The sequence below is a fragment of the Chamaea fasciata genome, unplaced genomic scaffold (genome assembly GCF_029207755.1).
Source record: "Chamaea fasciata isolate MVZ Bird 193981 ecotype frontalis unplaced genomic scaffold, bChaFas1.0.hap1 SCAF_1, whole genome shotgun sequence".
Lineage (NCBI taxonomy): Eukaryota > Metazoa > Chordata > Aves > Passeriformes > Sylviidae > Chamaea > Chamaea fasciata.
Genome location: NW_027094086.1, coordinates 129302424 through 129446602, shown reverse-complemented (window position 1 = coordinate 129446602; position 144179 = coordinate 129302424). Strand labels below are relative to the sequence as shown.

Genomic DNA, 144179 nt, shown 5'->3' with positions numbered 1-144179 from the left:
GAAGGGAAATACTGCTGATGGAAAATTCCTATTGAATTAGGTGCAATTATCACTCTTTCCTCAAAGAATTTTTTGTTCTGACATACCCCAGCTATGGATGAGTCAATCCTAGTAATCCAAGGCCAAATCCTAGGCAAATTTCCATGCCTAGTAATCCTAGGCAAAAACCAAGGACTTTGTAATTCCCTTTATAGCTGTGTGGATAACTGAAACAGATGAGATAGATCTCTGTATGTGCCCATGTAGAATAAATCTAAGTGCAAGAAGAATATTTTGTCTCTTGTTGCTTTGGTTTAGATAGACAGGTATCTTCCAGGGAAAATTGGAGTCTCTTTTGGAATGTAAGCCCTTCTTCTCTTTTCCAAATTATTATAAATTTGCAATTAAAAGGCTGTCAGGCAAAGATTTTGGGAATAGGTATAGCAGTTCTTTACTAGGGATACAAAAATTACAAATGTTATAGTACAGAAGAGTAAGCAAGCAAACAAACAAACAAGAAATCCTAGAAAACCCTGACAGAGTCAGAAATACAACCTGACACCCTGTTGGTCACAGTGTTGGAAGCAGTCCAGAGTAAGACTTCTTGAAGTGACAGATGTGGTTTTGTTGGAGTAGAGACAGTCCTGTAGAAAAAGGGTCCAGTAATGGTGAGATGGGTCTGGTCTTCCTCCAGGAATCCAGTGGAAAACTGGATGACTGGATACACCCGTTGCTCTTTTTATTTAGGTGAAGATGGTTTGACTCATCCTCCTTGGGTAGAGCATCTTACAATAGTACGATGTAATGTGTCATGTCATTGTTGAGCTTTAATGGTCCATTAGCAGAAGATATCTCCATGGGGGTAGTGGAACAATGAACAGAGATAAGCAATACTGCCCCATCTGAGCAGAGATAAGCAACACTGCTCTACCCAGTTTTTAACATCTGGCTTATCAGAAAAGGCAGTTACCTCCTCTTTCTTGGAGTTACCACAGATAAAGAAAAATCTCTCTAACCGTGTTTTAATAGATGGAATAGAATAATGTTTTGTTTTGTTTTGTTTTTTTTTTTGTTTTGTTTTGTTTTGTTTTGTTTTGTTTTGTTTTGTTTTGTTTTGTTACAAAACCCAAGACACTTGTTTTGACACCAGCAAAGGAGCTGCTGAGATGGAAAGGATGTATGTCCAGCAGTCCCCAGAGTGCCACAAACAGCTCTGGGGTGGTCCACAAGGTTGATGCTCCTGAGGATGAGACCTGAAGTTGCCAAAAAAAAAGCTCAAGCAGAAGAGTTAAATCTTGCATGCCACTCTTATCTACACTTTGAGACATTTTCTCTTATTTCTTAATAAAAGTGGAGTTTAGGTCCCGCTTGGGTAGAAACAGGGATGGGATGTGGGTTCCCACTGTGATGAGAAGCTCTGTCATGGCTCAGTCTAGAGCCTGCACTAGGGGTTCCAGGTGTGACCCTTGGAAAAAGGGTCTGCTTTGCTCAGCCAAGTGAGCAGCAGATCAGCTGGAACCCTGAGAGCCACTCACCATGAAAACCAAATGCTCTAGAGGTGAATTCATCCTCTGGGGCACAGCAAGATGCCACACCAGAACTGCTGCCCAAGGTGCCCAGTGAGGTCACCTAGAGGCTGGATTCTCAGGGGAACATGGGCACCCCCCTGGGTGATATACCTTTCCCTGCAGAGCATGGGCTCCCCAGGTGCCATTCCTCCTTTGCCCCAGGACGTGCCCTGCTGTGCCGAAGCTCTAGACAGCCACACCCTCCTGTGCATCTCAGTGTCTTGCAGTTGTTCCCTGCCTTGCAGACCATGGTGAGTTCTCTCTCCTTTCAGAGCTCTTGGTCTTGCTCTTGCTCACTCTCTCCCTCTTTATGAGGGTGTTACCTGGGGTTTTTTCCAGAGCCTCCAGGAGGAGGTTGTTTACAAACATTCTTCAAGACAGCTGTGTGACTTGGGGCACCCAACAAATGTGAAATGGAACAGAAGAAACAGGACCATTCACAGGTTTTGAAAGAAAACAATGTCTTCAGGCAGAGCTCAAGCTAGGCCTGCCAGACAAAGTGCTTCCCAGCATGGGGAAAGTTTTTAGCCATTGACTCCTGCTCATCAGCAAACTAACAACCTCCAGTTCTACTATGCCTATCAGTTGCTGCTAGTGATTCATCTTCAGTGTGAAAACCTACTGACTGCAGCTAGAAAAAAACCAGTGTATTTCCTATATCCATCTAGACAGTGATCTCTGCAGAGAGCATTAGGTGGCTTCTTAAACCTACCTTTTCCTGCTGGTTACTGCGATTTCTTTGAGAGACAGGAGAGCAGTTGAGGAAATAATCCTGGGGACAGAACTTGAAAATAATCTATTTTGTTCTAAAGGTTCAATAGCAGACTAGTCATATGAAAGCCTGGGAATTAGAGCTGATAGCCTCACACATCTCTGACTCCCTTGGCTCCTGGTGTGCTTTGATGTAAGAGGGAAGATAATAACCCAGCTACTCTCCATTTCAGTGATGCTATATCTAATCACAAGTAGCACATATTGGAGGCACAGAGAAGCCTTGGGGATATGCTGATCAGTCACCTGGTAAAAGATAATGACTCACACAAGGCTGTGCTTGGAGTGTTTCTCCTGCTTAGTCCATTGCACGTGCTGAGCATTTCTGTAATACATGTGAGGTCTGATTTCTCTCTCTCCCTACAGTTTTTTCACCTCCCTACAGTGAATCTGTTTAGACATCACTCTTTGCTATGTATGCCTCCTGAATCAAACTCAAGGCATCTCCTACATTTCCTGAACACATGCAGCTAAACAGACAACCAGGCAAAGTCAATTTACATAGTGAAACTACTATGAAACTCTGAACCTTGTTATACAGTGGAAGATCATTCTTGTACCCAAGGGACGGGAGGAAGAATTTTCCATTTTGTGAACACCGTGAGTAAGTTTGACTGCAAAGACTACCATGGAAATTAAGCCATAATTTGTAGCCCCTGGGATACAAATGGCATCATGCTATTACTTTCAGAATGCTGCACTTTAGCCTGTATACCTTCTGTATAATAACTGCATTCTTTTAACGAGTCAGGTGTCAATAATAATTCACAGAATTCATTAAAGATGAAGAAATAGCGTTCAACAAATCCAGTCCATTAGTCTGGGACCCTACTTTTAAAAACAAAATTTTCTTTTGTTTTCATTCTCTGATGTGTCCTCGTACCCTCTGCCAGGGACAACCCAACACTCAGGCATTCAGTTTCTCAACCACTTTCAATATTTATTTCTACATTAGCACCTCATTCCTGCCCTTCTGCTGTAGGATATGGCCTTTATAATTCTGCCTTTTTGGGGTGGGGCTTTTTTTGGTGTGGTGTTTGGGTTTTTGGTTTTTTTTTTTTCGTTTTGGTTTTGGTTTGTTTTTGTTTTTAGGGTTTTGTTTGTTTGTTTGTTTGTTTTGTTTGTTTGGTTTTGGTTTTGATTTTTGTCTTTTGGTTTTTGCTCTTTTTTTGTTTGTTTGTTTGTTTTGGGTGTTTTTGTTTTTGTTTTTGTTTTTGTTTTTTGGGTTTTGTTTTTTTTTGCCAGAGGTCTCCTGGTAAACAGATTGGGGATTGATCTGGGTTAAGGTCATAACATTATTTATTAAAAAAAATTAAGTCTAAATCCTAACTTATTTTCCAGCCCCAAGCAGCAGTGCAGATGAAGGGAGCATGTGGTGCAGCAGTAGGAACAAAGCACCTGGGAATAAGTGAGAACACCCAGGATAGAGAAGGGCAAATAACTTCTTAGTCTGACTTTGTCACTAGGTGCAAAAACTAAAGAGTAAAATCTCATGTTTGTGCCTGGATTGACAGAGAGAAATCAGATTTTGCATTCAAAAATACAAGAGCTTGGAGTTGTTTCTATAATGAATGAATTGCTAAACTCCAGAGGATGTATAACTCACAGTTAAATATTTCTGACAGGAAGGAGACAGTAGGAAAGACATTTCAGATTAGTTTTTAGCCAGTATTATTTAGCATGAGAGAATAAACTGACCTGTTTTTCACAGGAAGTGTTACAGAGCTTCCAGTGAATACGTTTTGTTTGTCAGAGAAATTCAGTATTTTATATAGATTTTCTTAAAATTACTTTCTTTTAATGGTGATGATTATCTGTGAGGCTGTAAAAAATTGTACATGAGACATGGCAATGAAAAGTTTCATCCATTGTGGATTTACTAAGCAATTTCATCTTTCTAGGAAAGGGGGATGAATCATACATATTTGTGTATGTACATTATCTGGCATGGAGCTGCCAAGCAACTTTTAACCTGCCTAGGAGTTCAACAGAGCTCCTTTGTGTCCATCCTGAAAAATAAATCCTGTTTAGATTTTGACATTTGGCATCAATTTCCCCTAAAATCTTGTTGTTTTTACCTGCAAAGTGCAAAATTCCTAACATGACAAAAATTAAGTTGAGAAGTGATGTGTTTGTTTTGTTATGTTCTTGGTACCTGCAAAAAATAAAAGTGCAACTCTATTCTAAAGTCCAGAAAAAAGTGCTTTCTTATGGAAAATTTAATTTGCATGTGAATAAGTTCAACTCTTAAGTTCTGCATGAATTCCAAAGAGAAATGGATCCATTTTATTTTAAGTAAGACAATGCTGCTTTTAATTACCTTTTCCAGAAAAATAACACTATCACATTGTCCTGGGTTGAAGTATATTCTATCACCATCTTCAAGAACTGTTGAAACCAGGTGAGGCAGTGCTCCCTGCCTCCTCCACTCTGGCTTATCTTCTGTTAATGGGCCCATCAGCACCTTTGCTACACAGCTCACAGATAACCCCCTCCTGGACTATCTCCTGTTAATGGGCCCATCAGGCCTTATCACATGACTCACCATCCCATTGTGAGATGCTCCGCTCAGAGGGAGAAACCAAGCATTCCAGCCTGGATATAAGCTGAGACTCTGAACACCAGAGGGGCGCTTACCCACTGGATTCCCAGAGGACCCGATCTACCAGACCTTTCTACAGGATCACTGCTTCAGGAAGACCACCTCATCCGGACTGCTTCCATCACTACGCTCAGGTTGTATTCTGACTCTGTCAGTGGTCTTTTGTATTATTGCATCTATTTTATTTTACTTTCTTTCCTTTTTTTTTTTTTCCTATTAAATTGTATCTCTGACTTGGAGCCTCTCATTTGTTTTGCCTTCAAATTAGTACACACATTTTTAGAGCAATACTGCTGTCAATTGACATCTGAATTTATATAGAACAATTAATTTATAAAATTTAAACCTGCTTCTTGATATATTACTGGAACAAGGCAGTAGATATCAACAGCTTGAATGCAATCCTGATAGCAAAAATCAGTATTGGACAGTGTGAAAGGTGCAGCAAGCTGTGAATTAATGAGTGACCTACAGAAGGCTATGAGAGACTTACATTTCTCAGTTTTCCTTACCTCAAAGAAATGTTGCAGAACCCTGCTCATTTGGTTAATGGAAAATTTGCTTTGTGGTTCCCTGATCTACTCCTTTCCTTTCTTTGCTGCTTCCAGCTTGCCTCAGGCTGGTGGTTAAAAGCCCTGTGAAAACACAAGGGTTGGGTTAGGCTGTGAGTGTCAGAAAAAAAATGAGAGACGGAGGGAGGGAGAAAGGGAGAAAGGGAGGCTGAAGGGGCTATCTCAAGGGTATGAGGACTGTTTCAGCAGCTAAAAATGTTGCACTGAGCTATGGGCTATGGGGGTGCCAGAAGAGCCTCCAATATCCTGACCAAAACAATACGCTGTAAAACAGGCGAACCATGACTGCTTGCACTACCTCCTCATGAAGTAAAAAGACCCGAGAGTAGCTATTTCTGTCAAGGTGAATTTATTGCACAGGTGATTAGTTGAACTTCTCAACTTTGCTGTGAGTGTACTTAAGAATTCTGCAGACTACGGAAAGCTTGCAATTTAGTTGGGGGAAATGGCAGATTTGTTATAAACAAATAAATCAGATTTGTTTAGGTGGGTGAGTTTCTCAGTGTTTATTCTGCTATTTTTTTAAAAAGTAAGAAAATTTTCTTTCCTTTGTGTATAATGTCAGAAGAAAAAAAGACTGCACTTCTGTGATTGACTCAAGGGGGCTTACAAAATGAAGAATCAATAAAAAGAATAATATCTTTTAAAAGTAATGTACTTTAAACGAAAACGGCTTCCAGGACTCAATTTAACTGCTGAAGCATGCAAGTTAAGGCAATCATCAGCTAGACATGAGAAGATCAAAATAACCCTCAAATGTGGACTCTAGGCTCTGCTGCTTACCGAATAAAGAGACTTTTTGACACAGGGTCTCAAGTCTGCTGTTTCTGTGGGCTGAGTTCATATCTCTGATGCCAACTTTCTTCTATCACAGGCTGCCACATAAGTGAGTGAGTGAGTGAGTGAGGGGCCTGTGCTGAAGACAGGGTATGTCATCTCACATTCTCCTTTACATACACTAAAGTGTCAGGCTTTTCATTTTTTAACATACAGTAATAATAGTTGCTTTCTAGGTTGTCTTTTCTTTTCCTTGACATGACTGAGTCAGTCTCCTGGGACCAAAGCTCAGCCATAACTGGCAGGAATGGGGCATCCTGGATCAATTCTTTAGGCCTGGAATGACTGAAATTCACTTCTTTGCTCTTTGCACAGTTGTGGGGAGGAAGTGGCAGATGACTGGTACACAGTTCATAAAATGAAGGAAGTAGCATTTTTTCTCATCTGTCTCATGCTTCAAAAGTAAGAATTCTTTGTCCTGCCAAACACATCTATTAATAACCTTGTTATCTGTGCTTTGAACAAACTGGTGTAGTCAGCTAAAATACGCCATTGTTTACTTATTTTTCCCCAAGGTTCAATGGATGTTATGTAGTCAAAGGAAAATATATTTTCAGGTGACAATTATCATTGCCAAAAATTTGCATTTCTAAAACTAGAACAAAAGTACTCAGAAGTGGTTGTGAAAAACACCAAAAACATTCACATGAAACACCTTGGAGAAAGGGAAAAAGCATGGAATTTCATAAAATGTAGGAGACCCTCTGCAAATATTGACCCTGGAAATAACACTGATTTCTGGATGGGAATATCAGACAGTGGAAAAGAACAGGCTTGTCCATTATGTTATGGGCTACAAGCTGGTCGACCTCTACCTACAAAGTTATTCTGAAAATGCCACCAGTACAAATGTCCTTTGAGGGACAGGAGCCTGCTGTAAGCACCTTTGAGAAGATGACCTTTAGGAGCAGACAGACACCTCATTCTAAAATTCACTATTTTGGTTTTGAAACATGACAAATTTTATTAATTATTTTGCTCTTGAGTCATACTTTTATCCATTTATATGGCAGTAAAGGCCTTCAACTTGTCATCTGGATAAAACTAGAGTTTATGCAGCTACAGTAGCCAGGAAAAGGTTTACTTCAGTGGCATGTTTCTATCTGCTCTGAGTCAGGATATGTTTTGTGGTTACTGGTTAAAGGTGAATATTCAGTATGAGCATTTGGAACATTTTCTCTTTCTTTCTTTTTTAGTTTTTTTGATTGTTCACTTTACCATGGTTGAAAGTTACTTTCCTTCCACATATCTCTGTGGTATGAAAATTTTGCTGTACATCAGAATTGTAAGCAACGCCCAAGACTCAGTTGGCATCTAACACTGAGTGTTAAGATCTATAGTCTAATGCGGAGGCAATGCAGGCACACAGAAACTATTGCCTAAGGGTAATCACCTAAAAAAGGACTGATTTCCACCTTTCCAGTTTAAAGCAGCTGGCCCTTTTCCTTTAAAATGCTTTCAACTTTTTATAAGGTCTGTGACAATGTTGTATTCACAGACACCCTTATTCTTCTTCTAAATGTCATGACGCTTATTCTAAGAGGTTTGAAACTAGAGACTGTCATGTGCATAAAATAATTTCTTATGCCAAAACATTAAATATATTTAGCTGGACAAATAACAGCAGCAGCCACTTCAGTAAATCCATCTTATCCATACACACATACAAGCTTATACAAATTACTTTTTCAACCATATAGAAACACCTGGCTTGCACTCATGATGAAAAGCACTGTGGCAATGGAGGTTTCACTGGGACAGTCTGCTTATCTTACACAGCTATTAAAAAACCTGGGACATTATGTGTGGATACCTCCCTCCCTCGACAAAGTATGGCAGGTTTCCATATACCTGCTTTCTTTCTAGAGAAGATCTAAAAAAGCTAAATTATAGGCTTTTGAAGCTGCATTAAAAATGTAAATTTATCCAATATCAATTGCCAGTTAAACAAAATAGAGATAAATGCAAGGTTTTCAGGCACTTCAGACTGTGGAAGGGGGGAAAAGGGTCTGCCTTGATGCTATGGACCTCATGCCTTTGCCAGCCAGCCCTCACCAGACAGGAAGCTCACAGGTTTTCCGCAGTTTTCTTTGACTTTCTGATCATCTGTACCTGGTCCTTTTGCCAATGCTGGAGAAGTGATATTTTAAATTTACAAATTAAACCAGAAAAAGAACCCCGTCCAAGATCCAAAGCTTTTTACCTCCTATTTTCTCATCTATATAGAACTTCCAGGGGCAACAGCATAGTTTTTCACTGCTGCTGGCTGTAGTCAGGTACCACAAGATTGAACTATGTGACAATTGGAATAGGAGAGAGTTCATGCTGTGTTACCAGAGGACTGCCCTGCTACCTGCAGCCATGAAAAGATTCCATGAGGAACAAGTAAGGTGTGATGCTGGGGAGGGAAGAAGAAGATTAGAAAGGAGACATCTGAGGAAGAAGAAAGATGCAAAACAGTTGTTACCATTTATTCCAAATCTAAATATTTGCCGCTTTAAACACTCTCTGAATGTAGTTTTTCCTTGTATCTCTGAAATTGCTTATGGGAGGTGACTCAATTGATTCAAGTGAAGAGTGTTTCTTGCAATAGCAGATGAGTGCTTATTAGAGGAAAAAAGGGTATCTAATGGAGATGATCTAATTGCAGCCTTTCACTACCTTAAAGGACCCTACAAGAAAGAGAGGCTACTTATACTAGAATAGGTAGTGACAGGGCAAGGGGAAATAGCTTCAGACTGTGAGTAGGTTTAGATTAAATTTATAGAAGAAATGCTTTAATGTGAGGGTGGTGAGGCACCAGAACAAGTTCCCCAAAGAAGTTGTGGATACCCCAACCCTGGAAGCCTTCAAGGCCAGGTTGGATGGGGCTCGGAGCAGCCTGGGCTAGTGAAAGATGTCTCTGCCAATGGGCAGGGGTTGGAACTAGATTGTCTTGAAGGTCTCTTTCAACCTGGCCATTCTATGGCTTCCTCTCCCCAGGCTGAAACAAGCTGGACTGCCAACACCCTGTGCATTTATAGTCAGCAGGAAAATTAGCAACCCTCCTAGAAAAGTGTTGAAGGACAGAAAAGGGGACTGGAAGAAGAGAAAGGGTGCCTGAACGGAGCACTATTCAGTGGGACATCTGCCTGCCTTTGCTATGGGAACTGGGTTTTCATCCAGGACAGGGAAGTCAATTCTGCAAGGGAGATGGTGTTGCCCACAAAGCAGCTGCTGCTGTACCCACTGTGCCACCCCTTTGCTTCATCAGCACAAGTGTCCTGCATTTCTTAGCTGTTCTGAGAGTGGGATTCATAATAGCTATTCCTCTACATAGTCAGCATACTTGCTTTGTGTTCCCTTTGTAATGCTGACAGCTGTAAACTGAACATCTGTTGTTATTCTTGGCACATTTCCTCTTCCTTGAGGCACAATTCACTGTCCTAGAATTCAGAGGCTCTAACTGTCCCTGGTAGGCTTGGTTTTTATTGTGTTTGACCAGGATTTTTTTAAAAAATCACAAAAAATAATCTGAGTGAAAATGATCTTGTCCTGGTAGAGTTCATGGTTGTAAGAGAAAGGACTGAATCCGAGCAGATGATGATTATTAGCACTGTGCTTCAAAAGGGCCAATGTAGCAGGCGGCAGACAGGGAGGCAAGGTGCTCACAGAGAAGAATCCCAAAGGGTAAAAGTACTTCAGGAGAAATGCTGATTCCTATACAAAACAATATGAAGGACACAACATAATTCTGCCTTGCTGTGGAATAAACTAGGAAAATGCCATAGCGGGGAATTGATAAGGACTGGATAAGGCATGCGTGGAAAACCAGAAAATCCAAGAGAAATAAAAAGAGGAAAATGTGCTAGTAACTATAAATATATATAGTTGATTGCCATATGAAGGGGGTGAAATTCATTTCAGAGAAAGATGCAAAAGGGTGTCAAGTAAAACCTATGTTGACTAAGTGGATAAAAAATTAAATAATGGGCTTCATTTTCATCTATATATCTTTTATGAGAAAAGAAGAGAAAATAATCATCAGGAAGAGGATTAAAATGCCTAGAACCTGACATTTTCACAAAAATATTAATAGTGATAGTTATTTCAGCAGTTGAGGAGCACTGAGGAGGAAAGCCCACAGCAGGAAAGGAGAAAGAGCATATTAAAGACTATTTAAGTGAGTGGGATATATTCAGACTGAAAGCACAAGATGAACATATCCTTGATTTCTTACAAGACTGGCCAAACTGTATGAGATTGAATAATTATGACTTCTAAAAAAAAAAAAAAAAAAAAAAAAAAAAGAAGCAGCATTTAAATAGTGAAGCCGCAGAACGCTGGAGAATGAAAAAAGGAAAAATACTATAAAGAGAATAACTCTTTTTAAAGTGAAAGAAACTGTGATCTAGAGAATTACACCTTTGACATCTTAGTTTTAGCACCCATAAAGACAAGAAAAAAATTACATTTAAATAGAAGTAGAAATTACTTGAAATTTAGAAAATATAAACCTAAAAATATGAAAAACATAATAATTTGGTATAGAAAAGAGATATCTAAATTAGGACGTTACTGAACAATACGAAAATATGGTGATTATCTAGGCAGCCTGTTGAAAATTCAGTTTAAGTAGAGGCGGAGAAGACACATGTTAGATTTTAGAACAAACTTACAAATGATAAATATGTTTGGGAAGTACCATTGGCAAAATAGGTTGTAGAATTTAAAGTTTCAAAGTCCCCAAAGTAGACAACCATCTGCCTTTTCCTACATAAATTTTGCTTTCACACCTCCCAGCAGTGAACTTTGTTGGATGAGCAAGTTCCCACAGACTGCCCGTGCAAGGCCAGCTTTGATGTGTTGCCTCTGCATGTGGTTGCTTACCTTTGAAATGGGAATAGATGTTTCATAGAGAATCTCTCTTAGATTTGAGTTGGCAATGTTCAAACAGACCAACGCCCTTTGGGAGCTGTCTGGACAGAGGTGAGGGTTTCTGAATCTGCTGAGACAAATTGCCCTTGCCTGTCCTACATCAGAAATGGCCTGGCACCCCTGTAGCCCTGCTGTGCATGTCTTGATCTTAGGGAAAGCCCCAAGGGTGGTTTTTGCACATCAGAGCATGCCCTTTTTGGTCTTAAAACACTGCTATCAAAACGTCCAAGAAGTGCTCCACAGTTCATCTACACAGTTAGAAATGAGACTGACCTCGAGGTTAGGTGAATCAATGCATCCTTTAGAAAACATTAAAGAGTTATGATTTCTACTAGGTAAATATTCCTACTATGTACCAAATGTAGAGGATAATGGGTTTACTTTGACCCAGTTAAAAGAGGTACCTGAGATGCAGGCAGAAAATAATAGTTAAGCCTTTTCAGCAGATTTATATTAATTTGAGCTTCTCCAAGGGAGGATAAAGCCGTGCAAGAAGTGAGCAGCAGCATGACACATACACAGTGATCAGGTCCATGACAGCCTTGGCTGTCTGGAGAATGTGCTATTTGAGCACATGAACAAAAGCATTATTCAACCACCAGGCGAACTTTCGCCTAGAAAATTGCCATGTAAAACTGGAGATTGGGAGGGAAGAGAGATCTCCCAGCACAGCACATCTGACTGGAAGTTACTGAGCCTCTGACTGTTCACTAAACCACATCTTAAAATCTCTTTTATTAAAAAAAGGGCAAAAATCCTTCTTAAAATAGGGACGTTTTTCTTCTTTATTTTTTTTCTAGGCAACTGTTCCAAAACCTCACTGAGTTCATGATCCACACAGCTTTTAAATTTCTATCCTAAACTGACAGTATTTTGCTATTTCATTTGTTCTTTTTCTAGCAATGTCATTCAGTTCTCATGGTCAGGGAGGAGCCACTTTGTCTTGAGCCTTGTTTTGCTTTTTATCTGAGGAAGGCAAGTATTCTTCACTTTCAGAGCCATACACAGCATAATAATCCCTGTGGTAATGCTTGAAGGAGCTGGCTTGACAAAACAGGGCTGATCCTGCAGTGTCACTGAAAGGGGTAGAGGGATGATGGTACTTCTGGGATCATTCAGCTCTTCCTGGAGGATGTTATGAGGTAATTAACACAATAAGAGGGAATTTGGGCTGTGGTTAAGGGCTTCCCTAAGACACTGGGATGAGGGGAGACATCAGCAGTCCTCATGCTGTGGCTGAAATCCCGTCAAGGACTTGTTGGCAGGAATTTGATCCAATACCCACATCCGGAGCAGCAGCACTGTAATTCTCAGGAAAGATGCAGCCTGGCTTCGGGTCAGTGACTGGCCAGCATTATTAGCAAAGACAAATCAGGACAGAGAAAAAAAATCACAGTTCTGCTCTGCTTCTAATTCTGCTTCATATTCTTTCACGGACAAGTAACAGCCAGGGAGAAGTCAGAAAAGAAGAAATGTTGCATTTCCCTTGGCCTTATCCTTCAGATAGGGCTTTTCTGTGTCACACTATCTGCACTGCTACAAGATCTAGGCAGTCCCTTACTGGATAATTTTTCATGAAATAATAAGGTCAGTCTTTCTATTACTTCTGATAATCCAGATGAAACTCAGATGTTTTCATCTCTACCTCTTGCCAGCAGCAATTTTTAGGTTTCTGAAACTTTCACATTTGGCTGCTAAAAATGCATTCCAAAATCTACAGCTAGATACCCACATAAATACAGGCTCAGTCACAAAGCTCTGACTTCAGAGAGCTGCAATCAGTTGATATCTGAGAAAACCAGAGCAATTTTCCTAGCAATGAGCTCTGCATAGAGTGGCCTGATTACTCTGGACATCTTTCTCAGTACATAGAAGACCGTTGCTAAAGCAGTGAAAATATTATTCAAAAGACACAGGATAAATGTTACAGATCCTGGATTTATAAACCCTCTCTTCAAGCCAAAACTTAACCTTTATCTTAAAAACTGATTGTGTGTATTTGGACTAAGAGTACCAGAGTACCAAGCAATATTTTTCTTATCAGTTGTTTAAAGGGAGAGTTTTTATTCTTTTCTTTTAGCCCTTGGGAAAGAATAACACAATATATATATACATGGAGAGAAAAAGCACAGCAATCTTTGCAGAGACCAAAACCACAGAAATCTTTGCAGAGCCATCATTTTTTCTCTTCAGGCGTTTATTTTTGGTGATGTCTTACCTGGGTGACAGAAAACGCAAATGACAAACAACAGCAAAAAGTGCAGAGACTGGCAGCTGTCTGCATGAAATATGACAAGGTTTATGTAACCAGCTCTGGCTAATTTCTCAACCCATTATTCAAGAAGTGTTACACATTGAACCTGCATGACCAGCACGCATTCAGATCACCTCCAGGGACAGAGCACCAGGGCTGCAAGTCACCAGATCCAGGATGGCAGGTCAGGAAGTCAGTCAAATTGTGCTCTTATCCTTTCTGTGTGCTTCCATTTTCTTGTAAATGAGAAGAAAAGACAATAATTCTTCAGTAATTTGTGAATAAAGCTGAATTAAAATTACCACACTCTTATCTGTTGTGAGGAACTAGAAACGATAGGGGTTTTTTTCTTTATTCACCTTTTTTTTTTTTTATAAAATAATATGTGTCCATTGGTACAGAACTTATTCCACTAGGGAATATACATAACCATTTTGAAAAGCTGAAAAGGCAGAGGAGAGATCTGGGCTGACCTACCAGAATCATAGTACAATTTAGGTTGGAAAAGACCTTTAAGGTCATTAACTCCACTGTTAACTCAGCACTGCCAGATCTACCACAAATCACAACATCTAATAATGCTCCCAAGAAAACATCCCTGAGATAAAACAGCAGCAAAAAATTTCCTATGGAATGCAGTTTGTAGACTGAAAGCTAAAGAACAAGCTCCCACAGTTAAGAGCTGCAATATTCCAAGGAAGTACTTGGGTGTTGGATAACTACTTGATGAATAAATGCAAGAATCGATCTGTATTTCCATCAGAAGTGGGCCTTGTTTGGATGCAAATACAGTCCGAGCTGGACCCTAGCCCACAGGATTGTAAATAGGCCAAGTACTGGATCCTGATGGGAAGCAAAATTTAGCATCATTCCATCCTTTAACAAATAAAGATGTTCAGAAAAAGCTTCTATATGTTTTGTAGGCAATTGGCTGTTAAGGTGCATATCCTTGTGCACTGAGTGCTTTGTCATTCTCAGACTCAGCACAGCCAACAGTAGCTTAATGCTGCTCTTCAGGTGAGTCTCCTCTCCATCTTTAACATAGAATACCTTCTTATCTACAGACCATTTCTAAAGATTTGTACACTGGTGCCAGCACAGATAACAGCTTGTGAGGCTTTAATATTTTCAGATTCTACTCCCTTAAGCCAGCTGCAGTGTGAAATGCAAATACAGACTGGGTTAACTGTGTGATCCTTATTTGCATATCTGGCACAGTGGTCAAGGACTATGGTTCCAAGAACAGTAGTATTTTCAGGCTTTGTCCCAGAGCTGTTCAGCATCACTGAGCAGGTGGTGACACCACATTTATAACATCCAATTAGTGTTAGCAGTAAGCAGCAAGACCCACACAAATGCCCCAGAAAAGCAGACCAGAATGACATGCTTCCAAAGTCCAACGAGCCAGGGGATGGCATTCCACCCCTCTTCTTTCTCCTGATGAGACCCACGTGAAGTACTGCATCCAGCTCTGTGGTCATCACCACAGGAGAGACGTGGACCTGCTGGAGTGAGTCTGGAGGAGGGTCACAAAAGTGGTCAGAGGGAAAGACTGAGAGAGCTGGAGTTGTTCAGCCTGGAAAAGGGAAGGTGCTGGGGAGTCCTTACTGCAGCATTTCAATACTCAAAAGGGAGCTTATGAGAGAGATGGAGAAAGACTGTTTGAGCAGGGCCTGTTGCAATAACACAAGAGGTTTAAGCTAAAATATGGTAAATTTAGGCTAGTTGTAAGGAAGAAGATTTTCACAGTGAGAGTAATGAGACACTGGAACCTGTTGCCCAGAGAAGTTGTGGATGCCTCATCCCTGGAAGTGTTCAAGGTCAGGTTGATCTAGCTGTCCAGAGAAAGTTGATCTAGTTGAAGATTTCCCTGATCATTGCAGGAGAGTTGGAAAAGATGACCTTTAGAAGTCTCTTCCAACCCAACCTATTATTTGATTCTGTAATAATGTCTGGGCCTAGAAAGAAGTATAGTATAGGCTTGGCCCATTAAAATTACTTTCCTTTTATAACAAATGGAAAAACCATTTATGTATCTTCCCTGTCTTCTGCTCAAATCACTAATATTGTAAAAAGTTGCTCACATGAATAACAGGCACCCAGTGAAAGAGCTCAGAGCTTTTCATTTTCTTTCTGCTCTCACTATACTTAAAACATTTGATCTTCTTCTAGATAACACTTGGACTTGATTTTCTGCCATGGTTTGATTGGATTCTTGAAAAATTTTTATCCCACTGTTGTACAGGTGAAAATCTATGTATAACCTTTCAAATTAATAGTATAAACCTCTGTTTGCACTAGATAGTGTCTTTTCTACAGCTGAAATGACATGAAAAATATATGTGTAGAGAAAAAAGCATGAACTGTCAGTCGTCTACTAAACAGAGAAAGCCCACAGACCCATGGGCCTGGACAATACCATGTGAAGAATGAAATACTAACTTTTGAAGGGGGGAGAAAGAACAGGTTCTGTTTTACTGATGCATTTTCAGGTGCTGACAGATCATTGCTAAGCTTAAGGACATAAAAATCACAGGCACAGGGAAGAGAGTCTAAAACATCCCTGTGAGATTGCCAGCTCTGTATTTCCTCCCAACCATCAAACCCTCAATCAGTCCCTGATGCACGAGTTACTGCCTTCATCCAAATCCCTCCAGGTGTTGACTAACCACGAGGTGCAGAAAATCTGCCAAGGCAGCTCCTGACACAGATAGTAGATACCAGGATACACCAACAGGTTTGAACAAATATTTTTAATGCCTCAAAAGATTTTTGAAATTTTTAATGCACTTGCACCATGATGTAGAAGAATTACATTATGTTATTCTGTGTTCTCTATTGTGGGAACATTGTGAGAACTGAAAAAGCAGAGGACTTTCACAGCCTTGCAATAAGCTTACATAGACAGGGGCTTGAAACAGAGTTGAATTTTAGGCCTTGAAATATTTGGAGCATAGAAAGGTTCTGAGCTGCAAAAATATAAACTAAGCAACTATTGTATGCAACTATTGTATGCAACTATTGTATGTAAGGTGTATGCGCAATGTTTATTGATTGGATTAAGTAGATGCTGGTAAGCTTTTCGCATTAGCCTATTGGCTAAAAACTTTTAAAAGACCTTGTAATAAAGAGAACTTTGTCTTCAGTTGTTATAGCGTGAGTTTTACCATCTTTAATGTCTCCACTTTCACTGAGACTGATAATGAAATAAAAAACTTGTAAAACACCTCTCAGTTGCCCCATCTTGTTATGAGAAATTAGATCCAACACTCCACATACCATCCAGGCTTGTCCTTCAACACATCTTTAATCCCACTAGCTGGTGTAACTGCATCTGAGGAGGTGAATGGAACTTCCTGGCCACCCCTTGTTGTGGATTTTTTTAGATGACAGAATTATTCCAGCTTTACATTATCTTTAAGGTCAAAAGGCTGTTTTTCTTTTCAGAGTCCTTTTACCAGGGAACCTGTTACTCTCTGCTCACAAATCTTTTATTCAATACCTACGAGAGAATTTCAACAGCCAAAACAAACCTAGACAACTTAGGTCATTAGAAGATTCTTTTCCAAATACCTGGTGGGACTGAGGATGTAGTTCATTCTGTAAAATGTTGGTGTAAAAAGCTCATGCAGTCCAGTTCTCTCACACCTACGTTAACATGAACTGGGCTGCAAGAACTGGTGGTTCCTTACAGGCCCCAGTTGACAGAGAAGATTCCTAGCAGCTGCCAAACAAAAGCTGTGGTGGCATTGTGGCTATAGATCCTCTGACATGCATTTAGAAGGTTTTTTTGTGGGAAGAATCACACGAGAGAGAAGAATGACCAGGAGATGCCAGACCGGAGCCAGAGCTGGAGAAATAATGAGTCACCCTAACAACACTGCCAATTCTTTCTCTCCTTGCTGCTTTCTGACACAAAGGGAGCAAATTCTGCACTCACAGCCCTCAAGAGAGAGCTGCATTCTGTAGTAGCAGTATTTCCGTCCAACACTGAACTTTTATTCTGGAAAGGGGCACCTCCCTTATTTCCAGTTTAAACGATGATTCTCTTCCAACTCTTATCCTTTTTCTGGAAACCTAAAAGATTTCCCTCTCATAAGGGGAGCAGCAATGACACCATTACATCTGACAGTAAAAACTCTGGTGAAGAACATAACCCATGTTCTGGATCTATTACAGCCAAATGCGTCATATCACTCTCCCAATTAATTCTTTAAAAAATTTATTTTGAAACTACTAAGGCTTCTCAACCTATTATTGACCTGCCATTTCCCAGCAGGAGGCTATTAAGGGTTGAATTTATGCAACAGGAAGCAATCTTTTGATCTCTAGTCTGTCCTTTCAAGAACAAATTAAAATTACTACTGATAAGCCCCATCTTGAGGAAACATTTAAGCATATGGGCAGGTAAATATTTCACCAATAACTATGCAGTAAAATTGTTTGCTTAATAAATTTTGCTTTTGCTCAGTTTGCTGCAACATCCAAACCAGTTAAGGTTAAAGAATAATTTTGTCTGATTTTGAAATATGCTGCACAATAAATAGCCTTAATTTACAAAAGAGTTGAAATTCAGAGCCTTCTAGAAATCTGACTGCTTTTAAGTTGTCCTAGCTTTTCTTACTCAAAAGTCTGGAAGTGCATTTCTTCACAGATTTTTCTTGCATTGCTTGTAATTTCATTTGCAGTGTTTTTTTTTTTTTTCATGCTTCCTGTGCATCTGAAAGTCTGCCTTCTAGGATAAATTTTACTGGAACAAGATTAACATCTGAAATTGCTCTTTTCATGGTTCTTGCCCTTTAAGTCCTATTCATCTGCATCACTGGCGCTCACTCACAATCCTCCACTTGCAAATCCAAGGAAACAACATTCATCCCGCGCTCCAACAAACCCTTGTAAATGAGTTCAGGAGTGCGGCTGTGGGTTCTGCTCACACATATGGGAGCTGGGGCTACTCTGAGATCCATAATGCAGCACCCTCTGGTCCAGGAGGCAAGAGTCACAGTAACCAACCCCATGGGCCAACCTACTCGGCAATTTGGGGGTAAAGCATCCAGGAGGTCACCACTTACCCTACGAACTGAGAACATATGGCACGGACACTGTGTCAGCGTCCCAAAAGGATGAAACCATGATCAGAACCAGTGACAACAGTTGCGAGTTGAAGAGTTTAAGAGCTTTTTGTTTCTTTCTTTTTTCTTTTAAAGATAAAGCTAAGCATGGATTTCTGTCATCTCTGTCTGGGATCACTGGTGAAATTCCCCAGTTTTCAGGTGCTAAAGCAGGGGAGTAGCTTTCCCTGATCGTGGGTTATGGAATTAGATCGTGGATCTGAAAGGTAAGTGGTGCACAGAGGAGAGTTTGCTGCCAAGGCTTTGCTGACAGGTGCAGGTACACCAACAGCTTCTGTCTGAACTCTGCAGGTGTCCTGCTAATATTCAGAGGTTGCCTGATAGCTTACTTCTGCCTCATTTAACTTAATTTAATGCTGAAAAGCATTTATCTCTATTTAAATTAATTCAAAGTCTCTTTAACTTGACAGTGGTAATAGACACTCACCTGGGTACTCTTCATATAAAACTTCCCATTTAGATTTTATTTTAACTTCTATTAGTCCAAATCTTTTTAAGGAACCTGAAGGAAATTTCCACTGAAATGCCCTTGTGAAAGATAAAATGTCGTTTTTGAAAGATAAATTATCCTTTTTTCAACTTTCAAACATCTGACATAACTCACATGAGTCATCCAATATAAATGTGATACTGGAATAAGCATAGAACAAAAGTTTAAAGAAAGCTAAAGTTTGCATCATAGAAAACATTTTTGTATTTTCAAAATAAAAGGAAAAAAAGAAAAATTAACTTCTGAAATTTCCTCTGAGAAAATGCATTAAAATTTGCTCATCCTCACTTTCAAACTTGCTGTGAATAATGTCAGCTCTGGGTCAGCTTTGCAGTAATGATACCCACCCTCTCTCCTGTCCTGTCCTGTCCTGTCCTGTCCTGTCCTGTCCTGTCCTGTCCTGTCCTGTCCTGTCCTCTCCTCTCCTCTCCTCTCCTCTCCTCTCCTCTCCTCTCCTCTCCTCTCCTCTCCTCTCCTCTCCTCTCCTCTCCTCCCTTCCCTTTTTGGATTCCACAACAGAGCTGGTATTTCTCTTATCTCTGCTAGCCTTTCCCACAGCTAAACACAGAATTTCCTCCCCTAACTCCCCCAGTCACCAGCTCCTGGTACTGCATGTACTCTCCAAGTAATAATTCTTGCTGATCTTGGACAAGCCATGTTGCTCTTTTGAGTGCTCTCCAGAGCAAAACTGGGTGCAAAGCAACCAGGCTTGTACCAAAGCACTTCCCTTTATTCTCTTTTCTATGCCCTGTGTTGCTGTAAAACCCAGTCTGTTAAATGTTAGTCATTCTCTATTATTTCAATAGTGACCATGAAGTTTATTTAGTTTTATAGAAGAAAACAAATATTTTAACCTGCTCTTTCTGTTTTGAAAAGGGCTGCAATTTCATATTACCCTTTTCCTCTAATTCACTCCTTAAACTATTAGGATATCACAAAGCAACGCATTGAACCTTCTCCACATCTTTGCTAGAAGCATTTTTTCAGGGGACCTATAAAAATGAAGTAGAAAAGTGGTCCTAGACATAGTAAGTATAAGAAAGAACTGCCCAAGAATGCATTGCTTTGTACTACCAAAGAGGAATTAATTTGATATTCAACATTTCTATGACTGGGTTTGTTTGCCAAGACTCTGGAATGCCTGGGAGTTCTCACCAGAGCAGGGCACTGCTGTGGGAGGCACTGCGCAAACAAAGGGAGAAAAAAGACACCTGAAAAACTAAGTCACAGAGTAAACCACTTGGCATCTGCATAGATGTAATTGCTGAAGTAAAAACACTCATTGTTCTGTCTGATTTTGTCAAAATAAAATTCCAGCTGGTACAGAAGAATCCTTTCCTTCAAGGAAAAGTGTATCAAAGCACTGGGCATGAACTCATTGGGCAAAATACCTGGCTCTTCATAGTCCAGACTGAACTGTGAAATCCAACAACTTATATTTGTATTTTTGCAATGGTTATCAAGATGACATCATAAAAGAAGTCTGAAAGAAAAGTGAGATAGAAGGGCAGCACTGCTGTGGGAGCAAATGTAAGAGTGACAGCAAAAGGTAGCTGTGCTTAGTCATGAGACCAGACTCCTTAGAGGACAAATGTGCTACCCTGGCTTGCAGCTCTGACTCTTGGAGGCTGTGGTTTCCTACCTATCCAGCAGGAACAATGACAGGAGATTATTGCCACTTATATTTGGCAAACAGTATTAGGGGTTCCAGGTGAGGTACAATGCTGAGTATTTAAACAGCTTGGTCTGGTTTGGTGTGGATTACCACTTATTTCCTTGAGACCTAGATCTAGAAGCAGGTGCTTAGACATTCCTTGTCCAGCAAATTACTTCTCAAAAGAGAGCAATTCGCTGGATGAGTGTCTTTTTGACTTTCTTCTTGTTCTCAAATGACTCTTCCTCTTCATTTAAAGGAAGATTTTGGTAGACACAGAATCTTTCTTAGCCTCTTCTCATCTTTTTTTTTTCCTGCCCTCTTTGTGTACATGAGGATTCTCTACTCCAACTAGCTTTTTCCTGTAAAAAAGAAGATATGAGAAAGGTTTTCTACATGCACAAGTGTATTAGTGGCAGAGTGCAAGTTTTCTTGAAGGAGAAAGCTTCACAAAAGCTTTGAATCTGCGGGTTAACTCTCATTAGTTGTCTAAGCCTGTCCAGTTGGCAGACACAAATTTAAGCTATTTCCTCTTCTGTTTCTTTGTCCTCAACCTTTAACAGTTGACCCAATTGGAGTAAAAATATAATAGCGTAAATGTGTATAAAAAGAAAGAAGAAAAGTAAAGAAAATTATTTCCCTCACACCTCCAGGGTAGCCCATAATAATACACACAACAATGACATGGTATGGAGCAAAACATAGAAGGGTTTGGAGGCAAAAAAAAGTCTCTAGCAAGATATTTCAGTGTCTGACATTCCTCATCTTCTGAGATAAGCACTGTAGCACTTTTTGCCAAAATGCTGACCATTTTACACACAGTCACTAACAATCAGTAGGACTGATAGTGATCTACAATCAGTATTGTATTGTACATCAGTCATCACTGGATTTTATCCATATGTGTTCAGTTAATCATTTTAACATGAAAACTGATTTAGTTTACAAGAAGATAGCTAGAGTCTACTTGGGTAGGTGAGGTGATCAACTTTTCTAGAAGCAGGGAGAAATTAAGCAAAATATTAGAATCAGTTTGGGTAGATTATATTCTTCCTCTGACTCCAGTAAGAACACTGTTTCATCCATGTTGTGATTTCTGTATCAATAAATACATTCACTATTTTACTAAGTTTTATCTTTAAAAGTTATTTGAGGGAAAAAATAGTAAGAACATTATTTGTGCTATCTTTATGGACCTACTTGAGAATTAACTTATTATGGCAATATTTCATTTGCCGGTATTCTTTTCTTAGGTATTTTATAATTTCTCTGCCTGATTGTTCAGGGAATACAGCTCAGACTAAAGTATAACATAAGAAATCACTGACAAAGCAGAATTTTAAATGTAATCAGGTTCTTTTACCCCACAAGATCAAGATTTTTTTACATAGATTTTTTTTAATAGTTAAAATAATTATCTCCACAAAGTGATCTGGACCCATGTAACCTAGCCTTCTAAACTGATTCATTTAAACCCCCCCCACTTCTCACAGCTGACGGAGATTCAGCCTAAAGGTGTTGCGGCTGTGTAAGGTAATTAAAATAACAACACAAGATGACACTTTTCTTTCCATGGAATCGATCTAGCAATTGGTCTGGACATATTGCTGTAAAAACAGATCTTGGAGCAAGATAAGGAGTCCTCAAGTTAACATAGGTGCTCTTATCACAGGGAAATCATTAGCTGAATTACTTCTTTGGCTATTTCTCTTCATTATGCAATGCCCAGTTAGAACAGATAAACTAGGATTGCTTAGCAGCTGGAATTATTTAACCTATGGGATTTATTGCATTTGAAAAATGAAGTCAGTTCTCTGGAGGGAACATGCAGTTACTTAGAAATACATGTGAAATATTTAGGGTGAAGTAATTCATCTGGAATGGTGAACATTTAAGTTCTGTAATTTAGTACTAAGTCTGTAACTACTTTGTTTCACAGGCAATTTCAGGAATTATTTTATTTGACAAACAATAAGAAATAAAAACCTGGGAATGCTGAAAAGAGGCTGGTGCTGGAAAGAGTCTGGTGCTGAAGCACGACTGGAACAGCTGTGACCTACCCCACCAGCAGTGCATGCTGGTGTAACAGTACTGGCTCCAGAGGAGTGACACTGGACAACCAGCCCAGGAAATTGTTATGAAAAGCAAAATTAAAGGGCACATCAAAAATATTTTGTTCATTTGTACTCTACAGCTTTCTGCATTCAAAATTTTGGTCCTCCAGCTAACCTAGAAGATTCTAAATTCTGCAGATACCCACATTTTTTCCTCGAAAGACCTAAGTGAATAAAGATCTTTCAAACATGGTCAGAAGTAAACAAGCATCTTTCTCATAATCACCCTGGTGAGATAAGTTGTCATTCTTTCATGTCTCATAATCATCTGGACACTGGCATTCCTAGAGCACATACATGAGAAAACCTTGCACACAAAAGAGCTATGGGAGATGGGAGATGAATCAGATGGAAACTGACTGTAAAGCTGGTTTCTTTTCTTTTGAAGAGGCAGAAATTCAGATGGCAAATACTAAAATTCTTAATACAAAATGTTCCCTGCTGCAGGTTTCTGGAATCCAGCTCTCTCTTTTTTTTTTCCTATTCCATACATAACATAGTTACATTTAACAACGTCTTTCTCTCTTAATGAATACTGAATTACTGAATAATTTCAACAAGAAAGATTGGACGAGATAGGCTGTATTGTGAGGCTAGCGTTTAAGAGGAATATGTAGATTTATAACATCTTACCAGAGGAAAGAACTAACTCTGGGTCTTCATATCTGTGCAAGGGCTGTAATCATTGAGCTGATGGCTGAAACAGCAAGAACGATATTATTTAGCACAAACTTCCCTGCAAGGAAGAGCCTAGTGGGGGATTCCTCACCAGAATGACAGGCCAGTACTCTGCTAAAACAGAATTATGTCACACTGGCCTACTTGAAGACTGTTTTTTACTGGATACCTTAAGTGTTGGCTATGATAGATACTAGCTGTTGTCAGTTAACCTTCCCCATGTACAATTTAGGGGCCTTAAGAATGCCATCAGAGGTTATGGGTTTCGGCATTTCAGCTCTGATGAGGCTGAATAAGTACACTTGAATTTATTTTTTCTTGTGGTGAATCATCTTCAGCTAATAATGAGGATTTTCAACATAGCTGAATCTTTTCTGTACACTTCTAAGCTTCTGCTGGCACACAGACAAGCATACATCATGGTATTGGCACCCTGCTCCTGGCAGGAGGCTGGGACATGTAGACTCCCACAACAGCAACAACCAAGAGTGCTCCAACACTTCCTTGGCCCGTGGCCATAATGAGTTTTTGTCATCTCTCTAGAAACTATCTAAATCAGCTTCTAAATGTTCCCAGATTCTTTTTCCTGGGGAGCAGAAATCTGATGGTGACACTGAAAGGCAAGACTCCTACAGGGTTCTGTATGTGAGCCTGTCACAAGGCTCTTCACCCAGAAATATTTCTTTTTTATCTTAAGCTTTTACATGGCCTTTTTACAGCTTGAAATAATGTTTTCTATCGGTTCAGGTAGAATATTCTTATAGATGTTTATTTATCTGTACAGTACAATGATGAGATCTGGGGCTAAATGCTACAGATAAAAAGGAGATTGAAGTAGCATGCAGAGATGCAGCTAATACCTCTAAGCAAATGTCATGTTCACAGTACTCATGGTGAAATGGCATTAGCCAGAGCAGTGTCTTTTCTCTCGTGTCTTCCCAATCATTCACTGTTCCTTTCTAACCTGATATTCTTCCTATCCTGTCATTCTCTCTATTAGTGATTCTGTAGCTAGGCAGAGTCTTTTCATTGAACAGGCACACACTTGGCAGAATACCTTGAGGTGGGATATTTACAGATAAGATTAGATTAAAAAAAAAATTGCTTACTCTAATGAGACATTTCCCTCTCTTTCCTTTTACCTCATTCAAAACAAACATTCAAGAGGTTGAAGTGAAGAGGGAGCAAGGAAATGTTGTTACCTATCTGTCTTTGGGGGATTCCTTGAGATACTCAATGTAGTTACTCAGAAAGTCCATGGTGCATGAAACAAAGAATATGTAGATTACATCTGCGAAAAGACTCAGACAGAAACTCAAGTGGTATTGCAGATATTTATCCAATTCAAAAGGAATCAAAATGGTTCAAAACAGCTCCTTGCATTATTAAGCCACTGAGTGACTAATTTCCTCAGCAGAAAAGCAGCTCCTACGTAAAAGGTGGCAATGAAATTAGAAAATTTGCTAAAAAAGGGGATTACTATTACTATTTCACTAAGGATATGGTACAGGTTTTCAGGAGGCCCATCCAGCTGAACAGTGCTAATTTGTGGCTGACAAGGATCTTTTCACAGCAATATTGTGACAGCAGTGGATGAGAGCTCTCACAGACATTGCGCTCTGATTTTTAAAGGAACTAAGCCTCGTTGGGTGCTTGCATTACAGCCTAAAAATGCTGTACCTTGCTAAATGATAAGCAAAATTGGTCACTCACTATATGGCATTAACAGGTCATGATCAAGGCTCTTAGTAAATTTTCAAGGTTATGAAATATTTATTTCTTCAGATTACCTGCATATGAGACAAATAGTCATCATTTGAAAAGAGGAATTTAATTTGTCTGGACAAAAATAACCTCAAAGGTTCTGGGAGCTCTGAAGGTAAACTCCTTGGTATTTCTAACAGGTTGGAAGAAGAAGAAGAAGAGGAAAAAATTCTGCCTTGGTATAATTAGAATCTTGCCTTTTTGATCCCCATTTTCAAGTTGCTGTTCTTCAGGACCCAGTGAATTTGGGCTTTTGTCACATGGCATACATGCCAGTGTGCAAGCAGGGAGCTGTGGATGTTTCAGGGAAGGGATGTCCTCCTCAGGTTTTGGAGAGTGCAAAGCAGGGTCAGGAGGGGGGAACTGCAGCAGCTAGGGCCAGTGATCCCCATGCTTATCCAAGTGGGAAACAGCACATTGCAGAGTTCCTGCTATGGAAAAGAGGAATTATAGCCCAGCCCAGCACTCTGGAAGGCTTCCAAGTCCTTGCAGGCTAATAGGGAGGCACAACACATAAAGCATGTGTCTAGCTCAGGAACAGGACAGCTAAACACCTCTGAGGTTCTTGCTGTGTTATAATATGCAGGTTGGGTCTCAGAGAAAACTGGCTTCCCTAAAAGATGATGAAATTTATGCTTTGAAGCAGTTCAGCATTTATGAAGAATCATCTCCGATTTTAATGAGCAATGATATAAATCTACTTTTTTATTAATTTTCAAATTGAGTTATATTTTGTATTTTTAAAAACTCCTTAGTCAACCCTATTGAGTATAATTTCCCATTCTGTTTTCCAGTGAATAGTGAAATGAATCTCACTTCATTGTGGGGTATGTCAGCTCTGTGTAGCCTGGAACCAGAATGGAATAAAAAGAGGAATTATTTGGGGGACAGGGTAATATCTGCTCCATAGTGGAAATTCAGAGTGTGTAGTTGTCCCGCAATGCCACATGACTCCTCTGTCTAAATCCAGCCCAGCATGATCCAAACCTTGTTTCTAATAACACTTAAGGTGATCACTTACTCAGCTCAGTCTGCTGCTAAAGCCTTGTGAAAGAAATGGTACCACAAGGGCTGAGCTTCACACCACTGTGACAGCAGGGGCTGGGAAATCTGATGGACATCAATTTCTGGGAGCAAATTTATCCCTCTTCTGGGCCATTAAATTTTTTTTTCTCAAAAACAATTCCAGGTAATAATGATTATACAGACAGAAATGTTGTGTTTATTGAGACTGTACCTTATATCTTTTTGAGGGGAAAAAAAAGAAAATGGACAGTCTTCAGAAAAATTCAGAGGACTTTTTGAACTTGGGAAGAAATCCTTGTTATGGTAACAGTAGAGTTACTTTACCATTTTTCCTGTTTGCTATTTTTTTAAGAAAATTTCCTGGTTTAATTGTCATTACTAACTGATTTTCATTTTTTTTTACCAAATGTGTGGGAAGAATTCTAAAGTATTCTCTATGAATAGTAAAAGGCAGTAAAAAAGAGATGAGTTACAAGGGGTGCAAAAGTGCAAAGCAAAATTTTAGGGATGCAAACTAGTGGAGCAAAGCTGGTATAATTTTCTGAAAGATGCTGTCATCATACTTGTTTGCAACAGGACATGCCTGAAATTAAAACTGATGAAGCAAATGAAAATATCAAATTAGCTAAGAATGTTTTAAACCCGAATTCTATGACATTCCCAAGAATGTCAGTAAGAGTATTGCCTCAAAAAAGACTGGAGAGTTAGACTTTTGGCTGATAAGAACATGTGGGATGCTTCTGGGTTAGTTTTACAGAACATCATAAAATAGTGGGCTATAAAACCAGCAGGGCATAATAACAGCTAACTGCAAACACTCTGTAAGCCAATCTTTCTGTTTTAACTTTAGAGGAAAATGTGATTTCAAAAGTGAAGGAAACATCTATGTTTCTTTCAAATACCTCTAACTATTTTATGTAGCAAACTAAATGGGAGACCATAGCTTATTTCACACTACAGTATGATAAGAGACCTGAGTTTGAAAAAGTAAAGGCTTAGTCCTAAGATTATGACTTAGTAGGAATAGCCTATTACCCAAATTTAGCTTTCTAGAACCACTTCATGTAATTAGAAAAATGAATACATGGGAATTCATGTATACGCTCCTACATTTCTTGGTATAATTTGTGCTCTATACATCTGTCTTTTAGATGACAAATTTTAGGGACCAGGTCTTTTACAAAACATCAAATAAGCTGCTCATCTAAGTAAAAAAGAATAGTATCGTGTATCAAGAAAAACTGCTGAACAGATTTAACTTTGAAAAATAGCATGGCTGTTTATGCAGCTTGTAAAAAGTTGGTAAGATTTCATTTTTTGAAACAGTTTTGAGATACAGAAATGAGTCAATGTATGAGAATGATGCCTTAAGTTTTAGCTTTCATGTTTTTCAGATTCTGTGCTGCCTAAGGGGTGTAGTTCTGAGCCTCATGTTAAGTGCTAGTAAACTCTCTTCACATAGAAGGCAGACAAAACAAATCCTTTTCCTGCAGAAGACCAAGGACAACCAGTACAAATTTCAGGCCCAAAAGCATAAACAATGGCGGATTGAAGAGAGAAACAAGAAGGATGGAACCTCACAACCTGAAGCTGTGGTTGGACAATTGGGACCTAATATGCAATTGGACCAAAACTTATAAAAGTGCAGGACCTCATGACGGGTCATCCATTTTTGTGACCATTTTAGTCCACCTTGAGTGTACCCCTGGTCAGTCTCCTGTCCTGCTCAAGGTGTACCCTAAAGGCCTTTCAATAAATATCTACTTTATTCTCCAGCTCTGTTCAGCCTCTGTTTCAAGTCAGCCTTCTCAAGGCATCAAGAAGAATCTCACTAGTGTCTGCCTGTGTCGAATATTGCTGCTGTAACTTTGCTTTCCATTACACCAGATTTCAAACCTTTGTGTTTAAAGAGAAAGAATCCAAATATTTAATGTGGAACAGAAAAATTGTATGCAAGAAGAAAACAAAATATAAAACAAATTTGCATTGACATATAAAATATTTGGCTAAACTAACTAAAAGTATGTCTATCTCTCTTTTAGCAGATGGCCCCGCCTTGCCTTGCTTGTGCTGTGGTCTGGCTGTACATGACTGTATTAGTGCTAAAACCAGCTGCCTGTCTGAGAGCTGGTTTTCTTGGATTAGGCACCAGAATTACCCAAACTGCAGTTTGCCTGCTATCCCAGTCTTTCTGTTCTGTTTTAGCCAAATCAGTTAGGTCCTGTATGATCCAACTTGCAAGCAATTTTCACTAACTTTGTGAAATGTCTAGCTATAATACAGGACATGACTTCTCTTTCCTGCTCTGCACAAGGATCATGAAAGGACCCCCCTAGTTCACAGAGCATTGTGACTAGAACTGGGAGACTGTGCCTTGAGGCTTAGCCATGTGCTGGGTACTGAAATGTCCCCAGTTTTCCTGTCCATTTCCTGGCTCATCTGTAGTGTCAGGAAAATGCAGCTTCACAATGTTTTTAAAGTCATGCAGACCAGCAGCAGCCTTGGTGCTTTCAGGCAAGGCTGAGACTGGGCTGGTATCTCCAGGCTGAAACCCTGGAAGTGCAACACAGAGATGGATGAAATGGCTCTGCAGGGGATCTGGGCAGCTGCAGAAGCTGAAACACTTTCTATGTTCACTTATCCACCTAGCTTCAGCCCCACTGCCTCAGATAAAGGGCACCTCTCTGTAGGTTAAGCATCTCTGACAAATGTTCACAGTGGACATATAAGCACCCTGAAAGGACTCCCAGGCTTTGCCGTTCTTCAAGAGATGCAACACTGGGATTTGCCTGTATTTCTCTGTGACTTCTCAGTCAAATGAATATACCAACTTTTCATCTACCAGGCTTCCAAAACTTCTCATTGATATGAAAATTATAGACATGCAGGGTATATATGGAATTTCTGACTTGGATTTGCCAAAGCATTACGAAAGAAACAAACTTTGTGTTAAGAAATATCAGTGTGTGTGGGACTGGCTGTTTAGTGAGAACATACTTCACACATTTTGTAGGTCAGAAAGGAACAAAACATTTTGCTTCTTTCTGTTCAGAACTTTTTGGTTAGACTTGATTACTCTCATACTTCTTTTACTAAAAATGATACATTTGAGAGGCAATTCAATCTTATAAAAACAATATTTAATTAAAACTTGATATTTATACTTTTATTTTAGTTCCAGAGCAGCAGTAAAAGAAAATATTTGAAACTTGAAGACTGCACAAAGGACAGAAATTTGGGATTATAACAAGCAACACTGCTTACCAGGCCTGAATTTCACACATATTGAGTGCTCTGATTGCTTCCAAACCAGTTCCATACTGCGTGGCTTCCATAGGAGAAATTCTACCAGTTCATGGTTTACTCATATATTGGTCATTCTCAACCATCAATGCATTTGTGAACCTCCCTGCTGTTTTACTAGTATGACTGGATCCACATGAACCCAGAACCCTGGTCATTCCAGTAATCTGCAGCAAGACCACCCCGTCAGAGCTTTCTGATTCAGCTGGTGCAGGGAACCAACACAAGAACCATTTCACAACACATAAGGTGTATGTGTATTTTCCCACATTACTCCTCACCCATCGCAGCCACTAACCAAACATTAGGTGTGACAGAAGGCATTTTGTCAGCCATGGGTAAATGTGCTAGATCATTCATCTTCCTTGTCTTTGCTGTAGGATTATGGCTATCCTCTTTTTTCAGTAGTCAATGGGAGAATTTAGGTCTTAGAAACTGATTGTGTTCCTTGCAGATTTCCAGAATAAACAAGATCTTGAGCAACATACCTAGCAACTTAATTATCTCTTTTGTGTTGAACATTAAAAAAGAATAAAAATCCAGTTATATTGCAGTCTGTGCCAAAAATGTTAACAAAAATGTTAGTAGGAGAAATCGTGTTGGATGATGAGAGGGGCTAGTTCACAGCAGCAGTACCTCCATTAGCTGAAAGGACTGACCTTGTGGGTGCCATGGCAGAGACCTTGAGGGCTACCATGTGCTCATCTCAGTCCCATTCCTGAGATTCAGTGACATAGTAGTAGAGTCAGACATAAGCACAGAGAGACTAAAAATAACCTCTACCTAAGGACAAAAAATAAGAGGCAGCCTTTTTATCTTGGTTGATCTTTCAGAAATATGTAATGGTAATTGTATCATTATGAATAGTTTGTAATTGTTTTATATATAATATTTGTCTTATATATAATAATGGTATATTATTATATATAAGACAAATATTACATATAATTATTATTATATGTTATATACATTATTATGAAATGTTATATATTATATGATATGGTATATTATATATATCTATAATGATGGCATTATATATAAGGTAATGGTTTTATTCAGTTTGTCTTTTAATTGGATGAGAGGCACATAAGAAATTCAGCTTCAGTCCCACCTTCCCCCTGAAAGTATCACCCTTACATTATACTGCACCATAAAGCCTCTTGATGTGGCATTACTCCCTGAACTGAGCTGACAGACCTATCTGTCCTTGCAATCTTCAGTCTGCTCCATCAACTCTCCTCTTTATGCAAATACATATCTGTGGCATGAGCCATCAGTTGAGTTTTAGTTCTCATGAAGACGTCAAACAACAGCACTCAGATCTTTGAACATCTGCATATTTTTTAAGTCAACTCTGTTCAGTCCAGGACTGCCGCTGAAATGCACTTGAAGTTTCAACTTTCTTCAAAGAATCTGTTCCTTTTATCTCAGCCTCAGACCACAAGCTCATTCCATACTGTGCATCAAGTAAGCTTTGAGATCAAAAATATTCTGGTCTGGGGTCTTACTGGAACTGGAAGTAGCAAGTGAAAGGCTGTGTATTGCAGGAATCCAAACTATTTAGTATGTCAACACTGTTTGAAGAGCCACGTGTGCGTCATGTTCTTGTTTGCAAGCTAATTAGATTGCTTGTTTTGAAAGATGGATTAATGAATTAATCACAGGGTGCGGTAGATGTTTTTTCTTGGAATTCTGAGACAGATTTAATATACAGTGTTTTATTTTTTTCCGTGTATGATTCACTTCGGAACTCAAAAACACATAAAATGTGAAAATATAACTGAGTTAAAAAATGAATGTTATAATCACAGCCATCTTTGGCACAGCAAGTTTTCATTTATGTTATCTGAACCTGTAGATAGTGCCAGCAACCAGGGAAAGAGGGAACGATATGGGAGCTTTCTTGTTAGGAAATCAAAGCTGAATGGAAAAAGGTGTGGTTTTGATTGCACAAAATGTCAGACAGGTTTCTGGCATTGCAAATCTGAAAGCAGGAGTGGTTCACATTTTGATGCTTTCTCATACTGCAGCATTTATGGAATTTATATTTTTTTATTCAATTCAATTAAATTTTGGCAGCTCCTAATATTGCAAAATTCACAGCCCCAAATTTACATTCAAAAGCAGAAGGCAGCAGAGACTGGGATCTGGCTCAGCCTCTGACCATTTCTGGCCACTAATTTCTGGGCAAGTCACCAAGTCAGGCATTTACATGTGCACTTTTCACTTATTTTCCTGTTTTCCAGCTTCCTCATTCTAAACAACTTTGCACCTAGTGGGTAGAATTATGCACACCTTTTTCATGGTGATCCAACCTGGTGAGCACTGCATGTTGAGATCCTGGCCCTTGCCAAGTTCTGTGATTCTGAGCAGGACATTTAGCATGAACTGTGAAACACCTGGCCTTTAATCACTGAAAAGGAGAGGTGAAGCCAGATTTTAAAAGGTATTTACCTTAATAAATAAAGATAGATATAAATGTCCAAGGACAGAGATAAGGTGCCCTAAACAATTTTTTTAAAAGCTCCTGGGAAATTCTTGGAAGCTACATCAATAGGGATTAGAAAGCTGTGCACTTATTAAAATCACATAAATCAAATCTTTGCAAATGCAGTCTTTGTTTCCTGATCCCTTCTGTTTTCACCTTCAGCTATACAAACAGTCCCTGAGCAGATACAGGATTGTGCAGCTCCTTCACCAACAACCTCCTTTTCATTCTTCTTCATTGCTAAAACTGAAGAAATGTAGGAGACCAAAGTACAGACTGCAAAATCCGCATTACTTATAAAGGGGACATTGTACACCCCAAACATAACCCATAAGGTCATGCACTGAGTCAAGGCAGAGTCCCATACTTGTTGATTAGGAAAATAAGAATTTTTCTTGAATATTGACTAACTTCTAAGTATAAATTTAGCAGAAATAACACACAGGAGGACTGAGTCCTAATTATGTTTCAGAGCATGACTATATAAGTGTCTGAAAGAAACATTATCAAACCACAGTGATTGAACAGTACCAATAATCCGTACCACTACTAGGGATGGATTTAGCTATGCATTGCAATTTCTTTTCACACCTGCTTTGTCTGAAAGCAATAAAATAGAGAAAGCTGTCACAGCCATCCATCACTTCCAAAAATCTCAAAATCATGCTTTAGTGTGTTTTATGGAGCTCTCACTGCTGCTGAGATTTATTGCATTGGCTGGAAAACAAAGTTGTCATTATTTTATGTTTTCAGTTGTCTGATGGTGAAAAACACAACCTTTTAGGATGTTGCTGAGTATAGTGATGCATTTCAAAACTCCATTAATACCCTATGCTCCCACCTGAGAGTCAAGACAGCTGATTTTTTTCATTTCTTTTGCTTTTTGTGCATTAACTAGTGTGTGATAGTGCTGCAATATGATCACATGACTGTCAAGTTTACAATGTAGTGCTCAGAGAATAGAAATCAACATTGGTCCTTGGAATAAAATATGCAGTTTTTACCACAGGCATACTGCACAGAATAGACAGGGGGATGGATTTGCTGGAAGGGGCAGGGAAGGAGGGCTCTGTCACCAGCCTCAGCATCTCAGCAGGCCAGGTCATGTGGTGGCAGTCCCCTGCCCACTCCTGCTCTCCCTCTCTCCATTGCCATATCCCCATCCCCATCCCATGTGATACACCCAGGGCTGTGTCCCTCCTCAGGCCCTGCTCCTCTTACTCTCAACCTCTCAGCTCATGTCCCTGGCAGTGAACTCCCCTAGCTCTGCAAGGCACTGGGACAGATGTTCTCCCCAAATCAAAGTGATACTTCTAGCACAGTCTGTGACTTGCACTGGGAATAGGGATTTTCCCAGGTGATGGCAATCCTAAGTGCCCTGGGTGCCCTGAAGGGTGGATGGACTCAGTTGTATCCTTAGTTTTTCTGTGATGTCCTCAGAAAACTTATTTGCATTTCCAGCATTACGTTACTCTTCACTTGAGACAGTCACTCACAGTCATAGGAAAATTTGGAGTGAAAGGAGCTCAGACCATCTGGCTAATAGGCACAGAGAACATGGTCAGGTCCTCTGGTTCCTGGCTTTTTCAAAACACGGTGCAGGCAGAGGCTGTCCAAGAGGGCAAAGCAGAAGGAAGTGCAGTGAGTAAAAAAAGACCCTTCCCTCCTTCTTCCAGCCCAGGATTCCTTAGCCAAGGAATGATCATTACTGCACACCTTGCAAAAATGTCTCTTGTGATTAGGAGGCAGCATGCAAGAGCTGGGACTATTTTATTTTCCTCTGATTTACCTTCCTCAAGTACTTAAGGTATATCCTACCTCTTTTCTCTCCAGAAAGCCATTTGAACTGTTTGTCAGTGGCTTTCTCACAGAGCTGACAGTTTCAGAAATAAATAGTTGGAGGGCATTTTGAGGCTCTGAGATCTGGAGCCTCACCCTCTGCAGCTGAGACTCAGGACGCTCCTCCCTAACACTTTATGGGATGAAATCAGAAAGCTCTTTTGAGAAATCAGGTTTCTCAAAACTGAGAAAAAACCTCAAACTTAAAAGCTCTGAGTGCTCACTGTTATATTTAAAGGCATAATTCTGTCTGTTTGGGATAGAAAAACTGCAGGTGTCTGTACAAAAATGAGGCAATAAGAGCTGGGTAATTCTCTGTCGGCTCTATTGCAATAGTTTTGCAAAGAGCTTGCTTCTTGACTGTAGATGTGGAGTTCAAGAGCAGTTTTTCATCTGCATTACTGCAGAGTATAGTCTGCAATCTTTTTTCAGTCTCATATTAAATAAAAAAATAGAAAATTGGAAAACAAAACTGAGGTGAGCACTACTTCAGTGACCCATTTGCTCTTTAGTGTTTGTGGCTTTAAAAAGTTCTATGATCATTAAAACTTATGTAATTTATACTGTACAGGTTTTTTTTAGGTTAATTCACACTAGAAGGATACAAAATTGCTCTTATGAAACCAGTTAAGGAACTCATTTTAATTACCAGTACCAAAGGGGCACTTAGGAGTATACTAACGTACAATATATTGGAAAGAAGAGTATCCAAACTATCTGATTAATTTAAACCATACTAAACTCTTCCTTCAAAATAAACTGAATATTATTTTAGATTTTAAAAGAGGTCTTGACAAAGGTGGAAGGAATAAATCCTGATAAAACCTAATCAAGGAAATGCCTTTAATACTAAATCAGATATTTCCCAGTGTTTTTGTAGAATAGGCTTCATAGCAGTTTTAGTTCTAATCCTATTTGAAAATGTATTGGAGTAAAGCAATGAGTTAGTTACCCCACCAGATCAAGCAATAACATCCAGCAACTCTGTGGGGACTGAAATAAAATTTGGAAACTTTTTGTTTAGTCTTTATTTGCTTGCACCCACTGATGAACACTGGTGAAGTAGATCTCAGGTAAAGCAGATGCATGTGCCGCTGCAGGGGAATGCTACACTGTGCAAGATCACGTTTCTGGACTTAAAAGGAGGTTATTGAAGTATTTGGATTCATTCCAACTCTATTAACTCTTGTTGAGTCTTGTGGTAGAGTCCCCCTGGGTGGCACAGTGGAAATTGTACAGGCTCCTTGTGCTCCAGTGCAGCAGCCTGGATCCATGAGAGAGCAGTAAATACCATTTGTCATCACTGCCTTTCTCATTATTCTTCCCTCCCACTTTTAGAGAAAAATAAAAGGGGTGGGTGGAAAGCCTTGCCAGTTGTGCTACTTTGTACTGGAGACATTTTTATAAAGTGTTCTTTTTCAACATCAGTAAAAATTAAGATTCTCTCTGTTCAAAATTACTATAATAATGGTGTCCTGGGGTGACTTTATGATGCAGAATTGCATCCCTGTTCCTCTGTTTATCCCAGGAATAAGTTTTTCCCCCGAACCAGTTGGGGGAAGGGCCGCTTGATTCTGCTTTTTAGAGGCACCTCTTCGGAAGTTTCCTCCTAAATTTGCCCTAACCCAGGACAGATGGAAAGCTTCTTTCTGATTTAGTTGTGTGGTATATTTTTCACCCTCTACTCTCTTGACTCTTTAAATAGCTTTTATTAGTATAATCTAATAGTATAATCCTCTTTATCTTACTTCCCATGCACGGGAAAAAAAAATCTCATAGACAACAGTGTTCATATGCATTTGTTAAATACTATGAGTTTTATTACTGCATTTTCCTCTAAGCTTTAAAAAATACAAACAGGCAATGCCATTTTAGAAAAGCTGCTGCAAACTTCCCGAGTAGTGCCCTATCTCCAAGAAAGCTCACTGAGCAAAACCATTGTAATTCACTGCCAGATATAGTAAAGTATTTAACCTGTAGTTAATATATTAAGGCCTTTCATGAGAATCTGGCCTGGGAAACAATAAGGCTTAAGATTCCTGTATGCTCATCAGCTCGAAGTTTAGCCCCACCAAGACAGACGATGTGATGTGCTTTGAGCTGCAATTGCATTTAAAACTTTTCATGCAACAGCAGTTAGGCACCTAATCCAATTTGCCTGCAAGAGCACCAGTTTTGTCCATATTCATCTGAAATTACAGTCAATGCTACCAGTACAAAGTAAACCTTCATTAAAAGTGACTTCCTTTATTCCCACATAATAGATATGACGCTCTACATTTCATAGATTAGTCTTTAACTTGCCTGAACTATCTATCTTCTATAAATAGTTTACACATGAGCTGGGAACACTCATTCTCTGCCATTTTTTTGGATATTACAGCACACTATCCACCAGTGGCTAATGCTTTCATGCTTCTTGTTTACACAGATTACTTTTTAAATATCACTTCTGTTCATTAGGTTGTATATTCTATGATTAACACCCCTTCTCCTCAGCAATTAAGTAATTTTACAGATGACAGGCACTACTGTACAGGACCACCAGACACTGAAAAACAAGGCTTACTTCAACAGAAGCATGTATTTCTGTGCTTATTATTGCCAGTGATAGTCTTTCTTACTAGAAGGATAATGAGGCAGATTTTGCGTTCAATAAAACTGGTGTAAATGCATAATAATTCTGGCACATCCACAGCATGGTTCTTCCAGATTCACAGAGTCATAGCAGGACTGTGTTTCTCTAATAGAACAGAACTCTCGTCCCTGCCTGGGTCAAAACAGTTGCCCTCAGCTACACGGCTGACTGCAAGCTTCAGGATAAAATCTCTCACCTCTGATCTAAGACACAAATTTAGGGATTTTTTCTTTTTTTAACATGACCCATTGTTTCTAAAAAATGCTTCTTTCTAAAAAAAAGTCCCATGTTTTCTACCTCCTCAACTGATGAGAAGTGACAGAGAAACAGGAATGCATCTGGCAATCAGGAATCTTACACCAGGCATACAAGCTGAACTCATTGTCAGTTTGTTACTAAAGTATGGAATTGTGAGAAAGCTCTCTTTATTGGGGAAGATCACTGTTGAAATGATATGTGGTGAAATTCTGCTTGCTACCATGTAGCTTTATCAATAAAAATATTCTGTGCTTCCGCATGGATTTTTTTCTTTTCTCTTTTTGACATTTAAAGTTCCATTGAAATATAAAGATGAAGCCAATCTTCTACACCGGGAATAATTTACAAAGCAAATCCTTGAGTACTGTCACAGACCAATGATGGGAGAATCAGTGCAGATTTTAATTTTTATAATTTTTATACAGTCCTTTGCAAGATATCACAAAGCAATGATCTGGAATTATGGGTCACAATGACAGTTAAAGAGCAGGGATGTTGCAATGCAGTTTATTCAAATCTGCTTATGCCAGCAACCACTTTTCAGTGGCAGGTATGACTGTCCTGTGCAAATCACAAGTCAGGAGTTTATGTGGCAGCTTGCCTATGCAAACCCAACTGATTATAATCACTGCTTCCCTCCTCTGCAGTAGAAATTTACACTGTGACACACAATACCAGATGCTGGACACTGGCTACTATAATAAAAGTTAATTTGCAGGATGGTATGGGCTGCATTAATTTTCAACATGGCAAAACACTCACAGTTGGCCCAACCTTGGGCCAGTGTTGCTTCATTAGCAAACTGAAAAAGGAAGTAATGAATCATCTAAAAGGCTTTCGATGGCTAGTGTTTAGGTTAGTCAGTCGCAGTAGTCTGAAGGGATATTAGAGTAAACTAAGAACACAAAGCAGAGCAGCACAGTGACAGCTGAAATCCTTTGTAGCTTAAAAAAAAAAAAAAAAAAAAAAGAGATGGAGGCATTTACTTGGAAATATGGTACAACTTACGTAATAGCTTCAATTAGGAATTGAACATGAGCACTTCCTTTCCCTGCCCCACCTCCTCCAGAATACTCTACTCTAGCCTGCTCACTAGGATACCCTGTGAAAATCCTGTTTTACATTAAATTTCTATATGACACCAGGTAGATAAGGGATTAAAACCCAAGCCTGTGATATTTCACTGAATACTTTAGCAGCAAGCCCCTAGACTTTAAATTACACTTTTATGCAAGAAAAGAAAGTGCCTGTGGAGCAGCTGTATTACACAGTGGTCACTGCAGCACCCTGCCCCATCAAGAGAGCTCCTGCTGAGCCCCTGAGTTTGCATGAGCAGAAGAGTGCCAAATTCTTAGATCCTTTCTAAGACATGAGCAGGGTATTGCATTACTCAGGGCATGCTGTGAAGTGTGAGAAGGCACCCAATTCTGAGATCAAAAACTAGAGTGGAGGTGCTCTCAGATTTGGGGCTCCATTTAAATCCTAGGTTCACTTTTGTATCCCATCCAAAGATACTCCTATGAAAGTCAAAGACACAGAAAGATAAGGAGTAAGAGTAATTTCTCAAACATGATCCCCAAATAATATACACCCCATGGTGTTGCTGTTAAAAGAAAGCCATTCTTTACAGTTATAAACTGTATTTAAATTGAACTTTGACTTCCTAAACACACTTATGTTTTTATAAGTCATGGTCAGAACACAAAAAGAATGCTGCCCTATATGTTAATACTAGGTATGAAAAAATATTCACAGGACAATCTGGGCAGCTGCTCTAAACAGCACAGCCAAAATTCACAACCAACAGGAAGAGATGTAGGCAATGTGCATTGTATCATACCCTGGCTTCCCCAGGGAGTTTATACAGGCCCCTTTCTGTTTGAAGGCTGGTTACCAAGAGGTTTGGCATGGGACAAGCACTCAAAACTGTGTCACTAGTTACCTGCAATTGTCTGCCACACCATCCTCATACATCTGCAGTAAGCAAGAGATGATTAAAATAAAAAGGGGTTTTGAGACCAAGACCCAGAAATGGAGTGATAGTAAAACAATGGCAGGCACAGACAACTGCTTTAATCGAAAATTTGTCAGTGAGAGAAACATCAGTAAGAAAAGCAGATCTTGACCAATTTGGCCATCATGTTCCCTCTTGGAAATAGGTTTAAAGCACACACCTGAATTATTCTAACTGAAAGCCAATGTCGTTTCAAACAAATAGCTTGTTACCCACACAAAATCTATTCAGATAGTGCAACATCAAACAGGAGATCCAGCAGCAGACAACAGCCTAAACTAAGCACCCCTTTGAGTGCAGCTCTTTTGAGAAAGCCAGCTGAACAACAAAACTGCTGAGGATGAATAACATCAATGCAATTTATTGGCTTTCTTCAAATAAAGACCTCTGTATAAGGAAAGGATTGAACTGCAACTATACTCTGTTAGAGTCATAATTAACAAATTATAGGTTCCATTACACTTATTGGTCTATACAACTCATCCAGAATAATGACAGAACAAGCTTTTTTTTAAAAAAAAACCAGCATTTTATTAACATTACTTATGAATTTATATTTAGAAAATATTGTATGTGAAACTAACAGAAATTCAGACATTACTAAAATACAAAATATAAAAGGATGTGCAAAAGTATTACCATAGGCATAACCTACCATAAGAAATATAAAAGTGCCTCAAAAGAGTGATTACTCATTTGTAGATTAAATTTTCAGAAACTTCTGCTGCTCTGCTTCAATGGCCACTGCATTATCACAAACAATGAGATCCTCTGCAGATGTAATCAGCATAGCTCCATTAAAATCAGTAAAACTATGCTGATTAATGCCATAGGAGGATCTGGAGTAACTTAGCAAAAATATCAAATGTCATGAAAAAGTAATGGCTACATTTTTATTTTAATACTCAACTAGCTTAGTCATTGCCTTTGTCAGTGTTTATCAAGGCATCCCTATTCCAAAATCTCTCCTGTGGGATGAGCTGCATTTAAATTTATACTTCTTTTACACTTATGAAGGCTCCTGAAAGCTTTTGCTATGAACATTAACTGTAAATTACAATCTATTTAAATGACAGGGCCAAAGAATGCAAATGGCAGGGCAATAAATGTCTAAACACACTTGTGAAAAGTTCCTTTCCTTTAGCAAGCAGAGGGTGTACAAAAAATTTTAAAAATCCATGGTAGATTTTCACTGTTGGACTCTCCATAGTTATAATAACAGACAAGTGATTTTTCATATTTTAATTGATTTGAAACAGCTGAATTATTCTCCCAAGGCAGTAGTAACATTCCCCCCACAAAAACATGGAAATATAAACAAGTCTTTCCAAGACACTATTGCAGAGACAATACAGCAGAAGAACCAAACTTAGGTTCATTCTTCTACTAAATCCAGTTCTGTTTAAAAAACTAAATTGCATAAAAAATAGCTCTGAAAGACAGAACTATGTCAGTATAAAACTTTGTAAAAAAAATCTTACAAAAGAAGAAAGTGAAATTGACAAAAAGTGTTTCAAACATCCAAGTGAACATCAGCTTTAAGACTTTGGCTTATACGTCTGAGATTTTTTAATCAGTTTTCTCACAATTTTTCTGCGGGATACATTTGTTGGCTTGTTGATTCTCAGTTTCTGATTTCCTGCTAACAAAACAAAGGAAGCAGTTAGGGAAACTGAATGACAAAACTGCTACTACTTGTTATTGTTCGGGTTTTTTTTTTCATGTTATGCTGCTCAAGCAGTTGTCCAATAAAAACAAACATACCAGAAACTGTAGCAAGTACTCTGTATTCCCTATTCTCACACTGTAAGGTCTCCAGTGTGTTCACCTTTGGCACTGGAATCCTACTTTGCTGCTCTTTTCCTGAGCAGGCATCAAAGCCTTATCTAGCTGTCCTGCAGTGACAGCAGAATGGAACTAAATACACTGCCCTCTATTAAAAAAACCAAACCCAACAACCAAACAAAAAAAATCCACACACAAACAAAAAAACCCCATCCTATTCTTACATTTTTCTGAACAGTGGGGCAACGGTTAAAATATAGACAGTGATTGTGGGAGATGAAAAGATAAAATTATTGGAGTTTCTGCACAAAACTCACAAAAGTTGCAGAGTGGCCTAAGACAGTCAGAGTTAAGCCCAGACGTGCTTTCAAAGGCTGCATGAATTGTGTGAGAGCAATTCAGAAAACAAGTACTCTGCAATCTTGACAGAAGATCTTTAATTTTATGCTACCTATTTACCAGCACGCAGAGCCACTGTGGCCAGTTACCAATCCTTTTGCTGTTACCCCATTGCATTTGCTTTCTTTTCCAATATAAACTTTTAAAAATTAAATTATTCACGAACCTTTTTACTCAACACACCATAGATCAGTTTAACAAACAGTTGTATGTCTGCACAGGGAAGGTCAACTAAATTCGACTTGAGACTCCGAGAGGTAACAGGAAAGATGCTGAGGAGGAAATAATGGAAGCAGGAGGAGTGGCTTAAGTTGCCTGAATTATTTGCCTAATGTTGCTGTGCACTCCCAAGCTATAGAAATGAATATGCATAGCACAACATTAATTAGCACTAATTATGCCCTTAACTTTGGTCTTTGGCTGTACCAAGCTTTACTGAATTGTGAAATCCATGAGTTGATGAAAAAGCTTCTAACTGACACTTTACATGTGGCTATCTAGTGCTCTAGTTGCAAGACAGACAGCATCTCCTTGCCTCTTTCTTCCACAACAACAACAACAGGCTGAGGAAGAGAGAACCCCCAGGTGAATCTGGCTGGGTGAGGGCAGGGACAGTGTGGAGGTGAGATGCTGAAGAAGCAGTTTCCTTCCTCCTCTCCCCACACACTCCACACTGGAGTCTGGCCCTACCACTTCACAGGTAGTAATGGATGTGAATTAGATAATCACAAGCATCTCAGACAAACTTAATCTACCATTAGACACTCTCTCATAATACAATGAGAGAGACACACTCAAACTTGTCATCCACAGAAATATTACTGTCATGACTAACTGGCAGGCACTATTTTTATTTCTGAGGACTGTGCTCAGGGTACAATCCTTGCTCCAGCCCTGGATTTGCAGCCCAGAACTGAAGAATCATCTCCCAGCATAAGGCTTCTGACAACTTCAACACTGAAGTACTTGGACCTTTTGAGCACATAAAACATGCATGTTTAAAACAGAGCTACTTTTTAGCTTTGCCTTTTTCTTCTTTCCAAAGGCAATGTACATGCTTGACACAGCCTTAAATATTTTTCCCATTAGTATCATTTTTTAAAATACTGTGCTATGTATGCTTCCTAAGTGTTCTAGGCGACAACATACAATTATGCTTTCCTCTATCTCTCTCATTTATTTTCCGTATCAAATTAATTAAACTAGAGTATCAAAAATTGCGATAGCTAGTACGAACATGTGACTGTAAATAAAAGCACAACTGTTTTGACTTGGAAGCACAGCCAGTAGCTGGTTGGAACAAAAGCATTAGGAAAAATCAATTATCATTCCAAGCTTTTCCCCCCACAGCCAGAGAAACAACTGACACAGCACAACTGATGAGGCAGGAATCTTTAGTAATGGGAATAGGAAATGTGAGTAGGCAACACAGTATTGAGGTAAGTAACTTCTAAAATGCAAAGGAAAAAGTAAATTGATTTCACAACTGACTTTAATCCTATTTGGAGCTATCCAGAATAAAAGGATATCTTAATTAATGGTTGTGGAAATACTGAACAGTTTAAAGACTGATTCCTTGTGGGCTCAAGACAGTAGGCTTAGTCTTTTTGTGTGCCCTTCTCTATACTTCATTCAAATATGGTGTAACTACTCCACATCACGCTGATCTTGCCAGAAGGATTTAGCATTTCAATCTTCCCTGCCCTTGAAAGCACAGGAGTCCAAAACGTAAAAAGTGTACCCCTGTAGCAAGCCAAGGGGAGTAAAAGAACACTATGAACACTTGTTACTGGTATGTGGACTGCTTTAACTGCTTGTGACTGAGAAAATACAAAAAAAAAAAAAAAAAAAAAGACAAAAACAAAAACCCAAAACAAAAAAACCAAGACAAAAACCACACACAAAAAATAACCAAACCCAAACCAAAAAAACCTTACCTTTCCTACAGACATTGTAGCAATCCATTTCAGTGACAAAGTTGTTGGCATTTCCACCACAGCCAGTGTATCTGAACTCTTTACATGATTTAGTCTTGGTGTCATAGTAATAGCGAGGCACAGAAGAGGAACACAGTCCTTCATCTTTTGGGCTATAGCATAGCAAGGGGCCAGCTTGGGGAAAAAAAGGACAAAGGAAAAAAAAGAGACAGAGTGAGAAAAATTACATAAATGTAATCTCTGTACATGGCTTCTTAAAATTGACGCTGCAATAAATTTTGCGTCTAAACAGCTCTTTCTGCCCTTAAATTGACACTATTACTGATGACTTCAGAGATTTTCTATATCTTATTCCTGTGAGCTGTGAATGTGAGAAAGCAACAGACCATCCCAGAAAACAGGATTATAGCCCATAAATGAAATTCATCAGCTTTCCTCATTTGTGGTGCTATACATATGACAGCTAAGATTTTTAGATAATCTTATTCCATATATAGGAATATAGCAATAATTTCGGTGGAACAACCTCTATAGAGAAAGAAAAAAAAAAAGGCCCAACTTTGCTATGATTTTGCCAGCAAATTCTGCTTGCAGCGAAAAGTACAAATCCAACACTTTCCTCAAAAGCATGTTTCTTTTTGCTTAAACAATTTTTTTTCCTGCTGCAGACCCTTTATCAACTCATTGTGTGTGCAAGAGAAATAATTCAGCTTTCACCTAAGAAAATGCTGACAATCTGTCATCAGCCACAAATAAATGTCATCAAGCACTAATAAAGCTTAGGGCAGTTGACAGCTTTTATACATTCTGGTAGATCTTCAAAGAGCCTATCTTGAATCTGGTGTTCACATCAAAACTTAGTTATAGTCATCTGCTCATAATTACCACCACTCTTATTTAAAGCTCAAATGGAGAGACAGTGAAGAATCCCATCCGGCCAAACACTTTTGTCAGAAGCTGAGCTGTTGAGTGCTAAAAACTTGAGCTACCTACCACCATCCCTCAGGCCTGAATCTTAGAAAGTGCTTCTGCTTTATATTACACTACCACTTCCCTGAAAGTGATTGCCACAATCTCTGACACATCTGCCTCAACACAGATCTTCAACCTTATTATCTCCCTTCAGATACACCTCTACAGCCCTCTAGAAGTCAAAAAATTGGTTGGGTATAGCTGTGAGTGTATTTAAGATCTCAGCATTCCTGTTCTTCCAGTAACAGCTAAGACAACATATTAAATTAGAGTGGACAATATAAACATCTGCTTTACACAAGTCATCAAAAATACCACTGTAAGGGTATTCAGAGGAAAATATCAAATGAAGTATCATCTTCATATTACTTTCAAACCACCTATTTTATTAAAAATTTGGAACAACCATTACTTTTTTCTGGCAGACAGTGGTCCATACAAGACTGCAAATCTCTGAAGTTGTTGCTATTTCCATAACAGCCACCATAGATGAATTCCTCACACCTCATCGAACTCAAATTAAAGGCATATCTTCTTAGATAACTCCTGCAAGGTCCTCCATCAGCCTCCATCCGGCATAATTTGGGCACTTCTGCAAAAAAAATAATTTCATCCTCTGTAAAGCCTTTATGCTTCGCATACAGAACACCACAGTAGTGTAGGCAAAATAGTATTACTTCAGTTGCAGGCAAGCCCCAGTTTGTCCCACCTGTTTTTTACTGGAGGAATCCAATGCATTGATTAGCGAGTAACTGCAATATTACATCCCATTTAAATATAATGGACAAATTCTACACATCATCTCTGGGTCAATTCACTGCATTTTCTGCCTAAAACTGTCATCAGCAAGAAGCCGTAACAAGCAGGAGGACGATCAATTGGACTCGGTCATCTTAAAGGTCTTTTCCAACCTAAACAACTCTATGAGTCTAAGACTCTACGACATATCGGGCGGGTGCAAAGCGTCCCGCAAAGCCAAGCAGCCTCCGCCCTGTCCCCTCCAGCCCCCCGCCACCCCGGGGCCCTCTGGGGCGCTGCCGGTCCCTGGACTAACTCTTGATGGTCCAGCAGCTCTTCTCGCAGTCGTCGAAGGTGAGGAAGTTGTTGGCGTTGCCGTAGCAGCCGCCGTAGGTGAACTCCTGGCAGCTCTGCGTGTGCCGGTCGTAGTACCAGCGCGGCACCAGGGCGCGGCAGGGCCCGTCGTCGGGGGGCAGCAGGCAGGCGCGCTGCTTCTCTGCGGAGACACCAGACACCGGGGCTGAGGCCACCGCGCCGGCGGGGGCGGCCCCGGCCCCGCGGGGTCCCACCGAGGGCCCGCTCCTACCTGTGAGGGGGCGCTGGGCCAGCGCGGCGCAGGCCAGCGGCAGCAGCAGTGCGGGCAGCGGCAGGCGGCGGCCGGTGGCCATGGCGGGCGGGCGGGTGCCAGCCGGGTCCCGGGAGCGAGCGGCGCTCCCCGCTCCGACGGCAGCGCTTTATATGCACCGAGGCGGCTTCCCCGGGCCGCCTCCTTGCGCAGGTGGTGGGAGGGGAAGGTCTGATTCAGCGGGGCAGGAGGTCGCCGTTGATCCGGCCGTCACCGGGGCGCGGAAGGCTGCACGATGCGGGGCTCTGGGGGCGCGGGCAGCCCCCGTCCCGCCCCGCCGCCGTCACGGGGAGCAGCGGGGGCGCTCCCGGGGCTGCCTCCCCTCGGGGCTGCGCCGCCCATAACCCAGGGGCCTCCGCCCCGCGGCTGCGGCGAGCTGGCTGGGGTCCACCCCCCGCCCCACTCACATTACGGGATGATGCTCAAAGAGCGCTTCCTGTAAATCACGGCGAAAAGCCGGGACGGGTCACTTAGCGAAAGCCCTCTGTCCCTCCCCAAGTCGTCTTCGTCCTCCCCGAGGCCGCTCCCTATTCGGAAACTTCGGGTAGAGGGCGGAGGGACGCCGAAAATCAAACACTGATCCTGCTGCAGGTCCTGATCCAGCCCGATCGAGTAGAGGCTGCTTAGCGAGTGCCGCCGAGAAAAACGCGCGGTATTATTTTACCTCCGTTGTGTAAAACGCTAATGAACTTGAGAAAATCGAGGCACCGTCAGAGCACTCGGACTCTGGGGAAATCCGAGGGGCCGAATGGATAACACCTCTGGCAGTGCAAAGAGGATTTGCACTGGATTTCAGAAAATATCATGACCTGGTTTTTTCTGTAGATTTTTAACCCCACCAGGCAATGGAGTGTGATCTATGAGAGGAGGAGGTGAGCAGCAAACAGCATACTTTCCCTCTCTAATCTATTAGACACATTGCATTAATTAGTGTTTACCCCAGATTGAACATAGTAAGAGAGATAAGAGTGGCTGCAAATTAGGCATGTTCTCCATAGATAACGACAAACTAATCTGATCTCCTATTGTTCTTCTCTGCTCCCTTTACAGTGACATTGGGCCGCAGTCCTGCAGGCAGGCACTGCCCTCGATGGGTTCCAATTCAGGGCCCTGGAAATGTGTGGCCTGCAGGAAAGAAGCCACAGTTTATGCGGGTTGTAAGCAGGAGGCACTTCAGACCGCCCTGATTATTTGAACTGACTTTCTCTTCACAGCTTCTCAGCTTTACTTATGTCGTAAAGGATTACAACCTAGTTTCCTGACATAGTTTTATTTTTCAAAAAGGCAAGAAAGGAACAAGTCTAATCCCTACCCCACCTACATGACTCCTGAAAGGGTATGAATGGCACCTCTTTCTCTCCTTTTTCAGAACTGTTCCTTTTTTCAGAATCTCCAGAAGCTAAAGGATAAATGTGTGCTTTAGTGACAAGAAAATAAACCCTAGTGCAGCTTGAGTCATCACGATGGGACACATCTGCCATGTTTTAGATTCTTATAGCTACAACTGTTACTAATGGGTGTCTTTATTTTTTGGGATTTTGTTCAGCTTATTAGGTAGAGCAGCTATATTTAAGCTTATGTCCCTTCAGAAGAAAAATACCAAAAAACCAAAAAACCCACATATTTTTTCTATTTCCAAAAGAAAACAAAAGGTCATCTTTCTAATATTGGGAAACTAAAGTGGTTTTAATATGATGTTCTTTAATATGTTGTTCTAGACTGATGTCCTTTCGTTTTCATCACATTTTTTGGAATTCCAAATAAAGAAATTTAAATGCTACTTTAAGCAACAGCAGCAAAATGAATGCTGTAATGCAGGCACTATTTTCAATATTTTCCATTTCTTCTGTGCACAGACACATAGACATCAAAGTCCGAGTTAAAGACACCTATCCATCAATGCTGCTATTCAGCTTCTCCTTTGCTTTAACTTGTATCAGGTAAATATCTGTAAAAATACATGAACCACAATGAAAGTTAACACAGCAAGTGGTAGAAAGTCCATTACTGACTGCCATCTGCAGAGCTAGTCATATCAGCAGACAGGTCAGTGAAAGCTTTCCATTACAGAGCTATGGATACCAAGTTCTTCCCACTCTAACCGTGTCAGTGGTGTGCCAGAGCCCACCTTCAGCCCCCTCCTGCACCATCCACCTGCCTCCACTACATCACATGCTCTCTGCCTTTCCACACCACAATGTTTCTGCTCCCACCAACAGCCCAGGCTCCTCTGAAACACTGGCCAGCCAGCTCTTTCCACCTGTTTTGGGTGGTCCAGGACCAGCAGCTGTTGGGGTTTGGGAATGCAGCTGTCAGTGTAGGTTATGGGGGTGTAGAAAGTGCATACCAACAGCTTGGGAGGAGGAAATAGTAGCCAAAGGGAGAGGAAGAGAAGCTGGTCATAATGCACTGGCTAAAGTAAAATGAATACAAAACCCAAGAGCACTATAGGAGCAGTGCTGGAGAAGATGTAAATCTTGCATGCTGCTGACAGCTGCTTACATCTGGTGAGTAGGGAGAGGAAAAAGGAGTGTGTTTAATGTGAAAAAAACATAGGAGGAAAGAGGGAGGGCTAAATGCCTATAAGGATCTTTGAAGTGGCAGATAACAGAAGGAGTGCAAGCCTATTTTAATGCCCTGTAGCTATGTTCAGTCTCAGGGGCCCTGAATTCTGCTTCCATTGCTCTTGTAGGAAAGCAACTGCTAGGATAGGAGATGCTAGATGCTCTACAAACATGCATGCAGGGACCACTCTGTTCCTGAAAGCATAGAACCTTGTTTGGGATCTAGACCTCAAAACTACGTGCAACCACAGGAGTAGAATTTCCTAACTCTTTCTTGCATCTTCTGAATGCATCACTTCCCTTACATTGAGTACTCCACCTCAACACCTGTCATAATTCCATGTGTCCAGAGACCCTTGGTGCAAACCAGGGACAATAACCCTTTTGTGCAGAGTTGGAATTCTGCTTTGCAGACACACCTACCAAAAAGTGGCCATGTCTGCCATTGATGGGCTGGCCACCTGTTGGGGCACTTGGTATGGGAGTGGTTTCTTCCTCTCTCTAGTTCAGTTCATCTGCAATTGTAATGCACAAGTATTGAGGACTGTACCCATGCACACCACCTGCTTCTGGCTTAGCTGCTGGGCAGAAGAACACACAGCCCAAGGATGCTGGTAGCACAGAGCATTAGGCATTTCTACGGCCAGGAGGTGCATGAGGAGAAAGTGGTGGGGAGAAAGATATCACTGCTGGGCCAAAAGCCCCAGCCGACCTCGCTGCTCGTCCCGCACTGGAGTTGAGGAGGGTGAGGCCGAGAAGGTCAGCACAGGAGGGTCTTTCAGCTCTCGGCTCCTGCTGGGACGGCCGGACCTCCCTGTGCAGCAGGGCCCGTGTCAACGCCCCGGTAGCGGGGCCGGGCCGGGCGGCGGGCTCTAATCCGGTTAGAGGGGATTAGCGTGCAGGTTTAAAGGCCGGAGCGGCACGGGGAAGGGGTGCAGGCGCGCCGGAGAGGAAGCGGCCGCCGCCGAACAGCGGGGTAACTCGGACGGCAGCGTGTGAGTGAGCCGGGGGCGGGCCGGGGGCGGCCGTCCCACAGCCCCGCCACCGCCCGGGGGCTCCGGCCCGGCGCCCTCGCTGCCCAGACGTAACCTTTTGTCTTCACTCCCTGCGCTCTTCGGTAGTGCAGACGATGCCAGCCATCAACATCGAGGACCTGAGCGAGAAGGACAAACTGAAAATGGAAGTGGAGCAGCTGCGGAAAGAAGTGAAACTGGAAAGGCAGCCGGTGAGCGGGCGCGAAGAAGGGGCCCGAAGCTGACCGGCGGGCGGCGGGGCCGGGTGTGGAGCGGGGAGCAGCCCGTTCGTCCCCGGGCGGCGGTGCGGGGGCTCGGGCGGCAGCCAGGGGCACTGCGGGCGGGCGGGCGGCGGGGCCGGGCGCGGCAGGGGCGGCGGGGCTGTGGGAGCCGCTCGTCCTTAGAGCCCCGGCTGTTTTGGGACGGCCGCGGTTTGCATCGACGGGTCCTGCCGCCACTTTGGGTCAGGGGCCGGGGACGGCGCTGTTGGCACAGCACCTCTAAGAGCGCATAGGAGCACGGTCTTTCCCGGGGGTGACTGTGGATCCCGGGGAAAGGAGCGCACCACCTCTGGGATAAAGCGCCCCGAGGGGCTGGCACGGGCCTGCCCGCCGCGGCTGTTCCCGGTGGATTTGGCACCCCTTAATTTCCCCTCCCCGTGAGTCTCGGGCGCCCAAGGCCAGCATAAGGAGCCTTGCCAGGCGAGGAAAGAGCACGTCGCGCTCTGTTCCCCTCTTCTGTGGGCAGAACGCACTGGGACGTGCTGGTGCTAGGGGAGGTCCTCCCCTGGGAAGCCAGAGAGCCCCGTCGCGGCACTACACTCTGCCCTGGCCCGGAGCTGAGTCGGCCGCCCGCGCCCCCGCCCCGCTTCCCGCGCTGTGCAGTGCCCGGGCGGAGGGCAGGAGCCAGAGCACCGCCCGTGCCGAGCCATGACCCACCCAGCCTTGTTCCGTAGGAACATTTAGACATTTACACTGGCCGTTCCGTCCCACAAGTACTTTCCCCTTAAAGGTTTATGGTATTGTACATTTTCTATAGACGAAAGATGTGCAGAACTGATCTTGATCCACGATGAAACTATTTTTTTTTTTTTTTAATTCTGCATGCCAGCGGAAGCATCACACCTAAATAAACGCTTCTAGTTAGGACCAAAAATACATTTATATGTGGGAATCAGTAGCATTGGTCATGCTGATTACACTGAAGGTCTAGGTTTTAGCTCAGGAAATAAGAATGCTGCAGTTATGTTTTAGCTGTGAGTTAGGTATCAGTGACTGTAGATGTTAGGCTATAGTTTAAAGCTCCAGCAGTATTGAGGGTTCAACATCCAACTGGTGTAGATACCTATATCATCTCTCAGAGAGTTCTTGAACAACTGAAGTACACTCTGTAGGATGTAAAGTTTTTGAAATAATAATAGTTATAAATCTTGTCTACAGTTTTGGAATAAACCAAAACCCTGATCACTTTAGGAAAATGGATATTTTTCAATTTTCCTGTAGTAAAGCATAGACAGCATGTTCAATTTTACCAGTACATTGTAACAGAAGTTTAACTGTGAGAATGAAATCTGTGTTGTTGTTGCCACAGTCCCCTGGTACCTGTATGGGTGTTACAGGGACAGAGAAATGCAGAAACCACATTACTGTTGGTACTAAAATAAAAACGTCAGCCAAAATTTTCTTGACCCCCACTAACAACTTTATGGAATAAAAAGGAAGTATCCTTTGGAATTAATAAAGTTTTCTAAATGTGTATTTAAGCAGGCTTTTTTTCTTATAAGTGAAAGTGATCCTGGCAGTGCTGACTGAAGTAAAACAAACCCTGGTCCTTCATCTGCTTTAGTGTGCAACTCTAGTATGGTGTTAGGTGCTCCAGTTTGAAAGAACAAAATTTTCAAGGCACAGAAGAACAAGACACATGTAATGGGATTTGTAGGTTCAGCTTCTTCTTTCCTCTAAGGCAGCTAGATCTTATTTTATGCACTGTTTAATTGGGAATTACCTCTATTCTTTCTGGTGGCTTAAAGCTTAATTCTGCACAAGCCATGCTTTGTTTTCTGTGATACAGCAGGTAAATTCATTGGTTCTCTTGTTTTAAAGGTTTATAAAATATAATTAACAGAGGAGGCAAGGGGCCTTAATTTAGAAATAGCTACCTAGTGGCCTGGCCAACAGCTGGTTCCCGCTGCTGACTCTGCACAGCTGTACCACTGCAGGGCCTTCGGGTAGGAAGGGAGGAGGTGGGGACAGAGCAGGAGTGTGTCGTCAGGCATGTCAGGTATTAGAGCATCTAGGTAGAGTTTCTGCTGACACAGGGAGCAAGAGATGTGTGTGCAGAAGGAACCTCAGGAGCCCCAGACGTTCACTCGTGCACTCTCAGACTGCATAGACACCATTACCACATGTGCTGCATGTGCTCCTGTGTCAGTGAACAGAAACTAAACATACTCTTCTCCATAGGTGGGTTCTGTGCAGGCTTGTCTACATCAGTGCTAGCTTGGTATGAATGCCATGGGAAGTGTTATGGTCTCATAATGCAATAGGCTCTTTTATTAACCATTGTTTGAAATAACCCCAGGTAACAAGTAAATTAATTGTCTTTACTAGTTAGACTCTCATCATTGCTACAGCAGAACTGCAAAGTAAGAATTTGTATTACCACTGAAAAATCATTGCTGAATGTTTTGTTTATGAAAAACACATAAAGGCATAAATACTTTGAAACTGAATTGAAAGTTACTAACCCTGAAACTATTGACCATAAGTCATGCTAGTGCTGAGGGAGAGCGTGATCTGCAGCTTAATAAAACTAGATTGGCTAATTATGAACACAAGTTTAACTATACAGCAACTGCTGTTCGGAGTGGTGTTTACATTTTCAGAGATACATGTTCTGTCAATATCGGGCTGTGAAAAGAAAGGAAGGAAGCGGAGTCTGCACGTGCTTAGTGCTCTGTGGGTAGTTATTTTATGCTTGGTGGGAAAGTGAATGAGAGAGAACTTCACGGGTAAATTCACGGGTTTCCTCCTGTGATGAACATTTCCCACGGCCGTAACGCAGCCACTTTCTCTCCTTTCTCTCGAGGTGTCCAAGTGCTCCGAAGAGATCAAGAACTACATCGAGGAGCGGTCGGGAGAGGACCCGCTGGTGAAGGGTGTTCCCGAGGACAAGAACCCCTTCAAGGAGAAGGGAGGCTGTGTCATCGCTTAGGAGAAGGGACCCCGCGCCTGCCCCTAGAGCAGACATTCCCCCCGTACCCCAAGGGAGTCATTAGCGCGTCCCTACCGCCGCCGGTCCGTGTCGAACGAACACAGGAGCGGATTTCTTTTCATTTTCTACTTCTCCTTACAAAAATACAGAAACCCGCGCGAAAGCTGCCGAGGCCCGCGCCGGCCGCTGGGCAGGGCCGGCTGTGCCCGCTCCCCGGCGTGGCCGGCCCCTGTCGCTGCGCGGGTCCCGCTCGCCGCCCGCTTGTCGGTCGCTTCATGGCTGTTCGTTGGCATTAAAGAAAACCTGCCCGTAACCCGAGAGCTGCCTGACTTGCTGCGGGACGAGAGGAGCGGGAGGAGTGACGGGGCGGGGCGGGGGCTCCCCGGGCTGGCTGTCGGGGCACGGCGGCTGCCCCGGCCTTTGCCCGGCAGCGGGACCGGCGGCGGCCATGGCGCTGCGGAGCGGCGGGCGCTGGGCGCGCCTGGGTTCGGCGCTGCGCGGCCGCAGCTCGGGGCCGCGGGACGCCGGGGACATTCCGCAACACCGCGATTTGCGGGACGCCCTCCGGAAGGTACCGAGGGGGGGCCGGGGAGCCGCGGGACCGTGGGACACCCGGCCGCGCCGCCCCGTGCGGGGAGCGAACCAGGGCAAGGGCGGCGAGCCGACCGAACGGCTCGGGGTGTGCTTAAATAAGTAAACTTCCCTCTGCCAAGGCCAGGAACGGAACCGTGTGTTCCCTGCCCGTGACCCGCCGGGTGGCAGAGCCCGGCCCGGCGTGTGCTGCTCTGGGCGGAGCGGGGACTCGGTCCTGCCGAGCAGAGCCCGCCGGGCACTGTGCCCGTCCTAGGGGTGCACGATGGACACATAACGGGAGCCTCCTGCAAAACTAAATCATAAATCAAGAGGAAACGGGGCGCTTCTGGTAACGTAGCATGTAAATTGAATGCCAAATGGCACCCTGCAAGTTACAGTAGTGCTGGCGAGCTCTGTGTATTCCCCTCCGCGAGGTCAGTGTCACCTGTAGAAGGGCACCTGCCAAAGGGAGAGAATCATCCGGTTCGGCTGCAGGGAGCCCTGGTGTGGTGCCCGCTGAGGGGCCCAGCAGCGGTGGGAAAGAGACGTCCACCTTTAACCGATGAGCCGCTGAGAAACGTGCTGGAGTTCAGTACCTGCTGCAAGGGCCAAACATCATTATTGTGGCCACCACATAAAAACATACAATGGGTTCAAAAGAAGGGAATGTAAGGCCTTATCTCAGATTGACCTGTAGGTAAGTTTCCAAATTCTAGCTGTTTGGGCAGTGCCCTGCTGTAGTTGTTTTTTTTTTTTTTTTAATGGTATGCCCTGGATTACCAGATACCGACTTTTTAACGTGAGTTTGGACCTATGCTGTCCTAACTTTCGTGGACGCTTTCAAAAATTACTTTCAGAATCTTATATTATCCTGGATAAACTTATTTTTTTTCCCAAATTTCACCTCTTCTCCAGTTCACTGTGGACAAAAGATTGTGGAGTTTATTCTGAGTCATGCAATGTTTACCTCAGGTTTGGGTTTTTTCGGCATTAACTTTCACACTTAGAGTGTTAAAATACCCCAAACCCAATGTAATTAATCAGGTTTTCTATCACTGAGATGTGTTATTGAGCTTTGGGAGAAGGGGGTGCATCTTCTGTGTTATAGAAAAGAAATCCAAGCAAGAAGGGAAAGAGATGCATGACCTGTCACTTTCTTAGTAAATTAGTTTCATTATTCCACGTTCTTGGACTCTTTGCAAAGGAGAAATAAGACGATAAAGAAAGAACCAGTAGAAGAAGCTGGAAATGAATCACCCTCTCTCACCTGGACTCATAGTGTAGAGTTTTGTAGCTAATACCATTGTGTCAAATTTGTGCTGATTCTGTCTGGAGAGAGCCTTGATATATCTGTGTATCTGCAGAGCTATCTGCCTGATGAACTTGTTCCCTGGCACGCTGCTCTTCATTACCTGCCCAGGGACAACAACTGTATTAATGAATAAACTGGTGTCCTACAGACACGGAGGACAAGGCCAGACCTTGTGAAGGTGATGATCTGGAAGATTTTAAGTCCTGCTTCTTTGTTATGGATAGGTTAAAGCACACATTGTTTTGTATCTCATCTATTTGCAGCTGTGTATTTATTGAGGACAGGGGAAGCAGCTATAGTAGTGTCTGCTAGTGCAGTGTTTACTGCTTGTGTGACACAATGCTTTTTCTTATAAAACTTTCCCCTTCCTTGTTTTTATGCCTGCCATGGCTACTGAAGTGCAGATAACAGTATTCTCTGCCTTGCTGGGTTAAGTGCAGAAAAATATATCATGGGCTAAGAGGGAATGTGATGCTATATTTATCACATAAAGCCCTGTAATGAATATATTGTAGAATAAATCACAGTAGGCAATATAAACCTGTTTTTTTCATTGTCCTGCAAATTAAAAATTGCTTCTGTAGCACTTATTTTAGATTGCTCTGATCATATTGGAAACAAAAGAAAAATCACTACTTATGTTAAATCCAGTCTGATATTGTTCACTAAAAGCTTCTAGCAATTAGTGTTTGTTTTGACTTAAGTTAAGCCTGTCCCCAGTGACTTTAGGATAAATTGAAAAGTGTCCCCAAAGTCTTTGGGAGAGAATGACCATTCAGTATCTGCAACACATTTTAAGTATACCTGTTATGTATTCTGGGGCACCCTTTCCAGTAGCTAAATCCAGATGTGAGTACCAGAGAAATCAGTGGAATGAGCAGAGCAATTCCATGAGTGAGACCTGGGTTTTTTGTTTGTTTGTTTGCATTAATTTTATTTTTTAGTATATTAAGATAACGTACGTTAAATGATCTCTAATTTCCCAATTGTTCTGAGCAGGATGAGGAAGAGACTTATAATTCCAGGGGGCTGTTTTTAGCAAGGGTATTGAAATAATCCTGTGAGTGGTTTCCTTTAAAACTTTATAGGTCACCACCCTTCCTCTTGGAAATTGAAAACGTAACTTTTCCTTAACTTGCTGAACAATGCTTGCAGTACACTGATATCCTACAGCTTGCTTCAGTAATTAGTATAACTGGTTTAAATGAAAAAGGTTTAACTTACTCTGTGTATGTATGTCTAACAGTATTCAGATACATACAGAATGCATATGGGCTGTCTATTTGTCTTTTTCTCTGGCATTAGTAAAAAAACACTTTGGGAAATGGTGAAATTTGACGTATATTTTGCTAGAGTTGCATGTACTATAAATGACATTTCATTTTATGCCCAGTGGTGATTGAGTATAGTTACACTGTGTTGTGTGTCTGTAGGATGAGAATTTCCTCCGTGACAATGAGACTCCACCAAAGGACACTGCTACTTTTTTTGCCACTCTTGGCTTGTATTATTAATTCTGTTTATTAATATATATATTAATATATATATATATATATATTTTCCAGCAGTTAATGTCTCTTCATATTAGAGCATGCAGGATCTGAATTTAATATTGACACTTCCTTTAACTTTCTGGTAGAATTTCTGTAAATTTTCTGTCAAAAAATATGGTTCTTTCTGACTACCTGCAAAATAATGAAGGGTGACCGCATTGGAGCACCTTGGATGGAGTTGGTTTATTTATCGTTGTAAGAAATCATAAACCCCTGCCTCAGGATGGTGAACTTATAATTTGCTGGTATTACAAAGAATCATTTAAGTGCTAGTTTCTCACTAAGTTGGAAGAGAGAAAACACGCAGCTGAATCTGAACAATACATGACTGGCACCTGTAATTTTAAAACCTAATTTATCATGCATCTGCGTTAAAAGCTTCAGGAAGAAAAGAGATGTGACACTGGTAAGGCTCACGGATTCTGCACTTACTGCCCTTCTGTCTAAGGAAAGCAAAATGTATTCCCAGATTCTGGGGTATTGCAGTACTCTTTTCACCTTGTGTCTGACAGAAGCATCATGCAAACATTTAGGGGCTAGTTCTCTTGGCTGATGCCAAGAATTTTTGGTAGCAATTTATCAGAGAGGAAAGCTTCATAATTCAATTTTTTTTGTTATTGGAAGAGGCAGCTGGGATACACCACTGTAATATGAGACACCATCCAGTACACCTACTAGTGCCCTACCAAGAAGTCCTTTTAAATCAGTGTAGGAGGGGAGAAAAAAAAAAAAAAAAGAGCTTCAACTGATTTAGGCAAGCTCTGTAAAAAGCTTTTTCTCATAATAGGAAAAATGTCACTTTCTGTACAAATGCTTCAGTGTGTAGCAAAAGTGCAATAAAGGCACTTTTATAATCAAGGCTCCTATTTGTTACTTGGTATCAGAGTAGTGCATGCATCTGAGATTGCAGTTGTGTCCTAACGCTGGATTTTTTTTCCTGACCCATATCAATGTTACAACAGATTTCCACTGTATTTAGTTAGACTTTTCAGTGAACAGTTTTTAGTAGAAGTGGGCCTAGTAGATACTTTTGTGTCTCAGATCTAACTATTATATTGCTTTCTCATTGCCACATTTGATTAGGCAATACAGTTATGCATTTATGACAAATAAATTTTTGTCTTAATAAGCAGTTTATGATTGAGCAAACACCTGGGGTTGATACAGGTTTTGTCTGACAGTTCAGGTGTGATGGTATGGGCTGCAGTGAGAGAACTTGTTTTGTTCCTGCAAGGGTGTAACCCAGAGTCAGAAGGAGGACCCAAACCCCAACATCACTGCCTCTGGTGAACACTATGCTATATCCCATCAGCATCTCTGTGTTGGAAAGTATGATTTGCAGGAGCAAAAAAAAAAAGAACTTGCTACAGTCTGTATCTCTTTCAGAACTCGATACAAGGAGCCTGGATACTATTCCAGTGGCCAGTGCTCCCTGTCATCCAAAAGACTTGTCGAAGATCAGTGCCTAGACTGGCACAGAACACAGTTTTGATGTTGTACGACTACCCAGGCGTCTGCCCTCAGATCCTAGGATTAGCTGTATCCTCAGCACTTGCTTTTTCACAAATCTTGGGATCCTCCCTTTTCTGCTGTACTCTTGGATAGGGCAGTTGAAGGGGTTGTGGTTGAGTGTGCAGGGACTGCCAAGGCACTCAGGTCTGCACAGGAGGGGTTTGTCTTTGCAACTGTCTTTGGAAAAATGACGTAAGGAGGGAGAAGGTGTTGGCTGGGATCATGTCTGTTCCTTCCCAACTGGAGCTGCCTTCTAGCCTCTCATTCCTCAGGAAATGGTTGAGCAGGGCTCAGCTCCAGGGTGGTGGGCTGAACCTTTCGTTTCCTTAGTATAGTGATGATGTGTCCCCTCTCTGCTTCAGCAGTGGGGCTCCCAGATGTGCCAGCAGCTGCCTAGGGTGGAGGGCAGAACATGCTTCTGCACTCCCTGGCAAACTTGTAGCATTTTTTAGATTTCAGTAAGTGTTGGCAAAAACTTTGTTATTGATTCAAGATTTAGATTTTTTGGTTTCCCGAAGTAAAAACTGTAGCCAGATGTATAGGACCAAAAAAAAAAAATCAGTATTCAAATTTCTGAACCAGTAATCAGCCTTGCTTTATCTGTTAGGTTTGTTGCAAGGAACTGTGTTGCTGTGAAAATGAAGAAACACAATGATTTAAACAGAAGCGTGTCTAGATACTGAGAAATGAATAGACCAGGCGCAATTGCAGAATACTTACGAAGTGCATGCTTTTTTTTTTTCCATGGAAAATCAGATTTTGTAAAAGTAGATGAGGACAGGTATGTTTTATTACACAATGAGAAGCTGCCAACTCTAGCATTATAGGGGTTTTGCCTCCACTATTTTTTTTCCTCTGAGAAAGGGAAAATTTCATTTAGTTATTGTTTGTTCCCATATTTGGTGATCACTGCAGGTTTTTTTACCCAGTGCAGTAGCAGATTGCAGATTACTTTGTTGCCTGTGGCACAGCTTAATTGAAAGTGCAAAAAGGAATTGTGGTGCTCTAATTAATCAGTTTTAAATACATGTATTTCCCATTTAAGCCTTATATTTTCCAGCTATTAGGAAAATTTTCTGTTTTTTTCTCCTTATATAAGCCTACTCAATATTGGTTTAAAATCCACTGGAAGCTTCTTTGGAAGGTCAGTTCTGGCCACAGCTGTGTGCAACAGCATTGAAGAAATCCAGTTTCTTTTTTCTTCTCAGTGATATATTCCAGCTGGCTTGAAGTGTCCTCTTCATCCAGTAGGTTTTTTTCCTCTGTGTGGGCTACATCCTGTCCTGCAGGCACCAAGCAGAGCCATTTGCTTCTGCACATGAAATCTATGAAAAGCTGGGGAGATCAAAGGTTAGAAAAGCTTAAGACAAAATTACTTTATTTTTATTCTTTATTTTAATTATCAGGATATTCTGCTTCTAGGACTTTTTTTCTGCCACACGTTTTTCACAGGGTAATGAAATGGATGTCTACTTTTAAACTGAACTTTTTCAGTTCAACCCCGTATCATCATGGAAAACGTTTTCTTGGCTTGTTTCCAGAAACAGTCTGATGACAGCTCAGAGTATAGAAGTTTCCATATCATCATTGAGGCCCAGCCTCAAATCCGTTATGCAACTCTTGTAGCTTGTCATTTGTCCAGGTGTGTCATGTTATATTTGGCTGGGTAGCCAACTGGGGATATGGAGTAAGAGATGCATATTATATCCAAATACCAACTCTTCTATATTGTGGGCAAGAAGAGATTTGTCTGTGAAGCAGAGAAGTGTTTTGGCAGCATCTGGGACATTTGCTATCTTGACAGGACCCCTTGCACTGCAGTGAGTTGTACTTTACACAGATCTCCTAGGTGAGCTCCTAACTAATAATAGTCTGTTTTATAGGAGAAGTGAGGGCTATCCCCCTTGTTTCAATTAGTATTAAAAGAAATCCCAAACCAAAAAACAAACAAACAAATAAAAACAAACACCCAAACAACTCCCAAAAAACCCATCCACAAAGAAAACAATCCCCAGGAAACAGTCCTGCAAAACTTCCTGAAGACCTTTGCCTTGTGCTGGTGGTGCATCCTGAAAGAGGAAGCAGTGGGCTGCAGCTTCACTCTCTAGATTACTGCAGACCACAGGCAAGCTTGCAATAATGGATTTTGCTTGCCAGAAGAAAGTGCACTAAATAACTTTGTATGAGCAGGCAAGGTTAGCATTGCAGGGAACATTTTCTGGCTGCTGTGTGGTTAAATCATATTTGTTTAATGGGGTTATTTTTAGCCTCTTGTGGTCTTTTAAATCTCATACTGCCTCTGCTTCTGCACCCAATGTCATCGCAGACTGAGTGATTGCCTCTTCTGCTGGGGCACTGAGCCTGTCAGGTCAGGCTTGCCCCCACCCTGCTCATGGTCCAGGCACGTGGGCAGCTCCTGGCTTCTGCTAGGGTCTCCTAGCATGTGTCGTGGGGACTGGAAGCACAGCACTGCCATCCATCCTGCCAGTGCTGGAGGGACTTTATAAATGCAGGAGGTACAGTGGGACATGGTTTTGCCTGCTACATGCAGTAGACATTCTCATCAGTGAGCTGCTGTGGCAGAAGCTCGGTCTCTTCACAGACCCTCTATGAGGTAGCAGCTACAAGGAGCCGGCCTGCTTCTCTCATGCACTTATATTCTCCATGGTTCTGTCCTGAATGTGTTTCCACACCTCAGTCTCCTTTCCTGTGCCCTTTCCCTACCTTTCTGAAGAGTGTTACTGGGAAAGGATTGTCCATCAAACTTTATTTAGGGCTTTGGAGGAGTCTCAAGAGAGTCAAGGAAGGCTGTGACCTCCAACCCCAGGAGTGAGAAGAAATGAGTAATATATTCTGAGAAACTCATTCATGTCTGCTTGGGATGCATGCCTTGGGGGAACCAAGATAGAGATCAACATGTGGGAAGTGGGGAACTGCACTTTGGACTTAGGACTTTTCTTCCATGTGTTTTTCACAGGGTCATGAAATGGATGTCTAGTTTTAAATTGAACTTTTTCAGTTTGACCCTGTATCATCATGGAAAGCCTTCCCCAGGTCCTCCTGGGGAGCAGCTGAGAAGACCTGCACAGGCTGCACGTGTGGCCAGCCAGGAGCTCACCAGTGGGGTCCTGGCTGCCTTGCACCCCTGGCGTGGGTTGTGGTGTCCAGGTTTGGCAGCACCCATGTGTAGCGCATGGGTTTTCCACCTCAGCTTTGCCTTGCATCTTTCTAAACTACTGCCTTGACCCCAGCACAGTGTTGCTACATGGCTGAATTGTCTCACTGTGCAGTCATTGCTGCCTGTGGTTTTGATTTAAGCTAAAGGACAAATGTTGTTTTGAAGGCTGTTAATGATTTGCTTTATTTATTGCTGATATGAAAAGCAAAGGAATCTCTGGTCTTGAACCTCCTGTTCAAGTAATTGTTGTGCTAATGTCTAGGTATAACCACTCAAAAACTGTCATTAGTGGTTTATTGTTTATTTATTTGCTTTTTACATTAAAGATCCTATTAACTGTGTAATCTTTGGCTATTATATTAATAGAGCTGAGTTCAATTGCTGTAACTTGATTTAAAGGGAAAAAATGCTCCTAACATAATATGGAACAGTTATGTCATAAAATCATAGAATCATTGAATGGTTTGGGTTGGACCTTGAAGATCATCTATTTCCAACCCCCCTGCCATGGGCAGTGATGCTGGTCACTAGATCAGGTGTCTCAAGGCCTCTTTCAACCCGACCTTGACCACTTCCAAGGACAAGGCATCCACAACTTCTCTGGGCAACCTGTTCCAGTGTTTTACCACCCTCTGAGTAAAGAATTTCTTCCTAACATCTAATCTAATCCTGTTCCCACAGACTCCATTTAATCTTCTTAATACAAAATGCCTTTTTCTTAGACATTTTCTCTTGCTTCTCTAGTAAATTAGTCTAATCTCAGCTGAAGTATAACTCGCAGGAAACTTTAGTAAAAATTTGTGCCATTTTTTTAAGAATTCAGTTTATTGTTTCAAAATACATCATTTTGCTAATACTGTGTTGAAATTGTATGCTGTACAGTTTTATAACGGGTACTTAGAGGAGGTATTGTGTGTAGAACTGGTATGGTCTTTAATTTCTGAATTGCATGATAGAAGGTAAACATACTGGTGAATAATGAAAACTAATCTTTAACTGCTGTAAAGGACATATGTACCTACTCTCAGTACCTAAATTAATTCAAGTGCAGTTTTTACTGTTGTAGAATGCATTTACTTTAGAATGCAGAATAAAGTGGCAATTGCTGATGTTTCTGGGTAGTTGCTGGTACAATATCAGCACAAAATTCTGAGCATCAGCACCATATCTTTTTGTTACTTTTCTCATTTAAAGAATATACTAAGTTTCAGTGGAAAATAGTCCAAACTATGGCAGTGATTTGGGGGGATATTTTCATTGCTCTTTTCTGAAGAGAAATTCAAATTACCTGTTTCTAAAAAAATCTGAATTTGTGTCTCTGTCCCCTCTCCAAACCTGTCATGGCATTTCCCCAGTTCTGGGCAGGAAGCCACAGGTGCTGTTTTCACAGAACTTTGTCAAGAAAGTTTCTAACAAAAACACTTATTTTTCTTACCATCATTCAACATGAAGTGAATTTGTTGGCTTGATGCATTTCCCACTGGGCAAGTGTCCAGTGTTTTTAATAATTCACAGCTGATAACAGCCCTGAGGCCATTTTTTGGAGGCTTCCCAGCTGCTGCCTGAGCTCATGCTGGGATGCAGGCTAAACCAAGGCTGCCTCCAGAGCCTAGTTCTTTAGGTTTGCGTCTTCAGTGTTTGGACAAAGTAGCCTGAGAAAAACACCGGTTCGATACATGAGACTTACCGTGCCCTTGCTGTCAGGAAAACAACAGTTTTTCTTGTGGTTTACTGGTACTTCAGCAGGCGGGAAAGTTATATGGCTCCTTAATCAACTTTACATCCCAAATGCCACTGAGATTTGGCAAGCTAGATCAGGTGCAAAGATTTCTTCTGTGGCTGGGAATATCTGTCAGATGTCATCTGTAGTATGCAGTGCTAAATATTTCTACTGATAGAAGTTTTAGATCTTGTTATGGTTGTTGTCCTAGTGATGGAAGTCTAAATGCTGGCACCCATGATTTCTATGTTTGTCATGATAAAGCTTATATAAATAAGCTGACCAGCTGCTCACATACTGCTGAAAGCTTGCTTCTGTATAATTGCCAAACACTGGATGGATACCTTAAGGTTTAAGTTAAGGTGCCTACATAATGTATCTGCAGTTCAAGTGTAAAATATATTTCTAGAGGCAAAAACGTGGGGAAATTGCTAAAGCCAAGGAAAGGGACAAATCAGATGGTTAAGTCCAAAGTATTATTTGACCTGTCTTCAGCAGGGTTTTAAGGAAATGTTAAATTTTGTGCTCATTCACTGCTGGTCTGAACCTTTAAAAATACCTGTCCTTGTTTGGGTTAGCTTTTCTAGGCAGGCATGACAATACCCAGTAATCAGTGCTGAAGCACCAGCCAGTTGAGCAGTACTGTAGTTCTCCAGCAATTTGGCTTATGTTTGTATGTGGTAGTACAAGGAAAGGTGTTGCCCCAATCCTGTTATGATTATAAAATAACATGTCTGATTTTTTGCAAGCAATTTGTGACTGAAGCATAAAAGCTTTTGACAGGACTTATTTAAACCTTTGCAAAAACACAGTGAATGGTCCAATAGCTAAGAAGAAACTGTGGATATCAGTATCTGGACTGTGATTTTTATTTTTTTTTAAAGCCATACACAATTTATGGTTTGTGAAATGGGGTTTTCTTTGGGGGTTTTATTGTTGTGTCATGCAAGGAAGATCTTGTACCTCACCTGGTAACAGGTCAGTTCTATTAAGCAATTTGAGTTTTATGCAAAGGCACAGGTGCAAACCTGCAGAGATCATGGCTTAGTCATTCAGAATCTGCTTAACTTCAAAGGTAGCTTTGTTATGTAGGCTACGAAACACTTGGCCCAGTACCAGCTACAACAAACAAAACTGTGTTAGTATACTCACCACGTATTTTTGCCAAGATGCATCAAAATACTGGAACAAATTTTTAGTATGCTATTTCAAGTATTCCCCTGGGTGTTATCCAGTGAACATTGCCAGATGCTATTACAGCCCAAAAGGTGTTTCACCACCTTCAACATCGAGGGTCAGCATCTTAGGATCTGAATATATGGGATATGGCAATATAGAAGAGAAACATGAGCTCTCCTAGATAGGGTTCTGACAAGTGTTTTTTTTACATTGATGATTAGGCCTGTGTTAATCAATACAACAGAAGGAGAGAGATAATAGTTACTGAATGAGTTGAACATCCAGTATACGAATTTCTCAGAATTTGGTGAGACAAGCACAAAAGTGATCTTTCTGTTACCAGCACTGAAGTATGCTTATTTCTGTGGCCAACTGAAAGGCAGAAAGCAGCCATATATGGGTTGAAATTCTCCAAAGAATGTGCAATAAATAGATAGTTTGGAAGAAGGTTCCACAGGGTCTCAAGAACACAGCAGTCTAGGAGGGAGAGGATTCTATTTCCAGCTCAAGAAATAGTTAGCACCACAGGACTTGTTTATTTAGTGGAGAAAGAAGACTAAGAGGAGTACGTTCTTGAAATAATAAATTGTCTCTTCATGAAACCGCATACTAGTAAAATCATGGTCACAGGTTAAATGCATTACCTTTCTGTTGGGAACTGGTGCTTGTTTTGGTAGGGTTTAGTTTGGGGAGAGGATGTTTCCCATTTGGACCCCCTTGTGAGGCAGACTGGGGTGTGTGGTGCCCTTGGCTTCATGGCAGAAGCAGCCTGTGCCAAGGCCTGGTTTGGGCTGCAGAGGTAGGTAGAGGTGGGCACGATCCAGCTGCCTCATGATGAGCTGGTAGGCAGCAAGAACACACCTGCAGGCTGCCCACTTTGCTCCTTTCCCATGGCCATGGAAATCTGGGCCTTCCTGGAGCAAGACACCCAGCTCTTGCACCCTGAAACCTGAAAGTGTTGCTGAATGTAGTGGCTGTACTTCAGATATGTTTGCTTGCAAAGGCTGGAAAGGACACTGCAGCCTGAACAGTGTCAGGGCTGTAGTCAGGAAGCTTAGGACACTGGCTTTTGGAAGGTGTGCAGCACTAGCAGTAGCACAGTCAAGAGTTGCTCAGGGATTAGATTGGGGAATAGTGTAAATTTTGGAAGATCATATTTTTCCTGTACATGTTCTGTCAGACTTGTGGGGAAGTCTAAATACAGACTAGACGTAAATGCCCTGAACAGCACTGACTTCCTTGAGAGTTTTTCAGGCAAAGGGAGAGGAAATGAATCTCTTCTGTTTGAATTTCTTGGTACTGTGTATGGTCATCAAGAACAGATCAACCTTTCTTGCCAAGGTTCCTTTGAGGATAACACAGATTTCCCTTCCCTCCCTGTCACTTTCTAGAAACTGTACCCAAAAAGGTAACAAATGGGGGAAACACCCATTTTCATAGACCTTGGAGAGGTTTAAATTAGCCCTGAAGGCCCTGTTTAGTAATTGCTAAAAGAATTATTCACCTTTGCCTCATTTCATTTGTTGTAATAGTTGTGGGTGAGTGGAGAATAAGGAAATCCAACAGGAAGTAAGAAAATTAGTGGGCTTTCAAATTTTTTTCCCTGTATATTATTTTTTCTTTTTCTTCTTGAATTACAGTTTTTAGGTGAAAGTAGTCAAAAGTTTTCGTGTAGGATGCCTGTGTTTGTAACTTGTACAATTTGTTTTCCAAATCTAGATCATTGACAAAGAGATTAATCCCTTTGTGGACAAGTGGGAAGAAGAAGGACAGTTCCCAGCACATAAAGTGTTTAAAATCCTGGGACAGGCTGGATTCCTTGGTGTGGATAAGCCAACAGGTAGGCAAGTGTATAACTCCTGACTATTAATAGTGATAGACTCAATACATTAATTTGCTTTTGCCCCAGGTCAAAGCATGGGTTGGAATTCATTGCAAAGTTTACTTCTTTTCCTCAGTCATATACCTGCTGGTTACCAACTCTGCAAATACACAAAATAACATTGTAGAGTACATACACTGATATTCTTCTAAATACAAATGTATTTAGATACATAACTTGTATGACTGTTATTTTAAAATTAGGGAAATGAACTTCAATTTTCAATGCAAAATCTGTATAATAACTTTTCTTCTGGATCAAGATACATATGAAATAATCCAGATCTTCATTAAAGAAACCACAATTTGTAGGCATTGGAAATGTTTTAAGATTTGGCTTATTATACTTCCTGAACATGCAACCTCTCCATGATTTCAAAGGAGGACGATAGTGTGGCCTTTAGGCCAGTATCTCCTGGATTGTCTTTAAAATGCACTATTCCAGCCCATAGAAGCCTGAGCAGAATAGGAAGCTGATGACACAGAGAGCAAGTTTTTGTGTGTCTATATATGTAGATGGCACAAAAAGTCCGGAGGAATAGGAATTATTTCTGCTCTTCAGCTAAGATACATATTCTGCTATCTTTTTTGTTTGTATGTGATGTAATATATAACTTTTTTCTTTTCAAATGCTACTGTTACATGTTCAAGTCAGAATTCTAAGTGATTTTTTTACCCCCATTTTCCTATATTCAGGGCACCCTGAAGTGACAGTGAACAGTTAATGGCAGATAGTTTTCTATATGGAGCAGCCCACTCAACCTTAGCTATGCCACACCACATCATGATATTGCTAAGGCACAGGGTTCTGTGCAACAAATTATGTCTTTTTTTTTATCACTTAATTTCAGAGGAAATATTCCCTCTTGAAATGAATTTATATTCTTACAATGTGGAAGTTTGCCCCACAACTCTTCAGCTGTTAGATCTCAGAGAACTGTTGGGCTGGGATTGTCTGACAAATCCAATTAGGTCTGAGCTGGTATTTCTTTACAGAACTGCTGACAGTTCAAGATTATGCTTAAGATCTATTTAAAGGACAAATAGGATTACTGTGGGAGAGAGAAAACCACTTCTACTTTCTGCTATAATTGTTTGATAGGCAGATTTGGATTGCATCTAAGTGGGTTTCCTTTGCATTGCTGATATTTGTGTTGGTTGTAATAATGGTGCATTGCATGGCTGACAGATTTCAGTTCTGCCTTCTTATATTCGTCTCAGGGCATACAGAGGCTTCAGCTGGGGTAAGGAACCTCAGTGCTGAAGGTGCTGCACATAAAACGTTACGCAGGTGGAAACTTTGTATAATGCTCACAAAATACCTGGACAAGAAATAAGGGGAGTGAAATCTAGTGAAGGAGGGACTTGTGGAGGTAAAGATGGCACAGAAGGTTGCATGCGCTGATTACGCTTGTCATACTCATGTTTAAGACTATTTTAACTTTGGCTTTGGTGTTTGTATCTAGCTGTTAATGTAATTCATTTGACCTCTGCAGCTACATTTTATAAAAGGTATAAAAAATTGATAAAATCCTCAGCAACCTGTGATCCATCTCAGTTCAGTATTGTTGGGTACAGGAAGTGCACCAACTCCTTGGAAGATGCTGTCTTTGCAGCATTCAGTTGTGTGGCAGAATGTCACCAGATCAAGCTTTGCTCTGTAATGGTGTAATGCCACCAGGTACATCCTGAAAGTCCTGAAACTTTCTCCTGATGGTAAGTCAAAGTAAGATGTGTAACAGCACAGTCTCAACTGCACAATTTTGGCAAAGCCTGAAATTCTTTGTATTCTACAAAGTGCTTAGGCTTGCTGTATGGTTAGTGTATACTGTAAAATAAAATTAAAAGATCCACCTTTTATACTTTGCTCAGCCACTTCTGTTATTTATTTGCTGTTTGCAGAGGTAGAGAAGTCTCATGAGATTTGAAGAAGCCAAGAGCAGTGAGGAGCTTTGGAGGATGTTGCAGGAGGTTTGAAGAAGGGAGGTTAAATTGATTTGAGGAGAGCAATTGCAGTGCAGAGCACTTGTGAGTTAACAGTCTGCCCTGCTTTCTCTTTCATAAACCAAAATTATCATGCTGTATCTCTTCAAATCCAGATCATAAGACATTTTCTTTAAAGAACAGTGATTTTTTAAAGTTAATTCAGATTAGTAGTAGTTACAATTTTGAAATACAAGTTTTATTGAATGTGTTTTCCAAGATTATTCTGTCAAGTATGAAGGGTTTTTCTTCATGCAGAAATAATTTTGAAGCTTTTTGATTGGGCATAAATGGGTTGCAAACTTGTTTTGCTTAGATAGAAGGAAACATCTGTTGGATTTCAGATTTGTTGAAAGTGGACTTTTTCCTGTGTAAACACCATTCCCTTTATGAACAATGAGCTGCTTAATGGGAGTCAGTTTTTTAAAAGAACGTGCCTTACATATGTCCCTTATCACTGGAAACTTTCTCTGTGTGGAGAACTGATTTGGGGCACTATTTGTATTGCAAAGGCTCTGTCAATTCCCACTGTATGCAGTTGTGGGCTACAAACTTGACAAAGCTTTTCCTGTATATTTTTTCACAGTTGTTTACACAGTAGTTGGTTCTAGTGAATATTGGCTGTAGTTCAGGATGTTCATTGGAGGTCATGTAAACACTGTGGGCAAAGCTCGGTCATGCACCCATAATTGGAGAATTTTTAAGATCATCAGTAGATTTAACTTACTGTCTGGTCAGTTCTCTGCCAGAGAAAAGTTTTCTCTTTGAACCATTTTTCCACTCTGGTATTCTTTATATGACTTAAAAATAGTGCTTATGTTAGTTTTCCTTAGGAAAAAGTTTGTGTTCCATTACATTGCAGGATTCTTCCTACTAATAAAATACATGCTGAAAAGTGAACATCGTTTATGCATAAAAAGTGTCTTTTTGCTCTATGCAAGATGTGTTTTACAGAATTACTTCATTCAGGATTAAGAGGAAAAAAGCAGCATCCTATATACTTATTATTCTTCATTAATGTTTACTGTGCATTTCTCCATAAATTATAAAATTCTGAGTTATTGAGCTACTGCCAGTTCCAAAACTAAGGGCAGAAAATGTTAGGGCAGGCAGTAGAAATATTTAACCAGTCTTGGTAGTTCGCCATTGTCTGTTTTGCTAAGGGAAGTGGGCAAGACATATTCTTTGAACTGTTTTATGTGCAGATTAGATGAGATACTGGATTAAAAGCTGAAAGTATCTTTGTGGTTATTTGTGATCTTACGGTTTATGAATCAAAGCTTTGGCTGTTGCTAAATTTTAGGATGTGTTGCCAAAAATGCAGGCTCAAAATGTACTGTGTGCCTGTATATGCCAATGCAGAGGATTAAAAATTGTTTTATCAGCTGATGTAAAAGCCCAGGAATCCTGTAAAGGATGGGAGAGAAAGGTTTGTGGCAGGGCAATATCTGCTTTCCTGCATATTCACATGGCATCACTGTGAAACATGAGTGATAACAATGCCTGCTCTTGGTATTTCTTTAGTGTTTACACTGGCAGTACTGTAGGAATATTTAGTGGAATGTGTTAGGATCCAGAAATAATTATGACAAGTTTGTCCAAATAGAAGCCTTCATTTATTACTGTCAGGCACTTAGCAGTGAACTTAGAAAATATGTTCTTATATATTTCAGGAAAATTAGGTAACTGTGGTATGATTTGCACATGGATGGGAAAGTGTAGTTCTACACTGTCTGTCCCCTTTCCTTACTGCTGGGATAAATGCCAGATTTGGGACTGGAGAAAGTAATAATCAGTACCTTCTTGTCACTTCAGACAGAGAAGCATCTAATAAAACAAAAGTAATGTTTCAAATGATTGATTGCACTGCAATTGGAAGATGATGCAATACCTTTCCTTCAGAAAGCCTGTTTTATTAGAAGTGTCTCTGTTGAATGTGGGGAAGGAATATAGATCTGTACTGTCCTCTAAGGTTCATTTTGCTGTCTTCTTCACCAGTATACATTTCACTGGTAAAACGAGACCTTGGGAGAGTTTGGGCATGGCGAGTCACTTGGAAAGAGTGTATGGGGTTATTTTTTCCCCTTTCTGTAATACTAAGCCTTGGTATTACATGGAATGAACATAGGAGGACCTGGGAGGAGCAACAACTAGAAAGGAATTTACTAGTTCAGGTGAAACAGGGTTTGATGGTATCTAAGAAAGTAAATGGAAGATGTTCAGGTATTTCTGTGGATAGAACTAGGAGGGATATATTTGTCAGAAGTTAATTAATTTGCCCCAAACCATTTCTGTGTGGCAGTAGTGGACCAGCTGCAGTGCTTGTTCTTGGTTTAGTAGGTTTAAGTATAGTCAGTTTAATTCCCTTCTTGATCATTTTCCCACTTACAAAAGGGTGCAATAATAGTTAATAAATAATAGTTGCACTCTAAATCTTTGCAAGAGAAGCCTTTGGGCCATGTTTTCAGACATTAATGAACCAGTAAATCAGCACTCTCAAGTGCTTACCAGCTATTATTTATACCTGTTTTGCAATCAAGAAATAATTTTGATAGGCCTCCAAAAAACAGTAGACCAAATCAGTCACTGCTTTATTTGAATCATTTTGATGACAAATTTTGTGATTTGTGGCCGGGGTTCGGAGACCTTGATCAGGTAAGTATAAGAAGTTTCAGGTGCTTATTGGACCTTCTAATCTGATGGATTGGATTGAAATCTCAGGAAAACAGAGTTTTGTATGTGTATATACACCTGAGTTCTGTATAGTTGAGGCTTCTTTTTCCCTCCTTCAGTGTTGTGAAATGCTGACTATTCAAGTCCCATCTAGTATCCTGCAAGTGCATGATGAAATTCAGTTGAAAATTGTAAGGGGGGGGTCAGTTTGTTTGCCACATTTCACAGATAATCAAATATTTCTGATCAGACAGGGAAATGGGCAGTTGAGTTCATCTTTGTTTTTTTCCTCAACTGTGCACATGACTTGGGAAATGGTTGTGCTGCTTTTCTTCGCGGCTGGTTGGGAAATGCAGTGGTACCTCTGGAAATAGCTTGTTCAGCTATCAATAGCAGCCAGCAGAGAACTGACTACTGAAGGGCGCCCAGTCTTTGCAGAAGAGATAATCTTCCTTTAAATGTGTTGTTGATAGAGGGATCAGATTAGTTCCTGGGATTCTGCTTTTGTGCTTCAGATAAGGCAAATCCTTACACTTGTGGCTTGTAATGCAGAGCACAGCAGTACTTCCTGCAGTTCAGGTGTACTAATCACAATGTCTTAGGGGTCAGACTTAGGGATTTCTGAAATCTGGTATGTGTAAAGGTAGTTACAGGTCATGTCAAAATTATATTGAGAAGGCAATTTAAAATGTCTTTTCCCTGGAGAAAGTTAGAAGCATCTAACTGGAAACAAATACTCACTTATATATGTGCAATTAATGCTCAAGCTCTTGACACACATTTCACTCACAGCAGACCTTCCATGCCAAATTCACTTGTGTATCACAGGCTTTGCACAAACTGTCTGACCCACATGATGTCTTGAATCTGACTAGGAGCACTTAGAATCTGCTTGAAGAGATGAGAGCAGTTACAAGCATCTGTCACTGTTCTGTCTCTGGTCTGCACCTGTCCTACTCCGGGCTGTGTAGCAGAGTCTGTCCTCTATTGTACTTGACTTTCCTCCAGTTTTGTAGGAAATTGTTGGGTTTGGGGATTTTCAAAGAGATATATTTTTATACTTTTTAGAGATATCTGCTAAAAATCTGATGTTCTTGATGTTATAATTGTGAAGGAGAGAAGAATGCACACTAAAGAGAACAGTTGAATATATTAAAGAAATATGAAATAAGATAACATCTGAAAAGAATATAAGGATTGAGACATCATTAAGCAAGACTGTTCAGGAAGTTTTTATTAGAGGAGTTTTGTTTATTCTCTACTTCTGTAGATTAAATAGCAAGACTGTCTCTTGACAAAGCTTGGCCAATGAAAGAGCTTATCCTAAAACAACCTGGGTATTACAAATCTCTCTAATTTACACATAACTGTCTTTTCCCAGGCTCAAGTTTCTTGACATTAGTCATATACATAAATGGCATAATTTAAAGTCTTTCTGAAAGTATAAATGTACCTCTTACGCTTCCATGTCAGTACAGTAATTGTGGTGAGTTTGGAAAAATTCCTTTTGTGAAGTGTAGGATTGATTCAGTTTAACCCACTCATTTTTGCATTATGAACTGCTGGATGTGAAGGTCACTTTCTTCCATGGGGCTGAAGTGGGGAAGAATATTGTTAAACAGTCACTTGAATGTTGACATGGAAAATGTCTGAAAAGCTGTTGATTTGTCAGCACTTGCAGATCTCATTTTACAAATTTTGAATGATATCTGTCTTGAAGAGTGGATTCTAAAAGATTGCGGTAAAAGTTTGTTGTTCCTAGTTGTGTTTCTATTCCCAGGATTTTAGCATGATCAGTTGGAGTCCAGGCTGTGCAGACCTGAACATGTATGGCCAAATGAGAAGAAGAAAAAAAAAACAACAAACCCAAACAAAAAACCAGACAAGAAATATATTTAGTTTTAGTTCTCCTAACATTTCTAATCCCCGATGACACAGTTCATGCAAAATCTCACACGTCATTAATCTAATCCCTGGGGATCTTGCAAAAGGCCTTAGTCACTCCAGCATCTGTAAGGAAGTTCAGAGGTCCCTGTAACAAAAAAAAAAAAAGTGCCTTTTTATACAACTGAAAAACAGGTCATGTTCCTTTTCATGGCAGGAGATTGGGAACCGGATGATCTTTATGGTGTCTTCCAGCCCAAACCATTCTTTAATTCTGTAGAAAGGAGGACAGGCAAAGGCATGGAGCCTGTATTGGTGAATCTGTGTGTGACTTGCTTACAGGATAAGTAGTGCACATAACACTTAGCAGCTTCATATGCTATACTGTAAAAGACAAAAAGATGTCAGGGAAGGATAATTACATAAGGAATTTACCTCTTTGGGGCTTATTATTTAGATAAGGCAAGAGCTGGCCATAGTTTTCTTACTTGGTGGACTGGAATAAGTGAGTTTGTAGGCAGAGATGCAGAGAACTGAAATGAATTCATTTTTAACTCTCATTTAATAATGATATGCACATCAGAGAGCACATCGTATCTTCTACTAAGTGAAGTAGGAGGTGAGAAAATTGGTTTTATTCAAAAATAATTCTAAAGTCTATTAAACTGGTCTGAGAAGTGTTTGGATCCTACACTCTGGTTTGTTGGCACAACCCTGTTGAACATCTTTTATAGGGTTTTTTTTTTACATAATGCACTGTATTGTGAATTTGAGATCCAAAAAATAAATCCAGGTACCCTCAGCTTCTCAGCTGATTATTAAATTTTTTAAAAAACAGTGAATTGTTTTTGAAGTGCTGATACATTGGAGACAGGAGCTAAGGATGTTTTAAAACTTCAAAACTCGTTCTTCAGTCTGAGTGATCTGACCAGTGCAAGACAAGTGCTTGGCTCATTTGTGGGGAGACAAATGGGTATTTGGGGCCATCATAACTTGAATTGCATTATTTACTGTGTGCTTTGCAACTCTGAGGGATATGTAAATTCCCAAGTTCCCTGAACCAGAGGCTCAGGTGCATGCAATTATTCTTTCCAGCAGTAATATATACTCCATATGGAAAAGTAATATTCTCTTCTGTGTAGTACTTTGTAGTGATAAACATGATTGTATATATGTCATAAATTTATGCATATATTGCAATTAAGTATGTGTTGTTTTATACATAACTTGTATATATACAGAGAGAGAATTTTTTTTTTCTTTTTATTCCATTAAATCATAAAAACCATAGAATACCAGTTGGAAGGGACCTCAAAGATCATCTGTTCAAATTTTTCTTGGCAAAAACATGGGCTGGACAAGATAGCCCAGCACTCTGTCCATCTGAATCTTAAAGGTGTCCAGCACTGGGGAATTCACCGCTTCTTTGGTGAGACTATTCTAATAGCTGACTGTTCTCACATGAAAACTTTTCATTTTGTGTATAATCAGAATCTCCCCAGGAGTTCCTCGTACCCATTTACCACTCATCTCCTCCACATGATTTCTTTTAAGGAGAGAGTTTCCATATTTGATCATCTTTGTGGCTCTTCTCTGAACCCTTTCCAGCCTGCCCACATCTGTTTTTTGTAACAGGAACCAGAACTGGACACAGTATTCCAGTCATGGCCTAATGAGCGCTGAGTAAATTGGGATAATGACTTCACTATCTTTGCTGATGTTGGTTGTGCAGCTCAGCATCCTGATGATTTTCTGTGCTGCAGCAGAACACCACTCACGCACTGAACTTGTCCACTAGGACCCCCAGGACTCTTTCCACAGAGCTGTTCCCCAGCCAGATAAATCCCAGTCCTGCTTAGGGAAGATGTTCTTTCTGCAGACTAGCATCAATGTGCTGGGTGTTCAGTGTGGTAGTCTTAATGGGTTTTGTTTTTCTGGTCTCCTACATGTTTAAAAAAAATGGTGCAAGACAGCATCTTATAAGTGAAAACACACACAGCACTCAGGGCAATGTGGATTGATATCCACAGGGAATGAGTGCACAATGCAGTGTGAAAACAAAGAATGGGAAAGTAGCGAAACCCTAAGGGTCTGTGAAGTAGGATCAGTCTTTAGGGGTGGAAGGAGCACTGAGCCGGACTGGTGGGTTGGATGTGCTGGGCAGAGTCTGTGGCAGTTGCTTCTGCAGTGTGGTGCCAGTAAAACTGAAGTAGCTGTTTTGGTTATTGTGCAGCTGACCTTGCTGACAGAAACATTAGGAGGAGAGGTGTCAGAAGTTTGTTGGGGCAGAGGTTGGAGACCTGGCACAGGACCTGGGAGGAAATGGGAGAGAAGCAACAAGACAGGGTGAAGATTTGTTTAACACTTTTATTCCAGGTGTGTTTGGTATCCTGCTGTCATTACAAAGTCATGATCATCTGGAGGAAATACACTTTCACCCTGTTTGCAGAGGAAAAAAATAGGACAAGTGTGTGTCAGTTTAAAAAAAATTGTGAAAAAGAGGTTAGAATAAAAACTTCATTTTTTAAAATTATTTTCCTTCCATCCAGTCAAGAAACCCTTTAAATACCTTAATCTTTTAAGGGTTTTTCAGTAACATAAAAGGGTTGGAACCTTTTTGAATGCAGAGATTTGTGAAAAGTATCTGTGTAAGTATTTGAATTGTGGACCAGCTGTGAGAGACAAAGTAATAAGGAAAGTGTTCTTCCAATCACCAGAATTTTGCATACACTGAAATTCAGTTTAGTTTTTCTGTTTTACAGAAAAAGTTTTGAAGACCTCTGTCAGGTTTTTTTCTGGGTGGTTTTTTTTTTTTTTCCTTTGTTTTGTTTCTTAAGCAGAGGCATGGGAAGCCATTTGTGATAAACAAAGTACTTTGCAGGGCAATGTATTTCCTGAAGAATGTGTCTGTTCTCTTTGTACCCTTCCTGGGTGGCCTAGAATAGCTGATTTCTGTTATCTCTAGGGCAGTAGCTATAGTTTTCCATAGCACTACAAGCCTGCTCTGTGGTCTTGCCTGCCCTGGGAGATACCTTCAGTGCTGGGTGGCAGGAGTCAGGATCATGGCCTGGCTCTGGAGGGTGGCAGGAACTTCTTGCGTGGGACCTTTGGAACTCCATGACCTGTGTACGTGCACTTCCCTTGGGCCTGTGAACTGGCAGAAAATGAGCGCTTGCCCAGAACCTCCACCACTTACAAATCAGCTTCATTTTTACATCTGAAAAGGGAAACCAAGATGGAATTAATGAAAAATTTCCTTGAATGTGTATCACAGGGGAAGGTGTTTGAGTTTTTCGTGGCATCATTGATGCTTTATAATTCTTTGAAGGTGACTTGAGTCAGCATTTCTTCTGGTCCTATATTGTGTGTCAGAGGAAATGAATAGGACTGTTCTCATCCTTACTTTATTATTCAAGAACAGGGGTCTCTCAACAGAGCAGAAGATCAGTGAGTAATAAGCCTTCTATAAGGAATTTTTTTTTCCTCTTTACATTATGTATAACCTGTGAAACTCATTCCACAGAAATCACAAGGAGCAAAAGTTTAACAGGCATCCAGAGGTTGTTAAATAAATGTACAGATGGTGGCACCATCCACAGTTACTACAGGGAGGGTAATCATATTTCTGGTCATCAGCTGCTCATTTAGCAGGTGAATACATCATTTCACAGCTTCTTGTACTTTGTGGCCTCACCAACTCCCCCCTGAATAGCACATCTAGCATTGCTCCGTGTGCTGAAGTCTAAGCCTGGCAAAAACATTCCAAATACATATTTGACTTGTTCAGGATCCTTCCCCAGCCCAAGAAAGGAAGCCTTTAATTAGTCACAGAACCATAAAGTTTGGAAAGGACCTCTTAGATCATCAAGTCCAACCATTAACCTAGCAGTGCCAAGTTAATTTTTTGCACTTTTCTCCGTCTTTATATGTTGGAATGGTTGTGAACATGTTTTTTACAGGTCATTACTATCCATATTTATTTTCCAAATCTTACCAATTGTTTTCAGCCACCTCTATCTATTTGTATTCCCCACTGAGCCTGATCTCTTTCTTCTTGCTTTTTTTCCCTTTTGAGAGGATTCTGGTGGGTGCTTGTGTAACTCTCCTAACAACTTCTATTTGCTGCTTCTTCTGTTTTAACTGACTTTGGAATGACTGAAGGTAATAAAAATAGTTTGCAAAAAAGTAGCGAACATTTGGTTTTAAGGAGGAGGAAATCATCTTTTATGGTCAGATATTTTTTGCATTACTAACGACCTCAAGGTCCTGAAGACTGATAATATTGAGGCTTTTTTAATCAGCATAAATCACCAGCTGTGCATCTATTCTTTAAAGTCAGTGGCATTTAAGAGAAATTTAGACAGATAGACTTTGTATTGTGTGGAGAGCTTATGAAAGATTAAACGGCATTTTTTTCCTCAAGCTAGTAATATGCTGTGTTTCCTTTACCTGGTCTTTTGTTTGTTTTTGCTCAATAATTTTTTTTGTGAGTTATCTTTTGGAAGATAAATAGATTATTTTACTCACTCACCATTTTAATAGGCTTTTGCTTTCCAAGTTTCTCTTCTCACAACTGAGCAGTTGAGGTTGAGTCATCTGGTATCATGGAATTCCATGTTTACAGACCAAACCAAAAAGTCTCTGAATCCATTTTACTGGTTTTTTGGGCTTTGATTGTTTGCTTGTTTCAGGTAGAATAATGAGGGGGGATTTTCCCTCCAACCTTTATTTCCTCCCTTCCTCCCCCCAGAGTGATAGCATGGAAGCAATTTGCTCTTCTGTTGCTGGAGTAAAGGAGCTGTTAGTTGAGTTTGTCACTCAGAGCTGATCAGGAAATTCTTTCCAGTGTGTCCAGATGCTTCCTGTGCACAAGGCTGCTGTCATACTTGTCACATGATTAAAAAAAAAAAAAAAAGAAAGAATTCACACTGAGGCTGCTTTTTATTTTGCTTTTAACCAGGTCCTTTGGCACCATGGAGGGAGGACAGTGACACTGTGCTTGGGGCTGTTTGGAAAAACAAAAAGGAACCATGTAAAAATTTTATTTATGTATTTTTAAAGCCTTATTTAAAGCCAAAGTCATATTCTGCACATGTCAGATTCTGAACTGTTTAAAAAAAGTAGTTCTGGCAGCTGATACTTTTATCAGTGCTGCAGTTCAGAGGAGGAGATTTTGGCATCTTTGCATTCTGGGGGGGTTATTTTAGCTGATCACGATGCATCCTCTGATCTCTTTGTGGGTTGTATTATTCTTTTACATGTTTCTGCATGGGAAAAGTTGTGTAAGCTGTACGTTCTGGTTGTTCCTGCAAAACCTGTGGGCTGCTGGAGCTATAAAGGAAACAATTATGCACTTGCTACCTTTGGGAAGGTCTCAGCTGGACTCCGTGGCACCACACTAACAAGATGCCCAGATAAACTGGATTCTCTCAAGAGTAAAGGCAGTTTCCTTACAACACAATATTGGGAATCCCATCCTCTATCTCTGCCCTGGTTGAAACTCTGCATCATCAGATCCCACAGCCCCAGAGGCGGATGTGGAAAGAGGTGAATACAAGAGGAAACAAACACCAGAAGGAAAATTCTTTACACACAACTCATTTTGACAAGAAATGTTCTGCTCCTTCTAGCAGAACTTTGTAACTATTTTCAAGATACTAATTTCACTTTATTCCAATTTTGCATTTATTTCTTGCTACTGAGAATCCAGTTTCTTTTCTCCTAGAAGATAGGTGAATATTTTGGTCTGAGAAAAGTTTGCTTTATCATCGACTTATAGTCACCAGCAGATCTTTAATGCACGTGAAAGATGCTATAAATTCTGCTAAAGATGCTCTAAGTTCTGCTGGATGGTACACTTAAAACTGAAGGAACCCTCAGTTTTGGAAGGTGCCCACTGAATATGCTTCTGCAAACTGGTTGTGCAAGAGTTGGCCTGGCCTGTGAAGTCACTGCATTGTCTAACCCATAAGCAGCTCCAGGGGTTTCAGAGTATCACCTCTTTGAGATGGGTCAGAATCTGGCCACTGCACAGATTCTGTGGTGCTGCCTGCTAAATTAGGGAAGGGTGGGAAAGTACCCATTTTCTGTTGGGAAACTGGAAAAACAGTGGGAGATAATGAATTGGACTTTCTCTAAAGATATTTTTCAAGCGGTTTAGTTAGGTGTCTGAAACATAAAACATGCAAATGCGGAGGATTAAAAAAATCTTCTAACTTTGATCTTGCTAAAGGTTTAACAGGTTTTAATTGCTCCCAGGTTTCAGGCAATGGACTTTGAAAAATCTAAGATGCAAAAACTAAAATGACGAGAATATAGGAGATTTTTACCATTGCAGCAACCACTGTCTAGATCTATAGCACAGTAGGGTTTTTGCAAGGAAAAAATGCACAGAAAAGTGGGGAGGGTGGAGAGGGGGACACATGCTATGGTGTACCTTGTGCCTGCATGATGGGCACTCAGGAGACATCCTCAGGTCTTCCGTCACAATTTCAAGCTCTCTGGGATTCATGCTGAGTTCTGTGGATAGGCTGTCCAGCATGGCTTTAAAATTTTTTGCCTGGATTTGAGTAGATCTGTGTTTGTGGTGTGCACGGTCCTCCAGTGATGGATTTAGTCAGGAGAAATTGAGTAGAGTGTGGGTATGTGAACATGGCCAGTAGATCTGGGGCTTGAACCTGCTCCCTCTCCCACCACTCCAGTGAGCACTGTAATTAGCTTGTCTGTGATGGAAGGTGGAAAAAAGTCTCCAGCAGAGACTTTCCCTGTCCTAATGAGAGATGAAGCAGCACATGTGGAGGGTGATGATCTCTTACAGTGGCTACTAGCATCTCCTTTCCTGTCATTTGAATGAAGACACTGGTAGTGCTTGAAAGAAAAAATAGTTCATATTTTAACATGATTTTTCCCTTCGTTTCACTGTTTTATTTATTCAATGGGTAGTTGTGAGCTGTATTCTGTAAATGTCTCCACATACTGAATTATCTAATTTTCCATGTGGGAGTACAGAATAAACTTTAGAACACAAAAGATTGCATGGAAAGGGGGCATTAATTATACAAAATTACCATCAGAAGACAGGTTATTATACAGAACATTCTTTTTAACGTTATGAAACAGCTTTTAATTTAATACTAAGTCTGAACTGACAACATTCAAAAATAATTACAAAGCTTTGGAGTTTAATTTCTTGTAAGGGAGTATCCTTAAAGGTAGTTGTTGAAGCATACTAAGTAAGTTTTGGGGGAAAGAATATTTAAATATAAGTTCTGCTGAACAATAATAAAGGGATTAATTGAAATCATTCATTTCTGGTCATAAGAGAACTTGAAAGGTGAAAATGGAACAATACCAGAATTCCTCTCTGAGTCCCAAATATCCACGAGCTGTGAAGTATGAGAGCGGCCCTGCAGAGAGCAGCACTGCAGCTGGGGGTACTGGTGGATGAAAAGTTGGACATGACCTGGCAAATGTGCACTCATAGCCCAGAAAGCCAAAAGTATCCTGGGTTGTATAGAAAGCAGTGTGGCCAGCAGGTCAAGAGAGGTGATTGTCCCCATCTCCTCTGCCCTTGCGAGACCCCACCTGCAGTGCTGCATCCAGCTCTGGGCTCCTCAGCATAGGAAAGATTTGAGCCTGTTGGAGTGAGTCCAGAGGAGGGTCATAAGGATGATCAGAAGGACAGAGCATGTCTATGAGGAAAGGCTGAGAGGGATGGTGGTGTTCAGCCTGGGGAAGAGAAGACTCCAGAGAGACCTCGTTGCAGTCTTTCAGAACCTTAAGGAAGCTTATAAGAAAGGTAAACTTTCTTACCTTTAGCAAGCTCTTTAGCAAGGCCTGTAGTGATAGTACAGGGAGTAATGGTTTTAAATTAAAAGGGGAGAGATTCAGATTAGATGCAAGGAAAACATCTCTTACAATCAAGGTGCCGAAGCTCTGGAACAGGTTGCTCAGAGAGGTAGTAGATGTCCCTTCTGTGGAAACATTCGAGGTCAGGTTAGACAGAGATCTGATCTTGTTGAAGGAGTCCATGCTCAGCACAGGAGGGGTTGAACTAGATGACATTTAAAGGTCAAGCCAAAACATTCTATGATTCTACATAGTTCATTTCACAGGCATGCAAATGTGAACAAAAGCTTGCAAGGAAAAGAATTGTCATTTATTTGATGTATTGTTTAAAAAGAAATAAGAAAATTAGACAGCAAATAAGAGGAAAATCAAAACATAACGTAGGCACTGATTTGTCTGTGGCCAAAGTGGCAAAATGTGAAAGGCAGTGGTGAGGTAAGAATTGTGTTTTGCAATTATCTCTGGCTTTGGAGCTGCACAAGCCCTTACATGTTTTCTTTTTATCTCTAATTATGCCAGCTCATTTTAAAAGGAAACAAAAAATTAAAAAAAAAAACAAACAAAACAAAAACCAAAAAACCAACCTGCTCCAAGAGCTACACTTACAGGGTTTTTTCAGTGAGATGAAAACCCTCACATGGTCATAATTCTTTTTGCTTGTCTCTGGAGGCCACCAGTGTAACCAGGGCCATGATGCGGGGTGGATGGTGGGTCCCTACCTGCAGCCAGGCTTCACTGCTGAGAGCTGAAATGCAGATATGGCAAAGTCTGGAGCAGAGCCAGAAAATGAACTCTAAATTTGTGAGTCTGAGCAGCTGTGATGAATGTGGGAGACAGGAGATTCCTGATCAGGATGGTTTGTGCTTGCTCTCAGAATATCTTGAGGGAGTTACTGTAGTCCAAGACTTGAGAGATCCCAACAGAACCTTGTGGAGAAATATTTACCTCCAGCATCTTCCAACATCCCTGCTCAGCTTTCAACCACCCTTCTCACTCTTGTCTGATGTTTTTGAGTCAAGGTTGTTTGAGGTTTTTTTGTTGTGAGAGTGGTAAATTTCAGAAAAAAAGGGGGAATATTTTAGAAACATAGTAGAAAATGTTCTTGCTGTTCAGGTATCAGGCTGTGAAACCTCTTGGCAGGGGTGGTTTTATTTCAGCTGAATCTGGAGAATCTGAAGAATGCCACAAATGCATTTTTATTGGTCAGCCGCAATTTTAATCATAAGTAACAAATTGCAACCAATCATCAAGAGTGAAAAATATCTCCATGATATGAAGTAATTCCAAAGCACAGGGCCAGATGAAAATATCCACTTTCAACATAGGCTTTGAACTCACCATGTTTGGGAAGTTGGTCAATAAAAAACCAGTCAAAACATTGCTCTTCATTTTTGTGTATGAGTTGTCTGTAATCTGCGAAGGAAAAAACTGGACAGATTATAGTCAATACTGTTTTTAAATTGATCCTCTGTTACAACACTATGTCAACATTTATCTTCTTGCAACAGTATTTTCAACACTGGCTGCTGGCTGAGACTTGGATAACTGAATGTAGCATGACTGTTTCTTGCCTGTGTCTTTTTAGCTGCTTTGGAGAATATATCACCTTTCTTTAATTAACCTCTGTACAATAAGAGGGCTGCGTGCTAGTTATTGGGTTTTGGCTCTGCTGAACATCTATGAGAACTGGGGACATATTTGCAATTTTAGCTTTTTGAAAACTGAGATTGTAATGAGAGAAAGGAAATGATATGATAAACATGCTTCCTCTTTGTTTGCCTCCTTAGAACTTCTTTCCTTGTTGGTTTCTATTAAAGCCTTCCAGCTCCCTGGAACCATGTAACCGGATCAGTCTGCCCTAGGTGTGTCCCTCCTTCAGCGCTCCCGTCTCCCAAAATGATTACACTGTTGCAATGCAGAGCAAGAGAATGATGAGATGCTGATAACTACTGCTTGCAGTGACTTTAAAGGCAGCATCCTCTCTTACTTTAATAAACCCTGGATTAAAGGGCAGGACACATCTAATGCAACTCCTCCGTAACCAAGGGAAGCTCCCTGAGCCACTCATGGAGATGTCACCCAGGGGATGGGCAGATGTCACCATGTCCCCTTTCTTGTCCAGAACAGAACAGTTTTTAAAGTTTGGGCAAAGGGATACCTGTGATGAGATAACACCAATGCTACCTGGTCTGCAGCAGTGGTCTTTGGAAGCAAGGGGGGGGGGGGGGGGAATGAAATCTGTTTTTATGAAGCCATGATGTGGTTTGAGTCAGTTTCCTAAAATAACTCTTACTTTATTATGTGCTCAGTTTCCTTTAATACTTTGAGATATTACAAAGCTTAGCCAGATTAATTTGAGGTCCCAAAGATAACCAGTTCCTGAGTGTCTGAGAAAGTCCTTAGTGGCTGAGAGGAGAGAGACAAGAATATGTGCCACCAAGAAAAGAGATGTGGTGTGAGCTGAAGCTGTTCACTCCCTTGGCCCAGCTGGGGCAGCTGCATTTAGAGCTGCTTACCCCATACACCCCAGCCTTTTTCCTGGCTGCAGCCCTAGGGCCTGGACTGGGGAGCTGGTGGTGCAAAGCCTGAGCACAGAACAGAGGGAGCAGAGTGTCTGGAGCTTGGATCGGATTTCTCTCTACATGATGGCAAAATATACCGCAATCTAATTATTTTTTTGTTTGCTGGGTCACCAGGCAGAGTAGTGATCATCACTGATGCCATAAATATTTATAGAAAAAAATTCCATTCCATCTTCCACTTTCACTGAGGTATTTATCCTCACTGTTTCTCTCTTTGTTGTCAGGTTACCCACCTGATTCATTTTTCATCACTCTACACTTGTGGGCTAATGTAATGTAATATTCAGGTATCTGTGAGAAGAATTACTGTGCTGTTTTTGCAGGGGTGCTTTTTTACTATATATTTTGCATGATGGTAATGGAGTGTTTCTGCATTGCTTTGAGATGGTACATTATTATTGTTGAGTGCATTTTTTTTCTTTTGGATATATTATCAAAGCCTGCACTGGTTTGGTTTTTCTCAGAAAATCTTTATAAATCCATTTTCAGTAGCTGTGCTTTGCATATTCATGCATTTATACATATTTTACACAGCCTTAATGTGTTGAAGAAAAATCGGGTCAAGAAGAAGCTCACAGATCCAATTAATGAGTACTAGTAAATGCCCTTAAATTCTCGGTGCATTGGGAGTGGGGCACAGAGACACCTCTCCTGATGCTTATTTTCATTTATTCCTTCAATATTTAATTAGCATGGCTTACACACTGTAATTCTCAGTGAGTTTTTAAAATAGTTAATTTGAAACTAATTAGACCGATTCCCTGACTATTAATTACCCAAACCTGCAGGTGTAGGAATGGTAGGAGATCAGTCCATGTGAAGACCCTGGGTGCAGTTTTATATCAAGGTTTAATCTCAGGTGTGGCTGAACAGACTTAGGCAAATCTCTCCAGTTTTCTCTGTTCCCCCTTTGTCCTTTGAAAGAGGGAAGAGGGGAGTGACATAACAGCCTCAATGTTGTGCTTGGCCTTTGTCCTGCCAAGAGAACCGGGTCAGCCCCAGGCAGCGGTGTTCAGTCATGTTGTCTGTGACATGAGTCAGAGTGGCAAGACATGCAGCTGGTGTAGATGTGTGCATACACATGTGTGTGTCTTATGGCACATCTGTGTTTGTGTGTGCCATGTGCATGTTGTGACACATCGCAGAGTCACAGAATGTCTCGAGTCAGAAGGGACCCACAAGTATCACAGGGTTCAGCTCCCTGCCCCTCTCAGGACTATCTAAAATTAAACCATATGACTAAAAGCATCATCCAGATATACGTATTTTCCCGTCTTTGAATTAATGAACAATATTTATTTTGCCATAATTTAAATGGGTGAAATAATTGTAATGCATGTGGAACATCATATTTTTCTGGGGCTCTTTCCTGACTAGATTTACAGATACGGGAGTCTGTGCAGGAGGTCTCATTTTTCAGAGGTTCAATGTCCTGAAGTAGACATACTGCTGGTTGGAGATGTTCATTTGTTAATCAGCAAGTGAAATTTCAGTGAAGCATTACAAACTCTTAAGTTTTCCATTCCTGCTTCTGGGCAGGTGGGCATTACTGTAAGACTGCAATAAATGTGTCATACTGAAATTTGTTAACTTGCCAGTCTGATTGAAGTGAGGAAGCTTGCTCATGCTTCGTAACTCTTATGATTTTGTGTAAACATTTCTTAAGCAGCCTCAAATTTTCATAAGAAACATACACCTGAGTCTCTTTGTTACTTCAGTAAAGACACAGAGGCTTAGATCTCGGTCTTAGAAGAATAAAAAAGGAAATTTTGCTTGCTTTTTTTTTTTTTACATTTTTTGAAACAATGCTGTCCATTTTTCCTGCTGGTACCTGGTCTCACCTGAGACTTTAGTCTTGCAGCTTGGTGAGTGGTTGGATGTGACTTGTTAGTAGTGGATTTGCCGGCATGGAAGCATTGCTGTGGTGTGCTGTGCAAATTCTGCCCAGTTAGGTGTTTTCCCTCAGACCTGCAACCCTGCCAGGCAGCAAAAGCTGTGGATGGCAGAGCAGACAGTCTGTCTGAGAAACCACTGTGCAGCTGTGGGGTCTGGTCATGCAGCAAAGTGCAAATTACACTTTTCTGTCCATCATTTTTTCAAATGGCAGCATGAACCCTTCTTCTGCCTCATTAAAGAAGGACAGCAGTAAGTGATAGGAAAATACTAGCAAGATTTATTTCTGTGTGTTTACAACGGTTCCTGGTGCAATAGGCATTCAAATGAGTTGCTGCAGGTGCCCTGCATTTTCAGAGACCATCAGCTACTGAAAATCGCAGTCACGCACTGTGACTTTCAGTGCTTGTTCTTCACACTGACATCAAAACTGTGCCTGCTTTCATGCTTGTCTCCCAGCCTCCCATCTCAGGAGGGAATGAAAGAAGCAGTGCTGTCTCCTGAAATACATAGGAGATGAAGTGTACCTATTTTCATGAGAATATTCATGAGGAGCTGCACACTGAATGACTTGAGTCTACAGTACTAAGGGTGACTACATTTCTGTCACCCTTCATATTTGGATGACAGTAAGATGACTTAGAGTAAAATTGGATCTCCATGCACTTGGTTGCTCTAAATCCCAAGTAGCAATTGAGAATATTCTTAAGTAAGGTGTCTTTTATTCTGTTATCTATAGTTAATGCAGTATACATTATTGGCTAAGAAAGCGGTGGTTAATTTGTTTAAAACTGTAGAAACAACAGAGCCCCTTTCCTGGCACATGCCATGTCTAGTGGCAATAATAATAATAAAAAAACAACTTAGATCTGTTTTTGATTTACTCATCTTAGTTTCCTATGATTATTTTGTTTTTCCCAAATACAAAATACTGAAAATTTACCACTCTGTATTTTGTTAGAGACAAGTAATGCATTTTATGAAGTTTAATTTGGTCTGTGATCTTGATTTATTATTTTTAGCCATCTGTTCATCAGCTAGAAATATATTTTTGAGAGGTCTTCTTGTTTGACTGTTGGAATAACTTTGCTGTGATGCTGGACTGCTTCTGCCAGTAAAAGACCTAAGTTCAGTGAGTAGCAATGAACCATGTTCTGCTGTCAGAATTTTGCAGTTATCCTTTTTATTTGAGCAGAATTTGATCCCATTCTTTATTTAAAAATTTGTTTTCTTTTTTCTCTTTGCTACAAGGCTGCTTTTCTTTCTGCATCTGTTTAACACTTTTGTTGCAGAGGTCATCACTGTAATTACCAGTGAAAGCTCAAAAAAGGGGGAATCAATCTTTTCTGTGTTTCAGGGAATTTTCATCTCCAACTCTTAGGACAAAAACGAAATTAACTGCATATTTTACTAGCACTGAGGACAGGTTTGGAATGGAAGCTATTAGCTGGGCATGTCTTGGCCTGAAAGTTTTTGGCAAACTAATGAGGTCAAGGAAGAAATTAAGAAAGCTCAAAGGATTGATCTGTAGGAACAATTGAGGTACTCTCTAGTTGAGCTATGGTGTGATTAGAGTCACGGGATTACAGTGTAAGTGTCTGGCGTAAACAAGGAAATCAGGATCTGTTTAGGACAGTGGAAGAAAATGAGAAATATAGGCTGAAAAACTGCCAGCAAATGAAATGCTGCGATTATCACTTTTAACCAAAAGTTGGAAACCATACCGGTGAAGACATACCACTTGTATTGATGGAGAAGATATGAAGCTGGGATTCAGTCTTCTGGGACCTTCTGTAGAGGTTCTTGGCTTTCTTTTTCATGTCCTCAAGTCTTTAATCATCATTAAGAGCATCTTTATAGATAAGACAGATATAAATCTCTTTTCAGTGAACAATGCAAGAGTATGAATAATGGAAAAAAAATCAGGTTGGTATTGCTAATAGGCAGTTTGTCTTCAGAATCTCCATACGTTTGTTCAGAAAAAGTATTTATTAAACAATTTCAAGCACGTTTATAAGTTTGTTGTCTATTAGCAAACAGGCGAAAAGGCAGTTTCTGACTGCAGATTATTTGCTATACACATTTTGATCACATATATACTTACTTTATAAAAAAGTTTTGCTCTGTTTCTGTGTAAAATAAACCTGGATTTTGTCATCGTTGACATAAAAATGTTAAGTCATTTATCATGCTAATGAAAAAATAATCTCAACTGTAAACAGAAAAAGATAAGTAAGAAAACCATCAGTCTTCAGTTTTCATGCTACTCCCTCTAGACAGCTTGTTTAGTCACATTGAAGTTAGCAAGTGTATGCCATGGAAAGACTTCTAAAGCAAATTTTGGGGAACAAACCACCAAAATTGCTGTGTTTTTGTTCATATCTTTTGTTATTCTGTCATATAAAAAGACCCAGGTAGGGTATTAAACAGACAAACATGAAACTCCTATGTAAAGTTTTGGTATGGGACAGGAGGTTTTTCATACACATTTGGTTTGGTTTTGCCTTGTTCAGACAGCCCTGTTGGGATTGGTGACGCTGTTATTAAAGAGTGTATTGAGTGGCCAGTAGAATTAGAAAAAAAGGGAGCTTTAAAGTGAAAGAATACTTTAGTACCACAAAGGTTCTCAAAGAGCTGGTGTAAATTTTACAAATTGATTTTTAAAAGTATCCTTCTAATAATTAAGAGTGGGGATCCACTCTGTTGTGCAGGGAGAGAGCATAACCAGTGACGAATACTGTGGCATAATTTAAAACAATCTGCCACTTTTTAGTACCGGTTATTTTGTAACTCTTCTGTTGCTTCAGACAGTTGTGATTTTGTGGCTGAGCGATGGGGAAACAGCCAGAGATGAATTATGCTAAGGCTGGAATAAGAGCAGAGCTGCTGGCAGCACCACAGTGGAATGGCCATGGCTGCTCTAGGAGTCAGAAATTCTTCTCCTGCTGATTTCTGCTTGCAGATTGGACAGTGGTTCACACTTAGGGGTAGTCTGTTATCTTCAAACCAGTCCTCACGGTGGGATGAGGAAAATGAGTAAAAGTCCCAAACCTTTACCTTAATCTGTTTGGGGCTGCAGTCTCTGTAGAGCTGTGAGCTCTCACCCAGTTGTTAGGTTTGCCCTGTACATGCCCATTTCCATGGAGGCCACTCTTATACCAGGCAAGATTATGGGATGGCAATAAAAAACCTCTGTTAAAGCTGAGTTCCTCTGAGCAGTGGAGCCGGGTTGTTTCTCCAGTCTCTACCTGCCTCCAAATCTCGGTTTTTTCTCACTTGAGATTCAGGTGGTTTTGAGTCTTTTGCCCTTTGGAAAGCCCCAAGCCAGACGCAAGAAAGAAGCAGAGTCTTCAAGTTCTTGTTCTCAGGGTTTTCTTGTGTAATTTGTTATTTCATATCTTACAATTTTTTCTGTGCCTGGCCAAGGTCTGTTCAGCAGTGCTGACAACGGGCGACTCCTCCCGCGGTGGGATGTCACTGCCCTCTTATACTGATAATTACATGTCTCTTGTTTACAATTACATGCCAATACCTATCACTTATACTAAAAAGGTCATTTCTACTCTGACCCAATCCCCTAAAACTACTTTGTGCCACCGTCACAGCAGAAGATGGAGATGAAGAAGAACAAGAAGAACTCAGGGCACCACTCAGAATCTTTCATCTTTCTCTTCATTCACCTCCATTCTAAAACCCCAAAACTGCACAGTTTTCTACTCTGTGATAAGCTAAACTACTGTCTTTTACACCTTTGTGACTTGCAGTTCCTCTCTCAGTGTTAAAAGCCTTTCCCATGGACTGAAATCAGAGACAGTGTCTTCCTGGGCTCTATGCCAGGGTCTCCAACCCCCTTGTACAGATCCCGGATCCCTCTGTACAAGCCTTAAACTCTCTTGCTCGAGTCTTAAACATCTCTGCTGAAGTCCCTGACCCTCCAGGGTGACCAAAGAGATGCCCTGGACTCTGACATCCTAAGAAGCTTTTGCTTACTGTTTGCTTTTTCCAGGAGGAATCTCCAGTTTAAGCACATACCAAGTTGGTTGTAAGGATTCATATTTCCCTCCACCCCTTGCTTCATTGAATTAGGTTTAAAAATAAAGTACTTTTATTCCTGAACTTCCTTCGCCTTTGTTTTTTGCAATGGTGAGCATCACTTTCCCCCAGATGTCCGCCTTCCTTTCCATGCGCTTCCCTGAAATTGTTCCTCTATTGTGTTTCTTGTTAATTAATTATACTATTCTCAGTTTCAGGATTTCTTTTTTTTATCCTTTGTCTTCCTCGAGACTGTGATAAAATCCCATAACTTGTGTATCAAGAGAATTACTCATTATACTTGTTTTAGTTATCCTGCAGCATCTGCCTTTTCATAGAGACCAAAAACATCACAAATTGCAGGCAATGCACTATTTCTAAATTACTTTGTCCTTCCACACCATCCTGCTCGATGTCTTTTACTAGTTTTGTAAATCCTGCTGTCATCATTAAGGGGAAAAAAATTCATCTTTTTAATAAGTAGTAAGCTTAGTTCATAGTACAATACCAGGGCTTTATTGCCTCACTGGCCATTTATTTTGACGACATATAAAATGCTTCTGTGCTTATGCTAGGAGATAAGAAAATGAAGGTAGATGAATGGGTAAACGAAAGATAAGAAGTACAACTGTTTGGCCTCTCTTTTCTGTAGCAGGAAAGACCTGATAGCAGGTAGTGCCTTCTATCTCTAAGTGAAATCTGACCGTCAAGAAATGGGGAGGCAGCAAGGCAGTGTGGAGAGCTGAGGGCTTTTTCCTTAGCAATTGGCAGAGGACAGCACTGTGGCTGTTGTTGACAGCAGTTGAGAAACTTAGCTAGAGGTCAGATTGAAAAAGAAATAAAGTGAGTCAACAGGGAAACATTAGGAATAATTAAATTCCAATATGATTAGTTTTTATATAACCTTCTTGCAGCACATTCTCCATTGCTGGCAGGCTAAACAAAGAGGTCTCCTGATCCAACTGTAAAATCTGTATGAATTTGGTTTGGATTCTTCCATTTTCTCTGTGTTTGTAGTCAACAAAACAATCAGGTCAATAATGCCCACTCATCTTGCTAAGATATTCCAATAACATCCTGAATGTGGGATAAAGAAGATAAATCTTCATTAGCATAAGAAACAGGACTGAGTGAAGCACAGTGCCCAAAGCTTCATTTACAGTGATAAAGACCTTTCATTGAGGAAGAATTAGGGAGCACTTTCACCCCAGGTTAGGATGGAAAACACAAACCAGAGAATGGGATTTGTCTGAAGACACATCTTAGCTCTGGAAAGTTGGCATGAAAGAGTACACTGAGAGACCAAAAACAAACAAAAATCATATCGAGGTTTGTTGTTTGATTGCTCGAGCATATTCATCTTCAAATAAGAGTAACTGGTTTCTTATACCTCTTTGTTCTAACACAGTAAATCTTGGTAGTTCTCTTTTGCTTCAAGTTTTAGCCTAAAGTTTTCTGGAAGCTGACAGGCTGCACACATCTTTTCAACTGCAGGGCAAGATTAAACAGAACTCCAGCAGCACTAACCACTCCAACACAAAGTCAAGAGCAAGCCAAATCTCACAGAGTGAATTGTAATTAAGCTGCAAGTGGAAGACATTTTCCAGTGGTAAAACATTAGTGTGGGTGACCTCAGTCTGCAGCAGCAGAGCTTTCAAACAGCAATTTCCCTAAAATGGTAAAAGGTTGGGGTTTCTTTTGTGGTTTTCTTTTTGTTCCTTTCCATGGCAATACTTCTAACATGTAAGAAAAAAATGTGCAACAGGAATATGTGTCTAGTCTTTCAAGTAAACCTTCTTAAAATGCAGAGAATAGTGACATGGTTTGGTTTGAAAATGTAATTGCTAAGGTCTGTCTTCTAGCATGCTATTTAGGTGGATTTGTATTTGCTGCATTTTTCATGTCTTGCTTTAGTTAATTGGTCTCAGTCCATACTTTATCAGTGCTACTCCAAAACTTAGAAAACAGGATTAGCCACAAGGTGAGATGGATTTCAAACAGGAAAAAATTCTTTCTTGACACTTGGTGGTGTAAGAAAAACAGAAGCTCAATCATTGGTTATACCATGTTTGCATAAATGAGAGCAAAATAAATAAGCTCTTTTTTTCTTTTGCTTCTGCATTGGAGTTTTTTGGGGTTTTTTGAGACAGGACATAGGCATTAATTCATGTTTTACTTGTTTTATGTCACCTGATTTGGAGTGATGAGGCTGTAGCCTAGAAAATATGGTGGTCTTTTCCAGACAGAAAAACTTATCTCACTTCCCCTTCCCTTTTTTGTTGTTGTTGTTGGTTGGTTGGTTGGATTATTTTTTATGGAAAGATAATTACAGCTTTACAAGTGAGGAATTGTTCATGTAAGTTTTCATTGTTTCAATGATGTATAGCATGGTCTTAAACCTTCTTGCTAATTTAGTTTTCAGTATTCAATAAACAATGTATTTGTCCTTTCTACAACTATTCTAACCGTAGGGTGAGAGTTGAGCATAAATTGATATCTTTGGTGTGGGCTTTCTTATTCTTTTTGGTTCTGTATAATGATGTAGCTGGAGGCACAGTCACTGCTGCTTTCCTCACCGTTAATTTGATGTTGCCAGAATCACTCAGTTTGGGACTACCTGATGCTGAGAGATGCTGTGCACTGGATTAATCATAACGAGTTAGCAAATAGTTGTAGTTCTTAAGGAGAAAAAGGGTTGTAATAATGCAGTGCTGAAAGGATGTGCAGTATGCTCAGCATCATGAAGCTTGTAAGTTGTAGTACATTTATTATAATTTTGTCTGAGACATTGCAGAAGCTTCAGAAGGGATCACATTACAGATGCTTATCTATCACTTTGTTTCTTCAGCATCTAGCTCTGCACTTTGATCGTGCTAACATTGACGAACAAGCTGCTTCACACCCTTGAGCAGCTGACCTGGCTCTTGGGCAGTTTATAAAGACAGTCTGAGTCAGTGTGGGGTTGGTGTCTCCACCAGACTGAGGGTACTCAGAGATGTAGACCATGCTACATTTTTGCATGCCTTTGAGATACAAGATGTGTGCTGGAAATGCATTTTAAGCCAGAACCATTCCAGGGCAGACATCTGCACACCTGCTGCCTTTGCTGTGCAACATGGAAAGCCCACAGTGTGTCAGCTGCAGGTGAGCTCCAATGGTCCAGCAGCAATGGGCTTTGTGTGTCACCAGGATGATCCTTGCCATCCCAGCCCTCCTGTGTCATGTGCTGCCTGTAAATGAGGAAACAAATTTAGCCCAGCACCTCTTTGGACTGCCTCTGAAATACTGGAAAGCTTATCAGCAAGCTCTTTGGAGATGTTATGTAAGATTAACAAGGAGGTGGTGGAAAATACTTCTCTCTCTGAACAAAAATGTCCAGGAGACCACACGAAACAAAGCATTCATCAGCACTCTTACTTAGAGTGGCTGCACAGTGAGATGTCTAACTGTGATAAAAGGTGCCTATGGTAATAAAATCCTCTTCAGTTCCCTTTCTTACAGGCCCATGCTGCCCACTGGGGTCTCTTGGCCACAGCAACCTGCTGTGATAGATGGATGCATGTGAAAATTAGGCAAATAGTTTGTGACTATTGAGTATCCTTCTAAAATAGTGCCTCTAATGAGATGCAAAGTTATGTAACTCAAAAACATGACATCAAAACAATTAAAAAAAGCGCCTTAATATATTAAAATAATTTTCTAATTGTGTGTTCTGTTTCTGGAGATTCTTACACTACTTGCCAATAAATTGCATGGGATTTTTTTTTTAATTTCAGATGTTTCAGTTATTCATTTAGACACAGTACACACAACACTGCAATAAACACCTGGTATCTGATGGATGGTTGCAAGTGCTTTAAAAATTCTTAGCAATTAGATGCATCTAATGGAAATTCCATCATACAAGACCAATTTAAAAAATTAGTAGTAATATGTAGTTTTGACAAAAGCTTTTTCCTGCATGAAAAGGCTACTTTTCCCTCCCCCACTGAATCGTGAAAAACTGATATTATGGACAAAGACTCTCTAATTAGTTAAAGTTAGAAAGTGGTATGTTATATTGCGATGTCAGGCAGCATGGGAGTCACCTCCTAGAGTCGTGCCCATGAATCACAAGGCACTTTGCCCGCTATTTATTTCCCAAAGTCCTACATACTATACATATGCATAACCCCAGCACCCCCCACTCCCACTTTGTATTAAAATGAGGCTATTAGTCCTTCATGTGTGCCCAGTTCTTCTCTTAAATTGGGTCCGTGGTCTTGAATTGGGTCAGTGGTCTTGAAGGATGAAGTCAGGAAAGTCTTCATGACAATGACCTTTCTACCTTGCTGTTGGCAGGCCTTCATGACCTTTTGGCACGATCCAATATCCCCTGCTTCGTGACTGATCAGCATTGAGTCCAGGTGCTGGTCATGGTTTCGTTGGTTTCAATTTGTTATTATGATGGTCCATCTATTTCATTTCCTTCTATAAACAAAACTAAAACAAGCACATAATAGCAAGCAATGCATCATTTAGCTCTAACTCAAACATCTAACAATCATTAAACTTATCCTTTGTTTCTCTAACTTGCATCCAAATCAATATAAATTGCTTCTAACCCTTGGCTAAAATCTTAACCCTTTAAAATCATGATTCACCATCATCCCCACTTTTTGTCTACATGTAGATGTGTGGGAAAGATAGGGGAAGCATGATGACTCTGGTAAGGCTGTGTCCTTAGGAGGTGGAAGGTGGAGGGGACTCCAGCCTCCTTGGTTGGTGGGTTTTAGTGTTTTTCTGGTTTTGTTTGTGGGTTTTTTGGTTTTTTTATTTTTGTTTTTGTTTTGTTTGTTTGTTTTAATTTGAAAGGACGGTGTGTTATTGGCTAGATTATTGAGCCATGAACATAATAATTCGGGTATTTGGCAATACTTCTAAGATTATTTTTTGAATATCTCCTGGAATCATTTTGGAATTTCTGTGAAGAAGGTGGGGGTTTTTTTCCCTCAATAAATATTGTTTTGCTTCTTTTATTTTAAAATATAAATATTTTCAATTCAGTTTCAGGGACATCCCACAACAATACAATACATGTGTGGATTTACTATAATTTGACTTTTAAAATTTTTTGGAGAATGCAATGAAATTTAGTTCCTTTACAAATTTACTATGTGACCACATATTCAACATATTATTGCCCTGAAAAACACATTTATTGCTATATAACTCTAGAGTGATATTTTGAGAACAAGAATTTGAAATAAAATTTGTTGTAAAGCTACTTATGAAAAAGTAAATTCCTGAGATGAGTAGTGAACCCTTCTTGGGTTCCTGAATGGTCTGTAAATAAGAGATAATATTCACAACCAGGAGAGGTCTGACTTCAGTTTTAAGTGTTGAATAGCAAGTGGTGCAAATGCATCCTTGCTGTAGACTTTAATTTGCTATGGCTAAATCTGTTTTCTATTTCTGTTGTAAAAAATTACACCTGAACTGTATAGTAAAAGGGTACTTATACTACTCAGTGCATGAATTCTTAGGATCATTAATTATAATTCAGGTGGGATTGGGAATCAAGGAAGGTGACAGGGATATTCTGGGGAGGAAGTTTTGTTATTTTTCTGAACTCATCTCAGTCTTCTACAGATAGCTTTAAGCCATGTCATTGTACCCTTTTTTCCCCAGGTTATTCTCTAGGTATGTTATGGATCTCATTAGGCAGTTTGATGTGTTTTTGATTGCAAGCTGTATTATAATTTTGTCTGGTCTGAAGCAGGGTGCTGTTATTCTCCCTTGGAACAAACTGCTTTTTATCAGTTTGCAAGCTGATTTGTTACTGATTTCAGAACCAAATTTGTAAGAAGAAAAAGATAATTCTGATCAATAATAATTTCTTGGAGGAGACAACACTGGGTGATGAAATGCTTATAGAAATAATATAAACCTCTGAGTAGAAGGTTCTTTTGAAGAAAATTATCTTGAATGGAGAATTTTATTTGCTGTGTGCTTGCACTATACTGAAAATCCTTTCGTTTTTGGCCAGTAGCGCATACAAGGCACACACTCCAATGTCAGCATAAATAAAAATAGCAGTGTAGCATATTTCACACTAGAGGTTGCAGTTCAGATTAGAATCCTGTTGTGTCAGCTCTTCTACAAACAGAGAGGAATAATCTGTTTCATTATAGGGTCTGGCTGATGAATCTTAAGGACAAGGATGCACAGAATCATAGGCAAAATTGAGAACTGAACCAGATATTTTCCCTTCTAGAATATACTTTAAAACGTTTATCCACACTCCTTAACCCAAATAAAAGTTGTCAATGAATTTTTTTTCTCCATTAAAATTATCAAGAATAGAGAAAGCATGGAAATGTATCAGTTTTACTGAAATATTGACTTTGTTGGAGAAAATTATGGGAAAGGCGTTTTTCTGGCATTGCAAAAATGCTTTCATTTTTACCCCAGAAGTGGTTTTTATTGTGATCTTTCCTTTGTGTGTCTTTAAAAAAAAAAAAAAAAAAGTCACCTGACAGAAGCATACAATATAATGTTATAAAAGTATTCATTTTTTTTTTTTTTTTTTTTTAATTTCAAGTTTGTTTTGAGATCAAACCCATTGGCTTTCCTGGAAAACTGCGAGTTTGGGTTTTGTCTCAAAGAGCTCACCACAATCCACTGCTCAGACCTAGAAATACTCTTTTGTTGTTTCACTTTTGCTAACAGAAAGCAATTTCAAAATCAGTCAGGTTTCTCAACAGTCACAAATACAGAGCATGGCCTCCTTTGGTTTCTGCTGTACTTGGGAACTGAAACCTCTGGAGATCCCCAGCATCACGATGGGCTGTCCCACAGGGTGAGTGGTTGGGGGCTGCCAGACAAGGGGCTGTGGAACTGGTGGTCCCAGCCCTGCTCGCCCTGAAGGTTGCATCTGTGTGCAGATGCAGATGTTGCCAGCTGAAGGGAGTTTATAAACAAGGAAATTACCTAATGACAGAGGGGTATGCTTCCAGCTGCAGCATTACTTGATATATGGCTCTTTAATAATCTGTTGTCTGTGGCTGTGCTGGGTCTATGTTGACCTGCAATGTGGCAGGCATTCTAGGATGGCATGTTAACATTTTTCTCAGTATCTAAGCCAACATCTCAAGGACTTAAGGAGTTAACCACTGGAAATTCATTTAGTCCTTTAGGTCTGTGGTGATCAGAAGTTCCTCTGGAAACTTCCTGCAGTGCATTTCTGTTTCAAGTTTGGTGCTACTGAGCTAAAACCCCTGTGCTGGCCAGGCTAGCTCAGAGCATGTCCTTATTCACTGCACACATGCTAAAATTCTTTTTTCTTTAAAGTTATTGAAAATTAACATTTTTTAAGTTTCTCCCCCCATGCCCCAAATTTCAATTCTCAATTTATAATTCCATTTGTAGATTGGATTTTTTGGAAAATGTGATCTAGTAAAATTTATGTCTTTGGGTGTGTCATATCGAGTTAAGTGTCTAAAGTTTTTTATGTCAGGCAAATGTGAATTTCCAACAAGCTATTTATTAGCTTGGACTGGAATAAAAGATCTTGTAGGGAAGAAAACTAAGCATAGCTTTCAGGTGATAAATATTTAGCCTTTGTATTAAATCTTAGCATAGAAATTTTAATAAGTAGCAAATGTAAAAAATCCGTAATCCTTAAATCATTAGTATTGCTCCTCAGTTTAATTATTTACTTATTTGGAACTCAGAAGAAACAGAATGATGTTTTTAATATTGACTGTGTATCCTGATACCTTAAAGAAATGAAAGTGATTGGATGCCTTCAAGAAATGAAAGCATTAAGTCTACTTTTTGCTCATAGAGTACTACAAAACTGAGTACAGTGACTCCTTTTTACCCAGCCTTTAATAATTCCTTGAAAGTGTACATTCTTGTGTTCAGTCCTGTTACTCATCTCTTCTCTCTGATGTGCTTAAACTGAGGTACATTCTTTGGGATATCTCTGTTGGTTAAATTGATAAGTCAATTCCCATTTTCTTTCCTTGTTGACCTATGGATGGTCAAATATCTGTACATTACTGTACATTCCTTATAATATCTGTTTGTGCATTCACACTTAAGATCCAACTGGAAGAAAATCTGCCGTGATCCAGAGTAATGTAAACTTTCTAGGAGTTTGTGGCAGTTCATGCAAAAGGACAAGTTCTGAGCAGAAGCACCAGCAGCACATAAAGGTGACGTACCTGCTTCATCCTTGTACAGCTGTGGGATTAATTATTATCTGTTCAGCATGAACAAATATGTTTAAGATAGCTGAGCAGCTGTTCAGACATTTTCTTGGGAGGGAGAGCACATTTTACATGGGGCTGACAGATGCTGATGAGGGATTTTGGTGCCTCTGAGGGCTGACTTACAGTTGTGTCAGGAGGACTGCAGGGGACACGCACAGTGTTGGCGGATTTCATGCAGTGATGGCTTGATCATCAGAAGGGTGACCACCTTTAAGCTGGAGAGAAGCAGCATTCACTGCTCCATATGTCTGACTCAGAGAATTCACTCGAGCATCCACAAGCAAAGCTTAGAGCAGGTGATTGTGCACGAGCTGGCAGCAATGGTGTGTTTGATGTACATAAGGAGGTTGGCAGTTGTTGCTGGTTGACTGATCTCAAGCAGCAGGCAGGTTGCAAAGGTGATATCCTTGAAATGCATTCTATGATTTGTTTATGAGCTTGCCCAAAGAGAGGTCCAATGAGAAGTAACATGACTTTTCCATTGAAGCTCAGGAAGGGTGATATTCAGCCTTTATACTTCTTGACTTTGTTTTTCTATGTGTTTGGTGTTCCATTCATTTCCTTTATTATACTTCCTGACTTTGTTTTTCTATGTGTTTGGTGTTCATTTCATTTCCTCTATACTTCTTCATTTTTCTGTGTGTTTGGTGTTTATTTCACTTTCTATATGCTGTGGCATTTAGTTTGACTGACGTTTTCAAACGTACAGTAATTGAGATCTGTGCTCTTTAACCTTAAAGAAAAAGCTGTAAGGTGGTCTAACTATTTCGATTACATTCCAATTTCTTTGGAACAGAGGTTGGATCAGAGTTGAGTGGGGAGCAAATAACTTCCATTTAAAAGTCCAGGCAAAAGACTACTGAGGAGTGTGTGACCAGCAATTGCTTAAAGTTTTTCTCTGACTTGGAGCTGATGCAATATGTGGTCCTGGGGCTGTGTACAATTTGGATCTTCTTTTTCCTCCTTTCTTTTTTGGCTACTGCATCTTTTACGTTGCTAATGTTTCTTATGTTGCCATGTGGAAATTTTATTCTATTGTACTGGGCAGCTTAGCTTTTCCTTCCCTATAGCATCGTTTGTACACAATTTTGGGACTTTGTGTGAGATTGTTTTAGAGCTTTGATAACCTTCTGAGTTTGAAGTTTTATGCACATGTGATTACTAACTCAATGTCACTGGGTGATTCTGCATAACCACTTAGAAAATGAAGAAAACCTACAAATTTCTGAGGGATGTTTTAGAAATCAGAGGGTATCAAATGCCAGTGTTGGCAACTTGGTGATTTGGAATATACTGCTCTGGCTTTTAAAAGTGTCCTCTACAGCCTTGAACCCTTTTTAAATGTGTCCATGCTGTCCTTAGCTGGGGCCAGGTATGTGTGGTGCATTTATCTGCTCAGTGGCAGGCACTGCCAAGTTCCTCTGTGGTATTTTGTGGTTGTGTTGTAGGAGAGTTTTTATCCTTACACTATGTGAGAAGTTTCTCCTTGATTTTACAGTGTAGATCTGTCTTAATCTAAAACAGTCCTAGACAGACACAATCACCGTATTTGCCTCAGTAAATTTAGTTTTTGTGATGTCAACTGTGATGACTTCTGTAGCAAGAAGGAACAGAATACAGAATACAGTACAGAATAATACAGAATACAGAATGAGTTTTGCAGGAACACACATTTTGCTTTGTTAATTGCTCTTGGGATTGTACTTGTGCTGCTAACCATGAGTGCTTGAAAAGTAATGAGAAACCAGTCCATATTTTTCCTTTTCCAAGGGCTACTGGCCCATGAGTGATACTAAAAGTTTGGTTAGCAGAGTAAGTCCTTACCTGTCTTGAAATTTTTGGATGAAGTATTATCTGTGAGAGAGCAAGTACTGAAGGTGACTGCGATCTTTCTAGGATCGACCAAACAAAATCATGAAGCACTATAATTTTTCCTGGTTTGGGACAAAATTTCATTCAAATTGAGGGATTTTGGTGTCTCTTACTAAGGTAATCTGTTAAAAGGAACTTTGCATCTGTTACAAGGGTTTATTTGTGTCTGGAGGTTTTTTCTGTGTTGTTTTTTTGTTTGTTTTTTGGTTGATTTGTTTGTGAATTGATCTGGAGAAAAAAAACTAGCCCAAAAATACATATGTCATAATCTCGAGAAGACTAAAGTGGACTCACAGTGTTTCTGTCACACTTAATGAGAGGGCTTTTTCTCTACACCCAGCCAGAAGCAAATAACCAAGAAGGCAGGAGGTGTTTTCTGAACTTCATCAGTCTCAGCTTTTCAGAATGGGTTTATGGGAAACTGAACAAGACAGAGAGTACATCCTTGGTAATTCTTTAAATTCCTTCAGTATAAATCAGGGGAAAGGAATTATGGTATGGATTTCTGTACTGTCCTACCTGATGACGTTTGCAGTTATGTAGCTTCAAGGCTCTTTGTACTTCTCTGGAGTTGAAATTCTTGAACCGTATTTATGACAGGTGAATATGGTTTGAACACTTGAATTTTGCTTCTGTTGATTTAAAATTGTAGGCTGCAAAGAAAACTGGCAATTAGCTTTGTCATCCTAATGTCAAATATAGTAGTCTCTTAGACCTATCTTGAAACTGGGATTTGATTCATGCTTTGTCTTTCTAGTCACTAGACATGAGAGCACATATTTGGGGGTTTTTTTGCACTGAGGTAGATGCCAATAGTAGAAATAATACTGAGTGATTTTCTTTGGTATAGATACACTTCTGTGAAACTTTGGAAACTATGTAAACAAACAAGATAAAATATACAAGCATTTAAAATGGAGTTCTGGATACAGAACTGCATTATGTTTCATCATTCCTTTATCCAGGCTCACTTACTTTCTTAAAAAACTCTAAGGACCACCTGTTTCACCTTGTTTCAGTTCACTTACAGACCCTTTTCACCACAGATATTGTCACTCCCACTAACAGCTACTAGATTAAGTTCAGAAGCAAATTCCAAATAGAGACACTTGTAGACTCTTAAAAAATTTTGGCTGGAGACTTCAAGCCTGTCTCATCATGGAACAGAGTGATATTTGAACAGGGATCTTGAACAAGTGGCAAGAAATGCTCTGGTCTTCACAAAAGTGAATGATTATATGGAAGACTTCAGCTTCTCATTTGCCTCTATGAGTCCTTTTTCATAGGCTTTCTCTGCCTTTGTTTTTCCAACTGATCTTCTCAGCAGTGTTCTGTGTCTGTTTGTTGCAACTGGAGATCATGTCTTGCTCCTTTGTTTGTAGTTTTGGGCATCATCTGTGCTGTTTGCCCTATATTCATATATAAAACTCCTGATACCCTAAATTGTCAGATTTAGTAGAATGTACACTTGCATCTTTTAAAAACAATGTTTTTTAAGGTTCCCTGTGTTCTTTTGGATCCCTAATCCACTTCCAGGTTCTGTAAACATTACATGTAAAAATTTGGCAGGTCTGTATAAAGTCAGGAGCTTTTGTGGGTTGGTAATATTAAAATAATGTGGTGGTGGTGATTAGTAGAAAAGCAGAGAGCCAGTTTAAAGGAATAGGTTAATATACTGATCATGGTGTGGTGGTTTCACCTTGGCCAGCCGCTATCTCACTCCCCCTCTTCAACAGGACAGGGGAGAAAATACAGTGCCAAGGCCTGGCTGTTGAGAAAAGTGAGGGAGACTGGTCACCAGTTACCATCACAGTAAAAAGCAGACTTGGCTGAGGGAAAATTATTTTGATTTCCTGCCAATTAAAGTAGATTTGTGTAGTGAGAAGCAAAGGCAAATTAAAACAAGATGTTCTACCATCCCGTCTTCCCAAGTTCAGCTTCATTTCTTCATTCCTGACTCATCTCCACCCCAAATGGCACAGCAGGGTGTGGGTGGGAAGTTGTAGTCAGTCCATAGCACATCCTCTCTGCTATTCCTTCTTCCTCACACTTTTTCCTTCCTGCAGCTTGGGTCCTGCCCATGGGCTGCAGTGCAGAATCATTATTTATTCATTTGTTCCTGTGCTCTCTGCTTTGGGGCTTATATTTTAATTGCTTTGTAATAGAATCTGAAATACGACAATGGATAAGATATTGTATTAGGCTTTTTAACAGCTGGAAGTTTTGCTATTATCATCAAAACTGTAACAATTTGAATATAGCTGAGTTGCCTCTTTCTACCTCTTTTCAATTATACAAGCAATAGTGCATTAGACTTTCTGCCTAGTTTAATCTACTTTGTGCTTTGTTCTTTTAATTTTCTTGCAAATTAAAAATGGTAATGGTAATGTAGCCAAACAGTTCTCTTCAATCTCTACAAACAATGTAGCCAAAGGTCCCTCATCTCATTTTAAAGTAAAATGAAATATTTACCCCAGAAATGTTTTACATGTGAATATTTAAATATAATTTGTTATTCTTGATGTGGAATTTTTTTGGTGTGGGTTTTTTGCTGTTTATTTTTGAGTTTTTATCTGTGTGTTTGTTTGTATGTTTTATAAAGTTGTCAGATCTGGAATTGATTTGGTTTCTTTCATTATGTATTCTTCACAAAAAAATTCACCAAGATATTCACTTCTTTGTTAGGCATGGTGTTTTGCTCTTCTGAATTAAAATTTAATTGACCTATTAGCATTACATCATAGTACAGATACTTCTAGGAAGTGGTGTTTGTTGTTGAGACTGGCATATACAAACCTACTACCACCAATATATTGCCTTTTTTTGCAAATGAGAGTTATTCCACAAAGCGTAAGTTCTGTTCCAAATAAAAATTGAACATTAATTCCATAAAACTTTTGCCGTCATTATGGAAGCAGATGGAAATAAAAATGGCTTGGTGGTTTTGTCTCAGATTAAGGGCTGAGTCCCGTGGCATGCATGGAAATGGGCTCCGACCAGCTCCAAAATTGCTGGCTGGAATGCTTGCAGTGGGTTCCACTAGGAATTTATTTGGTGCTTGTAGCCAGCATTGCCTGGTAATGCTGTGTATGACAGCACTGGCAGCCTGGCTCAGTGTGGAAGGCCGGTTCTCCAAAGAGATTGGACACAACTGTGCTTAGCCATGGTCTAAGTTACCTGAATATCAGGGGTGTAACAGCACAGACTGCACTGGCAAATCAATCTCCACTTTGATCAAGTATTCGGGGCTCAAAAAGACATTTCCTATCACTGTCCGTCAAATCACATTTCTCCATGAAACTTTAGCTTCTGGGCTCCTGGAACAGAACTGATGAAAGCTTAGGTGTGGTCTGATTAATGATTTTACCATTTGCTTCTGCCCTTCCTGCCTGAATCTGTGGTTGTGTCTTGTTGTGGTTGTTATCTATCCCCAGATTATAAAATCTTGGGATTTTATCATCTCTTTGCCTGGCAGGGCTTCCCTCTCCACCTCCATCTCCCAAAGCTTCATTCTGCTCCTTTTCTCCCTTTGGTCAGAAATTCTTTCATTGTTATCCCTCTAAAAGTTGGCCTTTTGCAGTATTTTGTTTTTAAAATGTACTGCTTATTAATTTATCTCAAATGAGAGCAAGAAAAGTCTGTCATGTGGACAAAAAATGTCTCTAATCTGTATACTTGGATAAAGTAGCCCTTCTTTGGGTCAGTTTTCTGCATAACATTCCTCCTGGGAAGTTACTTTGGATAAATCAAGAAACTAAGGTTTTGATCTGTGAAATTTAAGTGAAAGATGGGAATACAAATGTCTGGTAGACAAAACTAAAGATAAAATCGGTAATAACAGTAGTTTGGCAATAAAAGTAATGACTAATTTAAAATAAGAAATCTAATTAAATCTGTTAATCCATACCAGATTAGCAAAATCTCTCTCATGCCAGATATCTTTAAATAGTCGTTCCTTTATGTGCGCATACATTCCTTACTGCTCCTCAGAGCATTTTTTTATTGATGGGGGCTGTGTAAAGGCAAGAAAATTAGATTATCTGTTCTGTTAAACACATTTCCATATTGCTGTTGTTTCATTGTACTGCTTAAGCTCCCAGTAGGAACTTTAATTCTGTGTATATTTTTAAGAAACATTCTTTTCAAGGAAAAGTTTTGGAAAGTAACTGGTTTTTGATTCTGATGGTCTAGACTTTTCAGTATGACCTAAGGAGAAATGTTTTTTGGAAACCAAACTTTATGCTTAGTGTTTCCTATTGTGTTTTCTTTTCAGCTAAGAAAGGATGCACAAAGACAGTTTCTGTGGGTTTAGGAAACAGATGATAGCATGCAAAGCCCCATGTTTATATGCACTGTGGTGTTTTGACCTTTATTTAATGGTGTTTTTTGAAAGCTTCAGAGCAGGTCAATGGAGGGGTGTGCTCAGTGTTTGAGGTCAGCAAGCGAAAATAGAAGAGGGTCATCTGCCCCTTATTGTGAGTGTGAGGGGTTAGGGTTTCTATCCATTAATTTGAAATTTTCTTAAGTGGTCTTCAAAGGAACTTAAAAAAAATAAAAAAGAGGCAACATTATCTAATCAAGGCTGCTCAGTCAACTAATGACGTCAAGTAGTAACCTTAACGTTCACTTTCTCTCCATATTTCCTTTGGATTATAAGCCATTTAATACAGCTAAAAATTACCTCATCCATCATAGCAATGTAGCCTTTTTCTGTGCTTCACTGTGTAGTGGGTTTATCAGCACTGGGCATGGGAATGAGGGTAAGAATAATTTCTTCTTTAATTGAGTTTGCAGATTGGATTGGGGGGGCGGGAGGGGAGAGGGGGAGCAATGGGCTGTGCTGGCACCAGGCCAGAACCCCAGGTTGTCAGCTCCCTGTGCACACAGAGTGCTTAAATCACTGCAGGGACCAGGTGCCAGGGTATGGAATAAACATATTCAGTACTGTAGTTGTGTCTAACATGAATTTCAAGCTGCAACAGCAATTTAGAATAGCAACATGACCTGCATGTGGTCATGCTCCGTGCTGACTTGACTGCTGTGTCTGAGAAAAATGACCACATTGTGTGATGAGAGTGGGTGTCAGGTGTTATCATGGGGAAATGAAAGCACTTATTACCTTGTGGTGTGATTTTTTCATGTGGCCTTGTTGTTGGAAAGAATAATTTTGCCTTCTGGTATCATTTTCAACAGCATGTCACTTCTTCCTGCTGTTTTCAGTAAAAGTAATGAGGCTACTTAGGATATTCAGAGGTGACCTGATGTGCACATAGATAATTAGAGCAGATGTCATTCTCAATTCAATTCTCAATATTGTAGAAAATAATGTGGTATTGGTTTTGTGAAGGGGAAGCGGGTTATTGTCAAATACTTAAAAATTAGCAGTTAAATTGCAGTTGGCAAGTCCTTGCAGTAGCAACATCTTTTTTTCTCGTTGTTTTTCTTGTTCCTTATGTCACTCTAGAATATGAGAATCATAGATTTGGTTTTTTCTCCTCAGAATATGGCGGCATGGGTTTGGACTTCTCCTATAATATTGCAGTGGCAGAAGAGCTGGGAAATATCCGTTGTGGAGGTATTACTATGGCTATTGGAGTGCAGGCTGGCATGGCTACACCTGCTCTTACAAGGTAATTTTCAGAAATTTTGGTTTAGCCTAAAACCCAATTTTCATGAGTAGAGAAAACCAATACTGTGCAGATTCACTGTCTAGTTGCTATACAGTAATGCCTGAGGAAAGAACCTACTCTCTGCTTCTCTTAGACAGTTTGCTTTAGGGGAGAAAATACTTTTTCTTTTTTTTTTTTTTCCTTTTTTTTTAATGCTAGAGTTATAATAATTATATGTTAAAACATAAACCTTGTTGAGTAGTAGATGATATATTTACAAACACAAAATTTGGGTGCCACAACCAATTAAAAAAAAGAAATATTCCAGAATCCAATTTGTCCATATTTGTCTTTTTTTTTTTTATATCCCAGTGCAGTAATACTAAGAATGCATTTAGTTGTAATGATTAGGATAAGTCTAATTCTGCTTTATAATTTACTTGCTCTTCTTCCAGCTTTGCAAGGTGTCAGTCCTAAACTTTTGGTTCATATATCATGCTTCCAAAATATGCCCATTCTCGACAATTAATCATTTTTCTTTTTCTCATCAGCTATGTCAGTGTTCCTCTTTTAATCACTTACTATCATTCAGGCTCCTGCATTTTCTTAATTTGATTTGTTGGGGTTTTTCCACCCTCAATAAAATTGACAGTTACCAACTTCTTCATATAGTAGTTTTGCAGACATTCTGTGTCATAACAGCAGTTCCTAAAACTAGAGTGGGGAAACTGGCTGATCCAGCAGTTTGCCCCTGGAATATGGACACACCTAAAATTCTGGAAGATGAGTCTGGGAATTAAATTCTAATAATTATGTTGAAACTGGAAATTTTTCTGCACAAAGCAGATATACAAGAAGGGAAGTTTTACTCAGAAGAACATTTTAGGGAATTTTTGTAAATTTTCAGGGGGTTGTTGACTTTTTTCCCATTCTGAATGAAAATGCCTGTAAATCTACTGTAGAGTCTGGAATATAAACTATTCCCTTGACATCTGCTTATCCTGCTGTATGTGTGACTTCGGAGGTCTCATCTACAAAAAATTGTTCTTAAAGTTTTCTTCTCCTTCGTGCAATGCACCAAAAGTTTGCTAAATGCATGGAGTTCAGTATCTCTGTTGTAACACTGGCTTAGCTATAGTCCAACTGAGAATCAGAATAGTATTTTAAAAGACTTCAGATAGTACTACCTTGCCCCTATGACAGCCTTTTATTCAGGGGTTTAAAGAAGATCTGTGGGTAAAAGAAAATGGAATTTTGTTTTATTGCAGTTTTTTGGCTTTCTGTTACTCTGTTCTGCTGTGGTAAAACAGTGAAGTTATACGTATTTGTGCTAGTGAAATCCTACAGGGGAAGTTCTTGAAAAATAAGAGTGAAATTTTGTTAACTGGATGAAATCTTTAATTGAATTTCTATCGGCATTATTGACTTTTTGCTCCACTGCTGAGCCAATTCCACTGGCTATTTATAAAGTACAGTGCCCCCCAAACACATGTAAAAGTGAAACTTGGGAATGAAAAGAGAAAGTTGGTTGCTACAAGAAGTTTTGCCTGTGTGCATCTTTACCTCATGCTGTGTAGTGGGAGGGCCAAGTGCTTGTCCTGGATCATGGATTTGAATGCACCCATGTCCTGGATGGTTTCTTTAAAAGTATCTTTGTACTGTGGGGGATTCTAAACATGCTCGTAGAGATAAGTCACGTTTTGCATCTTGACTGTGCGTTATTGCACAAATCAAACAATAATGTGGGAATCAACCATCAACCCCTAAAAAGACTGTAGCTCTTCGTTGGCTTTCACAACTTTAGGCTTTGTTCAGCATTCATCCAGCACAAAATGAGTGTACCTACAAATTAGCTCCATGAATGTGATTCCTGTAATTAGCAGAATCCCCTAAGTGAAGCAGGAGGACTTTCTAAATTTAAGAACTAAATGCAAAATGCTTTGTCAGCAGTTATCTGACCTTTGATGGTTTTCTGCGAGGTCTTTCAAATGCATTCAGATATAATACTTCCCTTGCTTGCTTACAAATAGAGTGGAGAAAGCAGCTCCTAGCTGAGGCAGTGAATGATATGCATTTCCCAGAGCTTATAGACAAACTTGTAGGGTGTCACATCTGTAGTGATACCAGTTCAGTTTAGAGCTGCTGATCTCAGCATAGGCAGTGAACTTTACTTTTTTTTTCTGTTGTTTATAGGCAAATAGTAAGGATAATGATGATTATTTAGTGGGAAGAGAGTGTTTTTCTATGTCATCACTGATTCTTTCTCCACCCTTGTTAACAGCATAGCTGGGAATTAATATCAAAAAAGTTATTTTTACTATCTGATTTATTGTTTGCTGTAAAGGAGAGAAGCTGTAGCTGACAGAACATATGAACAGAACTGTGTGAATCACAGAAGTGTTACAGCTGTGTTTTGCCATGGTTTTACTTTTCTTTTACCCTCTAATTACAAGATTGTATTTCACTGGAATTTTTGTCTTTGTTTTCTTGACATTCCATCCATGTTAGTCATAAAGTATGGAGCAAGAAAGGATGAGCCACTTTCATGCAAGTCAGTGTGTCAGAATCTCACACTTGGGGCTTTTGTGTTACACAGGATCAGCAAGATTCATTGTAGACTTGTGTGTGTGTATAGATACCAAATGCATAGAAATATGTTTTATAGTGATGCTAAGGCTGCACAGTTAAAAACAAGGGAAACTATCCTCTGGAGCATGGCCCCAGTCAGAAAGCAGATATGGTCGAGTCTGTTGCGAGCCAGAGCATGATCTCCTTGAAAACAGAGTTTTCTAATTCTGGAGGTGTTAAACTGGGAAGAGTGGGTGTTGCATTTGTACAAACCCAAGATTTTTCTGGGATGCCTTTAAGATGGGTAGAATTTTACAGAAGTGACATGTTTCTAACACAAAATCTAGTAGCTGAGCAAGAAGCTACCTATCTCCTGCAAGGCACAAAGACCCACCATCTTCTGAAGATAGTGTTGCCCAACTTTTTTCTGATTGGAAAATATTATCTTCTATAACCACATTTTGGAAAGAACTGACCTGTTTTCTGGAACTCAAAACAAAGAAAGACATCAAACAAAAAATATTATTCTAAGCAAAGTTCTTGCTGTGAAAATCCTCTGTTGAAATGCTAAAGGTTAGCATAGTTTCAAGCATCAGAAAGCATTGCCAAAAATCACCACTATCTGCTCTCATAATCTGATTTTCCATGTTGTTGGTTGGGTTGTTGGTTTGTTGTTTGTTGTTGTTTCTTTGGGGTTTTTTTTGGTTTTTTGGTGTTTTTTTTGTTTTTTTTTTTTTTTTTTTTTTTTTTTTGTTTTTTTTTTTTTTTTTTTTTGTTTTTTTTTTTTTTTTTTTTTTTGTCAAATGAATATGCTGCCAGCCATACTTGATCATGCTCCATGGAAAATTAAGAAACAAAGTATGATGCTTAACAGACATGGGAACTTTGTTCCAGTATGCTAGAGGAAGGAGTAGGCACTCCAAACTTACTTCTTGTATTCATTTGGGATTGCTGTTGTGATTTTCAGCAGGGACAGGACTAGGAACTGAGCTCCTTGTGCACTCCAAGTGGGAGTGTCTGCCAGATCCCAGTCTGTTCTCTGGCTGGCCCATGTCCTTTGTGCCGGAGCTGGTTGGAGGGGATGGCTTAGTCTTAGCCTGAATGGCACCACTCCTTTGGAAGTACTGGGACAAGGAAGGAGGCCCCAGGGAGCCTAAGGAGGTGAGTGGTGATGATGACCTGAGAAGCCGCACAACAAAGAGGAGGCTGAGGAGGAACTTAAATTTATGGATTCCTGGACACATAAGATATTTCATGACCCAAGGAATTTTTCAGTCACACAAGAAAGGTTTGAGAACTGGACTGTGACCTCACCATTTACACTGCAAGAAAAAATCAGTGACTGTTAAGGAGGACAAAAACAAGCATGAAACGAGATGTAGCATATTTTGGATGGATACAATCTTCTAAACAGTGGGAAAATAGCATGTGCCTCTCAACTGAACTTAAACACAGGGAAGTGAAATTTTTGTGTTAAAATACCATCAACAGTTTGCTGTTTCCCTTTTTATTTTTGTAGACATAAAAGAACAGCTGAAAAGAAGCATTAATGGATTTCACTGTGTGATTTAAGTGCAGATGTGAAATATAAATAATTTAAATACAGATATTTGCAGATGGTGGCCATCACATGTCAAAACTTTTCAGTCACCACTAAAGCCTGGCAAAAGTCAGAAGATAAACAGAGCGCAGATCCTCCATCGTGGCTGGCTGCAGAGTGGTGCAGGAGCATTGAGGGGAATCCTCAGGAGTTATGTTTATTTAGATCTGGAACTTTTAAAGTAACAGTCATAAAGATAGATTTTGGGTTCTAGACCACACGTTTCTTTGGGAGTAAGATGCCTGAATACTTTTTAAAACTTCTTTGAAATGATTGTGACTGCGCTTCTGGTGAAGAATCTGAATCACAGCTTTGGAGAGTTTCTAGTGTATGTTTTGGCTCTGGGACAGCTTTTACCTGATCATAGGAAAATTGATCACTCTTTGTGTAGAACGAAACTTGTAACTAACTTCTGAATAAATTTACCTTCATGAGGTTTTAATATCCTATCTTTTTCATTATATTGTTGCAGGTTTGGTTCTCAAGAGTTGAAAAAACAGTTCCTCGTACCAACTATAGCTGGTGATTTTGTGGCTTGCTTGGGAGTCAGTGAACCTGGGGCTGGGTCAGATGTTGCAAGTAAGTTAACCTAGTAAGTTAACCTAAAACGAGCAAACAGCCAGTTTTAGACAGCCTGATGTTTTAATGGAAAGAATCTGTTTTTCCTGACCCTTCACTTTACCCCCTCCTTTGTAAGAAACAAAAGGAAGGAAAGTCTGATGTGGTGAGGGCAAAAAGTAACATTCCAGGAACATAACACATACTTCTCATGCATCCAAAAGCAATCAATTTTAACATACTTGTCAGGTGAATCAATGGAGTAACCTTGTGTAGGCTGAGCACAACAGATTAATGCAGTTTTTATGCTGGCTGCAGTTCTCTTGTAGTGTCCTGCTCTGTCCTGGCTCCACTGGCAGGAGCACTCCAGCACCTCACCAGCTGCACAGCCACCGTTAGTCTTGCAACCCGAGATGTACATGAGAGGGAACATAACCTGTTCAGCTGTCCTAGAACTTGGGCTGCCTTGACAAAGAGCTCTCCACTGACTGGGAAAAACTGCAGAGCCACTATGTTCTGAAAATGATGGCATCACTTTCACAATGATTTCCTCTTGTTCATCCTTACCTCACCTCAGCCCCTCCTGTTATTCCTGTGAAGCAAAAAATCTCTCAACCGGTGATTGCTATTGAAGAATTTGCAATGTCAAATCTATTACCTTTATGGTTTAGTTACTTTGCATGGAACTGTTTTTCTTGGTTTAGTGCAAGAATATGTTTAGAAACTAGGGCAAATGAAACTATTATTCTGAAGTGCCTAAGGCAGTAGAAAATTTGAAGAATTAAATCAAAACAGATACAGTAGGAAAAGAAAAGATGTCTCCTTTGATGATGAATCGTGGACTTCACTGAAAAGGGAACAATAAGTGGCCACTTTTAGACGTTTAGTTGTTGGACAGAGTACGGCTAAGTTGAACACGCTGTGTTCTTACAAATTACTGAGATCTCCCTGCAGACAAACTTGCCAAGTATGACAGACATTTTTTATCTGAGGGGTCCCATATCCATCTCCATGACCAAACTCCCGTTGTTTTTTCAAGGCAAAGAGATAAACATTCAGTGCTGGAGCAAAAGTGCAGCAGGTAGAATTCAAGAACAATTATGTGGATAATGAAATAATAGGACTAAATCTTTCTGCAAAATTTATTGCTGTTTCCCTTTCTGGGCTAATTGAATTTTTTATAAGAAAAATGCCATAATTTTTGTAGACTTGTTTATTAAATATGACTTATTAATAATACTTAATTATAAATAGTAAACACAAAATATTAATTTTAAATTAGACTAACCTTAATGATTGCTATAATTTAAATATTATTAAGATGTAAATAATAAATCCTATAATAGTACTTAATTATTTATTAAAGTAATTATAAATTTGAATTTTGCTAATGTAAGAAATACAACATCATTTATTTTAATAAATCTCTCTAGTTTAATTAGATGATTATCAGAAAATTCTAAATAGGAATTTAATTTTTTTGATGCAGGGTTCCAGATAATAACTAACATAAATATTCCTTCAGCAGCATCTTGTTTATCATCTAGTTAAAGGGGTATGATACACTTAGATTAATGCAGTTAAAAACCAATTTGAAAAGTGAATTATCTAATGAACTTTTGCTGCAGCTTGGAGACACACTGCAGGATGAAATGCAAATACTTCTTCCCTTGTCCTGGAAGATTTTCTCCTTGATATAAATGCCAAATCTAGCTTACAGTGCTTCTGAAGGGTAATTAAATGGACAACTTAGGTATGAGCAACAATAGCCTGTGTTCTGAGTTGCAACATTTTGCACCATCTCCAGATGGCCCAGCTGTAAAGTAGACTGAGCTGTGTGAAACTGCACTTGTGTTGCTCGTGCTATTGGGATGTTTGTCTCCCTAAGAGAAGTGAAGGGACATAGCAACTGTTCACACGTGAAGCTTGGGGATGTACTTCTGCCATGTGAGCCAGTGTATTTTAAACAGACATGGAGTAAGAGTGACACAGAGTAAGGTATCTCTAACATTTTTTCCTGCAGTTCCAAAAGTACTGAAGATGGTATGAACACAGAAGATAAAAACAGTGTTTACATGGGAACTGAAATGTACCTCAAACTAATTTATTTAGGATTTAACAGAGCAAAAAAGACTGTGTATATTAGTCTAATACAAAATTCATGTCAGTTTGAAGGAACATCTGTCTGCTTTCAAATGTAGTTGTTCTGTATTGTCCATAGTAGAGACTCTGTGCACCAAAACTAGGACAGAGTTGTCTTGAGAAGAAAAACAGAACAGTACAGATGGTACAGAAAGTATCTTTCATTTCAGGATTCTGGTACTACAAAGCATAAACATTTGTGTCAGTTTGAATGATATTGTCTCGTTCTATCTCGCTTTGATTCCACAATTTATAGAATATAGTCTGTGGGGATAAGTAAGAACACATAATGGAAAACTTGTCCTCTTTCTTCATGTCCAGGTATCTGCAACTAGTAAAAGTGTTCATGTCTAACTCTTTAACAAAAATACCTTGCTCCATTTTGTCTCAGTGGAGCCCAGCCTTTTTGCTTTTCTGGATTGAGATTGTCTTTTCTGAGCATAAAACCGCAGAATTTCACATAGTGTCTAGAATGGCACAAACATGTTTCCAGCCCTAGTAGAAGTATTACTCTCCAATACATGAAGGTGCACAACAGCTTGCAGACTTGTGAATTCTGTGATTAACTGTGGATCATCTTCATTACCAGTTTGCTATTGAAACATTGCAAGATTTAGCAACCACTTTTACTACTTTGTGTCTGAGTACTGGTACTTGCCATGTTGAATTCCTTTCTTGCTGGGCCACTTCAGTTGACTGTGTTGTGATGTCTCTCAAGTTTGTGTCACAGACAAATTTAATTAGTGTATGCCTATCCTTTTAAAGATCATTAATGAAAATATTCAGTAAGTTTTGTCCAGAGGCTGATATACAAGGAAGGGCTTAACGAGTACTCTCCCTGTGCATCAGATCTTCCTCTTTTAATGCAACCTAAAGCAAGCTTTGCCAAGCTCCTTATGCACACATCCACTTTTGTCCTAATTCTTATCTTTTCAAATTTTAACTCATAGTTACCTAGTATTTCATTTGCTTGGGTCCAAGAGGATTTTTCTCTAGAAAATCCAATTTCATAATAAATCAGGTTGGATTTAAATAAGATGCCATGGGTAAATTGAATTCTCTTTTCTTTCCAAATGTATTTTGAGGCTGTGCAGATTGCCAAACCCAGCAACCTCTGTTTTCACTAATTTCAGTTTCTGTGCAGTCTTTCTTGTAGGTGTTTTGCTTTGTAAACCATATTTTGAATCTGCCTCTATCTCCTGTGAAATATTTCTTTTTTTGAAGTATCTTCTATATCCCTCTTTTTTTCCCATCCTCTTTTCATTTCTGTGGCTGAAACAGTTTTGTTTGTCACCACAATCTTCTTTGATTTTTTTGGTTTTCATCTGCAAGGTTTAACTTAGTTCAACCTGGTGCAGTACTTATCTTCTGATCTCCAAATTGTAGCTTTCTTTCATGACTAATCTTGTTCATTTCCTGCAAGTCATTTCCTGGTTTTTGAAGTGATTATTCATTTAGTTAGACTTGAAGGTATTTCTTTAAAGTTTTGGAGGTTTTTTTCCTGTGCTGATGATGTAAATTTCAGATATATGTTCTTCATATTTTACTTTAAGGATGTGTGCTGCCTATCTTTGACTGTAATACTGACCTTAAAAGTTGAAGCCAACCTTACCTTCAGTCAAATCTATTTAGATGCATGGCTGGACTCAAGTGCAGTGGAGAAGAAAATTGAGGCTCAAGTACGTGTGATTGGAACAGTGATGTGGCCAGCCCTGGCTGCTTATATGGCACCAGCTGTGTCATTCACCTCTGGTGATGCCTTGTGCTCTTTGCTAGAAGGGTTCCTCAGAGCATGCTGTGTAAGAGGTTGTGAGGGTCAGTGGTGTGGGCCTGCAAAAAGTAGTTATGGAGCACCCACTGAAGTAGCCTTTCCCCAGAGCTGTGCTCTATCAGGGAAAATAATTAGTCAAATATTTCAAATTATCTTCATAGCCATGTTCCTGAGTCCACTTGACCATAGTAAATTGTTAAGTAGGTTTTCAAAGCCTGCTGTATTTTAATCATTAAAGTTACATATTGATTTGGTCATCTTTCTTCTAATTAGAGAGAATCACTTCTTCATCAGGTTATTTGAAATAGTTGTTTCTCAAGTGTTTGAAACAAACTGTGAACAATTGAATCTGGAGTACTTGAACATTCTCATTAGTAAGGCATTTGTTCTTTAATCTGTATTTGGGTGGTTAGGCCCCTGTGACGCCATGCCTGCAAGAGCTATTTACATTTGTGGTAACATCACAGTGCTCATTGTTCCTTTGCAGACCTTCTATGGGATTTCTATCTAATCATTTCAGTCACTGTTCCAAAACAAAGGGATGTGTGATGTAAATCACTGTGTATGCTCCCATCCTTGTCACACCATTCAGTACGGTCATATTTCTTATTCCAGCTCATCTGTCCTTCATTTATTATTTAGTCTCCATGTGTACAAGTGTCCAATGTCTGTGTCCTCATATGATGAGTGCCAGTACTTTAGATTACTTAAGCTTCTTGGCATTCATTATTATACAGATTTCCTATCAAGTCCCTTGGGCAGATTTGCTACAGTCCTTTCATTGGGTGAATTCCTCTGTGTCTGTAGGTTTTACCCACATGATCACTATCTCTTTCCCTTGCTGTTCATCATTATCAGCTAGTAGATTCCTTTAGCCATAGCTGCATCCCATACTTCCTTATTTTATACATATATATATATATATATATATATATATATATATTATACATTATACAATTTTCTCCCTCATTTTTCTCGTGTGCCTTCATTAACAAGACTAATTTTTAGCCATGCTGACCTCAGTTCCAGTTTTTCTCCTAAAAGAAGATCAGATCATTGGGTTTGCTTTTGGTTTATGTTTAGAGCCCTAGGAAGAATGTGCATGTGCAGGCTGAGGTGATTGTGTATGAAAGTGTAACCAGATGACTTAAACATGCCTGCTCACTCTACTTGGTGTCTGACTCCTACCCTCCAAGTCTATGATCCCCCTTCAGTGGATGGTCTCTCATGGATTTCGTAGTCTTGTTGGATTTACAGGTGCTATTAGGAGTGTGGTATGGTTCTCTTGTACCATCACCTGCTTACAGCTGGGTATCTGTTGGAGAGTCTTCATCAACTGGGGTTCAATTGCAGGGGAAAGAAGGCAGCCCTTTGGAAACTCTCCTGGAGGATAAATAATAACTAATGATTCTCTCTGGCTGTCTGCTGCAGCTAGGGCTGCTTGCAGCATGATGTGAACCATAGCAGATGAAAATAAGATTTTTTTTTTTGCCAGGATGTATAAATAGCAGGAGTTTAGAACTCCTTCATGTCCAGACACTCATTGCATTTAGACTTGGCCTTTAATAGTTTACCAGCTTTGAACATATTGTAGCACCGTGACCAAGAGCATGCAGGAAGTGCATGTTTGTTTAGGTTTATGCATTCACAGGTACTGAGGTCTGTGTTTGTTTAAGTCATGAGTCTGAAATTAATGGCCTCCTCAGGACTAAGGTACACAGTAAGAGAAACTCTAATAGATCACCTCACAGTGAAATGCTTCTGTCCCAAGTTTTTGACCATCACATGTACTCAGGTAGTTTTCTGCTCTCATCCACTGGGATGAAGACTCCATCTAAAGGAAGGTGGGAGAAGTGGTCCTGTTTCCCTGGCTTGCCTTCCAAGAGTTGTCCAGACTGGTTTGCCTTACGGCCTGCAAGGGTTATAGGACAGAGGGGGTATGAGGGAGAACCAAATAGTTTCCTGTCTGAGAGCAAGGGAGTCACACCTGGACCAATATACCCTTCCCTCACGAGAATAACTCTTAATTTCCTGTGTTTTGAAATAGATATCAAGACAACGGCTGTGAGAAAGGGTGATGAATATGTCATAAATGGTGGTAAGATGTGGATTACGTCCGGGAGCCAGGCAGACTGGATGTGCCTCCTGGCAAACACCAGCGAAGGACCTCCCCATCGAAATAAATCTCTCATATGCCTGCCAATGAATCTACCTGGTAATAACACAGAACTCCTTGTCTTCTCATTTGATTTTATTGGTGTGTTTTGTATGCCTAATATGAGAAGGAACGGTGTTTAACCAAAAATATATTTAGAGAAGTTGTTCAGATACATTTTCATGGCAAGGATTAATAACCATATGAAAGTAAAAGGATAAAGTGTTTAGAGATTTCAAACTTTGGAAATACCTCTCAAAACAAGCCTGCCTGGTGGGCTTTTGCTGAAGAGAATTGCAGGCAGATTGAGTGTTTCATGGCTGTGCTGTGCAAAGGGATCCTTTCACCAGTTAAATTATAAAAATAGTCTAAGAGTTAAATGTGGGCTGGGGTGAAAGATTCAATTATCCTGGAAGTAGGGATTTGTTTTTGAATAAGACTAGAAATTAAGGTGAAGACATGGAAGAAATACATCCTGAACTAAGGGTACCAGTTTAAGTGGTACGGTCCACACAGTGTCTGTTCCTGAGTAATCTGCAGACCTTGCAGAATGCACGAGTGCTGTATGCATAAAGAACATCATCCAGAGAGGATGCAGTTAAGATTGTGCTGGTGGCGATCTTTTGCAGTTTTGACACCTATTCAAAAGTTTTTATATATTTCCAGTTTTCACTCATTTTAATATTTTGAAATATGCAACATAATAATTTATGCACTATAAAATATATAGTGTATTTAATATTTAATTTTTTAAAATGTTTGTTTTATGCAAAGAAACAGTTCAATACTATTTAATATTTATTAAATTTAGAATATTTAGTGTATATTAATGTGTTTATGTATAAAATATTTATGCTCAGGGCTCTTTTGTTCATTTAATTCAGAGTATTTTACACACAAAATATGTGCCATTTTTGGCATTTCACACGTAGGAACACTACCATAGCAGTGAAGTGAAGGTCTGTATGTTCGCTTAATGGATTACACTGAGAACAAAACCCAGGTCTCCAGTGTTGCAAAAGAGGACGATGAGAGCTTCTTAAGGGAGTGTCTTTTAAGTGAATTTCAGTGCGGAATAAGTCAAGTGAGTTGCCTTGGGAATTGTGAGCTTTTACTACCTCTGCTCATGCAGGAGAGGCTTTGAATGGGAGCTCATGGAGGACAGGCCTGATCTGCTTCACTAGCTGTGAACTTCATCCTTTTTGAGAAGTGATGAGCAAACATGTAACTTAGAGCCAGAACTTCTCTGAATTTCCAGGTAAATTCACTTATCAGCCATGTGCTGATAAATTAATGAAGCCCTTCTTGTGATTTTTCATAAAAGGGTCAGAATGCAAATGCAATACTACTTCTCTGAGATCAATCGTCCTAAAATAACAAAGCAGCTGACCCACAGTTGGTGGCAGATAAAATATATAGAAGTTGACTTAGAGGTTTTCAACTACTTTGCTTACTCAAAAAGGACATGAGTTGTCATAGCTCTAGGAGAGGGGAAATGTTAGATCTCACAGCCTACACACGTACCTTCTTTACCTGCATTAAAGAGTAGAAAAATAGCCTGAGACACCTTAAGGTGATCTGCAGAAGAATAGAAGTCTTCCTAGGAACAAAATCTGTGCTCCTCAAAAGCATGTGTATTAATTCTTCTGTGATTATATGCATATTTACCTCCAAAGGGGTCACAGGACCAAGATTGGTGACCTTTTGAAATGAAGTATTAAGACTGTTGATTGTGCTCAGTGGGTGAGTCATATGAGAAGCGAGGTTTTTCAGGAAGCTCCATCTGGTTTGATACATCCTAAGGATGTCTGTCTGCTAAAGATTGTGCTCCACAGAGGGCAGCAGACCATGGCTGTACGGGAAATGTCTGGAGGACATCACGGAATGATGCACTCTCGAACGTCTGTGGATGTATGTGTGTCAAAGCTCAAAAACAACTGCAATTGAGAGCAAATGTGTTTTGTCTGACTCATCTCTGCAGGCATCAGCCTATATGGCTGAGTAAGGAAAGATCTGTGATGTATTTTTGCTAAAAGTCTAAGTTTTGTACTTATATAGTGTGGTAGAAAAAAAAAAAAAAGGAGAGAAAAAGATTTCAAGTTGGAAAGTGTATTATTAATTTCAACAGTTGGTAGTTTATTAGATAGACAAAGTAGGATTTGCTTCTTCTAATTTTAGGTATATATACTCTCTAGTCTGGGCTGAAGCAAATCATGGTCTATATTTGACAGACACTGCTGAATACATTTCTCATAAAGGAAATTTGGATAATAGCACCATGGATCCACAACAGAAATCCAAATTAGGTGAATACTTCTCATACAATAACAATGTCTTTAAAAGGCAGCTGAATTTTTCTTATAATGAAAGAGAATCTAATAGGTTGCAAAATGTCTGTTTGTATATAAACAAATGGCTTGCAGCCCTCATCTCGTAACTATTTGTCCTCTGGTTTGTCCTCTGAGTCCTCAGATACCTCTAGGGGAGGTTGCAAGGAGGAGTTAATAGAGAGAAGAGCAACCAGAAAAAGAGAAAGAGCATGTTTCTTGGATTGCAATTTAAAATGTGTCTGTTTCCATTTGTAATGGCACTAAATTGTGTCAGGAGACAGCAACTGCCTTTCTCTCAGGATAGAATATAGGAAATAAAAGAGATTGTCAGAAGGTTGGACGAATGGGAGAAAATGAAAAATCCAAGACACTTGGGAAGAACTTCCCGGGCAGAGAAACATAAATCCATCTCAGTGATCCTGGTGCAAGTAGTTCAAATGGTTCTGTTAGAGTGATTTTAGTAAGTCAGGTGCTTGGCCTTGTTAAATTGAGATTTGTGAGTTATTGTGTGTGATTTATTTAATGCAGATGAACACCAGGAATTATCTGGGCCCATAATTTCTACTGCTGCTGGCAATTTTTCATTTGTAGCACCCCTTAGGAAGAGAAGGAAGATAATTAAATGAAGGGAGATTTTGATGCCCCCATAGTGGCCAAAGAGATGATTATGTACTATTGTTTTCCACAATGTAAAGCATGTGCTTTTAGCCTCAGAGGAGGCATCACATGAGACTGATGCAGTTTGGTCTCCTTTTGGGTGAGAACTGTGAATTAAGAGCAAGTGAAACTGGTAGGGCATGACAAAGTGGGGTGCTGCTGAACCCAGGAAAACTGAACACACAACCTGACCTGGAAGAATTACAGGTAGAAATCGTTTGCACATTTAGCTCATTTAACCAAGCTGGTAAGAGCTTTCTTCAGTAGTTGTTGCTGTCTGTGGATCTGGGAAGTAAACAACAGGATTGATTTAGCAGTATAATGAACTGGCAGTGGTTGTGCTTTCTTGAGGAGAGTCCTTTTAAACCACTGGCTAGCAAGAGCAATAAGTGCGTCTTTGTATGGGTGAGGAAAGTGATTGCAAAAGGCCAGTTGGCTTTAGACCATGCATGATCTCTGCTACTCTCAAGGAAACCAAATAGCAGTATTCCAATGGGAAACAATGTTCCAGATTTCATCTGGGCTTGTAAATTGCTCAGTGTGTGGTTATTTAGCTCTGTTTTTAACATGGAAACAAACCACAAATGCTTTTTTGGCTGAGTACAAATTGATGAATAGTTTTCAATTCAAAAGTCAAGAATTTTTATACAGCTGTCCTGATTTTATTTCTGCATTGATCATGTATCAAAGCAAGTCTTCCTAATACATGATCTGTTTACAGATTGGTTGGTAGAGAAAAAAAATCTTGAGTGGAACTTGTGGACCTTGTTCTCAGAGCAGTCTTGGCATTTGTAAATACTGTCAGTATTTCGTCTCTGTGAAGAGGTGAAAATTTCCATAACTTCACTTAGTGAAGCCAGAGAGAGTGAATTTGATGGAAATTACTGCCAACTTCTTCTGCCTGCAAAACCAAAGTAATTTTCATATGGCTGAAGGCCTCCTGTGAGTAAAAGTTGAACCATCCGTGTTAATTCAGAAAGAGATGTTCTCTGAAAGCTGTGAAGGATAGCAAGATACGAACAAGTACAGAAGGACCACAGCAATCTGTGTGGTGACCAACCAGCTTCTACTGAGCCATGCTAGAGAGTAAAAGAGGACTGAAAAAGAATAAAGAGGAAAATAACAACAGAATACCTCCTTATCACAAAGCTGGTTGGAATAACATATACGTGAGTAGTAAAAAGCTTTAGTTTTCTGGCAAAGATACATATGCTGAGTTGGAGGACTGTTTTGGTACATATTCAGACTTGTCAGATGTAACTAATGTGTTGTGCACAAATCCTTATGCCTGGTTGCTGTCCTTCTTTTGCTTTTGAAACATTCTTGAAGTTCACCCTGAATATTTGAATTAGCTCCAGATCAACAGGGAGATAAAAGCTGAAGACAGGAGAATTGCCACGGGAAAACAGTGGGTGGCTGTTAAACTCTCGTGGCACAGTGGTAAGCCATGCTTGCATCTGAACAACAGCAAGAAAGAACTTGTAACCATGAAAAAATAAACAACGGGAAGGACCCCTGCCCATTGTGATGAGTTAGCTGAACCCTTACTTGGCCAGACCTGAATGAACCAGGTTCATCTTCAACAGACCAGTGCACATGGGGTCAGAGTCAGTGCTGTGCAGGGAGCTCTGTGGGAAAGCAAACCCTCCTCACAAACATACACACATGAAAACTCAGAGTGATCACTGTACCAGAGAAAATTGGCATAGGCTAGGAAGAGGAGGATAAATGAAGGAGGGGAGGAAGAGGATTTCCAGGAGGAGAAATACTCATAGCTTAAGCTCAAATCGTAGCTCTGTTTATGTCCTTACTGAGTATTTTTGTACTGTTTCATAGCAGTGCCAGCACTCAGAAAATATTGCCAAGTTGAATTTCAGCATTTTATTAAAATGCTAGATAAAAATCAAACATAAACGGATGAATATCGCATTGTTTGAAGACCTGTGTGGACCAAGATTATTATGACTAGTAAATATTTATTATTTGGGCACATAATGAAAAGCGGGGCTTTTACATTTAAAGTTTCTGATTTGCTGGTTTAATTAAGTGGAAAAACCTTTTAAAATAGGATTTGGGCCATTTTACCCCAGAATACTGTCATGTTCTTCCTAAAGGTAGGTTTCACTGTTGTCTTGGAACATACATTCACATCTGCAGACTTTTCTTTCTGAAAAAAAAGAAATTTGTATTTGTGCACAGTGCTTCTATTTTTTGTGGTCTTTCTCATACGCTTTTCTTTTCAGGCATTCATATTGCTAAAAAGATAGACAAGCTGGGTATGAGGTCATCGGACACAGCTCAGATCTTTTTTGAAGGTGTAAGGGTCCCCTGCAAAAACCTCATCGGTGAGGAAGGAAAGGGTTTTACATACCAGATGTTGCAATTCCAAGAAGAGCGGCTGTGGGCCGTAGCCACTGGTAAGTCATCACTGGCGCTTCTGTAGCCGGGCAGGGACACAGGGGTCACTCTTCTCATGACTAACAGTTCCTTTCTTTTCTTGTAAGTTGTGATGACCTTTTTGGATCTGTTTTTGAAATCTGTCATAGTCTGGATACAGACGACATTCCCTTTCTGTAAAAACCCTGAAGCAGAAAATGTTTGTGAGCCATTGCAGAGGCTCTTTTTGCCTTGTTTCTTCTTCTTGGTGCTTCTCTGCTGATAAGAAAATACAGCATCATGTCATGTCTATTACAAATACAGTACAAAGGCTATCAAAATACTGGCATGACATAGAAGGATGTGACTTTTCCTGTAGTACAGTGAGTTATGATTCTTATCATGGATTTTAGAAAATTAACTTATTGGCTGCATAAAGAAGTGGCTCTTGCAGGATGTCAGAGCTTTGTTTTGCAGAACTGTTTTACCTCTAGACACTTTGGACATAAGTGGTACAGCACCACATTCCTTTTCCTGAAGTTATGTTTTCACAGAGTTTATGTTACTCAGAACTCAGGCTGTACTCAAAGCCATGTATTTGGGTTATATGAATTCTGGATATTCCAGGAAACCAGATCCAAGTCTGGATTGTCTATTTTCAGCCTGCAAACTTTGTCTCTACCCCCACTGTTTGCTTCTTGAAGTTAAATGTAATGTGGTTCACTGTAAGAAGATTGGTCCTCTTTAGATTCCAGGGCTGTCTAAATAATGTCACTGTATTCATGCTCTTGTGCATTCCCTGTTTTTTGCTGTCTGTGTGTGGCTGGGGAATTGAGCATTCTAAGAAGTGGTGTTCTGATTCAGTGAACAAATGAAAAGCACTCCTGTTATGGGTTCATCCCAGACCAAATATTTTGGACTTCAAATGCCTTTTAAAAAAATCAGGTTTTGAAACAAAGTTCTTAGTTCAGCCTGAGATAAATCATGTGCATGTGAGAATAGTTTTAGCAAAGGACAGGATGTTACACTTGCCATGGATGTCACTGCAGACTCAGCCAAGCAGGAGTTGTGATCCTACCACTACTTCTCCTTTAATTGAGGTGTATACAGACTTCAAAGATGTGCATTGTGCATTTTTATGCTCAGTTGGAAGTCTAAATTAAACCAACCATTAGCAGCTCTGCGCTGCAGTGAGACTCCCCAGGCAGCAGTGTAGTCGGCAGCATTAGTCATGCTCCAGGCAAAAGTGACACGCACTGACAGCATCAATACACAAACCCTGGCAGGTTAGATCACTCCTCCTGAAACCACGAGCAGCTTGGTACTGTCCAGTCTTGCACAACTGCCTGGCTGTTGTTGTGCTCTGCCAGGAACTGGAACACCAGGTTTCAATTCTTTTTTTTGTACGAAACAACGCAGCAGAAGCAGGTGAACCCTTGCCCTGGATAAGCAGCCTCGGAAGGGCATCTCTCCTCACCTGCTATGGCCAGGCAGGAGCTATGAGGGAGGAAGAGTCTAGGAGCTCACCAAGGAGAAGGAGCTGCCTTCTGCAGTGGCTACTGTGTAAACCTTTCTGGACCTCTTGGGTTTGCTTTTTTTCAACTATCTGATATAAAATGCATAAAAGCACTGGCAGCAGGGACAAGACCCATGGTTTGGGCCAAGCTGCAAACTTCAGAGATCACCAATTGTGGTAAACAAGAACAAGAGTAACCAGAAGGGAGCCTGATACTTGATGGCTGCAGTTTGTTGTACCACAGGATCTAGGTGTGTCAACTTCCAGTCCTGTAAATGGTTTCACATATGTTCAACCATGACTGCTCTGCTGAAGGCTCAGATGTGCTAAACAATGTAAGTGCCTTCAGTAGTTTTGTGATGATTAGGTCTGCATGTTTAGTCCTGGGCTTCACTTCTGCCCCTCAGTAGGACATTTCTGTTCCTTCCCAGTTCATGATTTTCTGTGACACAGAAAATCATCAGTCTGCTTTTAAATGGTTTAGTGACCAGTCCTGGCATCCTCACTTTCACTGCTTCCTTTAACTTGGCAGTTGAATGGCAGTTGACTGCCATTCTTGCCTGGTTTTTCTTTCTGGGTATTATTTGGTGGTGTTTGGGGTTTTTTGTTCTGTTTCTCTTTGTTTGGTTGGGGGGATTTATGTATTTTTAGTTTAAAGTATTGCATGCTCTAGACTTCTTCTTTTTTATTAATTATCTTCTTTGTGGCCAGTATCTTTCTTCACCTTTTATTTCTTTCTCTTTAAAATACATTTTCAGTCAAACAGGTTTAAAATACAAATGGAAAACTAACTTCCTGGAATTGCAAAATTTGGTCCTAGGTGTGGTCTCTTCTTCTGAGTGACACATTATCAAAGGCATTGGTCAAAGTCACTGTGTTTCTTGCTTCACAGAAGGAAAAAAGGTGCCACGTGTCTCCCATGTTGTGACACTTGGTAAACACTGTCCCTTTGAGGACCTATTGCACAGATCACAGGAAAAGAATGTTGCTAGGGCAAAAAAAGCAGACAGTTGTTTTATGAATTGCTTAACTCAGAGACAAAGAGGGAGTTCAGCGTGCATGTGTGAGAGCAGAATGGCACTTTTCTAAAGACTTCTGCACTTTGCTCCTGCAACTACAGTTTTATTAGCACCATTGAGTCATGGCCAGTAAGCAGGATGACAGATCCTTTTGCATACGCAACACACGTTCTTGAGAATCAGATTGCTCAGCTTAGAGCTCACGGTATGTTTCATTAGAAAGTGATCAGTCACAACCTAATAAAAATATATTAGTTTCCTTCTCTTTTGAGAGGAAACATAGCAACAAGACAAAGTGTCTTTACACAGAAATTTCAAGTGGAATAATGTAAGTTGGATGGAGATACGAGGAAAAGATTATTCTGCATTTGGCAACTTCAAGTGCTTTCACAATTCTCAGCTGTGTGGTAGGCCACACATTCCTTAGGCTGCTCTAGAGTGACATTTCCTGCATGTGCTGTCAGTAGAAACCCATGGGGCTAAGTTTGTCTGAGGATGTGGGGAACATTGTATAAAAAAAGGAAACAAATACACAGAAAAAAAAGGGTGTTCCCTTTATGAATGGCATTTCTCTGAATTCATATGACTGGCAAAGTGTTGTGTGATGTTGTCTTGTTGAACATGGCTGTTGGCTGTCATGGTATTCATGATGTGCTGCATTTTGGTGCTGTTTGCAGCTCCACAGCCAAGGTTTGCCATGTTAGAGCTGTGCTCAGAGCTCTGAATACCTCTTGTCACCGTCACAGAATGGTTTGGGAAGGGACCTTTAAAGTTCATCATGTCCAACCCCTCATCCATGGGCAGGGACAACTTTCACTAAACTTGGATTGCTCAAAGCCCTGTCCATGCTGGCCTAGAACATGTCCAGGAAGTGGGCGGCAGCCACAACTTCTCTGGGCAACATGTTCCAGTGTCGCACCGCTCTCACAAGGAATTTCTTAAAATCATAGAATGATAGAATTGTTTGGGTTGGAAGGGACCCTAAAGATGATGTAGTTCCAATTCCAAAATAGTTTTCCTTATGTTCAATCTAAATCGACATTCTTTCAATTTAAAATCAGTTCCCCTTGTTCTGATACTACAGGGTCTGGTAAAAACTCTGTCCCCATCTTTCTTATAAGCTCCCTTTATGTATCAAAAGGCTGCAATAAGGCCTCCCCAGAGCCTGCACTGCTCCAGGCTGAACGACCCAACACTCTTGGCCTGTCCTCAAGGGAGAGGTGCTCCAGCCCTTTAATCTTCTTTAGGACCCTCCTCTGGACCTGCTCCAACAGATCAATGTCTGTTTTATACTGTGGGCTCCAGAGCTGGATGCAGTACTCCAGTTGGGGTCTCTGGGAGAACAGAGTAGAGGGGGAGAATCACCACCCTTGACCTGATGACCTCCTTTGAAGCAGCCCAGGACAGTCCTTAGATTTCATCTGTTCATTTCTATGTGCAAATGACAGTTCCTGAAATAAGAAGAAGGGCAGTAATGGCAGCAGAGGAAATAGGAGGATGGATCAGCAGGGGCAGTGAATTGGAGAAGTGGACACTATAAGAGCAGTTTTCCCAGAACCCCAGTCTGAGGGAAAGGGACAAGTGGTGCCTGAATACTGCTTGCGCTTTCCTTATTTCTCAAGCTGGACACCGTAGAAATACAAGTAAAAAAGCTGTTGGTGTTATACGTGCTACAGTGTTGTGTGACGTTGCCCTTTGGAAGGACAGTATTTCTATTCAAGAGATGTTCCTGAAAACAGAAATTTATTTTCCTGTCCAGAAAGGCAGCATTGGGGTGACAACACAATGTGTTAACACAGAAGAAATGAGGATATTACTGTGTATGCTCTTCGGAAAACTAAGCATTGTGGTTAGTTGTATGAGAAAGAAGGGGATGATATTTAGGTAATGAGAAAACCTGATCAGCCTATGGAATGTGGAGAACTCGTGGAAAATGGTGCTTTATGGAAGTGATGGTGAATAATCATGGCAGGGGGAACTAGTGGTATGCAGAGTCTACACAGGAGAGCAGTAGAGAGATGAAATTTAAATAGCAGTGATCTTGAAAACAAAGCAAAAAAGGTACGTGGAACCACACCAGGCTCCTGCAAGGAACTGTCACATGAGTAACTGGCAGGTAGGAAAAGGGATTTCACAGTAGTCCAAAGCTTGAGTTTATTTGGCATTTAACATTCAGAGTTTTGTGGTTTAGACTCTAAATGCAAATAGATGTGGATATGCATATTTTGAAAAGAGAAAATGTGACCCTTCTCATACGGATAGATTTGTGAAATCATGCTCTGCTGCTTGTCATAGTAACATGGGTTCACGTTTGCCAAACAAAATTCTCCACACATTCTGTACCTGCTGTTATCCCAGCTACACTGCAAGAGACTGATAGCTTAGTCATTCACTTCAAGGCTGGTTTGCCTTGGAAAAGAAACTTTTGCCTTTTTTTTTTTCATGTTTAAAATGGGATATGTCTCAGTTTGCACAAAAAGAGGCAGTAAACTAGCTCTGCTTTAAAGCATCGTCTGCTGCCTCTCTCACCTGTTTTACAGCAGTACCCTATTTTCATTCTGTTTCCATTAGGAGAATTATTTAATGTTTCTTTTAAAGTCGATGTGAATTTTTTCTTCACTATGCTGGGATCTGACCACAGAATGCAGATGTAATAAGCAGTCTATTTGTGTTCCTTGGTCTCAGAATACATTTCTGCCTTCTCCCTGAAGGCTTCCTTCAATTTACATTTCTACAGCATTCCTCACCAAGCAGACTACACTGTCTGCCTCAGATTTTTTTTCCAGGATTTTAACAAATGTTCAGAATACAGGTAGCATCAAAAGTAGGAGTTGCCACAAGCTTTTGCTAGGGCCCCAAATGAGACACTAAGCATGAAGTTTACCTTATCATGTTGGTACTGCTTTCTATGATTCTCTCTCTTTCCTACCCACTTCCCTTCCTTCTCCTCCAGGTTTTGGCAGTTTGGGGGTCAAGTGAGATAGATGTCTTCAAGGTGCAAGGAGGTACCAGACTCTCCTCAGAACGAAAGTTTCCCCCCAAACTGAGTGTACAGAACAATTTGCTTTTAATAACCTAATGTGTTGGTTGTACAATGTGAAAAAAAAACACCTTATTTTTTAATGAGAAGCTAAAGAGATCTGGCTAAAATGATATCTTGTTCTGTGCCTTGTTTCTTCCAGCCCTGAAACCAATGGAAACTATTATACAAGAGACTATTGAGTACACCCGGCAGCGGAAGGTGTTTGGGCAGCCTGTCCTGCACAACCAAAGCGTGCACTTCCGACTGGCTGAGCTGGCAACCGAACTGGAGCTCCTGCGCTCGCTGCTGCACCGTGCTGTGGGTGAGCGCCCACATCTGCTCCCCAGATGTGCTGGTCTTCCTGCTAGAAGCCTTGTCAGGCTAAAGGAACATGGGGAGGTGGTTTCCAGAGTGATTGCTTTTTTATCTCTTTCTTTTTTTTTATTAGCTCTCTATGTAGAAGGCAACGATGTGACAAAATTTGCTTCCATGGCTAAGCTAAAGGCAGGTCGTCTGACCCGTGAAGTGACTGATAGCTGTCTCCAGTTTTGGGGAGGCATGGGATTCACCAGTGAAGTTCTTGTGAGCAGGTTTTACAGGTAAGGGAGTGATGCAAACACAAAGTGACTTTAACTGAAATTTATCCTCTTAAATGTCCTGTTAAGCAATCACCTACTTGACAATCAGCTCCTCACCAGTGTGAATGGTCTTGTTCCCCTTCATAGCATGTCACTGAAGTGGGTTGTGGATGCAAGGACTCCCAGTGCGATTAACTTCGGGTAGATGTGTTAGAACTTACTATTCTTTTCCCAAGTCTTGTCTTTGCATTTTAGTTGTGAAGTTTGAGCTACCCACAGGTTAGCTTAAATGTCAAATGAAAGAGGAAAACTCAGTATTTTCCCTGATGATCTTCTGGTATCTGCCACAGAGTAGGAAAAAAGGGGGTGGAAATTGAGGGCTACCAACCAGTGACTTTTTTTTCTCTTTGCTTTTTGTTTGCTTGTAATCTTGATTACAAGAACAGAACTAAAATCAGAAGCTTTCTTCTGAAATTAATGAAAATCAGCTTTATCTTTTTCCCCAGATGTGTGTGAAACTGGAGTTCCCCACCTGGCTTCTGCTGTAATCTGTTCTGATTGCAGTCTCCACCTGCTTAGCCACACTAGATACCGTGTGAGACATACGAGAGATGTAATTGCTTCCAGATTGTCATTAGATCATTAAAATGGTACAGAGGCCTTCTTGCAAATTAATTGAAGTCCCTTCAAATTTTAGTCTCTATCTACTTAGAGCAAAATTCTCCTTAAGGAAACAGTTTTTGTGGTATCTGGTCTCAATGTCTTATATTTAGCAGAAGGACCAAAATTGACCTTGGATTCTCATGCAGTAACAGCTTTCTGTTCAGCCCTTGCATGGACAATGCCTAATCCAGAGTTAGCTGTATCAGTGGTTCAGTGTGTTGAAAGTTTTGGTAAATGTGTCTGTGTAAAGTGAGAGCAGAACACCTGAGAAAATCTGCAAAAAGCTTGTTTCTTCTTAGGTAGGCTGAGTTACTTTTTCTATTTTTAATAGCACTTTATGAACAAGAATGCCATTGCAGTAAGTCATGAGATCCTCAATATTTTTGACAAGTAGACTTCTGAAATTTTCTTACAAAGGCTCAGACGGCTTTACGATGGTGGTTTTAAGCCTGCTGTCAATATGATGGTTTTCCTTAGTTATTTTTTAAAAAACTTATTTTAAAAACTAATGGTCACTAGTGATGGAGATGTTAAGAGTTACTGCAGTAGGCACTCTGAACAAAATGAATTTTTGTCTTCCAGCACTTACTGTAAATGTTGTAGTCTGTACAGATTAATGTGTACGTGCTTTTACATAGCTTTAAGATTTCCTAGCCCTGTAGAGTAGTGCTAACTGTGAGCAGGGCTTTTCTGTGTGGATTCCAGTGTGGTTTCCAAGTATACCAGTAGAGTCACGTTTTTCCTTAGGAAAAGTCCAGAGTGTTTCCTGTTGGTGTACACAGTCAGCTGGCTAAAGAAATGTATCTTTCTATCTCTAAAACAAGCACTGTTATAAATGAGGCTAAAGACAGTGTGATATTTATACTCTGAAATTTTCTATGAATCAGTAAAATTCCATCATTGAGTAACCAAAGGTCCAGGAAGGGACAAGGAGTTTTACCTGAATAAACAATTACACGTTCAAGTCAGAATCTTGTTAATCTGTAACAATAAGCAAAGCAGCAACTTCCCTAAAGCCATTCTTTTTAGGACAGCAGTCTGAGTAACCATTCACGTCACTGTGATGTTTGTCCAGTAGCAGCAGTATAATTGCACAGCAGGACATCCAGTCCTAATGTACAAACATTTTTATAGCATAATCTCTATGAAGTTCCCAAAGAAATATTGGTTAGTCTTCAACACATCAGGCTGTTACTCACTCCTCAAAGAACATACATAACAACGCATGATTAGTGCATGGAGTATCTGAATTTTAGTTATTAGTGTCAGTTAGAGATCATAAACAGAAAAGGCACAAAACTTTGTGCCTTTGTTTGTCAACTTACTTTATTCATATCTGTCATTTAATCATTAACATTTTAAACTTTGTAGAACAACTGGCATTTCTTAAGTGCCTATTCTCTAGAAGGCATGAAGAGAGCTGCTTCACCATGTAGGTGTCTATACTGGGTTGATTTTATACATGTAAGTGTCTCATTTGTACAGATTCTAATAAGGAGAATAGATGAAAAAAGCTTAGAGCCCAGATATCAAAAGATTTCATAGAAAAATAAAAACCGATATAAAACCCATAAAAAATGGACTTTCCAAACTGTACCCTAATGGCAGGACTCTGGAGAAGGAAAGCACTAGCCTGGAGTCATGCTAGTTTATTTTTTCTCTCCCCTGTCTGAAAGGCCTTAAAGACATCATGACTTGGCAAAAATCAATTATTGAACAATCCTGTCATGTATATGAAAAACCCAGGTTATGAGAGATCAGAGGAAAGAAACCTTTTAGTATCAAGATTATTGCAATTTTTCAGATTTCATGAGTTTTAAAACATTTCAGGTAATAATCCATAATTTTATTTGTAAATACGTGCACCTCAGTTGTTATAGGAAGAACTTACATGGTTTTCAGAAAAGAGTTTGGTTTGTTGGATTTTTTTTAATTAAGATTGCTGCTAACTGCTGAAGACCATGTCTAACTGCTTTCAGTTCTTACAAGTCTTACTCTTGTGGGCTGTGACGGGGAGAATGCCATCATTTTTTTACTTGCTACATTGTAAAAGACTCAAGAAAGCAGTAGTGAAAAATATTGACTACTCATGTGAAATAGAAGTGTAAGTAGCATTGCAAATGCACAGCTTCAGAAGAAACACATTGTTATTTTCCTCCTCAACTGTCGCATAATTATTGCAATACGAAGGTTTATTTGTAATTGAGGATAGTTGGAAAAAAACCCCAAAACTTCTGTATAATTTTAAGATGATTTTTTTAATAAGTAATGTATTTCTGTCTAGATTTTTTTCCCCTTCACATATTTCAAAAGTTCAAACACTTCATTCAGTTTCATTTTTTTGTCATTGTTTATAGTCTTTCATTCTTTACAAAACATGTCTAAACTTGAGTGAGTCCAGACAACTGGGAAGGTTTAATCAGTTTTTTTCATTATAGCAATTTATAGTTGTCCCAAACAAAATGAAACCTATCCAGTTCTGCTGACAAAAACAATTTGCTTTGAAGTCTGTAACTAACTGCTGAGACAAGACTTAATACCAATTCCTGTCATATGTGAAACAATATCTCCTGTTTCGACCTCTTTCTGCAGAGGCTTTGACACAGATGCCTATCTACCAACTTGTTTGACTTTTATGAGTACCTTGAGAAGGAATTTAGGAGATGAAGCGCACATGACACCTACCTTTAAGACAGCAAATCCAAACAGATAACTGTACAGTGATGACTTCAAAGTAAAGCTATGCTCTACTCTCTGCTTTGTGCTCAGAGCAGGCCAAGCTGATGCCCATTCCCTCATCTTGGTCTTCAGAATGTCCCTTAGGGGGAAGGGACAGGGTCATGGGAACTGGCAGGCATGGCTGTGGGCTGTGCCAGCCTGGTCAGCACTGCATGGCACCAGCTCAAACTCTTCTCTCTAGAACAAAGCCTCCTTCAGATTTTGCTTAATTTGTACAGCCTACAGGTAATCTAGCTGAGTCTGAAAATGGAAGAAGTCACAAAATATTAGGCTTGAGGGTTCATGAGTACATTTTTTTGGAGAAAATTCTTGCCAGTAATAAAACCTTAATATAGTTAAAACCTAAAAATCATTGGTTATGATAAAAAAAGGTTAAAGGTTTTGTAATCAAGTGCAGTTTGTGCTGAAAAGAAGCAGTGTATAAATGGCCCGGGAAGCAGTGCTACTCTGAGCCATGCAAACCTTGGTAAGGATTGGTAATGGTAATGTAATGGCCTTCTAACAGGGAAGCAGAGAGCAACATCTCTGAGGGACCGCTGCCATAAAGCCAGGCTAGTAGAGGAAACCTGGGCTTAAGTCACCAAAACTCCCTTTCTTCCCCATGTCTGACTGGCACTGATCACTGCCAGAAAAGGGAAAGAAAATGTCTTAGGTTTTTTTGGCAGGAGTTTGAAGTTTTGTGCAGATACGTGCATCATAGATAGTGCAGCAGGCTGCTCTCAGATTGTTTAGGAACAGGGGGGCTTAAATCCAGTTCCATATGGTTTTCCAGAGGAAAATGAAGCGTAGAGCAGCTCCTAGAGCAGGCCCACCTTCTCAGATGTAAGTAATAAATGGTAGTGGAAGGCACAACTGCAAACATGATCAGATTTTACCAGCTTGAAGCTACAGACAGATTTAGTGTGCCATGAGGTGCATATAGCACATTACAAGATCTAAAATTTTGCTTGTGCTGTGAATGGGTTCCTGTCTCTGCTTTATGACTAGGGAAATCACACACAAGGGAGAGCTCAGACTGGGATACGGACCAGCCCCGATTTTCAGGAAGACTGGGACCAAAAGTTTTAGGGGCAGGGTAATAGCCATGGCTTAGCTTGTGTAAAACAAGGTCCAAATGTCACTCAGGGTGCAGAGGGGTCAACACCAGCCAACAGAGGAATGTTAAACTGCAGACTATTTTGAATGACACTATTCAGAAATACATTTTCAGGCTGTAAATTAGAGGGTTCCTAATCATTAGAACAACTTTGTTATCTCAATACCTTCCAATTAGGGTAGTCTAAGATTAAAGGGAGCTTGTTTTTTCTCCTTCAAGCAGTGCTTGACACATTTCTGAAGGCTGTATGACATGGCTTTCTGTGAAGATGAGAAACACGATTTGGATGGCTTTTTTTTTTTTTCCTGTTGCTACCTAACTAGAAGTTATTGATAACCTGGATTGAGTTTGGTGGGTGGGAATGGCTCTTCACCCTCCCTACTAAAATGCAGTTTTTTTAACTTGACACTGAAGAATTTTTTGCTTTTATTCACTGAAATACGGATTGATTTTTACCATTTATATCTCTTGATTTGGTTGACTGAAGTCTTACAATCTACAGTGAGTATTTCAGAGACATGGGATTTCCTGAATGTAAGGAAAGGAAACTCTTCACAGGGAATATTTTAGAGGGATAGAACACAATAGTTGGATTTCTCTCCTTCCTCAGGTTAACTCCCACTCTAAATAAAAGAGCATTCAACAACATTCAACATGTAGCTAGAGGTTTGTTCCCTCAAAATGACATCTTTACTAACTGCCTGGTGTGCTGCAGGCTGGTTCCTCATAGTCCATCCCCCACGGTCAGGGGAAAGCCACCACAAGTTGGTGCTCACCTCAGCAGGGCTGCAGGTAGTTCAGGATGTGCTGCTCTGTCATATGGTAACAAAAAGGTGATGCAGAAATGAAAAGCAAAATGTTACTGTTAATGTTACAGATAAAAAGCCTTTATAGCTGTAGCCTAACAATGTCCCTTACAAAAGCAATTAAATTCCAGTATTTATATATATTGAAATATTTTTGTGCTGTATTAATAATGCATTCTTGATATGATATAAACTATCAAACCATAAGCATACATTAAATAACTGATACACAAACTGACTTTACTATGTCCTGTTCCCCAGCTTCCTTACAGAGTTTCTGGCAGCATAGTTAATCCCATGGTTTTGTTTGCTTATGATGAAAGCAAGTTTCTTTCCCAGAAGACAGCTGCTAGATTAAAAATCATTTGAGTCTTTTGTCATCTTAATCCGCTTAAATTAGGGGGAAACCTTCTGTCCTGTCTCCCCAGAGGAGAGATCAGCATTAGTCACCTGGCTGTAGATTCTGTAGGAAATAGTCCTTATCTCACCCAGAGACCAAAATATAATTATCACCAAATTCATAAAGATACACACAAGCACAAAACATACAAAAGGTGTTTGGCTTTTTTGAGATTTGTCTTTATATGTAACAGCCTGACTTGTCTGTCATACACCACCAAAGCCGGATCTTACCATTACCTATTTGTAACTCCATATAAACAAGCCCCATGTGCCCAGGATTCCTGCTGCATAGAGAGCATTTCTATTGACATCACAAAGGAGTTCTGTGCTTGCTGTTGCTACAATGAAGATGCCAAATGATGAGCGCTGGCAGGGGCTTTTCTGCAGCTTGACAAAGCTTGACATAACTAAAAACTAGCAAATTACCACTATTCCAGGTCTGCTGCCTTCAGCAAGGCCCATAGGAAGGTGGGGAATCTTCAGGTCATGAAGTACAGGTAGTTTAGAATTGCTCTGGTAGTTTTATTGGTGGTGGTTTTTTCTTTTCTCCAAAGGAGGTAAAGTATTTGTGAGAAAAATTGCTCAAGGCTGCAGTAGTTAGCACTCTGGCCAGCACAGGGAATTTAGGCAATACTGTTAGGGATGACTTAGTGATGGTCATAGCAGGTTTTAAATGAGTGTGATTTTAAAGCACAGAAGCTCTATAGATTATATAAAACTATACTGGAATACTATACAACACTACTTGTATTATTATACTATGTAACATTAAGGTACTGTATAATACTAATAAGGCTTTTACCAGATCTTACATAGCCATTAGGAAAACCTGGATTGATTAAAAACCATGAATGAAAATTGTACCCTTTCTGTGCAATTCTCCAATACCTCACGTGCTGGTCAACTCTTTTTCCAGAGTTAAGCAAATTTAAGTGCTGCAATGCTTTTTGCTGCTGGCCCTGGAAAAGCTCTCTCCCCTCCTACAGTTCCACTGCAGGCTTAGGCAGCTGCAGTTTGGGACAGGACCAGCAGTGGTGTTGTGGAAGCATCACAGACCACCTCCCCAGGAGCCAGAGGATGAGGTGTCCTGCAGGCACTTGGTGTTCATGTGCAATGTGTCATTCATGTGCAAGCTGTCCAGAACAGCACCATCAGAACAGCATGCAAATCTTTAAATCCACCCTTTATATTTCTGCAGGGACTTCAGATTGATGTCAATAGGAGGTGGCACAGATGAAACCATGCTTTCCATCATATGCAAACACATGGATATACTTCCAAGAAAGTGACACATCTCCACTCTTCCTTGAAAATTAAGGAAGCAAGAGCACCACTTGTGCTGCTCACTGAGGGTGACAAGCAGCCAGTACACTTTGAGTGGAAAACGGTAATTTTGCTATCAAAATGCACATCAAGATCTTTCACCATTACCGCTCTGTGTTTTCCAGTGTCAAATTTTTGTTGATATGAAGCACTCTGAAAGCTTGTAGCCTCTTGCATTCTGTTTTTTCAGTGGGTTACTTAAATTTTCCAATGATGCATGCTAAGCACACAGAAAAATGTAGGTTTTAATCAAGCTTTAGCTACGCTTTAGAGCATCTAAGATGACAATAACGAAACAGAACTTCCACATGAATGGAAGCTATGCAGCTTAATCTCATTTCAGTATAGCTTTGCTTTCAAGATGAACAATTATGTCACGATTCCCTGCCATAATCAAACCCCAGAACAGTGCCTTTCCTCTCAATTACAGGTACGTTCCCTATCTTTCACTTTCAGCAAACAATCATTAAAATGAGCTCTGTCCTCTTTGCCAAATCCGTACCAATTTGTACCCACTCTGTCATGGACTTTTTGTGATGGGAGCAGTGTTAATTTTTTATTTCCAGAATTCTACAAAAGTTTAAGTGTATCTGAGCTTGCGGAAGCCTGAACTTCAGCAGCAATATACCATGTTTTCTGTATAATTATTAAGAAAAATATTAAAAATAAACACTTAAATATGAAAACTGTCCATAATTACTTAAAGTCTTCCTAAAACAGCCATTTAAGCTGGAAGAGGCAGCCTGTATTATCGATTAAAAAAATAAATCCAGCACCATTTCCAAAAAAATACACTGGTCTTCTACAGTAGAAAAAAATGTATATAAACAACACTAGCTAGGATAGTACTACAGGACACTTTATTTGTAAGTTCATAATTGGTTAATAATGGTAACATGTAATACAGTATTTCTAGAAAAGTTTTTCAAAAATTGTAGATACAACTTCAATATCTAGGAAACTTAATTTTTTTGAATGTTAAACTCAGCAATGTAATAGCCTCAATGATTAGAAACTATGTGGTGAGCCAAAGCTAAGTCTTCAAAATAAAGTACCTTAATGTGACTGCACCTCCAACAAATGCATCATAATATAATTTAATATAAAATTATAAATATCTGCCATTGTATTTCAGACATCATGCACTGTAGATTTAGGGACTGTCACTAATTGAAAAGTAAACATACTAATGGTAAAAGTTCAGGTGATTCAATGGAATCATTTCAGTTTTAAATACTTTAAATATAAAGAAAACATTTGTACTGTGTCCTTATTGGCTGGTCCCAATGATGAAAGGCATTTGCTTAAGAAAGTAGATGTGTGAACGTGATGTCACATTTAAATTAAAAAATAAAAATCCAATTTGAACTAACTTCTTGCCAAAACAAGCTACTTAAACTACTAAGTAGTTTTAGCTACTTAACCATTATCAGATCCAGCCACAAAGTAATTTTTGGGGGTACCACTATTACATTTGCTAACTTCAGGCCAGCCTTTTAAAAATCCACAGGTAAGATCTATTTAGAAAGATCCACATATTCTTTGTGCTTTTGCAACCAAAATTATTACATGCCTGGAACTGCAGCTCTAATTTAGAGCATGGCCCAGAATGAAAAGCAGAATGAAAAAGAAAGCCTTGAAATTCTGCAATTATTTCATTTTCAAATAACCATTGTTCTTTGAATTTTTTCAATTAATTCTAAAAACTATTTCCCCTAAAAAAACCATCCCACTACACTAGCAGTTTCTGCATATTTACAAACAATCCCCCCAAAACAGGGGATGATAGAAAAACTGATACATTAAGAAAACTGCATGTAACTTCGCATTAATTGTTAATGCAATTTACAACAATTTCAATGTGTTTTATCCACAAAATGTGCCACTTTAAATCAATGTCTTCATTAACTAAGACTGCAGTTGAAATTAATTAATCAATGTAAACCAGAGGTAACATGCATCACCTCAGTTTAATAATCCAGTATATTACAAAAAAAACAAAAAATGAAAAGAGCATCATGTAGCATAATAGCTTTGTCTGGCTTCCTCTGGAGAGTGTTCTCAGTCTGCCCATAGTTGCACCTAGAAGTCCACCCGTAGAGTCAAAATCATTCTCCTACATTAAAAAAAAAAAAAAAAAAGAAAAAGTATGTTAATCTGAGAAAAGAAATACCCTTACAGTTCACGAAATATAGTTTTCCTTGTTCTTTCAAAGTTTCCAAAACTAAAATTATTTTAGAGGCAAAAATTAACCAGGAAAAACTTTCACCCATTTATCCAGTGCTATTTTAATCCCAAGCCAAAGTGTAAGCAAAAAGGGAATTTCTGACTTCCTTATTTTTTGCTTCCTTCTTCTATTCTTAAAAACAATTAAATATGGAAGTGCCTTTTTAATGATACTAGACATTTGCTAATTGAAAACCTATACTCGTATCTGAAGCATAAAGATCTTGGTTGCGCTTTAAGAATAATGTATTTGCATGTCTTATCTTTTTGAACAGAAATACTGATACTGCTGACAAATCAGCCATATGTTACAGTCAGCAATAAGCTGTCAACATTTTAATACCAATGTTCATACTAAAAGACAGGATACTTTACATTATTAACTTCTAATCCTGACCCATTTTTAAAGAAAGCTAGTTAGTCAATACTTACCATTTCTGATAACATTTTATTCTGGTTTTTAACTTCTGTTCCAATTTCAATGGAAAGCTATAAAAAAACCAAAAAAACAAAAGGTATGAAAGATGAGTAATCAGTTAATACATAGATTAGAGAACCCAAAAATACATTACATGACTAGCATTTCCCTAGTGAAAGCAATACCTGGTATTTTCAAAAAACAACATGCACAGTATTCTATCAATAACCCTTACGGAAATAAAAGATTTTTCAGCTTTAGACTAGATGAGTCTAAAGAGTCACAGAAAGTACTCAATCCTCCTCTTCCCCTTTTCCAGATAATGTCTTACTTTGAATCATTGCATGGACTTTTAAAAACTTAAGATCTAGTCAAGTCTGAAGTAGCAATTACCCATTTCCTGGAACAACTGTTAAAACTGCTGGCACACAGCAGAGAGAACCATAAGCATTGGTTTGGCTCAAAGTGTTGCTGGAGTTGACACTTGTAACCTACAAACAACATCTCTTTTGACAAGCTGCTGCTGTGCTATAAATGGGACTTTCTTCATTGAAGCTGTGTAGCCCTTCTCTGCTTTGTGTCACACAACAGAAGGCGCTGCAGGACATGGTGGAAAGCTGCACAGGCCAGGGAGAGCCAGTCCTGAAACAGTGACTGGGGCCAGCACCAGCCTGGGCAGGAGCTTGAGACAGGTCCCAGGTCAAACCAGAAGATGAAGTCAGGTTAGGGTTGGGATCAGGGAGGTACGAGACCAGGCACAGCTGGAGCTGCAACATCACAAGGGTGGGAGCCAGCCAGAAGAGCCTTGGCTTAAATCAGCTCTGGAGTTAAACAGGGGAAAACTGGCACTGAGCCTGACTCTTAGCAGCTGTTCCTCTGTTATCAGCACACTGGCCTTGTGCTCAACTCCTGGGATGGAGGGAAATGCACTCCAGGGCCCCATGCTTTGGATTAGCCAAAACCCATTTGCTTTCACATGTCAAAACCTGAATCTCATTATCTCATATTGATGCATTTCAATCAAAAGTGAAACTGATTTTACATGAGGTTTCTTGGAAGATTATGTGAAGGCTATTCCATATGCTGAGATTATCCCATTGCACTAAAAGGTGCAACTCCAGAAAGAGCTCCTTGGGGCATATGTCCTGTTGACATACACGGATTTTGAAATGTAACATACCACAGCAGGAGACAAGAAATGAAATTTGATAACAAAGGTCAAAGCCTTTTTTTTACCCCTTAATTTGCTCCAAATTCTTATTCCAAACCTGTTTAATTTCTCTTTGAGACTAAACCAATTTTAAGCAACAGTATTAGCAGTAAGATTTCAAGTGAGATCAGGCCTAAAAAACTTACTGAAATGTGCTTTATAAAACTTCAAGCTTTTAAAAACAGGAAATCCACAAAACTTTAATCTCAGAGCTGTCTTTCAGTAAGATTTGTTTGAAAGAAGTCCTCAATCTCTGAAAGGAATCAAAATCATCAGAACACCAAACTTTTCCTTCAGAGGATATTAGTATGCTTTTTCACATTACGTATTTTTTTGACTGCAACTCCCATTCCCCTGCACACTGAGGATTAAGAAGGAGAGAAAACTGGGAGTGAAGTTGAGCCTAGGAAAAATGGGAAAACAGTGACAAGGCATTTTAAGTCTTTTATTTCTTATTACCCTACTGATTTGAATGTCAATAAATTCATTTTCCCAAGTCAAATCTGTTTTGCTCATGATGGTAACTGGTGAGTGATCTCTCCCTGCCCTTATCTTGATGCATGAACCTTTTATTGTACTTTTTTTTCCTCCCCTGTCCATCCACCTGAGCAGTGACAGAGCAGCTTTGGTGGTCATCTGACATCCTACCAGGTTAACACATCACAGTTTTAAATTTCTCAGTGTTAAACTAAGTCTGCTGCTTCCGTGATTCATGGAATTGAATTTAGTGACTGCAGTTCAATACGCACCGATTTAATGGCACTGACTTTCGTCCGCAGACTCTCTGTCAACCTGTCATTCTCTTCTTCATAGACACTGTAGCCACTGTTGGTGTAGCCAGAGCTCCCTGCAGCTGCTCCATCCCCTGTAAACACAGCAGGCAGGAGTCAGAGAGGCAACACCACTCGAGCAAGTGTTCTGATGTTCCTAGAACAGGGACTCAACCTTTTTCTAAATGCATAAGTTACGCTTCACTATAAATTGAAATAAAAGAAGAGACACTGAGGAATGGCTGTAATTTTTTTTTCCTTGGTAGTGTTTTCAGATGAGTTCTATGGAAATCAATCGAGGCACTTCATAAAGATGTGAACGAAACATTGAGGCCATTACATGTGGTAAATCAAACTGAAAATAGGAAAGTTGAGACCATTCTCTGACAGGAAAAAAAAAATCACTTGATTACACATTTAAAGGAGAAACTATACTATGAGTTTCTTCATAAACAAGACCTTAGAGCAGAAGGCAAGCCTCTGAGCAGAGCACTCCTGTTTCAGTCACCATTCTGCAGTTCTGTTCTCACTCCTGCCTTTGTTTTGGGGTGATGGAGCTTCAGGACTGTCTGAGGGGCAGAAGGGAATGAAAGCTGCTCAGCCCCACACATTCACTTCCTCCAGCCTCTAATAAAGATCTCCAACAGACAGCAGCTGGACAGCAGCATGGGCACAGGAGATTTAAAGTCATGTCCACTCAAGACAAAAATCAGTCTTAGACCTCCAATCTAAGAACTGAAAACAATGAAGAGACATAAAGACTTACAAAGGCAACCACAAAAGAACTACTATATGCTTTATGATAAAGATCCCACTAGATTAATTCAACTAATAATCCAGTTATAACATTAACAAATGTTTTTAAAATATAAGTATTTTCTTGCCTAGTCAGAATGGCACACTGAAATTGAATGCCTTTTAAATACACTTTAAAGACTTGTGTTTGGGTGGATTTTTTGTTTTTGAGGAAAAAAGGAGAGAAGAGACACCAACCACATGCACATTGAGAGTTCTGTCTCAGAAAGCTTCACTGTATGCTTGGCATACATAATATTAATATTCTAAAACAGAGAATTACAATGCTATTTTGATATTTTATATTTAGCCATAAAGCCATCCTTTAGATCTAAGTAATGAAGATTTTTTTCATTTGTACTTGTAAACTGTTAGTATGTAAGTTAAGCTAGACAGATCTTCAACAAGACTGAATCACAGAATCTTCTGAGCTAGAAGGGACCTACAAGGATCATCCAAGTCCAACTCCTGGCACTGCACAGGACCATCTTCAAGAGTCACACCATGTGCCTGACAGTGTTGTCCAAATGCTTCTGGAACTCTCTCAGGCTGGTGCTGTGACACTTCCCTGGGGAGCCTGATCCAGTGCCCAACCACCCTCTGGGTGAAGAACTTTTCCCTAATATCAAATGTAAACTTCCCCATGACACAACTTCAGGCCACTCCCTTGGGTCTTTTCACTGGTCACCAAAGAGAAGAGATCAGTGCCTGCCCCTCCTCTTCTCCTCCCAAGGAAGTGGCAGACTGCAATGAAATGTATGTTTTTATTTCATCACAGTGAGTCAAAAAGCCTTTTTACCCAGACCTAAATAAAAAGAACCAATGCCTAACAGAGAAATGTAACTAAAATGTTATGATTTATAGTCTGGGTTGTTTTCACTTTGTTGTTGTCTGATTTTACAAGCTAACTACAGAGCTTCCTACCAAGTGACAGATGATTTTGATTATAGGTTAATGTACCATACAGCTTCATGCCAAAACACTGGGTCTCTTAAATGGACTGTGACAATGCAGACATGAACAAGTGCCCCAAAGCTCTTCAACAGACACAGCTGCTTCTTTCTAAGTCATAGGAAGCACAAGGATGAAGCCTGGCTACAACTATTCATGGGAAGCACAGAAACTTCAGTTCTCTGGGCTGTCCTGCTACACTGCTCATTGCCATGTAGGAGGGACATGACCAAACATAACTGCAGGCTAAGAGAGAGGTACCAGGTACCTGGTGACAACTGCAGAGCTGCTGGTACTCAGCTTCTATTTCCAGCCTGTTAAATAAAAAATAGTTCTGAAGTGACAGCTGAAATGTCAAGGGAAAGCAGAAAATTTTACTGCAGCTGATAACAGATGTTTAAATGTTCTGCTTCACCTTCCAGAAGATTTCTTTAAAAAGCCGTTTCAGGATGATCCTTAAGGCATTGTTTAAGAGACAGCCTAAAAGCAGGCATGCTCTCTCTCTTCAGAACTCCTTGCATAGACATCCATCCTCTCTTCAGCAACAGCACACAGCTTGGGTGGCCTTCACTCCAATCAAGAGGGAGCTGTCAGTCTGACAAAGGAAAGGACTGAAGACCTAAGCACTATCAAATGCCCACTTTTTAATGATAAATATCCTAACACCTCTCTTGACTTACTAAGAAGAAGCATTCCCAAGATTTGCTTTATTTCATGAAAGTACTACTGCACAATACAAACCAGAAGTGTAGGAGTAAATCTAGGGCAGTGTCAGACACACCTGATTTAGCCCTAAATACCTGCTAGGAGGAAGCCCCAGAACTCAGTCACACATTTCAGAGGTGTAAACATCTCCTAAGCTTTACACTGCTGTCACAGCACCCACATGGTTGTAGAACATGACATGGGAGTTCAAAGTTTCCTTCTAGTCATCAACATGACTGCTGGCTGAAAAATGAGGCCTAAGCTGCCCAAAACACTCAGCAGGAACTCTGCAAGGATTTCTCAATTTGCACCTGATTATATCTGTAATAAATTTATAATAGTTGGGATTCTTGGGTTTTTACTCCCTAAACATGGCATGAAAACATACAGAAGTACTTAAAGAAAAAAAACCAAACAAACAATTTCTGAATTTGGAAAGGACTGGACAGAAGAGCAACAAATCTGCCTATCCATAGGAACATGGCTCAAACTAACATTGAGGTGTTAGAACAACTAAACAACAGCACAACTAAATGGGGCAAGACTATTTTTACAAGAACATGTAGTGAAATTTGATAACAAGGGTAAAAGCTTTTTTTTTTTAATAAGGAGAATAGTTTCAGATTGAAAGACAGTAGGTTTAAATGCAATATTTGAAAAGAATGCTTTACTGCGAGGGTGGTGAGGCACTGGAACAGGCTGCCCGAAGTGGTGGATGCCCCAACCCTGGAAGTGTTCAGGGCCAGGATGGATGGGCCTCTGAGCAACCTGGTCTAGAAGAAGGCGTCACGGCATGGGGGGGGTGGGGGGGGGGGGGTGGACCTAGATGGTCTTTGAAGTCATTTCCACACCAAATCCTATGGTTCTATGACAAAACACAAGCCCCAGTTTATGAGAGCTGCTCCGTTAATCCAGCTGGGCCAGAAGGAGAGGCAGAGGCAGGGGTGCCGACCTTTCCCCGCCAAAGCTGCCGAGCCCTGTCACAACCCGGCACCCACAGCCCCTCACGCCTCCCCCGCCCCGAGCCCTGACAGCGGCCGAGCCCTGCCCGTGTCTCGGCCCGGCCCGGCCCGGCCCTCCCGCCGCGCTTACCCAGCCCCGCGCGCCTCATGGCTCTGCCCTAAGCTGCCGCGGGAGAAGCGGGACGAGGAGAAGGAGGAAGAAGAAGAGGAAGATGAGGAGGAGGCCGGAAGCGCCGCAGGGACACGGCGGGGTTCGGCGCGGACCCTGCACCCGCGAGCGCCACGACAGCGCTCCGCGCGCGGCCCGCTGGGTGCGCGCCAGAGGCGCGGCCCGGCCGCGCGGGGGCTGCTGGGGGCTGTAGGCACGGCCGCGCGGGGGCTGCTGGGGGCTGTAGGCACGGCCGAGGGCCCTAACAGACTGCCGAAACAGTTAAAATTAAGTGCTGAGAGGAGCTTTTCGTTCCTTTTCCCCCCTCCACCGTAGAGGTAGTATGGCATGCCACTGCAGCATCCAGAAACTTAGACTGGAAACTTGAAGATTACGTTATTATTTGAATGATTTAAATTTTGAAGATTATTTCTCCTTCATTCTTTAACCCCTCGCAATGTTTTAGGACATATGGGTTTTGTCTGCTTATATGAAAGATGTGACTCACTCTACACCAGTGAATTGACTTTATTTGTCAGGATAATACCGGAAGGATTTATCAGTACTACAATGTAAAGCAAACACCACTGGGTGCATTCAGAGTTCGCTATTTCAGGTGTGGTGTCCACTGGACTAAAGAAGCTGAACTGCCTTTCCAACGACAACAGGATTCCTTTTCGTTGATTGCTCTGGTGTTTGTATTCTGGTGGGAATTAGGACCCTCAGTACCTAGCACCTGCTTGCATTGTACAAGACGTATAAACACAGACCACAGCTCCTTCTTCAGTGAGCTTGCAATAGGCCAGGAATCTCCACTTAAGTGAGTGCAGTTGTAGAAGGAAGAATAAAATTGTTCTAGTCAATAAGAAGGCCCATGGCATCCTGCTGACCTCCTGTGTAATTGCTGTAAGACACCCCAAGTCTCCTTTTGCAGTGAAAAAAGCCACAAATAATTGCAGCATTTCTTTTCTCTTCATTCGCAGAAGTGCATTTGAGACTGACTCTTGTATCTGTCTAACTTCAGGACAGACACTGAGAAGCTGCTGATTTATTTACTCCTCTGTCACCTCTGGATGCCTATGTCTCGAACAACATTACAAAGAGTAAAGTTAGTCGACACAGAAAATTACTCTAATTTTTGATAGTTCAAGCAGTTTATCAAAAATTTTAAGTAAAGCATCATTTCCACATCTAAAATAGAAGAGAAAGCCAAGGAGAAGAAATGAGCTGCAGAGCTGTCCCCAGTAGTGCACACTGTGAAGCTAATCTCCATGGGATTCTGTCTGGAACTCAGCAATTCTTACAGGAATTTGCTAGCTGCCATTACTGATAACCTGAGACTTGGTTTACAGCAGTTCAGGGAAATGCATCTGTTGTTTCAAAAAAGGGAAAAGTGCTATCACCAATTGAAGCTCAAAGATGTAGCCCTTTGAGGTAAAACCATCTGAAGTTCACAGACATTTCTTACCTTGCTGGGGCTAAAAGGTCTCTTAAGGGATTACATGCTTAGAGCAGCAAAATTTAGATGTTCCAAAACTTACATAAAATGAGCAGATTCTGAGAAAACCTTCTTCCTGAGTGGTTCAGATTTGAACTAGAGCTCTGTTAGGAGCAATGGTCTCACCATCACAATTTTTGAAGAAGGGCTAGTGTGACAGTCTATACAAGTAATCAGAGAGTTAAAACTGAAGTTTTAGGAAGCAATAGAAAATATCTTTTCATAGTAGCTGGCCTGACTCTCTCTCTGTTAGGTGTAATTTTATTTACATTTTTGTCTTCTTACACCATCCAAGAAAATGATTGCATTTGGTTACATTGCTATATGAAAACATTTGTCTTTATGGTATTTGCATATTATATGACACCTTTTTCCTTCCCACACGACTCAGCTTCCATTTTTCAGTAAACGTGGATTTATACATAATAAGGTAGAATGTATGTCTCATGACAAGATGTAGTTATAATTCATGTTAAGGGGTTCATTTTTCAATTCTACCTACATTTTCTGTAAAACAAAATCCCAATTAACAGCATACAAGGTATTAACAGCTCATCATGTATAGACATGTAATCTCTTTATAATGTGAAATAACATCTTGAGTCTATATGCAACTTATAAATATCACATTTAATTCTACAGTTTCTTACTACAAAGCATGAAAATGATACTGACATGATTAATGTTTCAAATCCATTTTAGTCATACTGAATTTATGTTTTTTTCATACACTGGAAATACCTTATAGGAAAGTTAATTCTCTAGATCTCCTAGCTTTACAAAAAGGAAATCGTGTTTCCATCTCACAGCAGAGGCTGGACACAGAGGTCAACTGGGAGTCATTAATATTTGCTATATTTATGTTATATTTCCATGGCATGGATTGTATTCATGGTAATGATTTCACCGAACAAGTCCATGAAATAAATACAATTTTTCTGTTGATGTGATTAGCTGTTCTGCTGTTGGCTTTCTGGCCCATTCCCTGGCAGCTCCCTGAGTGGAGACCGTGCCCTGAACTCCTCAGCCTTGCAAACCAGCTGTGCATGGGTAGCTAGCAGGTGTGGCTGCAGCTGTTCCCTAGCATCTGCAGTTCTTCCTGCCAGGAAGCCTAAATGAGTAGTCAGCAAGTGGTTTTAAATGAGTGACTCATCAACGTCTTGTGTACCAGTGACAACATGCAGGAAGAAAAAGCAAGTTTAAAAAAATTTAAAAAAATAAAGCCTGCAAGCTTACCTGGCTTGTCAATGCTTTTACAATCTTTTAATAGTAGCCTGATATAGGTGTGTCATTGTCAGAGACCCTGCTGAAGCAATGTGCATGTCAATCTCCTTTCCCCAAAGTATTAGTGAACAATTTACTGTTTCGTTTAAAAAAACCCAAAAATTACGTCTTTTATAAGAGGAGCATTCCACATACCCTACTAACTATCCTGACTTTTTTACTGACTCTTTACTGACTGAAATTAAATGAGATGCGTGCGTTTATA

General features: G+C 40.1%; 4 protein-coding genes across 7 annotated transcripts; 2 read left to right on the top strand and 2 right to left on the bottom strand.

Annotated features, from left to right (window-relative positions):
- Window positions 1–39403: 39403 nt before the first annotated feature.
- Window positions 39404–45611, bottom strand: TFPI2 (tissue factor pathway inhibitor 2). 2 transcript variants are annotated; one of them, XM_066197452.1, is made up of 5 exons: window positions 45316–45611; window positions 45046–45225; window positions 44404–44583; window positions 43020–43193; window positions 39404–40537 (listed from the first exon to the last, which is right to left on the bottom strand). In XM_066197452.1, exons 1-5 carry the CDS (start codon window positions 45395–45397, stop codon window positions 40437–40439), a joined length of 717 nt encoding a protein of 238 aa, XP_066053549.1. In that variant the 5' UTR covers window positions 45398–45611; the 3' UTR covers window positions 39404–40436. The 2 variants fall into 2 exon arrangements, with proteins under 2 accessions (XP_066053549.1, XP_066053544.1); XM_066197447.1 differs by having other exon boundaries at window positions 39404–40540; window positions 45316–45595.
- Window positions 45612–48768: 3157 nt separating this feature from the next.
- LOC136297529 (guanine nucleotide-binding protein G(I)/G(S)/G(O) subunit gamma-11) lies at window positions 48769–52457 on the top strand. 3 transcript variants are annotated; one of them, XM_066197488.1, is made up of 3 exons: window positions 48769–48894; window positions 49040–49143; window positions 52019–52457. In XM_066197488.1, the coding sequence occupies exons 2-3, from the start codon at window positions 49048–49050 to the stop codon at window positions 52142–52144; spliced, it is 222 nt and encodes a 73-aa protein (XP_066053585.1). In that variant the 5' UTR covers window positions 48769–48894; window positions 49040–49047; the 3' UTR covers window positions 52145–52457. The 3 variants fall into 3 exon arrangements, with proteins under 3 accessions (XP_066053585.1, XP_066053577.1, XP_066053570.1); XM_066197480.1 differs by having other exon boundaries at window positions 48769–48913; window positions 49045–49143; XM_066197473.1 differs by having other exon boundaries at window positions 48770–48913.
- Window positions 52458–52532: 75 nt separating this feature from the next.
- On the top strand, window positions 52533–134263 carry LOC136297491 (probable acyl-CoA dehydrogenase 6). Its single transcript, XM_066197437.1, has 9 exons — window positions 52533–52715; window positions 64891–65011; window positions 103578–103707; window positions 108327–108433; window positions 114373–114540; window positions 119711–119884; window positions 125561–125722; window positions 125849–125999; window positions 132883–134263. Exons 1-9 carry the CDS (start codon window positions 52593–52595, stop codon window positions 132971–132973), a joined length of 1227 nt encoding a protein of 408 aa, XP_066053534.1. The 5' UTR covers window positions 52533–52592; the 3' UTR covers window positions 132974–134263.
- A 695-nt stretch (window positions 134264–134958) lies between these two features.
- BET1 (Bet1 golgi vesicular membrane trafficking protein) lies at window positions 134959–141345 on the bottom strand. Its single transcript, XM_066197463.1, has 4 exons — window positions 141175–141345; window positions 137611–137726; window positions 135666–135722; window positions 134959–135123 (listed from the first exon to the last, which is right to left on the bottom strand). The coding sequence occupies exons 1-4, from the start codon at window positions 141191–141193 to the stop codon at window positions 134968–134970; spliced, it is 348 nt and encodes a 115-aa protein (XP_066053560.1). The 5' UTR covers window positions 141194–141345; the 3' UTR covers window positions 134959–134967.
- Window positions 141346–144179: the final 2834 nt, after the last annotated feature.

Bases quoted from the DNA above. Each gene is read 5' to 3' on its own strand.
- TFPI2 (XM_066197447.1), bottom strand. From the start codon at position 45,397: ATGGCCACCGGCCGCCGCCTGCCGCTGCCCGCACTGCTGCTGCCGCTG. The intron at 44,584-45,045 runs GTTAGTCCAGGG...TTTTTTTTGCAG, and splicing joins GAGCTGCTGGACCATCAAGA to AAGTGCCCAAATTATGCCGG. The intron at 43,194-44,403 runs GTAATGGTTGTT...TTTTTCCCCAAG, and splicing joins CCACTGTCTGCCAGAAAAAA to CTGGCCCCTTGCTATGCTAT.
- LOC136297529 (XM_066197488.1), top strand. From the start codon at position 49,048: ATGCCAGCCATCAACATCGAGGACCTGAGCGAGAAGGACAAACTGAAA. The intron at 49,144-52,018 runs GTGAGCGGGCGC...CTTTCTCTCGAG, and splicing joins TGAAACTGGAAAGGCAGCCG to GTGTCCAAGTGCTCCGAAGA.
- LOC136297491 (XM_066197437.1), top strand. From the start codon at position 52,593: ATGGCGCTGCGGAGCGGCGGGCGCTGGGCGCGCCTGGGTTCGGCGCTG. The intron at 65,012-103,577 runs GTAGGCAAGTGT...TTTTCTCCTCAG, and splicing joins TGGTGTGGATAAGCCAACAG to AATATGGCGGCATGGGTTTG. The intron at 114,541-119,710 runs GTAATAACACAG...TTTTCTTTTCAG, and splicing joins CCTGCCAATGAATCTACCTG to GCATTCATATTGCTAAAAAG.
- BET1 (XM_066197463.1), bottom strand. The intron at 135,723-137,610 runs GTGCGTATTGAA...GTTTTTTTATAG, and splicing joins AAGTCAGTGCCATTAAATCG to CTTTCCATTGAAATTGGAAC. The intron at 135,124-135,665 runs GTAAGTATTGAC...TTTTTAATGTAG, and splicing joins ATAAAATGTTATCAGAAATG to GAGAATGATTTTGACTCTAC.